Source organism: Mirounga angustirostris, unplaced genomic scaffold (genome assembly GCF_029215605.1).
Source record: "Mirounga angustirostris isolate CCGP_5_RB_7025 unplaced genomic scaffold, mMirAng1.0.hap1 SCAF_3, whole genome shotgun sequence".
Lineage (NCBI taxonomy): Eukaryota > Metazoa > Chordata > Mammalia > Carnivora > Phocidae > Mirounga > Mirounga angustirostris.
The window spans coordinates 186,436,007-186,553,757 of record NW_026991711.1 but is presented as its reverse complement, the minus strand read 5'-3'; the positions used below and the strand labels follow the sequence as shown (position 1 = coordinate 186,553,757).

The 117,751-nt window shown below is 43.6% G+C and overlaps 2 protein-coding genes and 1 pseudogene across 15 annotated transcripts; 2 read left to right on the top strand and 1 right to left on the bottom strand.

The window, feature by feature from the left end:
* Positions 1-5,029: 5,029 nt before the first annotated feature.
* On the bottom strand, positions 5,030-68,132 carry LOC123838755 (nuclear body protein SP140). 6 transcript variants are annotated; one of them, XM_045867771.3, is made up of 27 exons: positions 67,992-68,132; positions 66,171-66,302; positions 54,031-54,208; positions 52,942-53,110; positions 50,628-50,708; positions 48,862-48,945; positions 45,165-45,248; positions 44,326-44,409; positions 40,701-40,784; positions 38,601-38,681; positions 37,390-37,473; positions 36,915-36,998; positions 34,074-34,160; positions 33,739-33,855; positions 32,838-32,891; positions 22,028-22,093; positions 20,491-20,571; positions 17,336-17,410; positions 16,019-16,123; positions 14,050-14,192; positions 12,827-12,874; positions 10,076-10,117; positions 7,768-7,883; positions 6,970-7,075; positions 6,588-6,665; positions 6,247-6,390; positions 5,030-5,472 (listed from the first exon to the last, which is right to left on the bottom strand). In XM_045867771.3, the coding sequence occupies exons 2-27, from the start codon at positions 66,182-66,184 to the stop codon at positions 5,365-5,367; spliced, it is 2,397 nt and encodes a 798-aa protein (XP_045723727.1). In that variant the 5' UTR covers positions 66,185-66,302; positions 67,992-68,132; the 3' UTR covers positions 5,030-5,364. The 6 variants fall into 6 exon arrangements, 5 of the variants coding, with proteins under 5 accessions (XP_045723727.1, XP_064443288.1, XP_064443289.1 ...); XM_064587218.1 differs by having other exon boundaries at positions 36,915-36,995; XM_064587219.1 differs by lacking the exon at positions 12,827-12,874.
* Positions 68,084-109,471, top strand: SP110 (SP110 nuclear body protein). Of its 9 annotated transcripts, XM_054505978.2 has the most exons (22): positions 68,084-68,242; positions 70,584-70,731; positions 72,347-72,515; positions 74,354-74,608; positions 74,972-75,016; positions 77,238-77,315; positions 79,360-79,428; positions 81,443-81,592; positions 83,521-83,601; positions 84,699-84,749; positions 86,907-86,972; positions 88,551-88,694; positions 91,672-91,740; positions 95,682-95,780; positions 96,246-96,388; positions 97,218-97,262; positions 102,880-102,995; positions 103,702-103,810; positions 104,121-104,192; positions 104,756-104,896; positions 105,992-106,054; positions 108,640-109,471. In XM_054505978.2, exons 1-22 carry the CDS (start codon positions 68,109-68,111, stop codon positions 108,664-108,666), a joined length of 2,274 nt encoding a protein of 757 aa, XP_054361953.2. In that variant the 5' UTR covers positions 68,084-68,108; the 3' UTR covers positions 108,667-109,471. The 9 variants fall into 9 exon arrangements, with proteins under 9 accessions (XP_054361953.2, XP_054361952.2, XP_064443292.1 ...); XM_054505977.2 differs by lacking the exon at positions 108,640-109,471 and having other exon boundaries at positions 74,975-75,016; positions 105,992-108,612; XM_064587222.1 differs by lacking the exon at positions 108,640-109,471 and having other exon boundaries at positions 103,729-103,810; positions 105,992-108,612.
* On the top strand, positions 89,937-90,015 carry LOC129045668 (U4 spliceosomal RNA; annotated as a pseudogene).
* Positions 109,472-117,751: the final 8,280 nt, after the last annotated feature.

Below are 117,751 nucleotides of genomic sequence, written 5' to 3'. Positions count from 1 at the left end.
ATGGCGTGACAGGCTTAGTGCCCTTCGTTGCCCTTGGCTGTCCTGGAGGAGAGGGGAGTAGACACCCTCCCTTCAAGCATGAAGACCAACTCAGCCTTTTCTCCACAGCACGGGACAGTGGGACCTCAATCAACCTGCTCCATTTGGTTCGGGAACCTTGGGTGCTCTGACCAGCCAGGCACTGCCCCACCCTCTTAGACACCAGGGCCTGCCACAGAGCATCCGTGGGTCAGACCTCATCTCCTTGACCATCCAGTCTCTTCCCCACTTTCCTAATAGCACCCAGTTTCCTCTGGGTAGACGACATTTCCACTTCACATGTAGGAGCAGAGGAACTGCTGATCAATACCGGGTCCCCGAGCCAGCCAGACCAGCCAGATGCTTCTGGGAGTTGGACTTGCAAGAGAAGTTTGCTACGGAGTTTTTAAAAAAAAAAATAATAAAAATAAGATGTAAAACATTGATTCTGTGGTGGCTCCTTGACAAGATGGCAGAGTTGTTCCTGGAGCTCAATTCCTGGAGCTGCTGGGCCCCTGCTGCCCAGCCCAGTTCTGGGACCATTTGCAGGCTCTGCGCCCAGCCTTCCTTCCCTTTCATGAGCCACTGGGCTTCTGTTCAAAGAGTGTCTTTTTGTTTAACCTACGTAAAGCTAGTCTGGCTGGCAAAGAGCCCTAACTGATACAAGGATGTTTGTGAGTTATTTACTTACTATTTTCAGGACCAGGCACTTCCGAAGAGCACAGCAAATATTAACTCATTAATCCTCATGATCCAGTGAGCTACGTACTAGTTTCTCCATTTTACAGATGGAATCAGTGCAAGGGGTGGGGGGGCAAGTCACGCGCCCAGGGATGCACAGCTGCGAATGAGGAGCTGGGATTCCACCTCCTATGCTGGCTTGGAGAACATGGTCTGTGTTCTCAAACACTAGGCTCTGCAGTCTCTCATTACAAATTAGCACCATTCGGGCGCCTGGGTGGCTCAGTTGGTTAAGCGACTGCCTTCAGCTCAGGTCGTGATCCTGGAGTCCCGGGATCGAGTCCCGCATCGGGCTCCCTGCTCGGCGGGGAGTCTGCTTCTCCCTCTGACCCTCTTCCCTCTCATGCTCTCTGTCTCTCATTCTCTCTCTCTCAAATGAATAAATAAAATCTTAAAAAAAAAAAATTAGCACCGTTCACAACACCAAGAATAATCAGTAAGAGCCAACTGCAATTGAGGCTTAATGAAAAATAAAAGTTATGACAGGGATGATATAGAATCATATTTACTGACATGTAACAGTACTCATTATATACTATTAGGTGAAAAATATTGATTAGAACACATTTTATTATTAAGATGGTATAACCATTGCCCCCTCCCAGCTGCTACTACCCCCCCACACACCATGCCCCATTTCAAAGCCTAGAATAATTTTCATCTAATTGGCAAGCATGGTTATTCTCCTTACCTGGAGAAGACTATCAAGCATTGTGCTTCTTAGTGGTAGAAGATGCAAGGTATAATAGCTTGGAGCTTTGGAGGGGATATCTTGATATGCTTCTCACCATTGAACCTCTAAAATCTTACCTATATGGCATGTATCTGAATTCTTAGTAGGGCTTATCTCTCACCACTTGGAGTATGTGTGACTCAACAAGGCTTTCAGAACACTCAACACTTCCTGCTCCTCAGACCTAATTAACATACTGTCATTGTGATAGTTCATTTTATGTGTCAACTTGATTGGACCATGGGATGCCCTGTTTAAACATTATTTCTGGGTATGTCATTGAGGATGTTTCTGGATGAGATCAGCATTTTAATCAGTGGACTCAATAAAATCGACTGACCTCCCCATTGTGGGTGGGCACCGTCCACACTGTTAAGGGCTTGGATAGAACAAAAAAGAGGGAAAGGGAAAAATCATCTTCTGCCTGGCAGCTTAGTTGAGCTTGGATTTACTTTACTTACTCTTTTGGATTTTCTACTCTCTTGGACAGGGATTTACACTATCTGTTCCTGTGGTTCTTAGGCCTTCAGACTTGGGCAGGAATTACACCTCATCTTTACTGGGTCTCTGGCTCGCAGATGGCATATCGTGGAGATTCTCTGCATCCATAATTACACAAGCCAGTTCCACATAATAAATCCATATATATATATATGTATATATGGTTCTCTTTCCAAAATGATTGATTCTGTTTCTCTGGAGAGCCCTGATTAATACAGTCATTGACATAGCCGACTGATGTACTGTATCTTAGTGACCAGGCAGACTAGGTCCCTTCAGGCTATATTGTAACAGAGAACAGGAGAATTCATATGGTCCTGGGTCAAGACTTTAAATGTGTACTGCTGTTCACTCCCTGTGAACATGAACTACTTCTTATCCTGTTTCCTACTGGATATTTCAAAAGCACAGTTTCCATATTAACAGTTGCATGGTGGGCCATGCCACTCTGCTCTAAAGAGGATACCACAACAACTATAATCGGTGCTACAACTTAATTACAGTTCTTTTCTTTTCTTTTTTTTTTTTAGAGAGAGAGAGAGCGTGTGCAAGCAGGAAGGGAGGGGCAGAGGGAGGGGGAGAGAGAATCTTAAGCAGACTCCACGCTGAGTGCGGAGCCCGACACGGGGCTCAATCCCACAACCCTGAGATCATGACCCGAGCCGAAATCAAGAGTCAGACGTTTAACTGACTGAGCCACCCAGGTGCCCCTTGATTACATGTCTAGGAGCCACGAACCAAGTAGTTTCTGCAGAGGCCAGACCAAATGGAAGGGTAATGAGGATACAACCACTATAGCCTCGAAGTCTTTGCAGGTGGCACTAATCTCTGTCATTCCCCAGCCCAGGAATATGATATTGCTTTTGACTATTTCACCATGGAAATTTCAGTTCCAGGGCCTGCCACTGGGCTTTTCTTAAGACAGTCATTATTATTTCACAGGGTATTTTATAGGTTAAAGAACCAGTTCATCCAACTCTCATGTGCGTCCTGATTATACACTCAGGAACTGGGGTGGCTCCGAGGATTGAGTGGACCCATTGTGACATGGATATTACCTGACTTCCATATACTCCACTCTACCAAGGACCATGCTGGTGCTTTGCATCCCTAGAGTAGCATCAAACCAGATGCTGTATTCAACAATCTTTGAAAGATCTATGTAGTTTCCATTCTCTGACATATAGTTCTAGAACAAAAGACCATTGGTTCTTTTGGTGAAGAACTGAAGAAATCACTACTTGTACATTTGCAATCCTCATTTCCATCAGCAGGTTTTGGGTCCAAGAATTGACTCAGGTCTGGAAACTGGGCAAGGGATCTTTACTTTTCATTGGGGCAGCTGAACTCAGCTCTCTGTTCATCTATTTTTAATTGCTTTTGATGGTATATATGAAGCAATATCCTTGTTGGCTGCCCATCTGTCTTGCCTATAAGAACACCATGTCCTATTAGCTATCTCCAGAGACATCTGTGGACCAGGCCCCCTGGCTGTCATTCTAACCTTGCTGTCCATTCCAGAAGTTACATCATCTTGCTCCGACAGTTAAATGCTGCCCCCTGCTTTTGTTATTCAACCATTTCCATTGCTACTAGGGAATCCAGTTCTGTAAAACATAACTACATTATTCCAACCAACAGAAGATGGCCCCTGCTGAGCATCTCAAGGATACTGGTATCTCCTCAGCAGTTCATTATCACCTTGTTAAGTTAGTGTCTCTGCGGCCTCCTGAGGAACAGTCACCTGAAGGATGGGGTTTCCAGTGGTACAGAGTAGAGCCATGCCAATTTCAATAGGTTTTTAGATTCCCCCTTTTCATAATCTGTCCCCACAGGTCCAGTATCTCTACTTCCGCTTTGTCTAGTGTGTACCCTGGCTTACAGCAAGCCTGTAAGAGCCACCCAGGAGCATATTAGAACCATCACCTTTGGCCCTTGCCAGGCTAATGAAGTTCTATGGCACAGGAGAGTACACCTATATCAACAGTTCTCCTCTTTTCAGTTTCATATTCCTCTTTCTTCATTTAGGATCCACTCCCAGACACAATCCCCTAGCACCTGCTGGTACACGCTGGCCAGTCCTACAGTGTACTAGAAACTAGAAACCCTCTCCTCACCTAGCAGCCACACGCAGGACATTCCCAGTCAGGGCAAGCTGAGGCTACTCTGCATGGTCCTCATTCAGGCAAGAAGTGGGGTGGTAAGGTCTGTGTCCAAAGTAGGGGCAGGAGTTCTCTTCTGCAGGCCCAGTGGCTTCAGGGGTATCTGGAGTTCAGAGTTCTCATGTACATCTTCCTAGAGAGTCCCTTTCTGAGGTTCAGGGCTTCACTCTTCTTTATTAGTGCCCTAACTTGAGCAGAGACCATCCTGAGCTTAGAATTCAGTCTTCTCTGAAGTTCTGCCATTCTTTTTTTTTTTTTTTTAAGATTTTATTTATTTATTTGAGAGAGAGCGAATGAGAGAGAGCACATGAGAGGGGGGAGGGTCAGAGGGAGAAGCAGACTCCCTGCCGAGCAGGGAGCCTGATGCGGGACTCGATCCAGGGACTCCAGGATCATGACCTGAGCCAAAGGCAGTCGCTTAACCAACTGAGTCACCCAGGCACCCGAAGTTCTGCCATTCTTAAAATTCAGGCAAGGCCTTCCTTATTGTCTGCTTTCCAGCTGCAGGTATGAGGATCTCTTTGTTTAGGTGGTGATTAACAGATTTCAGACTGTCATTTACTCTTTTCAGCATATTAGTGGCACTTAGCAATAGCCATCAAAATCCATGGTTTTTAGAGTTACTATTTCTCCTTTTGTAAAATGTTAGGCAATCATATCAGCTGGTATGCCTCTTCCCCTATAGCTCATCCAGTTTCCTACAGGTGAACGTTTTGGCAATGGCACTGTTAGAACACCCCAGGGACTATCAACATTCCGCTTGTCACCATCTGGCTAGGCCGTGATCCAACACCAGAACCCCATCCTTGAGGCCCGTTTGCTGGGACCGTTACCTAAAGTTGGGTTCCTTGGAAGCAGAGCCTGAGATAAAGTCTCTTAAGTAAGTGATTTATTATGAGAATTTTTTCAGAAGAAGGGAGAGGGAAGCAGGATCGCGTGGTGGAAAAAAACCAAGCATGGATGTGGTCCCAGCTGGAAACTAGCTCCAGCTTGATCTCGTGGGGAGTGCAGGAGCATGAATCACACCACACATTCATCCCACCTTGGGGCTGGGGGCCAGCCCCCAGACCCAATAGGTGTAAACTCCAGCCGGCATTGGCAGAAGGTGATACTTTGGGGAGGGGTGGCATCAGCAGCTAATCCTCACAGCAACTGGCAGATGAAAATTCTGCCCTCAAAGGGAATTTTCCAGGATACCAACAGCCCCCACTATGCCAGTGAACTGCTCTCATTTGTTTCTTCAATAGCAAACACTTCCTTGAATTTCCTCTCGAATTCTGCCTCCAGTCTAAGTCCCATTAGGCCAAAGTCATTGTACTGAAAAATAAATCATAAGGCAAAAATAATGATCCTCATTGTCAGTGTTATTAGACACCTTGCAATCAAGAAGGTTGAAGACCTTGTCTTAAACACCTAAGTTACATTAACCGGGTACGCTTAAAAATTCATGCAGCTAAGAGTAACTGTTTTTTCCTAAAGGCACGATTATTTCTCATTAAGTAGACAGAAATGGGAAATCACTGCCTACTTGGGACTTTGATTTATTTGGTTTGGGTTGTTTATTTTAGTGAGACTTAGAAAAGTCATCTATGTTCTTTGCAACCATCAAAAAGCCCAGTCTAACTACAATCACCCATCTCCTTCCCCACCACTTCTAGTCCTCTCTGGTGACCCCTGTAAACTACACACTCCATTCACATGCAAAGGAATCTGAAATTGGGGCTTCTAAGAGTTTCCAGTGAGTTTATCTGGGGAGAGATAAGAAGGGCAACATAACTTTAAGATGCAATTTTTCCTTGGGTTTGGAGCAGGCGGGACTCCACTGTTCTCTGTGGGCACCTGTCGCCCTGGAGCAGGGGAATGAGCTTTCAGGGGCCTGGGGTTCTGTTTGCAGAAACAGCTTCCAACTCACTTTTACCCTGCCATGGTGAGCTTATGTTTTGAATCGAAAAAGTCACTCCCTTCCAGAACCCTTCCTTGTGTGGGCTTGTCGTAGGGTGAGGGAAATGTAAAATTCTCCAGGCACCAGAATATGAGGGCAGAGTGACTCAAAGGAAAAAAAATGAAATGAAAGCAGGGAAAGCCCCTTACCTTGTAAGACACCCTGTGGTTCTGAAAGATGAGGCGCATGTCCCTCACAAACCCCTCCACTTGGCGATAACCCTGTTTATTCAGCTTCTTCTTGATTTTGTCCAACCACATGGGTTCCCTTAGGTTTTGAGAAACCTCTCTAATCTGGTGAGAAAAAATGTCAAGGGGACAGTTACTGGCATAGTTCAATGTTCCCAAATCCAGCAGAGATACAAGGTACAGTTAATGGTGGCTCATGCTCTCCATCCCATGGGATTCAGCTCACAAATCCCTCCGGTGCATGTGTAAAGGGCAGGGAACATCACAGTGGCCTGTAATCATGGTTGGTTGTTGTTACTTACATAATAATAATATGGAATCTTCGAAAAAAAGGAGCTCTCTGAATGGCAATAGACCTTCAAGAGGAGGAACTCACATTTCTACAAAAGAAGAAGGCTGTGAATAAAAAGCAGTTTGGAGACATTAAGCCCATATACAAGCCCAGGCAGAGGCATGACTCACACCAGTGTTCTGGAAGTTTCCCCAAACATGTTTGGCTCTTGGAAACAGACATGCAATAACTGAGTTATTTTTTCCACAATCCAGTTCTGGTATGATTTCAGCGTGATTGAGACATGGCTTGAATGAACAGACTCCCTCAGGGCACCCTTTCCTTCACCTTGTCTGTTGGACTTCTCCCATGTCTGGGGTAAGGAGAAGCCTTGGGGTTGGCACCCAACTCACCAACTGCTCCTCAGGCTGCATCTGCCTCTCCAGGACCTCAGATTCCCCGTGACACTGCTGCCTTCCAAAAGACTCTATCCTGCAGAAGGTGCAACTCCATGGGCTCCTGAGAGGTCAGGCATAAGTGAGCAGGGACCAGGCCCCTGGAAACAGTCCCTGTTCCTACGGCTGCCACCATCCTCCTTTCAGGCATGGCCGATGGACACAGCTGGGAGATGAAGGGGATACCTCCCAGAGTCTCCAAGACCCCACGTGGGGCCTGAGCCCCGACCCTCCTCCCATGGAGGGTGGCAACAGGGGGTTCAGTGTGTGCAGGGTGGTGTCAGGGTGAGTGGTGTGCTCTCCTTTCCCCAGCTGAGCTGCTGGGAGCACAAGGCACACTGCTGTCACACCCAAGTGTCAAAACTGGGCCTTAACCCCTGGGGACCCAGGCCTCTATCAGCCCGTTGAGCCTGTGGTAAAATGCATGAACCAGGTCATATTTCCTGCCTTTTCTGAAAAAGCGCAGAACACAAACAGCTGGTGTTCCCACCTCTGTGAACAGGGGCCCAGGCTGGCAAACTTCTTGAAATGACAGTAGCAGTATGAAGGCAAGGGACCCAGTCACCAGCCTCAGCATCCCAGCCTCAGCAAAGAACAGTATTCCATCGGGCTGCCAGTGTCTTTAAACAGCTCTGTGGATCATACTGTGGGACCCCGTATGTCCAACCCTGCTCTTTCTCTACCTGAACACATAGGTTCCTCCTATTGCAGGGGGAAGTCTTCCTAATTGGGGTGAGAGGACTTCATCTCACAAACCTCTCAGTTTCCACAGGTGGGATGTGACAGTCCTCATGAAAAGATCTCGAACAGGTATCACAGCAGAACAGCTGTCCTCCATCCCGGCACGTCTCACACACGTCGGAGTTTCCCAGCTAGAAGGCAAAACAATGTCCGCATCCCTGGTGAGACCCCAGCAGGCCACCGCTACAGGAATCTAGAATTCGCTGCCTTTGTGTGAACCTGCCTGGACACATCCATGCTTCTCCCTGAGGTAAGAAGGAGCAGCACGGAATGGAGACTTCAGGGGAAATTACCATCTGCAATGTTGCTCAGGAGGAGGGGCCTGTGTGTCATACCAGAAAAGTCCTCCCTATAAAACCAGAGATTCTAACACAGAAAGACTAGCAGCAAAACAAGAAGGTGATTTTATAGGAATCTGAATAATATTATTACCTTGCAGATAAAACAAGATCCTGAAAGAAAGTGTTAAATGCATTTGCCTATATACCACGAGGGAGACATAGACTCACGGAAAGGCGGAATTTTGAGAATTTAGTAAGATGGGATAAACCCCTTGATATGGAAAGTGATAAAAGATGAAAAGACACTCATTAACAATTATTTTGAGTCTTGTTTTGGGCTTTTAGGTGAAAATACTTGTGTTGGGTGAATTGGGTTCTGGCTATTTCTTTTGTTTTTAAGAATGGCTGTGTATGAGGAGGTGCTATCCCCAACGAACGTCTAGCCAAATACTCCCATTCAGTGTTCCAGGGGATCCTCAAGGACACCTCCAACTGGGGCTGAAACTGCTCTGGCATGGAGACATGGGGCCACTTTTCTTCTCATCCGTGCCGAGACTCATAGATTACTATCATCAGTCTCCAGGAAGTGATGACCCCTCTCCCCAGAAGGACAAGGAAATAACAAATACAACCCATGTTTAAGAATCTCCCATATGTATACTTTTTAACAGATACATACGTTTGTTTCTTAGTCCAGTTGCACACTAAAATCATCCAGGCAGAGTATGTAAAATACTAATGTCCTGGTCCCAACACCAGAGATACTGAATCAACTGGTCTGGGTGGGCACAGCCACTGATATTTTTTTAATTCATAAAATGGGTAATTTTGGGGGCTTTTAAACAATCCTAATGTCCAAAACATAGCTTAGACTGATTAAATCAGAATTTCCTAGAGTGGAATCCAGGCAAAGTTATTTTTCAAAGGTCCTCAGGTGACTCAGTGTTGAGTTGACCCAAGTTGAGATTTAGCCTGGTTATTAGGCATGGGGATATTATAAGTCAATGTTGTATTGGCCCATAATATCTACCCCGGAAAGATTATGAAGAGGGGTGAGGGTCTACGTCCATCCCAAACAAGCCACACAACACTGGACTCGAGGGCTGTTTAGATGATTGAAGACTCCCTCAGTTGGTCAAGGGTCAAAATCAGTGTGGATAAGATCTAAATCTTGTTGGGGCATTGCTCTGAAGGTAAAGTGTACATAAAACTATCTGACTACCCTTTCTCTGTTGGATGTCCTGTGTCAGTATTAGTGCTTGATATCATCTGTGAGTGCTGCCCCCTGGAGTTGTGCAAAAGTGACTCTGCTTCAAATGTCTATTTTGATGCAAAGAAAGGAATTAAAGTATGATTTAGCATAGAGAGTGCGGTCACCCATAATTTTGACAGACCTTATAGCTGGCAGCCTTGCGGGACCACACTGTGATTGGCTACGTGGTGATGGTTTCAGCCCTCACCAGCTTAGCACCCTGATGGCTCCCTCGAGACTGGATACATGGCCTCTAAAAAGGGCCCATCTGCCCTACATGCACTTCTCTGCAGGACTCACAATAGGGTCTACCCCCTGGACTCCTCACCAGCTTGGCTGAGCCTGTTCCTTCTGGCGGATCTTAGCTCTGCCTGCACTTTGGAGTGGATGTTTGGGATTTTCCTTTCCTCCCCTATTGCCTTCTTTAAAATGTTATTCTCCCAGATTTGCTCCTTAACCCTAATCCGCAGGCCAGCTCTGGCTATTACCACTTCAGGCCCTGGCTCTAGAGATCCCAGTGGTCTAGAATTCTGACTCCCATACTCACTTCAAGGGGAAATGAGGAAACAACAAGGTTTCCCTGAACAAATAGGAAAAGATGTTTTCAGACAGAGACACCAGCTCCAGAACCACCTCCCTGGTGTGGGTGATGCATCTGCTGTTCTCTATTCATCGCATACAGCGACACATTCCAACTGAGTGTGAGCAGATTTCAGGAAAACACAGCAATGACACAGTGCACAGAGGGACAAGGCCTGGATAATTCTGGGGTTAGAGGTATAGTACTTACATAAGGGTCAATTAAGGTATTGTCGTGAGACTTTGGTATTCTCTGTTGAAAAGAGAGAAAGATTGAATGACAATATTGAATACAAGGATTGCATCCATCCCTTATTTAAGAGCTATCTGTGGAGGAATTCAAGCCACAGTCTACCCATTATTTCATATCTGTTTTATGGACCTATATATCTACTTGGAGAATAAAAAGTACCAAAATACCACTGTTTGGCCCAATGAAAGTTCAATTTCCTGGATTTCTGACCCAAGGTAGGCCTTTATGAAGCCATGCAGGGAGTCGGGCCCTGGTTTCCACAGATGGAGTTGGAGAAACTCCACTGGTTCTCCTACTTTGGCCCTCAGGCATTCTTCTCTACATTAGAAAGTATCATCCCACCAGGAGGAGTTGCAATGAGAGAATCAGACAGAGAATTCATCATCAACAGCCCCCAGTGACCACAGGACCCAGAGTCCTGGAATCATGGAAACATCCCAGAGAGAACTGCACTAACTTCTGCAGTCCTCTTAGAGCACAGCCTCAAAGATAAAATGTGCCCAAGGTCCCCAGTGCTGCAGCTTTTCTTCCAAAAGGTTACCTTCCTCTCTCCTCCCAAAAAGATGTCAGCGGGGTGACTTTTCAGAGGTAATTGATTATCACTCACTGAACTTACAATGCTTTTGCATATTCAGTAGAATGACCTGGCCTCCTTCCCTCTGTAATGCAGCTTTTATCTCCAGCCCAGGGCAAAGTAGTCACAGACAAGTATGATCGACGGGACAATGACCTGAGAAGTGGCCACGTCATTGCCCATCTCTCTGGGTGACCTAAAATCCCCCACCCCTCCCCAGGTTGGAATTTGAGGTTGAAACAATCTTTGAGGTCAGAAACATTGTTTCAATCAACTTTAATGGCCATTGGACATTTAGTATGGGCTTGATAATTATATGTTGAATGAGTAAATAAATGAATATTGCTTAGCTTAGGAAAAGAGATTACTTGCTATTTCTTAAGAAATATTAGCATACAATATACTGGAGGAATATACATTATTTTACAACACAGCAACTGTCACCAAAAGATATTAGTGGCCCTTGTCAGGAGCCAATAAGCTATCATGTGGTATCAAGAGTGATCCTGAAGTTTCCAAAAGCCAAGGGGCTCCATCAGCAAAAGAGGTTCTGAGAGGCACAGAGGACCCATAGGGGTAATAATGGACTGCAAGATCTGCCAATTTGAGGAGCTCATGGGGAGACACAAATATAGAGGTAGCTGAGATTTGTTGCTGAAAAGTGTTGTATCCATGGATAAAGGTAGATCCTGTTGATAAGAAGTTGCCAGCTCACAGGGGTAATCTAACTGAGTAACTATTTTATCTTATTTTTTTAAATTTATTTTTATTTTTTAAGTAAGCTGTATGACCAACGTGGGGTTTGAACTCATGATCCTGAGATCAAGAGTAACATGCTCTACTGACTGAGCCAGCCAGGTACCCCAAACTGAGTAACTCTTGACATCTGGGAAATGATACAGATGCTGGTCTTTAAAATACTAAATAGATCAAATAATAGTTTCCCTTTAGGAAATCCAGTGGATGAAATGTCCCAAGGACTGAAAGTTCAAATGACCCAGAGCATCAGATAATCACATTCCCAGTGGAAGATGAAGTCTCATTGACCAGCTAGGCATGGCCTATCTTAGAAGTCTGTGAATGTCTTGGATGGCCATTCTTACTTGAAGTATGTAAGAATGACACTTCTCTCCTCCCCCTCTTTCTCAAGTTCTTATTCATACTCAATCTTGGAAAATCCATCACCTTGTCTTAAATCTACACTGCACTTAACCTGTTTGTTTGTTGTCTACATAGACTTCTTCCATAGAGGAGGACATCATTTTCTCAGATAGAAAAGAGGTCTGTATAGCCCCTCTGATGTACCCAAAAGGGTAGCATCACAGTAAACAGTTTTCCAGATCTGCCTCTCCCATATGATACATCAATCTCCCAAGAACGTCCTTCCCAACAGCACCATCCTCAAGAAGGGCAACTAATTTCCCCTGAAAAAAAAAACAAAAAAAGTCTGTGTGTACATTTAAATGGAAGGTGAAAGGGGATGCAATGGATCAGAAAAGAAAATATGCCTTTTTTTCCCTAGATTTCATTAAAGTTAGACAATAGTAAGGATGATTTTAAAAATCTGGATTTGAGTTGGAGATGACCCTATATCACCTTATTTTTTTCTAAGATTTATTTATTCATTTAAGAGACAGAGAGCGCGCGAACAGGGAGAGAGGCAGAGAGAGACAAGCAGACTACCTGCTGAGTGGGGAGCCCAACGCGGGGCTCGGTCCCAGGACCCTGAGATCATGACCTGAACCAAAATCAGGACTCAGATGCTTAACTGACTGAGACACCCAGGTGCCTGACCCTGTCTTATTATGAAATTTTTTTTGTATTGCATAATCATGCTTGCTTTTACAACTTTGACACCCTTACAACATCTGCATCTACACTTAAAGCATATATATGAGGTCTGTTTTGATGGCTCCTTATCATCTCCACTGCAAATGATTTACCATTCAAAGAAGATCTCGCCTTTTATACAGCATATTGTTCAAAGTAGCAACTCTGAAGTCACATGCCCAAAAAAAGGGGAGGGGAGGGTTGGAGGAAGTTTAATTATAATTACCCAATTGAGAACTATAAATTATTGTACATATGACATCAGTTATGTGATGAGAACTTGTAAAAAGTGACATAATAATCACCTTTCTTTTCCTGAAATATTTTCTTGGAGGATTATGTAGAAGTCCTTTCTGAAAGATAAAAAGATCCAAGTTTGTGGCTAGCCTATGTTTCTATTTTGTAAGTCTGGCATTTCCATCCTCCTCCCATATATTTCTACCTGGGTGTCCCACTGTCAGATCAAAGCCAGGGTGGCTAAATGAGAAAACATCTCTCTCTCCTCACCCGTACTTCTAGAATTCAATCAGTGGTAGAATTTCAAGCATTGGAAAATCATCTTTAGAACTTTTTTCTTTTCTCTTGTCTTTTTTCCTAAATTTTAAGAGGTTTTCCTTCATAATCTCTTTGACACCTCCCTTTCCTTGTTCACACCTCCCACTTCCTTTTCATTTCCACCAATAACCACTCATGCTGAGTCCATACACCATATACCATCAACACACACTTATCCCATGTGTACTGAGTATCAGACATTCAGGACAATCTTGGGCACACAAAGATGGACAAACCCTAGAGGTATTTAGAAAGAAAAAGAGAATGCATGGAAGGATAAGTATAAAACAGTATAAAAAGGGTCTTAGTAGTGGACTCATGGAGCCCAGGGAAGGGAGGACCAGGCCAGGTCATTCAGGGAATATTCAGAGAAGGGAGACATTTGACATGAGCATTGCAAGTTGAGTATAGGTATCTTTGGGCTGAAAGACACTAAAATCATTTCAAGCTCCCACGGTTGTCTAAAATATTGTTTTAAATGTGTCACTGCACACCTCAGAAGACTTCACTGATTTTTCATTGTCTGTGAGTTTAAACTCCTTAGGCTGATATTAAATCCCTCCACAAACAACCCAATCGATGGATCGCCTCTTATCACACACAACCAGTCTACCCCAACCCACAGAGCTACTTTAGTTGCGGTTCTGGTTTTTATGCAGTTCTTTCTCTGGAGTATCCTCTTTCCATTTGTTTGACTGTAGACTGTCTTCTTTCAGTGCATGAAGTTGTCTGCATGCACCTGTGTCACAATGACCTTTCCCTCCTCCAAGCTCTGGCCTTCATCCAGACAGAGCCCCCTTTACAACATTAATGTGCAACATCTTAGGAAGGTTATGAATGTGGGGCGTCTCTTCCTGGGTCAGCAGATAAACTCAGGGGCATCAGGTTTTTCACTATAACTCAACAAAAATTTGGTGAGCAAATAATGACCGTACAATAAGGAAAGTCACATCTGCTCCGGTTCTTGGAATACCTCTATCAGCCATCGTAGGGGCCTCCCACCACAGCGCACACTCAGCTTCCAGTTCTTTGATCTTGCGTGGCCTCCTTTGACTTCAAATTCCCTGGGGGTGAACCATTTTCCGTCCTCATTCTGTATACACCTCACCAAGGCTCCTGTAAGACCAGGGTAAGTTCAGCCTGAGCCCTCTTTGTCTTCAGAGCTCAGATGACGGGCTCCACCACAATGCATCTGGAGCCACCCAATTTGGGCTCAAGATTTATAGCAGGAGAGTCTAGCCTCCATTTTCAGCCCTTGGAATCCCCAAATCTAACCTGTAAGTCCCCTCAAAGGAGAATGTCCTGCCTTGGAGCAACATTTCTTTAAAACTTTGTGCAACAGAAGAGTGATAATTACCATCAGAATCAACCTTTTAAAAGTATTTCAAAATCATCTACAAAGGAAAATCAAGTGAACCTGAAGAGTGAGAGGATCTCAATTTGCTGGGGACAGAGAACAGGCCAGAGTCTCCAAAGGCTCTTGGGGAATGCGAAGGTAGAACCTCAGGTTGAGACTGAGCTTAGAATGTTATCACCCAACATCCGTAGCCTTTATTACATTTTTTATCCAGTGTAAGGGCATTATTAAGCAGAGCTTTTCCCATCCCTGAAATCATAGATAGCTGACATTAAAAATAATTGTGAAATGTTACCCAGTGGAAAATTAAGCTATGCATAAAAGATAATCATATGCTAAACAGCATTTCTCAGTCATTGGAGAAATGCAAATCAAAAATATAATGAGATACCACTTCATATCCACTAGGATGGTCATAATTAAAAAATCAGACAACAACAAGTATTGACAAGGACGTAGAAAAATTGGGGCCCTCAGATGTTGCTGGTGGGAATATGAAATAGTGCAGCCACTGTGGAAAACATTTTGGTGCTTTCTCAGTAAGTTAAATATAGATTTACCATATGAACCAGCAGTTCCACTCCTGGGTATATAACCAAAAGAATTGAAAACATTTGTTCACACAAAAACTCATACATGATTATTCAAAACAGCATTATTCATAATAGCCAAAGAGTAGAAACAGCCCAAACTGATGGATGAATGATATATATGGTGTATTCACACCATGAAATATATTATTTGGCAAAAAAAAAATGCAGTACCAATACATGCTATTACACGGATGAACCTTGAAAACATCATGCTAAGTGAAAGAGCCCAGTCATAAAAAGACACATATTATATAATTTCATTTATAGGAAATACCTAGAATAGGCCAATTTATGAAGCAGAAAATAGATTAGTAGTTCCTTAGGGCTGGGCGCTGGGATGAACTGGGAATGCGTACCGACTGCAAATAGGCATGGCATTTGCTTTAGTGGTGGATAGACACAAATGTTCTAAGATTAGATTGTGGTGATGGCTGAACAATCCTGGGAAAATGCAAACAAAATTCAAAACTGAATTGAACACTGAGAGTTGAACTTTATGATACGTGATTATATCTCAGTTAAGCTGTTGAAGTATTTTCCATCGCTTATGTAAATTAATTCCTCACAGCTCTTCTGTGAGGCAGGTTTTTAATTACTATGCCCATTTTGGATGAGAAACTTTAAGCTCAGAAAGGTCCCACTGTCTAATCAGATGAATCAGTCCCTCTTGGCAGAGCTGCGGCTGGGGTTCAGGCTCTCCAATTCTAAATTCTGTGGTCTTCTCACCACATCCAGCACCCTGCCCTGGTGGTAATCATCCAGAAGGGAGGCAGGATATGAAGGTGGAGGCTGAGGGCCTCTTCCCTTTTATTTCTGATTCCCTTCTCTTTGTTTCCTTGGGCATTGTGGGAGTGATCACCTAATCGGTATAATTTCTGAGAGTGTAAAAATATCATTTTAGGGAGCCCTTCCTCCCTCCCTCAATTCTCTGAATGTTGTGTAATTCACATGGGTAATTCCATACTGCAAATCAGGTAGACTATGGAACCTACCTCGTTTCAGTCTCTTCTTATATAACATCCCCTTCTCCTTACCACAGGTCACAGGAAGTATTTGAGAGTGAAAATTCACACTATCATCTCTGTGCTTTCTTGACCCTGAAAGAGAAGATTTCCTCATTCCGCCTCATTTTGCAAATGCACATGCACCTCTCCAACGTTCTGGATTTTGTTCTTATAAAATATAGAGGTGCTTAGGGAAGTCCATTCTACAAATCTCTAGCGTCAAAGGCTTTCTTCCATGTGACATTTTTGATACATAACTACAGAATGGCTACCTCTATCTTACCCTTCAAATCCCACACAAACCAGAATGCTTTTACAAAGAAATCAGGCTTCAATAAAACTGCCTTACTCCCAATCTAGTCAGCCTAGCTGGTTCTTATATGACAATGAAACACACAACAGCTGCCATGTTTTGAAGGGAGGTCTCCAACCACACTATTTCACTGCAGTTAGGTAGCTGGAGACTGTACTTATGTCTCCCTAATTGAGATCTAACTGACTCAGCAGAGAGAGGGGAATGAATGACAGGGTAAACTAATGGAGATGATGTCTGCCTTCTATTCTTGTTCTTGGCTTTGCTTCATTTCTCCCTCACATCAGCTTTCTCCATATCTAAAAGAGGAGCTCACAGGACTCTAGAATAATCTTCACACTGCATGAGGAGAGGCGGCTGGAGACCGGACTCCACAGAAATAGGGATGAAAGGTCTTCAAATGAACTAACTCAAGGAGGATGTGTAGCTGATACTGCCCTTCCAGCTGACGTTTAGAGCCATGATAGGAGGAGGGAGTGTCCATGGTCCAATGTTGAGCTGGGTAGACTATCAGAACTATGATGGGCTGAAAATGATTGGCTTAATTTGCTCTCTCACTTTGTGGTCAAGTGACAGGTCCAAGCCCACACAATCAAAAGTAGAGAAAGACAAAGACTACTGACCACCACTCCAGGCTACCTGTGGTATGCAACCTGTGACTCAATGTAGCAAAAGGAGGATCAACTAAATAATGTGGGTTATATGGCAACAGACAATTTCCAGCTCAAAATTTATCAGTTCAATGAAAACAGCATCACTACAGTGGCCCTTGGACCCACAAGGTCTGGTCACCAAGTTACCTGTTTGTGGGATTATCTTGTTTCTCTCTCTGATGTATTTTGAAAATGACCCAAATTGTATACATCTCTCAACCGTTAGTTAGGCTATCAAGCAACTAGGGAAATGGGTTTATTACTAAAATCACAGAAAACAGGAAAGCACAGGAAATTAGCTGTTTAGTTATTGAAAGTTATTCCCCTTTTCTTCTTTACCTCTTGACCGGAATCTTTTCCGTGGGGCTCTATCACTATGAGTTAAGTTAGTAAAAGATCTGCCTCTCTTTTTCCCTGAGAAAATAGAAAAATATAATCACAATCACAGACATGCAGTTGCATTGCATATATTAGTGCTTTCCAAAATTTCCATTTAAATATAACTTCCCAAAAGCCTGTCTAATGGATGAAGAAAAATATATAATCCCTAGTCTTAAAATACCAAGAATTAGATAGCTTATCTTAGGTTTATCTTATATTTTATTTTTCATATCCTACATTAGTAAAATAAACAAACAAATGAAATCAGCATTCCACATATATCTCAAGTAGCCATGTGTTAAGTGCTTAATAGATGCCTATTGTACATCTACTAATTACTTAATCTTTCCAACAAACATAGGAGATCAAGATGATGATTACTGCCATTACAGAAACTAAAATATTCAGAGAAAATTGAGACAAAAACTACAAAGTTAAGTGAAGGCATTTCAGGTTTTTTCTTGTGGAGAAACAGAAATAAATGGATGTTCTGTGAGGGGAAACCCTAGGGCGGGTTTCACAGGGGAGACACATTCCACACACCTTGAATGAAGTCATTTATACATTTGTGCTGAAAGTGATAATAAACGTGACCAAGGGCTTTGTCTACCTGGATCTGGAGAAAGACATTAGAATCTAAGAAACTAACCAGAAGAAGGCTAACCAAGAAGATTGGGTAGAATTGAGTCTTCCAAAATCTTAATTTCAAATAGTTATTAAGGATTGACTTGGTAGATGTTGTAGCAGAGAAAGTTCTTCCTTTTGCAAGTTTTGGCTATGGATATGCATCTCAGTGTTTGCTGTCATTCAAATATGATTTAGTTTCTAAGGCAGGAAGACAAATTCATTTTCTTCTTTTTGTGTTCAATGCCCCACTATCTGGTGGTACTGAGTGGGGCTATGTAGACCCCGTACGGAAATGTTTTCCAGACTACCCAGTCCTAAGTGCTGTAATCTGTAAGCAGATTTATGAGCATATTAGACCAGCAAAGCAAAAAGAATCTTTCTTTCAATTAAACCCAAAATGGACCGATTGCTTGGTAAATAGTCCCACTTTCTGGACTTTATCTTACACAATTACTGAGAGAGTTTTCATCTCTTCAAGACCAAAATGGCCCCATGGACAAATACTGATAATTAGACTTTATCACAACATCAAACAAATTACAGACTTGCAAGTCATCACTTTGTTATAATTTAACCAAGATAAAAGCAGCTCAAATGAGGGGGTCTACAAAGATTGATAAATTTCTATAAGAAAGTAAAAGACTTGGGTATTACCAGCAATGGGCTAAGGAGAACTACTAAAAAGGTGGAAATATGGTTCTCAAAAAGGCAGATTAATCTTTTTGCTCCTTCTTGTTTTCTCCCTCCAGAAAGTGGGGTCACCAGGCAATAGAAGGTCATCCACCCAGGTACGGTCCTCTAAGGGGCCCTCCTCACCTCTTCTCCACTCAAGATGCCAAAGTGGTTAGGGACTCTCTCTGGTGCTCTCTCTAATTCCTCTTCTGAAGGTCTATGCTCACAGCCCCGTGAGAAGAGATCCAGATATCTTACTCTTGCCTTACTGTATCCCAGTCAGGCTTGGCACTAAAGTTCTAATCACAGCCTTGAACAATCCAATAAATAGAGAGTTCTCTTTTGGTCTCTATCTGTCTCTCTCTCTGGTTATATCCTTCCTGGGACTGTGGCTATGTCAACCCTGTTAGGCCTAATACTTTTAGGGAGAAAAAGGAAATACATTGAAGTCCATTCTAGCCTGTGGCATTTTTGGTATAAGGAGACCTGGAGCTTAAAACCAGCTAATTCATAATACAGCACTATTGTATTTTACTTTGAAAACAGAGTGACTAAGCAAGACAGGATCTAACTAATTTTTGTGTCCCCAGGTTGTAATACCCATTTAGTAACACTGAATCCCCCACCATGAACTCTAACATGGCAGTCAGAATATAATTCAAGTTTATTTTTAAAAAACTGTCAGGCTTGGTATTAATCTCTAACGGTAAGTGTGACAGAATTTTAAATTCTTTCCTGTTTTCCCAAAATTTTAGTAAAAGTCTCAATAGTTGGGAACAATTTACTAAATGCCAAGGAGGGTAACCAACTGTCCCAGGCCACCCAGGACTAAGGGGTATCCCAGATGCAGGAGTTTCAATGGCAAAACTGGGAATGTCCTGTCAAGCAATCCACATCATAAGGCAACGAAAGGTGCCAAACCACCTGTGTGACCCTACGAAGCATCGGTGGAACAAGTTTTGCCAGCTCTAGCTCTTCGCTCACATCCACGCAGTAGAAGAAGGGCTACATTTCTCTGCAAAGAAGTCAAGCAGTGGTGCCAGGCCATACTGGGGAGTTGATGAAAGAATCTCATGGAGGAAAGAGCTAGCGATTGTGTACCCTGCATTCCCAATGTTGTCTCAGAACTACATCTGTCAAGGGACATACTTCCATATTCTTATCTCTCCTCTCTCATCCACGCCCCCCCCCAAATCCTGGAGGGGCCCAAACCGGCAGCTCTTGAGTGTGGGTGGAACCAAGAGAGAATGTGAGAAGAATCTGACCATGCCACATCCCCACTGAGGGTGGCCCAGACAGAGGCTTGCTTAGGTTGAAGGAGGGGAGGTGCTTTGAAATGGAGAAAATATTGAAGTTTTCATACTGGTCCAGAAAGGACTCTCACTACTGGAGAGAGACTTATACTCTTGTGACAAGGGAAGAGGAAAACCATCAGGCTTGCCCAAGACAGGAAAAACTCATCCAGAAGGTAGATTTGAAAGGGCAGTGAAAAAATGAACTTGTTTTCTACTTGTAATTTCCCAAGTCTGGCCATTTTAATAAACCAATGATGCAAGGTAAAGAAATTTCCACAAAAAAGCAGATGAAACTCAGGAAAAGAATTTTAGGTCCTGGGCAGATAAAAACTATGATATAAATGCAAACAATTTATAACCCTGACTCCAAATGGGTTTGCTTTCTAGATTTCACAGTTCTCAAATTGACTGGTAACTTTGGCTAGTAAAAAACTGAGGAAGATCTATATTCCTCAAAACCTTAGCAAAATTTGTATTGACCCACGGGGCCAAGTAAAAGTGGTACAAACTTTATCTTACCCCTGATCTTGGCACGTTCTTGCAGACGCATTTTCCTCTTTCTCCCCCTGGAGATTGACTGACCAGCGATATTGCTTCTGTCTGGGGATAAGCAGGGGAAGATACAGAGTTGGACAAAACAGCAGTTCAGATGAGAGACCAAAAGCAAGTGAGTGAACACCAGATTCAATTCTGAAGCCTCTTTCCCTATTCACTCAGCCAAGAAAGCACGTTAATGGTAAGGGATCTCAAACAGGTGTCTAGAGCATGCTCTACTTTTAGAAGGGAAGATTTTAAATTATGTACAAGATTTCATTGTACTTTGGAAAGCACAAAGTGGTTTAGAGTTTATCTACATACACAGAGACCTAAATGAAAATGATATAATGATTAAATCCATATATTTGGTATTTTGAAAATAAGCATTCTTAAAATGGATGCTACCACTTTTTTTTCTCTCCAAACAAAACTGTACACATTCACCAACAGGGTAGCCATGCAAATTCACAAGAACATAAGATATATAGATTGGTGAAAATTAATAATTTTAATTGGACTCTAAAATCTTATTATATGGATCTGTTTCAAAATTGGCAATCACATGGAAAATTAGGTCTAGCTCTCATTGTCTAGAAGGAAGGAGTTTTTTAAACCACTACTGAGGAACGCCTGGGTGGCTCGGTTCGTTAAACATCCGACTCTTGATCTCAGCTTAAGTCTTAATCTCAGGGTCATGAGTTCAAGCCCATGCTGGGGCTGGAGGCTACTTAAAAAAAAAAAAAAAAGAAGTAAACCATTACTGAAATAAACAAGATTTCAGAGGTCCAACTAGAAGTAATACATATATATTACTGGAAATTTAGAAAATAAAAATTATATGAAATATCACCATTCTAGAGAGAGCCATAATTAACTTGTTCAAAAATACTCCCCTAGGCTCTTGTCTCTGTATATTTTACTATTTAAACAATACCTTTTCATTGCAAAATTTGAACATGTTTAATATAATTTTTCATGTACAAACATACTCTTAAAAAACACAAATAACAATATAAATATCACCTATATTCCAATGACCATATATAAATCACTGCATGTATTTTTATTGATGAACACCTATTGATTTTTCCATATATGTATATCTGTGTCTATATATAGATAGATAAATACATACAAATAAGAATTTATAAATATCTAAAAATACATTTGTACAAATATATGTTTTTCGTTTTTTACCATGTGTAAACCCACCTACACATACAGGCTGCTTTTTGCATTTGGCTTTCTCTGGAACATCTTACCAAAGTAATACAAATTTCTTGACCCAGCAGAAAGCCGTATATCGAGGATGGCAGTGTCTCCCTGGATCATTTAGCTCTGGGTGATTCTGTGTTGAGAACTAAGCCATTTTGCGCAAGCCACTGTGTTTTCGGGCCTCTTTGTTACAGCGTCTTAGTTTACGCCCTCGTGACGCAGCCGCTAGGAAGGGGTCAGGTCCCTCAGGAGCCCTCAGGGCTTCAGGGGGACAGTAAGCAGGTCCTTACACTCAAGTGCTTACCTTTTTGATGTATGTTTCCCTGATATCTCCTTTTAATTCTTGTCCAGGCATGGCCTTTCTTTTTTCCTTCAAACAAAAGAGAATAAACTTAATCATTCAGAGCTATAAACATAATTCTCAAAGCCGTATATATGAGTGATTTCAAATACTTTTTCAGGCCACAAGAACAGGACAAAATTCTTAAATACCACTGCACCCAGCGTGTGGCTGATTGCAGAGTTGTGCTTTACTCCACACAGACTTGGGAGACTACAGGAGACGACTTTGCTTTGAAAATAAAAAAACAAAAAAACAAAAAACCACTAAAATTGGAAAATGAACAGGAGTTTTATTTTGGTGTCTTAACCTGAATGACCATTGTTGGGGGCATATGTCAATATGTGTCCTCTTCAAGTGTCTTCCAGTACGTTCAAATGTGCCATGAGGAGGCACACTCCTCGTTGCGGGATAGCATCATGGATAATATGCCATGCTGGACGTCAGGAGGCGCTCTCAGCTTTGATGAGGAGACTTAAAACAATCTCCGTACTTGTAGTTGTGACACAAATCCTCCCACTTCTGTGCCATCTAGTGCCCAGGGTTCCTGGACTGTCCAGGACTGTCCCCCCACCCTAACTGAAACCACAGCAGGTTATATGTTGTGCATGATCTGAACACATAGGAATGTGAGAAGACCACAGGCACTGGGTAAATAGAGATCTTATCTTGTCACTGTTGTGAAATAAAAATAGCCAGCTACTAGATTTTTACTGCCAAGAGTGAACACCCAAACCATGGAGGGAGGCCTTATGACTCCCACTTGAGATTCCCATCCCCTTCGGAGGTGGGTCAACTCAGACTCCAGAACTTACAAGGCAGGAAGGGCCTACAAATAAAAAGCCTTGCTCATCAGACTAAAATGGTTATGTTCAAGAATTCCGGGATTTTGCCCCATTGACACCTCGGCTTTCCATGACCCTTCCCAGCCCTATGTAGGGGCTATGGCTATGTGCCCGGCTCGTGACTCCTCCCAGAAACAGACCTGTTTGTCTCTCAGTGGGGAGAGCCACATCACAAGGGACTTTGTCCCTGACTGCTCCCAGGACACTGATCAGGCCTTGAGCCCCTCTGGGGGCTATGGGTGGTGCCTCAACACCATCCACACTTCAGCTAACAGACCAGCTGACTCTGGCCACACCACTGTGGCCCTAGAAACTCATATGTGTCAGGAGCATGACTGAACCACTAATAGTCTGACAATGGCGTGCCCTTTATAAAAAAAAAACTATGTCCAATGCACTGATTGTCTGACTCTATGTCCCTCATCTCCTCCTGTCCACCCAACTCGGGAAGGCTCCTTCGTCACTGAAGGCAGCTGTCCCCAGAAAAGGATCAGCTCCTTCTTGCATCATGATCAGGATAAAAGTGGTGGGGGATTAATTGTGTTAGACAGACAAGTTCTGGAAATTCAGGACTCTGTTCTGCTGCTCTTGGAGATGATGCCTCATTGCTTCCCCTACCAGTCTGGAGGTCAGAGCCTTCAGAGAGCCTAGGGGATTCAGATTTATTTCTGATCTGATTACATTTTATGAAAATGCCTTTGCCCCACTTTTATCTGACCCTCTGGATAAAATGTCTGAGTGGGAATAGGAGATCATTTGGAAAGGAAATGAAGTTACAGCTACTGAAACAGTACACACAGATTTTGCGCCAGTAAAGGAAGAGCAAAAATCCAGACATCTGAGGAGGGAACCCATAAAGCCTTGTTGGTACGGTGAAGGGAAAGCATTAATAATATCTGCCTTGCAGAACTGCCCTGAATCCTACCTCCAGAGAGAAACCACCCGGGTACATATCTCTTACCACAGACATGGTGAGTCTACCATTCTGCATCAGACATGAAAAAACAGGGATAGGCCCCAGTGTCTGCACATCCCATGCAGGATTCCTCTAGACATGATCCCTACCCCGACTCTCAATCCCTGGGGGGGGGGGGGGGGGCGCAGGGGAGGCAAATGCCACTTGGTCGGTGTCATGGACAAAGAGGGCAGATTGGGATGGACTCTCCTCAGGAAGTGCCCCCCAAATCAAGGACTAGGTGCAGTGAATGAAACTGGGAGCTCTAAGGGGCCCACGCTGGAGGCACCATCCATCTTCCCCTGCTTGATGTATGTTCCATTAGGGGACCTCAGCAATTGTAAATGCTTCCCTTTCAGGGCCACCATGTGTGCCCTTGGAATTGCACTTCTTGTGTAAAAGCCAGGCATTCACTTGCCTCCTTATGCAAACATGGTAAATTATAGCTTAGGGCGGTCATTAGAGACCTAAATCATTTATGTTTTATGAAATTTTTTAAATACTGCATGTAACAAATTGAATGGATTTGGTCCTAGTCCACACTGGTCAAACTAATCAAAATGGATGATGGAGTGGTGTCTTCATGGACAAATTTGCCAGAATCTGCTGCGTGAGGTGAATTTGTTGGGAGGCAATTTTCCTTGGCATTTCCACATGCCTCAAATTATCTTTGCAAGGTTGTTTGAATAACAAGCACCCTTGGAAGCCAGAGATAATGTAACCCTCTAGGTCAGAGAGCGATTTGTTTACTGACCTATATAAAATAGAAAACATCTCCCTCCTCTCCCCAGAGGAGATTTGCTTAAGTTCCAGCTAACAAGATAATGTCTCCCTCAGGGGTAAGGTTTGAGCAGGTTTGCCAGCAGCAACCTTCTAAGATTGAGGTTTCTGAAGTGTGGTACTCCTCAGCTTGAGCACAGCCTGTTTGTGCCACCTCACCCCCAACATGGATTTTTGGGGAAAAGAACTAATGCACCTCTCCCATATCCCAGACATTTCATTCCTAGGTATTTATACAAGGGATCTGAAGGCATGAGGCCACAGAAAGACTTCTACAAGAATGTTCACTGCAGCTTTTTCATATTAGCAAAAAACAGGAAACACTTGCAGTGTGTGCCAATAGGAGAATATATACGCAAAATTTGGTATATTCATATAATGTGTGATACTTTGCAATTGAAAACAAACAAAATGCTGATATATTCAATAATGTGAATAAATCTGAAAAATATTATGCTGAGTTCAAGAAACCTCACACCAAATGAGAACATGCTCAAAAACCTCACTTATTTAAATTTTTAAAACAAGCCAAACTAACTTGCCAAGAAAACACAGAAAAGTGGTTCTGTCTTATGAGTGACAGGTAAGGATATACCAAAGGGCATAAAGGTTCTTTGCAGGGGGATGGTCATGTTCTGTATCTTGATAAGGATTTGGATTATACAGGGGAATGCATTTATCAGAAGTCATCAGATGATACACTTGGTATTTGTGCATTTTATTATAAAGGTTATCTCAAGAGAAAAAGAAAAGAACTGAAAACAAATAATGAATTCTAGTTAATGATATGCAGGTTGAAGTATTTGGGGGGAAGTGTACTGATGTCTGCAACTTTGAGATGTTTCATACTTGAAGATGGGTTAGTGAAGTGGATGAACAGACAAATGGATATATGGTTGGAAACACGATAAAGTAAGAATGGTATAATGTTAATTATGAATCTACATGAAAGTATCTTGGTGTTTACATAAAATTCTCCCAAGTTTGGGCGCCTGGGTGGCTCAGTTGGTTAAGCGACTGCCTTCGGCTCAGGTCATGATCCTGGAGTCCCGGGATCGAGTCCCGCATCGGGCTCCCTGCTCAGCAGGGAGTCTGCTTCTCCCTCTGACCCTCCCCCCTCTCATGCTCTCTCTATCTCATTCTCTCTCTCAAATAAATAAATAAAATCTTAAAAAAAAAAAATTCTCCCAAGTTTTCTGTACCTAAACTTTCCACGATTCAATCATGGCAAAAAGAGCTTTGGAAAGAAAAGAAAGATTATTTACCAAGAAATGACACAATAAAAGAAGAATTTTCATCCACCACACAATAATTTGAGAAGACAGTACTGTAATCACATTACGGTACTGAGGAGGAGTAAATGTCAACTTAGAATTTCTAATCTTGCAAAAAAATTCTATCAAGGCAAATTTGCAAATATAACACTTGGAGAGCCTGCCACTTAGAGACCACTCACTAAAAGAACCAAAAGGATTAAATTGGCTGGGTTGCCTGGGTGGCTCAGTTGGTTGGGCGACGACCTTCGGCTCAGGTCGTGGTCCTGGAGTCCTGGGATCAAGTCCCGCATTGGGCTCCCTGCTTGGCGGCGAGTTGCTTCTCCCTCTGACCCTCTCCCCTCTCATGCTCTCTCTCACTCTCTCTCTCAAATAAATAAATAAAATCTAAAAAAAAAAAAAAAAGAATTAAATCAGCTGAACCAAAAAAAGAGCTCTTTCCCATCTTGCAAGATGGCAGGTGATAAAGTGGAGATGCTGGAAACAAAGGAGAAGAAACAGGAAGCCAAGAAGGCTAATGCTAGTGGCAAGGTTAAGAAGGCTAACTGACCATAATAAAAAAATTAAAAAAAAAAAAAAGAAGGGGAACCTCAAGGCTAAAACACCAAAGGTATTTAAAGTAAAACACAGAATAAGGAAGAATTGGCAAATACACAATCACGTGGGAGAACTGAACACATCTCTGTGCAAACCCAGAAGAGTTTAATTTAGAAGATTTAGATAACAAAGTTGTGCTTGATAAAGATGTGTATGGGGAGAAGCTAGAGCCCAACGTACACTATTTTAAAGTGGCATAGAACATTTACAAATATTGACTATACATTAGTGTGCAAAGGAACTTTCACCAAATTTTAAAGAACTGATGAGGTCAGTTGTTCAGACTGTGTTCCAGATATGCATCTTCCATTCCTATTTAACTAATAGAATACCTGCACTACTGAAGACGTCAATGTGTCTGTATAAAACACCCTAATTCATAACCTCCTTTTCAAGCTCTCATGGCTACCAGCTTAAGATCTGATCAGTAAGGTAAGAGCAGGATATTGTTGTGGGAGGAGGGGAACTCTAGGAAAGCTTCTCACAGAAGAGACCTCTGGAGGAAGGTGTTTTTTGCTCTTCACCCTTTTTCCCTCTGTTGGCCTAACACATTGACACACAGCTGGAGCTCAGGAAGCACTTTGGACAATGGCATGATCTTTTTTTTTATTTTTAAAGATTTATTTATTTATTTATTTATTTATTTATTTGAGAGAGAGAGAGAGGGAGAGTTGGGGGAGGGGCAGAGGGAGAGGACAAGCAGACTCCCCGCTAAGCAGGGAGCCCGATATGGGGTTAGTGTTCGATCCCAGTACTCTGAGATCATGACCTGAGCCGCAGGCAGACGCTTAACTGACTGAGCCACGCAGGTACCCCCACACAATGACATGCTCTTGACAATGACTGAATTGAAAGACAGAAGAAGCTCCAAAGTGAAGGGCTTAAAGTAGTCCAAACAAATTTGAAAAGGAAAAACAAAATGAGAGGTCTTAAACTACCAGATTTCAGCACTTATTATAAAGCTATTGTAATTGAGATGGTATAGTATTGGCATAAAGATAAGACATACAGTTAAGTAGAAAAGAAAGTCCAAAAATACACCTAAACACGTAGGGGCAACTGACTTAAAACAAGGATGTTAAGGTAATTAACTCATTAATTCAATGCAAAAATGGTCTGGAACCACTGGATATCTGAATGCCGAAAGAAAGAAAGAAAGAAAGAAAGAAAGAAAGAAAGAAAGAAAGAAAGAAAGAAAGAAAGAAAGAAAGAAAGAAAGAAAGAAAGAAAGAAAGAAAGAAAGGAAGAAAGGAAGAAAGGGAGGAAGGAAGGAAGGAAGAAAGGGAGGAAGGAAGGAAGGAAGAAAGGGAGGAAGGAAGAAAGAAAGAAAAAGAGAGAAAGGAAGAAAGAAAGAAAGAAAGAAAGAAAGAAAGAAAGAAAGAAAGAAAGAAAGAAAGAAAGAAAAAAAGAATCCTTACCTCATACCATATGCAAAAATTAACTCAAACTGGATCACAGATCTAAATGTAAGAGCTAAAAACCATCAAAGTTCTTGAAGAAAATATGGTATCTTGAGCAAAGATTTCTTAAATAGAACTAAAAAGTCACAGATTATAAAAAATACTGTTAGACTTCAAAATAAATTTTGCTCTTTGACGCTGCTAAGAAAATGAACAGAGAAGCTACAGATTGTATGGTATATAACAAAGGACTTGTATCCAGAATATATTAATAACTTTACAACTAGAAAATAAACAACCCAGATAAATATGGGTAAAAGATTTGAATAGACACTTCACTAAATGAGATCTATGTGTGGCAACCAAATACATAAAAAGATGTTCAGCACCATTACTCATTAAGAAAATGCAAATTAAAACTATGAATTACCATTACACACCTATGAGGATAGCTAAAATTAAGATTAGCAATACCAAGTGTTGGTAAATAAATGGAGCAATGGGAACTTTCATACATTGCTGATGGGAATATAAAAAGGTACAACAACATAAAAAATACTTCAGCAGATCCTTAAAATGTTGAACATGTACTTATGTTCATATGACCCAGTAGTATCACTCCTATGTATTTACCTAAGAAAAATTAAATCATATGTCCACCTAAAGATTTGTATGCACATGTTCCTAGAAGCTTTATTTGCAATAGCCAAAAACTGGAAACAACTCAACATCTATCAACAGGCGAGTAGATCTGTGGAGTATTCATATAATGAAATACTTCTCAGAGGTAAAGATGGAGTAACTAATGATACACATACCAGCATGGATGTGTCTCAAAAGCTTCATGCTAAATGGAAGAGCCACATATTGAAAAACTGTATACTGTCTGTATACTGTATGAATTCATTTATATGAAATTCCAGAAAAGATAAAACTAAAGTGATAAAAACAGATCAGCTGTTGTCAAGAGCCAGAGGGTGGGAAAAGGGACACAGGTCCACTGGATGATGGAAATGATACATGTGATGATCGTGGTGGCATTACATGACAGAACACATTTGGGTTAAAACTTATCTAACCATCCCTTAACAGTGATGACTGCTATTGTATGAAATTATATCTCAATAAAGCTGATAAGAAAAGTAAAAATGTGCAAGATCTACAGAAAGAAAACTAAAACTTTGAAGAACATAGAACATGATCTGAATAAATGTGTGATTCATTCTCCTTCAATTCTACTCAAATTAATCTGCAAGTTCAATGTATTTTCAATCAGGGTCCCAACAGAATTGGGGAGGGATTGGGGGGAAATCTTGACTGATTTTAAGACTCATCCACACTGAGCAAGCCAGGATTACTGAACTTTTGACATCTCTTTTCTGATGCTCCTCCCTGCACTTTTTACTTTTTCCTTGCAAAAGAAAATATAATGAGTAGGAATAGCAAAATATACTTGAGAGCTTTGTAATTAAACCAATTTGCTATGCATTAGAAATAAACAGATGAATGTTTCAGAGTAGAGTGCACCCACAGATCCACAAATACAAGGAAAGGCACATAAAAAGGGCATTTTAAGTCATGAAGAAAAAAGCATTGGGGTTATTTCTTGAAATTATTGTCTCACATCAAACACAAAAAGGTGAATTATTATAGATTTAAACATTAAAAAGCATTAAGTACTTCAGGTATTCTGGAAGCAGATATAAATATTTTTAAAATTTTGAGGTGGGAAATATCTTTGTAAGTTTTAAGTATAACCTGGAAAACATAAAGAAAAAGACTGACAGGGTTTACTACATAAAATTTTCCAACTTCCTTAGAACAAAAGATAATACAAACCAAAAAGAATAGCATCAAACGAAACTAAATAATAACATAGATCGACAAAATGTAATATATATATATATAGTCCTATGCTTGTTCAGCATGGTTAAAAAAAAAAAAAAAGAAAAGGCCAGCAGGATTGTATCACTAGCAAGGTACATGTACCAGGCATTTTTAGGAGAAAAAAAAATGACCAATAATAACTGAAAAATGCTCAACCACAACAAAAATGAAAGCAATGCCAATTAAAACAGGAATGAAATAAAAATTTTTACAGGTAAAATGTTAAATGTTTGTAGTGTCTTGTGCATGAAATACTGACTTAAAGAAAATTGACAGTATGAATAGATTTATTTAGATTTATGATAAAATTCTAAATGTGTTAATATATGCATAATGATGTAATGTATGGTGATTAACATAACATAATAATAAAAAAATAAAAAATACATGCATAGAAAAAATCTGTAAAGATATACATTAAAGTTTACAAAGATCATATATATATATATTTTAAAGATTTTATTTATTTATTTGACAGAGAGAGCGAGAGAGCGCAAGCAGGGAGCAGAGGGAGAGGGAGAAGCAGGCGCCCTGCCGTGCAGGGAGTCCAATGCAGGGCTCGATCCCAGGACCCTGAGATCATGACCTGAGCCAAAGGCAGATGCTTAACCATCTGAGCCACCCAGGCACCCCGATCATATATTTTTTTAATATTTAAAGATTAATTTATTATTTGAGAAAGAGAGTACGAGCACACTTGCACATGCACGTTAGGGGAGGGGCAGAGGGAGAGGGGAGAGAGAAACCCAAGCAGACCCTGAGCTAAGCGTGGAGCCCGACCTAGAGCTTGATCCCACAACCCCAAGATTACTACCCCAGCCAATACCAAGAGTCCAATGCTCAACCGATTGCACCACCCAGGCGTCCCAACAAAGATCATATATGTAAAAATAAATAAACAAAATAAAGATGGGAGCATTTTGAAAAATATGTCAATTACTATTTTAAAAGATATAATCTAACCATATAAAGGTGAAATATTCCTTTTTTAATTTTTTTGGTCTTATGAAAAGTGTTAGTTCTCTATTGCTGGTGTAATAAATTGCCATAAACTTTGTGGCTTAAAACAAAGCAAATTTATTATCTTATAGTTCTGAAGGTCAGAAATCTGAGACAAGTCTCATAGGGCTAAAATCAAGGTGTCTACAGGGCTTTGTTCCTTACTGGAGGCTATAGGGGATAATCCATTTCTTTACTTTCTCCAGCTTCTGAATGCTGCCCACAATTCTTGGCCCACTGCCCCCTGCCTTCATCTTCAAACCAGCTACACTGCATTGCTCTGATCATTATCCCATCATCACATATCCCTTTCTCCACAGCAGGAAAGGGTTTCTGATTTTAAGGACCCATGTGACTTAATTGGGGCCACCCACATTATCCAGGACAATCTCTCCATCTCAAGATTCTTAGCTTAATCACACCCTCAAAGTCTCTTGCCATGTGAAGTAATGGGTTCCAGGTTCCAGAAATCAGGACATGGACGTCCCTGTTTCTGTTGATAGAAGATCCTTAGGGATCATAGCACTCTCGTGTATGTCATGGGGATCTCCTCCATTAGACAGACTCCTCCACAGATCTTTCCTATACAATCATGTATCTATTTTTCACTTTTGCTGACATGGCCGAGGGGATCTGTGAGTCACATACTTAATCCCTTCAAAGAACCTTTTCCTTGTGACTGAATACTCTGACCGTTCACTACTTCTGGCGCATTAGCAGAAAGTTGGAGGGCCATACTCTTGGTTATCACTATAGACCACACTTTTCCCAACAGTGAAGCTCCAAATTTTAGCACCTTTTGCAGCTTGGAAAGGCTGAGAATTTTTCAAATCATCAAGTCCAGATTCCTTTTGCTAAGCAGTTCTTCCTTCAATTTACCTCTTTCCCCTTACATTTTACTATGAGCAGCAAAATGAAACCAGTTGCACCTTTATCACTTTGCTTAGAAATCTCCTTAGCTATTTATCCAGAAAGTTCGACCTTCCACATTATCAGCAGGACAGAATTTTGCTAAGCTTTCTGACACTATATGCTAAGGATCTCCTTTTCTCTAGTTTCCAAAAACACGTTCCTTGTTTCCTTCAGAGCCTTCACCAGTGACACCTTGAACTTCCATATTTCTACCAAGTCTTCATGATGATTTGCATGTCCTCTAAGACAAAACAGGCTTTCTCTACCATGTTCTGCACGTCCAAGCTTTCTCTAGCAGAGTCTTCAGCCCCATATTTCTAACAAACTGCTCAAGGCAATCTAGACATTTTCTATCATTCCACTTAAAATACTACCCTCTGCCCACTGTCCAATTCCAAAGCCATTTCCACATTTTTAGGAATGCGCTACAGCGGCACAACGCCTCCAATAACCAAAGTCTGGATTACTCTTCTATTGCTGCCATAACAAATGACTACAAATTTAGTGGCTTAAAACAACATAAATTTATTATCTCACAGTTATGTTGATTAGAAGTCTGACAAGGGTCAGTAGGCCTTCATTCCTTCCTTGAGGCTGTACAGTAGAATACATTTCCTTGACTTTCCCAGTTTCCAGAGGTCATCCATATTCCTGGTTCCTTTCCTCCATCTTCCTCCTCCTCCAGTCAGCAATATGGTATCTCTCTGTGACTATTGTCCATGGCCATCCCCCTCTCTCCACAGACAAGAACAGCTATTCCATTATATTGAGTCTCATAGGGCTAAAATCAAGGTGTCTACAGGGCTTTGTTCCTTACTGGAGGCTATAGGGGATAATCCATTTCTTTACTTTCTCCAACTTCTGAATGCTGCCCACAATTCTTTATTGAGCCCAGATAATCCAGAATAATATCCTCTTCCAAGGTCCCTACCTTAATTACATCTGTAAAATCTCTTTTGCTATGTAAGATAATAGATAATACAAATTCCAGAGATTAAGATATGGACATCTTTGGGCGGACATCATATTATTATCACTTACTATTGTAAATAGTAATAATGCAACTCTAGCATTGAAAACCTCATTTTTAACATCGAAAGCAAGCAAAATCTTAGGCACTCTTACTTCTCTTCCTCTTGAGTTTTCCTGAAGAAGAGTTGTTTCCAAGATCCACAGTATCTGGAGAATAACAGGTGAGGGTGAAGAAACAGAAATTAATAAATAAAAGTTACAAATTTTAGGATTATTCATACTGCAGAAGACTTGAATTTGTAAAGCTGTTTGGGTTATCATTTCTCTCTTCTTTCTAAAGGGACTAAAAACATACTGAATTGAGAAGTAGGAATCCAGGATGGGCTCTGGGTCTTCCTTTGTTTCTCAACAGTACTTGGAAAAACACTGAAATACCTGTGTACTTCAGTTTACTCAGGGATATTTGTCTAGGTCTTAAGATTTTTTGTGAGGATTAAATAAAATCTTACAGGCAAACATTTACAGGAAATCATTAGATAAACCAGCGACATGCTAGAGGGCATCCATCAAAAATATGTGCTAGGTTAAGAATAGTCTTTCCTCCTGACAAGTAAGTGGCATCACTAGTTGTCTTTTGAGATTTTTCTAAGGTTGTGACAAAATGACACTGTTATCTACTAGCAGAAGTATGCTTGGCTTTCTCGGGCTCCACAGAAGATTGGGTGTGACAGGGATGGAAATCACTGTATAAATACAAGACTTTATTATTAGTAGACTAATGTAGTAAACACGATACTGCCATCTTTATTAGTAGACTAATGTAGTAAACAAGATACTGCCATCTTTAAGAGCGTATTTCTACTACATCACTCATGTATAATCAGCAGGGCCCATCCTGTTAAACGCAACTTTATAATGATCTCTTGCCTCGCTACTATTCCCAAAAGGGTCAGGTCAAGCAAAGCAGGGAACAGGATACTGGGATGGACCAGATCACCTGCCACCACCCTGCCGCTAGAGTCACCCCCACCCCTTGACCCTCCAGTAGCCTTACCCATCGTGTCACGTGCTTGGCTACTTGCAGTACTTGCTTCTGGACCTTCTGGCACATCTTTTGAGGAGCACATAACACAGGAACACTTCTTATTTCCATATGCTGGTAGCTCAGTGCCTGGGCCAAAATTGTGATGTATGAAGACTTTCGTTTACCCCAGGGATCCCCCTTTCTGTACCCTTCTTGATCTCCCCTTCTCTGCTTCTTCCTCTGAAATCTTCCATTGACCCTCCCCATCTCTGGCGTTTCCTTTAAGTCTCCCTTTTTCCTCCCTTGTCTGTTTCTCTTTATCAGCCTCTGTTTCTGTTTTTTATTATTCTTTAAGTCATAATTACCTTGTCCATCATAGGTTAGTAGGCTGGAAATAAGCTCTTCTGATTCTTCCTCTCTATTCATTTGGAGAGTTTCTGGTTTGCCAGATACTAAAGAGAAGCAAGAAAATTACAGTCCATGGATACCTAGAGTGATGAGGGAAGAATTTCTGGTGCTCTTATGCTGCACCCTGATATTCTGAGCTAAAATGAACTGCCTTCTGGGAGAAGACTACACCTGCTCTAATAATCACAACCTAGAGCTGCCAAAGCCATGCTTTCCCCATCTTTTGTACCTCATTCTGCTTTCTTTACTCCTACTTTTCTACCTGTAGCCCTAAGAATAAAGTAAAAAGATCTTATCCTTCCAGGGAAAACCAACCGTTCTTTGAAAATTGTAAAAAGTAATTACCAGAACGGTTTTTAAACTCATCCCAATTGGCCCATCACTACTTACATCACTAACCACATTTAAAGCCAGCCAATCAGTGACAGCCTTACACTTCTGAAAATCAGCCAATCAGCCACACTCCAGAAAGCCTATGTCTATTACTAAATGATAACCTAGTTATAAACAGTCCCCAGGTCTGAAAGTCTGCAGTTCCTGAACTACAAGCTTCCTAAAACTCTACCTAAAAGCAATTTCCTTTTTAAAAGAACTATGTCCTGTAAATACCATACCTCCTTCCACAATGCACCTTGCTTAGCACACAATAAATCCTTCCTTTAGCTTCAGAGATGGCATGATGGTCTATCCCTCCAAAAATGGATTTCCCACCAACCCATCTTGAAGACTCTTGTTTAGCAATGTCTTGTGGGATCCTTGGGCCAATAGGTATAAATCCACTGCCTCTTTTGCCCAACTCAGATTGTCTTCCTGATCAATCCATCTCAAAAATGACTTGAACTCTGACTTGTTTCACTGAGTTCTTATTTCTGAATTAATCTTATTACTTAAAGATGTATATGCAATTAGACACAAAGTAGTTAGACATTTTGGTTTGGAGGTGCAGCATTTAACAAATATTCTGTAATATTTTTTATTCTTCTACACTTTCATTTACTCGTACTTTTGTCTATTTTTCAAAAGTTTTGTCTTATGTGTTTGATTGCTCCTGATTTCTTGTGCTTCTTGAATGTTAGAAGAAAGTGATCCAAAGCAAATAACCCTGGAGGGTTAAATGGTTAAATGGAGGCATAACCCTGATAAGTCCCCTATCCAAAACTAATTAATGGATGTGGGTCCATTAACTAGTAGCTAACTTGTGCAAAGATATTTGGTCACCCTTGGTCTTGAATCCCTCACCAAAACCTCTTGTCAATTTGTGAAACAAAATCATTTTGTTTAGCATATAATCTGAGGTCAACTACTATCATGTAATCAATCATATGTTCCCATTGTAGTCTCTGCTCGGTGGATGAACCCATTACTCTATTCACCTGCAGGACACCATTCACACCAAGGACTGCATGTGGTGTCCTCATTGCTATTTGTCATGGTTGTGTCTTGGCCAAAGCTACAATCTCCCACTGACAGAACTCCACTTCCTCTTTGTACTCCCAGAATCATTCTTGCACTTATTTTAATAAATGGCAAAATTTCATCAAAGGTAACTTTGGGTTTCAAAGGGGAACTCTGGACATGTCAAAAGTAAACAGTGCTTTTGATAGTATTTCTGAAAGAGAGAAAGATGACCAAAAGTTCCCATGTCCCAACCAGTAACTGCTACTTTCAGACCATCATCTAACAGTTTCTTTTCTTTTAAAAAGTCCCTATAAAATTAATAGGAAGGACTTATTCTGTAAATGAAACTACCAGATTAAGGGGTCCCTGGGTGGCTAAGTCGGTTAAGCATCTGCCTTTTGTTCAGGTCATGATCTCTGGGTCCTGGGATCAAGCCCCACGTCATGCTCCCTGCTCAGCGGTGAGTCTGCATCTCCCTCTCCCTCTGCCCTTGACCCCTGCTCCTGTGCTCTCTCTTTCTCTCCAATAAATAAATAAAATTAAAAAAAAAAAACCTACCAGATTAAATGTACTAAAGGAAGAATAACTTTAGAATTCTTGGAAAATTCTCCTACACATAATCAATTTATAACTGATCTGAACATTAGTATGTCTACACTATGCATGATTCAAGATCTGCAGGCAATCAACAAAGTAGGTATATCTCACTTCTCTGTAGTGCCTAACCCAATTACTATAACTCTTTTCTAAAGCCAGATTCTTTTCTTTAATATATTTATGCTCAGCTTTGTTTAATGTCCCATTTGATAAGAATAGCTTATATTATTTACTTGGGAAAGTCAATGGCTTGTCTGGACTGTTATTTTCTAGAAATATACTTAAGTCTCATTGTAGTAGGCAGAATTCTCAATGTCCACTCAAGATTTCCTTCCCTGACCCCAGGGACTGCAAATATCATGAGATATTACCTCCATTTTTAGGCAGAGTTGATGTTAAGAAAAAGAGGCTATCAACATGAGAGATAACCAGTGCCGGTGAGGATGTGGAAAAAAGGAAACCTTGGTGCACTGTTGGTAGGATTGTAATGTGGTATAGCCATTATGAAGAAGAGTATGAGGGTTCCTCAAAAAAACTAAAAATTAGAACCGTCATATCATCCAGCCATTCCACTTCTGGGTATATATCCAATGGAAACAAAATAAGTATGTCAAGGAGATATCTGTGCCCCCATGTTCATTTCAGCATTGTTTACAATGGCTAAGACATGGAAACAACCTAAGTGTCCATCAACAGATGAATGGATAAAGAAAATGTGGTAGACAGATATATATACACACAAAATGGAATACTATTCATCCATTCAAAAAAAGAAGGAAATCCTGCCACTTGTCCTCCCTTACCTGATCCACTTTCTGGTGGCAAGCTCAAGTCTTCCTGGGGTTCTTCTTCATCACACATTTCTAAACAGGCACTGCTACCTTCTGCTGAACAGAATAAAATCCCTTAGTGGATCCAGCATATGACCAATAGAAACCATAGCAGGAAACCCACCCTAATAACCAAGGTAGCTCAGGTATCTTCCAGGTGGGAATGTCCCTGCCCTCAGACCCTCCTGCCTTAGAGTTCACATGACCTGGGAGTTAACATGGCTCGTGTCACTATCACCAGAGGCTGAGACTGGTCCACCTACCTCCCTCCCTTCCCATACACTAATTCTCTCTCTTTTTGATCCTTTTCACTTGGCTTCACACATTTCTTCTGTATGTATAAGTGAAGGGGAGCAGTGGAGAAGGGGAGAAGAGAGGGGAAATTTTCCTCCTTGTAGACATAAAAAAAAGATTTGGTTAGTGAAATGGGAACTGAAATTATACTTACCTTCCCCATCACATAGCAGTTGCCTGAGCACCTCCTCTGGTTCTTCTTCAGTGATCATTTGGGGAGCTTCAGGATCACAGGACCCTGAAGGGAAATAAGGAAATGAGCTGAGCCAGGATGTTCAGAGCACAGGTGAGCTGCCCTTTGTGAAAAGAGACATCTGGTCCAAGGACCCCACCTGAGATCCAACCAAGCCCTCCTTCCCCTGACTCTCCTACTCTCTGCTTCTCCATTTCCTTCCCATAGATCTGTCTCCAGACATTTCCTCATCTGCACTAGGAGAATATTTGTGCATCCTTGATTTTGTGGGCTCCACTCCCCTGACTTCTCCCATCTCTTTACTTTTCTATTTTTTTCCCTCAATGGTGATATTAATCTTTTCTTTCCTGCTTATTCCTCCTAGCTCTGTTCTTCCAGGTCTCTCCAATCCCTAAAACAGGGTCCATTCCTTCTGTCACTGTCTCTCTTGATTTCTTCCCCTTCCTACTGGCCTTCTTTATCTGCTAAGTGGAAGTTTCTCTGCTTTAGGCCCTGTTCTGCTCCCTCTGGGAGCCATGGATCTCCCCTTGGACTCTTCTTACATGTGACCACGTTGACCCCTGTTAGCCTCACACAGCCACTATCTGCAATGAGATGCTCAGGGCATGGGTCTCTGCTCTTCCTCCTACTTGATCTTAGGGAAAAACAAGCATCCTTCATCTGTGCTTCTATGTCTTTCTTTAAGGAGGAATAACAGCAGTTTCCCTAGCTAAGTCCTAAAGATTTATGAGGAAATTTCACTTACCAAAGTACTTTGAAAAGAAAAAAAGCACAAAATAATCCAATAACCTGATGACAAAAATGTGACAAAAACTATAATTTGGGCTCAAAACCCTTGATCTTTCCTTCTGACAAATAGATCACAGAACCATGTTTTGTTTGAAGTCCACCCAAGGTTATGACAATATAATAATAATATTAAGCACTAGATACATACTTAACTTTTCTTTATAGAAAATAAGAAGTAGGCAGAGGTTAAAATCACAATACTGAGTCCTTCCTATAAATAGACATAAAGAATGTGAAAGAGAAAAGACACTGTCTTTGCCAGTATTTATCTACCACAACATGAAGAGGGAATACATCTGTTCTAACAATAAGGGCCATGCCGTTCAGCTCTGAATTCAGCTGCCTGATATCCTGCAGCCCAGGGCTGGCAATCCCTTCCTTACCTTGCCCACATGTTGGTGGGGAGCTCAAGGCTTCCTGAGGCTCTTCTTCATCACTGGTCTCCCAGGAGGCATTGCTGTGCTCTGCAGAAAGGAATGAAATGCCCCAGTCATCTCAGTACACAATCAGGGGAGATCATGGTGGGAAAACTCATAGTGAGGACATGGGACACTCAGGTATCTGCTAGGTGGGACTGTCCCTGTCCCAAACCATCTGGTCAATCTCTGGGCTCACCTGGCCTGCAGGCTGACTCACTCCTGTTGCCATCACCAGAGCCTGAGGACCATCCACCATCTTCCTCCCCTCATGTACACCTAATTCTCTCTCTACTTCTTCCCCTTTCTCATTGCCCCTGCTCATTACTTCTGTCTCTGCCCTTATCTCTTGCTGCCAGTGTCCCTAGGTGCTTCTCTTTGTTTGGATGTGTTTCTGTCTCCTTTTCTTCTCTTTCTCTCTTGCACCTCTGACACTCTTTAGTGTCTTTATTGCCTTTCCCTATCTCACTCAGTTTTTTCTTGCTCCCTTTCTTCTATGTTAGGAGAGGTATCCCTAAAATAGTACTGTAGAACCTGATCAGAAGATGGGATAAGGAGCAGACTAGGTCAAAGCAACACCACCAAACACAGGGAAAATTGTTCTAAGGCCCACATATAAAAGAAAGATCAGAGCAGTGCAATCACTGAAAATATTTACACTCTCATGAGAGATGAGGCAGAAGCAATAGACTGGTACCCCATGGTGAATGGGAGACACAGAAGACCACAGGAAGGACAACTGATTTAATCCTAAGGCAACAAAAATCACAGGTTTATGTGGGAAAATAATATGATCTGATTGATATCTTGCAAATAACAATCATGCTAAAGTGGAGAAAATGGGTAGAATGGAAACAAGAGGAAATGGTACATTCATGTTCTCTTTAATGAGGGAGCAAACTCTGGAGAAGGAATTTCTAGTTTCACAGAAGAAGCTGTTAGTTTCAACTTTGGAAGTGTCAGTTCCTGAAAGTCATCTAAATGGAGAGGATCCTGTGATAAATGCCTTCAGGTACACAGAGGGATGATCTTGGGAGACAGGTGTCCCTAGCAGGCAGGCACTTGAGACTCATTCTGTTACCGGAGAACTGAGACTGCCAGGGAGAGGGTTATTAGTCTCTGAGTATGTTCCATGTACCACTCTCTACCTAGGGAGATTAAATATAAAAACTCACTACTGAGATAGACACTTTTTGCCGGAAGATGCTCCTGTCTAGACTCGCACTTTAGCTTTACAAGATCCCAACTTCTTCCTTCCCCTGTTTCCACTCCTTATTGATTTTTAAATTATTTTGATATAACTCTTTCTCTACATAGTTTCCTTTGTGCTTACTTCCACATTATTATTATTTTGATATTTATTTGCCAAATTATTACATAATCTCTCTAATTTTCATCTCCATATCTCATTTCTTCGTGAGCTTATACCCTTTCCAGGTTGTCTCTCACTTTCTCCTTTTCTATCTCTGTTTCTCTGAGTCTTTCCTCTGAATGCCTTAAAATTTCCCTTATTTTATCTATTTTCCTCATTCTCACAGATGCTTCCTCTCAAACTGACAGAAGTTCTTTCCTTTTTGCATGGACCACAGCACCAGACAGCCTTCCCTTATCAGCTGTATGCTAACAATCTCCCGAGGGACCTTCTAAAGTGCAAGCCTATCAATCATTCACAAAACTTATTCCCATATTGCTGGTACTTCCGGAAGTAGGCTGAAAATGATCTTGTGGCCTCAATTGCCATAACCTGTTGGTACTTGGGTTTTTATTGGCATTTAATAAAATCACCCAGGCCCTTCTGCTCTGGTGCCCCAGCCTACCTTTGCTATATGTCTCCCTATGTTCTCCAGGCATGGATACCCTCTACACTCAGGAGCTCTGCTCACCATTATTCTTAGTCTCTCTTACAGTTTTTGAAAAAAAGCAAAACAGAAAATGGACACAGTCTCACCTGTATGTATGTGAATATGAAGAATAGAATGGTAGGATGGGAGAAAGGCAAGATTTTTTTCCATGCTGATCAGAAAACAAAGGTTTATTGAGGGAGTTGGGAATTTAAATCAGAATTACCTTGTCCCTCTTCTGCTGGTAGGCTGGGCAACTCCTCTAGTTTTCCTTCATTAGTCGTTGGGGAAACTCTGGGATCACAGGTCACTGCAGAGAAACAAGGACATGATGGATCATGGAGGGTGATGGGAGCAGACCTCAGCATGTCCATGCCCACCAGGATGGGAAAGCAAGCCACCTGGTCCATGCTGCCCCTGGGAACCACACTGTCTTGTTCTGCTTTCCGCCATCTTGTTACACCTCCTCTGTCCACTTCTCACCGTCCCACCTGCATTTCTGCCTCCACACATCTCTGTTTCCTAGCTGTGTATCTCTTACATTGTCTGGGCTTCTACCCCATCTCTTGTTTTTAGGCCTTAGTTTTGTTTTTGTTTTTCAGTGATAATGTATCTATTTTCTCCTGTTACCCTGTCTAGCTTTCTTACTCTAGATGTCTTCAAGCCCAAGTGGTTGAGTCCATTCCCATGCTCTCTGTCAGTATTTTCCTTTCTCTCCCCACCAACATCAGTTTTTCCCTTATTTTTTTTAAACTCAAGAAAATTTTTATTTTTTGAGGTGAAACAGGACCAACAGCAAAAACACTAGAAACAATTCCCTTATACTAAGGTGGGAGACTGATCATTAAATTCTATTAGAGCAGAAGGGGCTGTTAAAAGTACTCTTCTGGGGGCACCTGGGTGGCTCAGTCGTTAAGCGTCTGCCTTCGGCTCAGGTCATGATCTCAGGGTCCTGGGATCGAGCCCCGCATCGGGCTCCCTGCTCAGCGGGAAGCCTGCTTCTCCCTTACCCACTCCCTCTGCTTGTGTTCCTTCTCTCACTGTGTCTCTCTCTGTCAAATAAATAAAAAATCTTTAAAAAAAAAAAAGTACTCTTCTGTTCACAGGCCCTTGAGAATGTTGTCAAATAGTTGAAACATTTGGAAACCCATGCCCAGTTTTTCTTTTTTCTCTTCTTAAAAAATTTTTATTTAAATTCAATTTAATTAACATATACTATATTATTAGTTTCAGAGGTAGAATTTAGTGATTCATCAGTTGCATACAACACCCAGTGCTCATTACTTCAAGTGCCCTCCTTAATGCCCATCACATAGTTAGACATTTCTCCAAAGAAGACATACAAATGGCCAATGACTCATGAACAAATGCTCAACATCACTCAGCAACAGGGAAATACAAATCAAAACCACAATGAGATACCACCCCACACCAGGCAGAATAGCTAAAATTAACAACTTAGTTTTTCTTTTAATGAAGGTCTTATGTTGGACCCAGGTGCACCTCTTTGGGAACGTGTGGGCTCCTGGGGCTTCCTCTTTGTGTCTGACCACAGGACCCTGCCCTGACTGCCAGGTGGCTTCACACAACTATTCCCTCAGTGACACACCCACTGCTGCCCACTCTGCCTTTTCTGCTTTGCCCCTGCAAAAATAACCTGCATGCCTTTCTGTGCTTTGTTTCCCCATCCACAAAAGAGAGGTTACAACAGTTTGCATGCCTGTATCTTAAGGTTTTCGAAGATAGAAGGAAGTCTCCCACAACCCAATAATCTGATGGGGACTGTCAGAAACCTTGCACACCTTGTCTCCCACACTTTGTTCTCTTTCTCATTTTCACCCTTCCCAAATGTGTCTGCCTCTTCCATTTCTACCTTTGTATCTCGCTCTTGGGATCTCTTGACACTCCTCGTTGTCTTTGTTTGTTTCCCCATGTCTGTTCCCGCCTCCTTTTTTTCCCCTCATGCTTCCCTGCTGCTCTGCTTTATTTCTTCTCCCCGACTCTTATCTTGTTTTCTAGGGGTCAGAAAAGGCATCTCTGAGATGGTATCTAATATCCACATGATTTCACCAGATTAGTGAGCAAGTGGGCAAGAAAACAGTGCCAAAGCTCAGGTGAGAAAGAGTAATCAGATAATTAAAATTACTGAACAAATTTTATACAAATTTTTGAAGTAATTGCAGGACAGACATGAGGCTGGAGCCATGGGGAGGAAAGTGGATTTAATCCTTCTGACAACAAGAAGTTATCAACTTAATATAGGAAAGTAGGATAAACCAACCTGCATTTTCAGAGTCCTCTAGTTGACCTGGAGAGATTGGGTGTGATGGGAACATGACTGGGGGGAAGATATGAGACTGGAGGCTGTTGCTCTGGTTCCAGAGAGAAGAGACATCTGACCAGAGTGTTTGTGTTGGGTATGGAGAAGAATGGACAGGCAAGAGATAAGTTTGATATATAGCTGACTAATCTGGATGACTGATGGGCTATGTGAGTTGAGGGAGGGGGATGAGTCATGATGACCCCTAAATTTCTGCCTGAGGAATGGAACAATGGTGTTCTGTACTGAGATAGGGAATACGGGGAAAGGAGCAGATCTGGTGTCAAGAAACATGGTATGTGCAATTGTGGGTATCTTATATTTAGGTTCCTGAAAAACATCCAAATGGAGTTGTCCTTTAGGCCCTCTGCACAACTGTATTCGGGTGCTCAGATGAATGAGGTTAGAAGACAAGTCTGGGCCAGACAGGTGCTTGGGGGTCATATGTTATAGATGGGAGCAGACAAGGATGCCTGGTGGGGAGGCCCACTGTCTCTGAGAATATTACAGGTACCATGTTGATAACTGGGGACATCATAACTTGAAAACCCATGGCTAACATGTTCCGCTCCTAGTGGCAGACTTGTTTCTGACGAACAACTCTTCTCTCAATTCCTACAATGCCCCAAACTGTCTTCTCTATCCTTTGTACAGTGTTCATCTCTGCTGAATTTTCACTCATCTTTTTTTTCTCGACGTATAACTTTTGTGCCCCTCCCCCACCTTTTTTTTCTTAGTGTCCCCCCCCGCCCCACTCCACCCTGCATTTCTCTCTTAACATCATGTTCTCTACCTGTCTAAGATGATGGAGCTTATCTCCTTTCTTCCATGGTGCTCATTTCCCTGCTTCTATCTGTTCTCTCTGGTTCTTAACTTTCTGTTTCTAATTTTTCAACCTAAGAATTAAAACTGAAAATTTAAATTTCAGACTTTCTGTGTATTTCATCCACATCCATATTCCTTCCCCATATCATCAATGTTCTGGACTGTGGCCATTGGCAAATGAGCAAGGATCCTTCCCTTTGCCAGGTCCATTTCAAAATTCTTTCACGTGAGTTCTCTGTGTTGCAATTATACCCATTATGCCCATGTTCCTGGCACAACCTCAGGGAAAATAGGTTGGAAATTATCTCCCCTCCCTGATAACGTGGCTGTATTTAGACTCCATGTCTATTTAAGTAGAATTGTCAATCACCTTGGTGTTTCTTCATTTCATGACTGCATCTATATTTTTCATTCTTCTCTTTGTCTGTGTTCTATACCCAGGGAAAACTCAACCAGTCTGAGATCATCCTTCACTGCTTGTGTCTCTCAAGGGAAGCAATCAGAAGCTGGGCATAGTTTGTCTATGTGAATATGTGAGGATGGATGGATGGATGGATGGAAGGAAGGAAGGACGGATGGATGGATGGATGGATGGATGGATGGATGGATGGAAGGGGAATAGGGAAGAGATGGAAGAAGGTGTCCCTCTATATTCATAGGAAAATAAAGTTTTAGTTAGATAACAGGTCATTTAAATCCTAATTACCTTCTCTATCATAAGGTAGTAATCTCGGCATTTCTTCTGATTCTTCTCCGTCGTCCCTTTGTAGAACTACCTGTTCACAGGACACTGAGGAGAGAAACAGGAACATGATAGACAGTTGGCCTGGACTCTGCCTGGATGTGGCCAACGCTCAGAGAGCATTGGAGCTTGATGTTCAGAGTACAGGAGAACTGCTCCTCAGGAAGAAAAGTATGTTTATACCCACCGAACTCGCTCCGCTTTTTTTTAGCACCTTGTTTCCTTCTCTCTCCTTCCTTCTTCTCCCTCGAACCCTGTCTCCACACATTGCTGCACCTGCACCATGAAGCTGTGGGTCTCTTTGACCATGACTTGCTCTCCCTGACTTCTGCCATTTGTTTGCATTTTGCTCTTTTTGCTCCTCCAGGAAGTTCTTCATCTCTTTGCTCCATTATCTCCCTATTTATTCCCTTACCTCACTTTCTCTCTGCTATACTTAGTATTTCATTAATCCTATGCAATCCGTGGGAAGTAAGTTTAAGATTATCTCTCCCCTCCCAAACCCCAACCTGGTAGTGTTATAGTCCATATACATTTAGATAAAATTGGGCCTACTTAGCCAACTCCATTGGTGCCCCCAGTCTACATTCTTATTATTCTGTGCCCTTCAGTTCTTCACCCTAGAGCCCTTCCATTAAGGTGCTTAGCCTCCCTTCCCCCCTGCCTCCCACACACCTGAGGGAAGCAACCAGAGGCTGAGACAAAGTGTGTATTTGTGTTTGGGGGATGGGAAGAAAATGTCCTTTGCATACAGTCAGACAAACAAATTTAATGAAGTAATTGGTCATTTAAATCATAATTACCTCCCCCATCGCCTGGTAGCAGCTCAGGTATCTCTTCAAAATCGCCTCCATTTGTCCTTTGGAGAGCTTTGTGCTCACAGGAAACTGAAGGGAAATGCAGAAATGACCAACCAGACATAGCAATAAGGGAATAGACCTCAGGAACCTCATGCTGAATTCAGTGCTCAGGTGAGCTTCTCCTTGGGAAAAAGGACCACAGGGCGCCTGGGTGGCTCAGTTGGTTAAGCGACTGCCTTCGGCTCAGGTCATGATCCTGGAGTCCCGGGATCGAGTCCCGCATCGGGCTCCCTGCTTGGCAGGGAGTCTGCTTCTCCCTCTGACCCTCCTCCCTCTCATGCTCTCTCTCTCTCATTCTCTCTCTTAAATAAATAAATAAATAAATAAATAAATAAATAAATAAATAAATAAATAAATAAATAAATAAATGAATAAAATCTTTAAAAAAAAAGAAAAAGGACCTCACCTAAGACCTACCAGAGCCTCCCTCTGTCTCTTCTTCTTCTGTTATCCTCCACACACCTTCTTTCTCCATCTCATTGTTCTGTCACCACACACTTTTGCTTCTATACCAGGAAGGACTGGACATCTCCATGAATCCCTGGGCTTCCCTCTTGGGCTTTTTCTTCTTCATGGCTCTTCCTCGCTCTCTGTCAGTTTTCCTACTTCCTGCCTCAGATCTCTTGCATTCCACATGGTAAGTCCCAATCCTACCAGCTCTTTCTGCCTTTCCCTGTTCTCACTACTGAAATATATTTGTTGGATGAGGGCCTTCTTGCACTGGGCCCTGATCTACTGGCCTGGGTACTTGAACACCTCTTGGGTTCCCTGGTGTGAACTCTGCCTCTGTGATCCTGGCCACCGTGACCCTCTGCCAGCCCCACATGACCATCACCACAGTCCCTCCCCTTATGTAACTACTTTGACCTAGTAAAAGTGCTTCTATTTCTTTATCTATAAAATAGGAAGAAGCAACAGTTTGTCTCTCTAAATGCATAAGTTTGTGGAGATGAAATGACATCTTTGCCAAAATTTTTGACAAATCACAGTAACATAATAAAAACCATTTGACAAAAATTATAATTTAGAGTGGAGAGCAGTTGATCTGAAGGGCGACCATGTTTCTCTTGGGCTTTTTCCAAAATTAGACACAAAATAATAACATTATCAATAATTAGGATAATGCTTAGTTTTTATTCTCTGGAGAAGCTAAAGGGTCAGTGGGGATAAATCCAAGTCTTTACTATGAATAGGTATGAAAGACATCCCCCTTCTTCAGCATATCTCTCCCCAAATGTACACTTGGAAACATTTATGTGATTCATGGGATTCCAGAACACACTGAATCTTTTCACTGTGGTGTGTGCTCAGAGTAAAATGCATCAGGAAACGCCAGCTTGAAATTCAGCTGCCTGATATCCTGCAACTCAACACTGGCAGCCTCCCCCCTTCTTTGCTGGGCCCACATCTTGGTGGGGAGCACAGGCTTCCTGAGGCTCTTCATCATCACTGGTCTCCCAACAGGCCTTGCTATCCTCCACAGAAAGGAATGAAATCTCGCAGACATCTCAATTTATGACCAAGGAAATAGCATAGCAAGAAAATGAGAAAAACCAAGAAAGCCTGAGAAACTACAATGCCCCATTCCCCAAGACAACCTGACCTGAGGTTATATTCACTTCAGTAGCTTTCGCTAGAGGCTAAGAATAATTCACCCATCATGAGAAAATCTTCCTCTTCTTACTTACACATCCTTTTTCTATTCTTCCCTTTTCTATTTGATTCTGTAAATCTAATTTCTCCCTGCCTCAGTTTCTGCTGTTGTCTCTTGGAGCTTCTCTTTCTCTTGGTGTGTTTCTTTCTTGTTCTCCAGTTCCTGTGACTTTCCTCCTTGTTTTCCCTGATACTGCTCTTTCTCTCCTATCCTTTGTCTCTCAGTTATTCCTGTCTAGCTTTCTCTAAAGAAAGGCCTCCCCGAGGTGGTTTGTGTTAAATAAGATTTAACCAGAATGGAGGAAGGAAAGCAGAGAGCAGTGGAACAGAAAGACAGTACTAAATAAGGCACATGATGTGAAGGAGATATTTAACAATTAAAATCATTGGGGAAGAGAGTCTCTTCTATCTTGAAGTAATGGTGTAGCAGGCAGGTGATGAGGCTGAGGAAGTAGGCAGGTGGCCCATTGTGGGGACCACCCTGGGCCCCACTGAAAGAAACTTTAATGTAATCCTTGGTGTATTAAGAAGTAGGAAATACTTCTTATTGTTCCTAAGTAGGAAAATAATACAATCTAATTTTTATTTTCAAATGTCCCCTTTAATTGAAGTGCAAATAATGCACTTAATGGGAGTAAGTTTAGAGGGAGGAGGGAGGCAGAAGGCGTCCTCTGAGAACCATGATAGTGACAGAGACATGGATTAGAGACTCGGCTCTGGGGACAGGACAGATGGACAGGTGGGAGATATTCTGAAGGAGAAATGACCATGTTGGAGGAGTGACAGGCATGTAATTGAAGGCCAGAGGAATCATGGGCAACTTCTACGTTTCCAGCTTGAAAAAAACACGGATGAACAGTGATCTATCATTGAGGGAAAGAACACTGAGGGGTTAGATCTAGCTTGAACAATGAAGAATGAACAATGCTCTCAGTTCAGGGTGTGCCAAGGTTAAGGCTCTTGAAAGAACGCCAGTGTAGTTTCCTATCCAACCCCTGCCTTCAGGTCCATGGATAAATGAGCTCTGAAGATGATCTGGGGTGGAGATTTGGTCTTGGGAATCACTGGAATACTCGGGGAGAGACCTATTGCAATCTGACATTTTGTAAGTGCCACTTTGATAACGAGGGACAGTTTCATATGGAAACTCACACCTAATGTTGTCAGCCTTTGTGCCCAAAGGTGCTTCTATCCAGTGCTCTGGCCCCGAACCTACAGTGTCCCAACCTGTTCCTCTCCCCCTTGTCCCCCACTTGCCCTTCCCCTAGTTTCCATCTATTCTGCTTCTCTCCGTAGTTTGCCTTTGCACCTCCCTGGCTTTCCCCACATCCTAGTATTTATTTTCCACTCCATATTGCTTTTTCTGTATATTTTTCTCTCAATTTTTACCTCTGATCCTTGAGCCATTTTTCAGTTTATCTCCTCTCTGCTACATGTCCCACTTCTTCCCTGTCCATCACTGTTTCTCCCACTTTACCTTGATCTTCTGTCTCTCTGAGCTCTGGTGTCCTCCTGATTCCCCTCTCTCACTGTCTCCAGCACTCGGGGCTTTGTCTACAGTACCAGGGACCTCCCACTGGTCAGCTACGGGGGGACAGTCTCCCACATGGACACACATGGCATGCTACCTCCAAATTCCTTTCAATTGGTCTCTGAAGTTAACTGAAAATTGTTCCCCTTCCCCACCCTTGAGGGTAGGAGTTTATGTTCCTTTTGGAAAACTGGATCCATTTGTGTGATTTGTCCTATATTACCCCTAGCTATCTTTTCCTCTTTCTCTTTCTATATTCTCCATCAATGAGTACCCTCTCTACTGAGGAGCTCGGACTCTTTTTCTCATAGTCTCTGTCACATCTGTGGGCAGGTAAGGGCAGATAGAAGGAAGGACTAGCAGAGGCCTGGGATCAGAGACAAAATGCAGGCTTTACTCCCGCAAAGACAAGAAAACAAAGATTTGATACAGAATTGTAAGTTGAATGATAGTTACCTGGTCCCTCATTAGGCAGTAAGCTGGGTGTCTCTTCCAGGCTTCTGACATTATTTATTCGGAGAGGTGAGGGTTCACAGGACTCTGAAAAGGGGACAAGAAAATAGCAGGACTCAGACAGTGACCAGAGAAGAGACCTCTGTGTGCTGAATCTGAACTTTGCTGTTCAAGCTCCAAGGACCCCACCTGGGGCTCACCAAAGCCTTGCCCACCTCTTTCTCATTCTGATGCACCTAACTGAAATGGAAAACAGCTGTGTTCCCAACGAAGCAGTGGTGCTTACTAGACATTTTCAACACTTGGAACATTTCCACCACGCCAGAGAGTTCTCATGTGCTGATTTCAAGTCTGTTTCTGCCCACTGTAAGTGACCACTCTTCTGATGTTTATCACCATTAATTAAGCCCTTCCTTTCTGGAACTGTACTCATCTGTCCTGACGCTCACATAAATAGGGTCACACAGCATGTACTCTTGTGATTGGCTTCTTTTGCTCAGTGTACATCGGACTCTTGAACAACACTCACAACAACCTTATTTTAGATATATAGATTTATAGACATAGAGATCGACAGTTTCAGTTTATACACTGGAACACAGAAAGTAAGTAAGTTGCCCAAGTAAGCAAGAGGTAGAGCCAGATGTGAAGCCCGGCAGTGAGGTCTCAGCATGTTTGCCCTTAACTTGTGTGTGGGAGAAGGTTCGAGTCCTAGACCAGTCATGTGACCTTGCACAAATCACTAACTATCCTTATGCCTCCATTTCTTCCCTTGGAAAGTGGGAATAACAAACCCTTATAATAGGGTTATAATGAGGAGTACTTGTAAAAGGATATCTGGGTTAGAATAACTTAGCAAGAAATCATAATTTTCGGTATTAATGCTGTAGGCATTATAATTCAATGATCAGTTATTAGTAATAATATGAGCAAAAGGATGATTGAAAAGCTGGAAACAGTGGCTATTTGTAACGAGGGTACATAGTTCATTTGTGAGCAATAGAAAAGTTGCTTCACGGGAAGGGCTGACCTTACACCCAGCGGTCTGAGAAAGGTTGGTGTTGCTACTGTTGTCACTGTTAAGTGATTACTGCCCTTTATTCTCTTCTCCCCCTTACACTCTTTTCTGTTTTCCTCTCTCTCTCTCTTTTTTTTAAGTAGGCTCCATGCCTAGCATGGAGCCCAATGCGGGGCTTGAACTCACGACCCTGAGATCAAGACCTGAGCTGAGATCAAGAGTCAGATGCTTAACCGACTGAGCCACCTTGGCACCCCTCTCTTTCCTTCCATGCCAGCGCCACTCCTTCCATGTTCTCTTCTGCACACAATTACTACTCTATCTCCCTCTCTTTTCTCTTATTATGGGAAGCATTTACAGCAGTTCCTTCTTGGCTTTCTCTTTGGGTCTGCCACCTGGTGCCAAACCTCATCCCTTCCCAGATCCACTGAATTCCTAACTCACAATTACTACTGTCAGCTCTTCCCCTTAATTGTGCCTCATGGTCACAGTAATACCTGCTCTTGTGGGTTCCTGTTCTATCTTCTGAGTGGTCCTATCTGCCCAACAGCATTTTTGGATTCCACAACTGGTTGGTTAGTTAGGATCCCATACAACCCACCACCGGCCTGGCTACCCCCTGCATCTCCACTGTCTCCTTCTGCACCCCTCCCCATGGGGCACTCTCCACCCAGGAGCTCGGCCCCCCTGATCTCTCCTCCCCTTTCCTCTCAGCAGATGAGAGAACGAGTCTCTGTGGAGTCACAAGTACCTAGCTCATGGGGTATTTGTGGGTGGAGCATCTCCTTTGTCTCTTCATCAATGGCTTCATGATGGAAGTTGTCATAAATCACTGGGAAGAGGAAGGAAAGGCAGTTAGAGACCGCTGGCGGTGACCAGGAGCTTGTTCTCACAACTATATACCTGGCTCACCCCTGACTCCGGCAGCTGAGCGGGAGCCTTCCAGCCCTCAGGGAACCCTGGGCTTCAGTGGGTCTCATGGGACCAGAGACTGATGCTGCCATACCTCTCACAAGGTTTAAGAAAGGATGGATGGTAGAAAAGTTGTAAATAGTTCAATGAACTCTTTAGAACAATGAAAGCTAATTTAAAATAAGTAATATATATGGAATGTATTTTGTAAATTCTACATGCAACTAGGAATAGAGAAGAAGCAGAGGGATTTCATCAGGAGAAAAGTAAGTTTATAGAGAAATAGACCTATATAAAAAAAAAGAGAGCTCCACCATCTTTTAAGGATGGAGGTTTTAAAGGAAATAAACAGAGAAGCAAAGAATCAAGAGAGAGAGAAGAAAGAGAAAAAGAAAGAGAGAGAGAGAGAGAAAAAGAGGAAAGAGAGAAGGAAGGAGGGAGGGAGGAAGGGGACCTTAGATCAGGGAAGGAAGATGATCTGGTTACAAAAAACCTAACAGTGAAGAGGAACTAGCATTTCCCTGGGGTAGGATGGGTGGGGAGAGATACAGGGAACAACAACAAAAAGACACTCTGTAAGGCACAAACAGGAAGTGAAAATTGTTTGAAAGACCCAACCAAAAGTGAATATCATAGCTGTACCAGGGACCCAGGAAGTGGTAACAAGAAGCGCAGGAAAGCAGCCCAGGGCACCCCTCTTCGCAGCTGTGTTGTAAGGAAATGCAACTGAAGATAGATGGAAAGGCAAGACTCACAAAACTTGAGGGAAAAAAAATCCAAGAAATAGAGAAAGATGCTGGCCAAGAAAGACAGATGACGGGATCACACCTCCCAGAGGCAGCACCTACTGAAGGGTGAGGGCAGTAGGGGAGGTGTGAAGGTAGAAAGGCTCTTTTGGCACAAGAGATGCTTCTGCCATCCCCAGGACACACTGACTTCTTGTCCAGGCAAACTCTGGAGGAGGACATGGGGATAAATGCTGTGTGAGTCAGAGGTCTTGAGAACACAGGGGGTGGCCCAAGTGCATGTGTCTCTCAGCAGGCTGCACAACCCTCCTACCAGCTTCTTGGCTTTGGATCACTGACCCCTGGCTCCCTTGGACAGCAGGGTCTAGGAAGCACCAGCAACAACCTCCCAGCTGGTGTTGGGGGGTGCGGTGAGCCTCAGCATGGGGAGCCCCAGAAACTAACACATGTGGTGTGGGTGCTGGGGTCCAAGGAAGGGGATCCCCACAGTCCATGGAGAGCATTAGAGCCTCTGAGATGTGGGCAGTAATGATAACTTCCATTTCTTCATACCCATGACCTTGGGCCATCCTGGTTCCACATATAATACTGACTTAAAATTTATGATTGGTATTTGATTTCCTTTATTCCTTTTTCTGACTTGGATATATCATAGCGTGGAAATATTATAGCTTTTCTTTTAATCAAGGTATGTTTTTCACAAATCAGCACATCCCATTCTTTACATTGACTTCTTTCACTTTTACTCTGCTTAAAAATCCTTCATTACCTTCTTATTTCCCAAATAGTAAACTTCAAATTTCTTGGCACTGGGTGTCAGACCCTCAAAACTCCCCATGAACTTCCCTTCCCAGAATTAGCTTCCAAACACTGCCTCCCAGTCTGTATTTTCAGCCACATGTTTCTGCCAGCCCACTGGTCCTTTCCCAGCTGCCACTCCCCCAGTCCTCTCTAGTGACTTCTCCACTGTTTGTCTGAAGAAGTGAGTTGGCGCACAACTGCACCAAATGACACATTTTCTAAGATAAAGAAAATCTTTTAATCTTTGAACATGACTACAGGTAACAGAGAGGCTTCCTCCCCTTTCCTACGAAAGCACATAATTCATGCCTTCCTCCCACCCCAAAAAAAGTAGAGACTCAGATCCTACATTTCTCAGCACCAAATTCAGGTCCTGGCCAAGCAATCATTTGTGGGGTTACTCAGCTAAATGTCTGTCACCCCCACGGGTTGTAAGTTCCATGAGGACACGGGTCATGTGCATTTTCTTCACCACTGTGTTCTGTCCCTGCCTGCCGTGGAGCAGTCGCTCAATAAAATGACTGTCAAATATTAATGAAGATTGAATGAATGAATCGAAGAATAGGATGGGCTTGAATCCCCCAAAGTTGTTGAAGCTATAATTACCATTTTGGAAGCTTCTGCAAATCTCAAGTAAGTCAGGATAGGCCTTTAGGTTAAGATTGCTGAACAGTACATCCAGAACTGTCTTGTCAAATGTCTTCTCCAGTTCACTGAGCACATCATAGACCACTCTTTCCACTGGGACATGATTTCTACAAGCTTCTTGAAAATGCTTAAAAATAGTGAATGGAGAATTATGTAGCTATGGATTTACAGGTTATAGAAGATGCAGATCATAACCCAGACCATCTGTTCTCTTGTGAAACGTTAGAATGTCGCACGTTTGGGTGACTTCTTAAATAGCCTCCATCACAAAAATAGACTCTTATTTGAACCTCTCTGACACTGATGCACACTTGAGGGAGGAATTTTGAAGAATAAATGTGGCTTTAAGAGCCTGGCAGGGATGTTTCAAGAGTGGCCCTGACTGGTCATGAGAGGCCATTCTGTTGACCGGACAGCAACCACTGCCCTCCCCCCAGGACTGACCTGGCCTGAAGCGCTCCAGGAATTCAGGTGACCACTCTCCCCTGCAATGAACGTGGCCAAAGGGCAAAGAAAATTCATAAAGACAAAGAGAAGGCTTGTCTTCCGTGTCCCCAGGAAGACCCATCATTAACCTTCACTGTGTTCTAGGGCTCCAGAAATGTCTAAGGAGCAAGAAATGATTTGGACAGAGAGCAGCAAGCATTTGCCTCCGGATTTATCCTAACGTGACCCAACTTGCCTGTGAGTTTCAATCATCTCAGGTTCAGGTGTGTCAAATAAGAAGGCTTTGTAATGAAACCTTGCCCAGTTCATTCATTTGCCTTTAGTTTCTGTTACCCGACTGTATAAATGTACCTAAGATGCACTGTAGCCACGCAGCAACCCCAGTCCCTATCCAGCTACATCTCCACTGCCATGCCCTTCCCCCCACACTTCCTACAGAAGAAGGAATGTTTTCTGTGATGCCGTTTCTCCTGTCACCTCCTAACTTACAGGATGGTGGCGGTCTCCACCCACAGAAGGCCTCTGGGCTGATTCATTACACCCTGCAGTCTGGCATAACATCGGTGGAGCTGGGTATCATAAGGAAATCTCCTCACTTACTTGATACTTGTGCTCGGAGATAAAGCCACGGTCTCGGAGGCCCATAAGGAGAGGAAATGGCTTATTTATCGCACTCGCAATCTCCACCTTATTCTCTTTGAAGAGCCTAAAAATAAACTCATAGAAAACCTGCTCCTCTGGGGTTTGGTCTTCTGGGTTCTGGTTCCCTGTGAACATCCTGGAAACAAAGACACAATACGAAAACTGAGTTTTCAAGAGGTCTGTGGTGAGTGGATGATTTTAGACATGAAAGATATAGTCAAGGGAGAGCCAATATGCATCCAGTAGTGTTCTTGTGGAAGGACCAGAATAAATGGAATGTATTTACTGAGAGAGTAATTAAGGGTGAAGTAGAAGAAGACACTTAGCTTAAGAAAGACACAGCAGTGAAAGAGTTCACCCTGTGGTAATCAAAACTACAAAGAAAGATTTTTTACCTGAACCTTCTAGGGAAAACATTGAATTTAAAAGTGTTAACAGCTTTACAGGAATTGATATGATACTGTGATAGTGAATTTTATGTGTCAACTTGGAGGGGATTTGGGGATGAGATTAACATTTAAATTGGTGGACTTTGAGTAAGCAGACCCTCTGTAATGTGGGCCTCATCCAATCAGTCGAAGGCCCAAATAGAACTAAAAGACTGGGGCACCTGGGTGGCTCAGTCCTTAAGCGTCTGCCTTCGGCTCAGGTCATGATCCCAGGGTCCTGGGATCGAGCCCCACATCGGGCTCCCTGCTCAGCGGGGAGTCTGCTTCTCCCTCTCCCACTCTCCCTGCTTGTGTTCCCTCTCTCACTGTCTCTGTCAAATAAATTAAAAAAAAAAAAAAAATCTTAAAAAAAAAAAAAGACTGACGTCTCCATGTAGGAAGAAATTGACGAATAGGCCACTTTCAGACTGGAACTGCACCATCAACTCTGCTGGGGCTCCAGGCTGCCAGCCCACATGGCAGATTTTGGAATTGCCAGGATCCATATTCATGTGAGCTAATTTCTTTCTTTTTTTTTTTTTTTTAAGATTTTATTTATTTATTTGAGAAAGAGAGATAGCAAGAGAGAGCATGAGCAGGGGGTAGAGGGAGAAGCAGGCTCCCTGCTCAGCAGGGAGCCCAACACGGGGCTCAATCCCAGGACCCTGGGATCATGACCTGAGCTGAAGGCAGACACTTGACCAGCTGAGCCACCCAGGTGCGCTCGAGCTAATTCCTTATAATAAATCTCTTTTACACACACACACACACACACATACACATACACATTTTGTCTTTTCTGTTTCTCTGGAGAATCCTGACTAACACAGACTGTTCTTAAAAGAAGTTCACAGACAAAAAAAATAAAAACCAACTAAGATAATATTACAGAATCTACCACTGAACAGCAAGGTTTATTATAAACAAGGTATGCCTGATTTTTTTTTGCCTTTTTCCATGTATCATTGTATTTATAATGTGTCCATATTGATATTTTTAAGTCAAATCAGTGCACTTTAATTGCTCTGTAATAATATTTTATATAAATATAGACAATATTTACCTATTAATCCTTTACTAGTAAATGTTTAGGTCTATTCCAATTTTTTGTTATGATGAGCAGTATTTTGGTGAACATCCTTGTTTATATCTCCTTATGTGCACATAACAAGAATTTCTTTAGCTTATGTACCCAGAAGTGAATTGTAGAGTAATTAGGTATACTACCTTCAAACTTTCAAGTTGCTAAGTTCTTTTTCAAAATGATTGATTAGTTTACGGTTCTGCCAAGATTTCCCGAGAGTTTTTCTCTATACCTTTGTAGACCGTAAGTATTGTCATACCTCAAAATTTCAGTCACTATGGTTGTAAAGTCACTTAATTTTGTTTTCGCCTATATTAGGAAGTATTTTCTGCATTTAAAAGAATACATGTGGCACATATGAACCGGCATCAAGGCAGAAAAGGTCTCTCGAACTGTGCCCCAGGGTTCTTTCCCTTTATCCTGTTCTGTCTGGTGTGTTTCTTGAGATTCCATTGTATATTACATGAGTCAAATTACTGACAGTTGGGGCACCTGGGTGGCTCAGTCGGTTAAGCGGCCAACTCTCGATTTCGACTAAGATCATAATCTTCGGGTGGTGAGATCGAGCCCCACGTCAAGCTCCAGGCTTAGTGTGGGGTCTACTTGTCCCTCTCCTTCTGCTCCTCCCTCCGCTCATGTTCTCTCTCTCTCTCAAAATCACGGACTTAGATGAAACCACATAATGAATGCTATTCTGCTGCACAGTATCCTGTACGCAGAATTCTAAACTAAATATTCTCTGCCTAGAACAAAATCCTACTCTTCTTCAAGAATAGCTTGGGTATCACCTCTAAGAACTCTGCCTCACCTTCTCCTGTCTAACATGTTCCCTAATCTGTTTGCCTCTATTAGACAGAGCAAGATCATTCTTGGTTATTCCAGAGTGTTCATTGACCCCACTGTGTGGTGTCATAAACAAGTACGGTAAGGTATAGTTTTGCAAAAGCCTGTTCCATTTGCCCATATTTCATAATGAGCCTGCATAAAGGCAAGTGCCGCTCTGGATGCAGATTATCTTGAGGACAAATCCTGGCTGTGCTTCTCACTTGCACTAACCTTGGCCACCTTTCTGAGATTCAGTTGCCTGATGTGACACAGGAGTAGTAATAGTATCCATTTATAGGATTTGGGGAAGCTTGAATAAGACATGTGTGTGAGTGTATAGAACAATTGAGCAGCAAATCTCCTTAGTGAACAACAAATAGAAGAAAGAGGTAAATCTCTCGCACCCGTCTGCAACTGCAGGGGCAAGAATCGCATCCCACATGGTAAAGTTAGGTCAAAGATGCCCCTCCCGTAAGGTTTCAATTCACAGTCACAAGAATATGTGTTTTTCTCCGGTCTAATATACAGACTTGTGTGTATATTCAAAAGTATGACTCGTTGTTCTGTATCTAAACTTGCCCATATAAGTGTTATCTATACGTGGAGACCTGTAAGACCCCTGGATTCCAAACATTATGGTCAAGCCTGGGAAAAGTAATTTTTAAATGCAAAAAGCTTTGTAATTCTGATTTTTTTTTTTTTTTAGATTTTATTTATTTATTTGACAGAGAGAGAGAGAGCGAGAGCAGGAACACAAGCAGGGGGAGTGGGAGAGGGAGAAGTAGGCTTCCCGCCGAGCGGGTAGCCCGATGCGGGACTCGATCCCGGGACCCTGGGATCATGACCTGAGCTGAAGGCAGACACTTAACGACTGAGCCATCCAGGCGCCCTGTAATTCTGACTCTTACTCGATAAATGATTCCCCTGGCTGATAATGTCTTGATAAACTTCACTGTAATTCTAAAAGGTGCAAACACTTGTAAGATTTTTCTATCCCATATTAAGAGGGTCACTGGGACTTCCCATTATACATATGGATTAGAACAGAATGAAACCCATTCCTTCCCTGAATTCCTTTAAAAAAGAAAAAGACTTCTGGTTAAAGATAGCTGACCCAAGACAAGTGCTTTGCTCCCCTCACACTAGAGGGCTCCCTAAAATGAGAGTAAAGGAATTAAAGGCACTATAACTGAGGGAAGGGAGTTAGGTGAGAAATTGAAACCAAAGTCTGAAAGAGCAAAAGCGGTCCCAGTGCTAACTGCTATCGCTGGTGGACCAGGATCCCAGGGGCGAGGAAAAGGTCCAGTATGTCCTGCAGCCCCTGAGAGGCAGTGGGGCCTGGGAGGGAGATGCAAGCGTAAGCCAGCAGGATTAATTGAAAGGCAAAATACTAAATGATCTGCTCCCCTCTGACGCCCCCATGCAGCGCACCCGCATCCAGGCAAGAGACTAGAGGCTGCTTCTTAAGAAAAATACAGATGACTCAGGAAAAAAAAAAGGCCTTCACCCTCAGGCATTTGGGATCCATGCAGCCAAGACCACAGGTTTTCAAGCCCATCTCATTAAATGGAGTTGAAAACTAGCTCTTTAGTGCCTCGCCCTTAAGTAGGAACAAACAAGAGGCCACACGCATTTGTGCAAACCTATCACAGGAAGGAGTGGAACCCAGATGAGCAAAGAACAAAAATTACCCCAGCATACATAGAAATAGTGCTGGGGACAGAAAAGAGTTTCCAAAAAACAAGTATATTGTTGTATGGATAGGAGAATATATTTTGTCCAGGATGACATGAAGAAAAGATCAGATAATAAGACAGCAGGCCTGGAAATTTAAAATGGTTGCTAAAATTAAAAAAGAAAAGAAAAAAAGGTTAGTTAAAATGGTTGTAAAGAAGAAGAGCATTTTCCCAGAACATAGCGGGTAAAAAAGGGGGAGGGGGACCAACCAACTAAACTTGAAACCATAAATGTCTAAAACAGTTATGCAAATCTATAGATTCAAAGGTAAAAGGAAATGACTAAAAAATATACATCCTGTTCAGTTATTCCTGTGTGAAGGCAAGATAACTTGTGCAAGGTGCACTGTGCTGAGCAGAGCATAATGTACACCTGAAACTAATGTAACATCGTGTGTCAACCAAACTTCAATTAAAACAAATAGCTGTGCAAGGGCTCAGAAAATATTTCACTCTTGCACCATCTGTGTTGGTCACACAATTTTCATTTTTTTTTTTTAAGATTTCATTTATTTATTTGAGAGAAAGAACAAGGGGAGGGAAGGACAAGAGGGAGAAGCAGGCTCCCCACTGAGCAGGGAGCCCAACACGGGGCTCGATCCCAGGACCCTGGGATCATGACCTGAGCTGAAGGCAGATGCTTAACCGACTGAGCCACCCAGGCGTCCCGGTCACACAATTTTCAATGCCATGTTCTTTACTTCTGGGCAAAGTTAAGATCGCATCTCCCTGCCTCCTTGCACTGATAGGTATCACTTTGGCAGAATTCCAAGCTAACCCCCGATTAGCCATGATCACTTCTCCTCTGTTACAGTGGCTGTCACTTCAGATGTCATTTCAGATGGCAGCTACTCATCAGCCAAAGACAGAATCCAAGGTGAGGATTCCCTGAAGCAGAGGCCAGTGACCCACTGAGATTTTGGAATCGTTGTTGCAATAGAATAATCTACTCCATTCTTACTGACACACTCTCTAGGACAAATTATTTGATGATGTACTACAATAAAAGAATTAAGAAATCAAAGTTAATTAAGAAAACAAAACCAGCAAAATTTTGTTATAAAAGAAGTGGAAGGCATCACCAAAACCCGTTAAAATAGTGATGTCTAAAACCCATAAATTTTATTTGAAAACAAAAGCACATCTCAAAAATTATTTTTTAAAAATTTTTAGAAGATTTTATTTATTTATTTGAGAGAGCGAGATCACAGAGGGAGAAGGAGAAACAGACACACCACTGAACGGAGAGCCCGATGCGGGGCTCCTTCCCAGGACCCTGAGATCATGACCTGAGCCAAGGCAGAAGCTCAACTGACTGAGCCACACAGATGCCCCTCAAAAATTATTTTAAAATAGTGATTCTCAAAGTATGGTCCAGGGACCCCTGGGATTATGTAAGACCCTTTCAGGTATGACCAGGGTCGAAACAGTTTTCATAATAGTACTAAGATACTATTAACCCTTTTTGTCTCTTGTCCTGTCACACGTGTATAGCGGAATTCCCCAGGGAATACATGTTCTCTGGTATCACAAAAGATTGAATGCAGAGCTGATAGGAGAATCCAGCTGTCTGTTCCAACTGAGAATACTGAGCCAACTATTAAAGAGATCTGTGAAAATATAAAGCATTGCTAATCTTCTTACTAATTACTTTCTTTTAGAAAACACAGTTATTTTTCATAAAATATGTCATTTATATTAGCAGGTAATGAGTTCATTATTTTTATTAATGAACAAATACTTAAGTGCTCAAGGTTTTAATTCCTATTATGGCAAATATCAATTGATATAATCTATACAAACAAAAGCTAGCTTTTGGAGTTCTCACTAATTTCCCATTCTCAAATGATCTAAGAGATAGCTGTTTGTTCAAAGTAATAATAACAACTATGTGATGAGAGCATTTGGATTAGCAAAATGACAACAGCAATGTTGATAAAGACAGGAGGGAGAAGTTTGTGACATTCCGTTATAAGATGCATGCATCTCCCATGAAGCAAGATAGTGTAATTTGAAAACATGGATATGAAGAAAATAAATGGTATCAAGCAAAGTAAAAATAAATAAGTAAATAAATAACTAACAGATATGACTAGTTGTAAATATATATTGCAACCTCTAGGGAAAGCCACTAAAAATGTTTTAAAAGAAACATAATTAATATGCTAGGGGAGAAGATAAAATGGGGTCATAAAATGTTCAATTAAAACCATAAAAGGCAGAAAAAGAAAAGAAGAAAAAGTAGGATCAAAGACAAGAATAATGAGTAAAAACATGTAGATATTAATCCAACTACACAAATACTCCAAGTGTGAATGATCTCAATATAACAATTAAAAGGCAAAGATCAATAGAGTGAAAAACAAAAACAAAAACAAAAAAACCACCCAACTATATGCTGTATATAAGAAAGCCACCTGGGGGCGCCTGGGTGGCTCAGCCATTAAGAGTCTGCCTTTGGCTCAGGTCATGATCCCAGGGTCCTGGGATTGAGCCCCACATCGGGCTCCCTGCTCGGCGGGAAGCCTGCTTCTCCCTCTCCCACTCCCCCTGCTTCTGTTCCTGCTCTCGCTAACTCTCTCTCTGTCAAATAAATAAATAAAATCTTAAAAAAAAAAAAAAAAAGAAAGCCACCTGAAACATAAAAACACAGGGAGAATCAAAGTGAAGCGATGGAGAAAGATTTACCATGCCTACATTAATCAAAAGAAAGCTGTAATAGTTATATTAATTTCAGACAAAGCAGACTTCAGAATAAGGAAAATTGTCAGAGCTAAAAAGGAGCATTACATAGTGATAGAGAGGTCAGTTTCTCTAGAAAGACACAGGAATCCTTAAGGTGCACGCAACTAACAAAGTAGCATCGAGGTACATGATCCAAAAATTGATAGAACTACAAGGAGAAATAGACAAATCCCCTACAATTGTTGGAGACTTCAATGCCCCTATTTTAGTAATTAATAGATCAAGCAGGAAGAAAATCAGTAAGAATATAGTTGACCTGAACAGCACCATCAATCAACCTGATCTAGTTGACATTGATAGAATATTCCACTCAACAACAACAAAATACACATACCCCTCAAGCTCACATGGAATATTTACTAAAATATGCCATATTCGGGGCTATAAAACACTCTAAAAATTTTTAAAGGATAGAAATCATTTAAAAATATGTTCTCAGAGCATAATGAAATAAAAGTAGAAATAACAGATAGCTGGAAAATTCCCGCAAATACTTGGAATTAAAGAGCACACTTCTAGGGTTAAAGAAGAAATATCAAGAGAAATTATAAAATATTTTGAGCTAAATGAAAATGAAAACACAACTTATTAAAATATCTGGGATGTAGCAAAAGCAGGGCTTAGAGGAAAATATACAGCATTGAATGCACAGATTAGACAAGAAGAAAGATCTAAATGAATAATCTAAGCTTCAACCTATAGAAACTAAAGAAAAAAGAGAAACTGAGATCTAATACAAGCAGAAAAAAATAAATCATAAAAATTAGAATAGAAGTCAATGAAACTGAAAACAGGAAAACACCGGAGAATATCAATGAAGTCAAAAGGTGATTTTTTGGGAAAATCAATAAAATTGATAAACCTCTAGAAAAGCTAACAAAGTACAAGAGAGGAAGACAGACATTACTGATATCAGAAATGAAAGAGGGGGTCATCACTATTAATCCCATGGACCTTAAAAAGCTAGAGAAATAATACCACGGAAAACTATGACGAAGAATTTGATAGAAGATGAAACAGACAAATTCCTTAAGAGACACAAACTACCAAAGTTCACACAAGGAGAAACAATCATCTGAATAACCTATACCTATTAAAAGGATTGAATCAATGATTAATAGACCTCCAAAAGGGGTGTCTGGGTGGCTTATTTGAGCACCTGACTCTTCATTTAGGCTCAGGTCATGATCTCAAGTTTGTGGGATCAAGGCCAACATCAGACTCCTCGCTCAGCGTGAAGTCTGCTTGAGATTCTCTCTCTCCCTCTCCCTGTGCCCTTCCCCCCACCACCACCCCACCCCCTACCCTCCCACCCTCCACTCATGGGTGTATGTGCATACACTCACGGGCTCTCTCGCTCTCTCTCTCTCTCAAATAAATAAATAAATAAAATCTTAAAAAAAAAATAGACCTCAAAAGAAGAAAGCACCAGAGCCAGGTGGTATCACTAGTGAATTCTACAAAACATTTAAAGAAAAAATGAGGGGTGCCTGGGTGGCTCAGTTGGTTAAGTGACTGCCTTCAGCTCAGGTCATGATCCTGGAGTCCCGGGATCGAGTCCCGCATCAGGCTCCCTGCTCAGCAGGGGGTCTGCTTCTACCTCTGACCCTCTTCCCTCTCGTGCTCTCTGTCTCTCATTCTCTCTCTCAAATAAATAAATAAAATCTTTAAAAAAAAAAAAAAAAAGAAAAGACAAAATGATACCAGTCCCCTCCCATCTCTTCCAGAAAATAGAAGAAAAGGCAGCACCTCCCAGCTCATTTTATGAGGTCAGCGTTACCCCACCCTCACTCCTCGGTGCCTTCGTTTCCCTGCCTGGAGGCCAAGGCCTGGCTGGACTCAAGCTCGCTCATCTCCCATCTCTCGGGACCAGGTGGAGGAGCAGCTGTGGGCTGCATCCTTGGCTGCCAGGAGTGAGGGTGCTGGGTGCTGAGGACCTACCTTCTGCCACTGCTGATCGCAATGCAGTTGCTTTGTTGGGGCCCGGCCAGCAGTGGAGTCTGGGTTAGGGGGTTTCCATACACTTTCATGTTGCTTTAATTTCTAACAAGAACGTGTTGAGGTCTTTGTCTTGTGTTTTTAGAAGACAAATTCCCTCCCTCCCTGGTCAAATGTGTAACATCCCGGAAGAGATAAAGCAACACCTCCCTCCCCACCTAGTTGCATTTGTCAGTATTGGGTCTGCTTTCACTTCCTGTAACTCGGTGGTGTTCAGATGCCCTGCTTAGATGAGCTCTGAGCAGAACTAACCCCCAGCTGCCCAGAAACCAGAAGTTTGACAACAGGCATCCAATTTCAACGTTACTTTTTCTAAAAGAAACTTTTCTGGGCAGAGTTGTCTTTTGGGGGCTGGCGTAGGGAGAAAGGAGGCGTGGGGGGAATGAGAGGATCCGTAGGGCCTGGGAATCATGGAACCCTGCAGCGAGGCCTCGAGAGAACCAGGGAGTTGTGCCCATGCCAGTCCATCTGCAGGGCTTTTGCAAGGAAATAAGAAAAGGACGTGAGTCAACACGGCTCCAAGTTTCCCTGGCTGCTAATCTGCTGTGATTTAAGAAATCTGATTTCCCCAGTATTTATTTATGTGTAATCTTGTTCTGTCATATACCTGTGGAATGAGTCTGGGAAGACAGAAATAACCAGCGTAGACGCCAACCTGGGGATCAAGGACAGGAAGTGAGGACCGACCTGTGGCTCAGCTGGCTGCCTCCACCCACCATCTGCCACTGCCAGCCCCACGGGGTCATGGAGCTGGCCCGGGGTCAACCTTGAGCGGACGTTTACTGCCTTTGTGCCTCCCCGGAGCTCTGAGGTGAAAGTCTACCAGTTGGTCGATGTGTCCTGGGTGGCACCCGAAGGGTAAAAGTGAAATCGCTGAACAGCGTGGTGTGGTTGTACCAACACGAGGTTGCCCTGTGCCCAATCTCTCAGGCGGTTCTCAGCCCCGGGGAGGAGGAGCAGGGCCACCTCAGTCTCCACGGCAGACAAGGCACTGTTCGTGCAAAGGAAAGAGTGCAGAAAGGTTGATTTCACTCAAATGGATCCAGGTTGCCTCGCGGTGAGGGGGCAGAGTGTAGGGGGGCAGGAAGTGAACCCCAGGTTTGCCCCGCCTCTCTCTGCTCAGGTGGTTGTGAGAAGGAAAGAAAGAAAGCCAGACATTTCAGGTCCGGCCGGGCACAGTACCCAGCCTGGACTGGACACAGGGCTGAGCAGAGCTGAAGTACTCAGCCTTATGAGGTGGGGAAGATGTTCCTCAAATTGCTGGAAAGCAGCCAAAGGCCTGAGAAAACTCCCCACTCCTGAAACCCGAGGGAAGTGCCAAGTTTGACCAGAGAGGCTTGGTGTGCCATTCTAAGTTTTCTTGAATTCATGGGCACTTTACAAATGCAGCCAGAGTAATTAGAAAAAACTGAGCTTCAACTCGTCCCTGAAATCAGGGTGACAGGCTTCCCATGGGATGGGGAAAGGGTTTGGAACTGACATTGCCTAGACCTCAAAGGACAATGGGATGCTAGCTACCAAGTACATCACATTTATGTTTGTACAGAATTTTTTTCACACATAGCCGGCCTTCATTCTGTAAAGGGTTTAAAGCAACTTACAAGAACACACCGTATCAGCATAAAGTTGGAAGAAAAAGAAACGGGAGCAAAGCGCAAATAAAATAAACAAAACTGGAGGACTAGAAATCCAGGTAGGACAGTGGATCCAAGATAGGCAAATGAGAGCCAGGGCATCTGCAGAATCCAGGGCCTCGCTCAGAGCAATGGCCAAAGCAGGCGAGGTCTGGGGAACCAGAAGCAAAGCAGGATGTTTCCAAAGTATATTCCACCGAATCCTGCTTCGTCTGGCTCATTATAGATGTGCTAGAAATTTGCACAAATCTGTTTGCCAAGTATAGAGGGCCAGAGATTTCTACCCTTCTGCCCACTTCTGCTCTTTCTTTCCTCCAAAGAAGTGAACATCCATCTGGCTGGGACAGATTCCAGATTTGGGGATATTGATGAGGACATCTTCCCAGTGGGTGGGGTCTGCGTGTCTACCAGGTGCTTCGCACACCTGGGACTGCCTGTCACCACCCACTGCCCGTCCTTTGTCTCTCCCTCTCTCACGTTGTGGGGTAAATGGGCTGTGAAGCTGAGCCTCTGTTGGGCATGGCTGTCCTCTTCATGGGGCACAGTGGCCCGGATAAGGCCTGGCACAGACTACAAGAACCTGTTGTGGTGTCTCCTCTCTCTCTCCTCTTCCTGCCCTTAAGCAGCAGGCAGACCCAGGCCACCACTCAGCGGGACAATGACATAAATGTGCCAGCTTCTTTTGCTTGGAAGCACAAGGTCTTTGGCGTTCCTCAGGGGAAGTCCCGTCAAGTTTACAAGAAAGCCCTAGTTTGCAATATCATGCATTAGCCCAGATAACAATAGGCTGGAATTTTAGCTTGTATCTCCCACATGTCTTGTTTTTCTCTATGTTCGCTAGAGAACCAATCTCCCTGAGATAACAGATCCTGGACCAAGACCATCTATGCCCATCAGATAGTTGCTGGTTCCTAACACAGGGGCAGAGTTTTCTTTTTCTTTTTCTTCCGTATGGCCCATGGGATAAGAAGATTCTGGCCTCCGTCCTGTCTCTGTTTTCCCACCCAGATTTAGGCCAAGGAGGTGGGAATCTCTGAAGGCCAGTCAATGCTTTCTTTCTACCTGGAAAATTCCTCTCCATTTTGCTAAGTGTGCTAAGATCTGGCACTTGGAATCTGGGAGTGAAATGTAGAGTCCTAACCACAATCCAGTGCTAGAAGTTAATGTGTTACTTTGCCCCTGTTTGCCAAAGTCTACCAAACTCCCATCTTTGAACATGAATGGGATGTCCACTACGTTTATGTGCAGGTAGGTCAGATAACCAAACTCAGTTTGAGCATATTTCTGTGCAGATTCATTGCCCACAATTCATTCTCTGGTACCAACTTTTAATCAGTTGAAGTTTTGGGGTTTAAGTGATCAAAATTGACACTGACTAACTCAGGCAGAAAAATCAATTTCTTAGACATATATTGGGTAACTCTCAGAATTTACAGGATGGCCAAAGACTGGGATAAGAAAATAAGCAGTCTGGGCAGTAAGACCCCCAGCCCAGGTCATTCCACGGACCTCACATACACAGTATGTGGCCATTGATTTGGCAAATGTGTTCTTTCCGTTGGAAAGGAGGATCAGAAAGAGTTTTAGTTCCTGCATGACAGATAGGCACATTCATTTACAGTCTTGTCTTGGGGTTATATTAACTTACCTGCCCTTTGTCATAATATAGTCTGTAGAGATCTGGATCACCTGGACATCCCATAGAACATCACACTGATCAATTACATTGGTGACATCATGGTGATTGGACAGGATGAACAAGAGCTGGCCAGCACACCGGCTAAAGAGGAATAAATTATTGACCCTCAACAACAGAGGTGAATCTCAAGAGCATTATGACGACCCCAAGAAGCCACACATCAAAATGCACCTACTGTATGTTTTCATTTATGTAAAACTTTGATACCAGTAACAAGAAAGGAGGCACATCATGGTTGCCTGATGCTGGGGTTGGGGAGGAGGCTATCTGCAAAGGGTACGAGGGAACTTTCTGGAATGATGGAAATGATCTATATCTTAACTGTAATTTGATTACATTTGTTAAAACTCATCGAGTTAAATGTACACTTTAAGATGAATGCATTTTATACCTCAATAAAATTGAGCTAAAAAGGAATTATACCTAATTTTAGTAAATTCTCAGTACATGTGTCATTGAAATAAACAGCGGAAGTTTTCCCATTATTACTGTATTCTCAAGCATGCGTGGCTGAGATAGAAACATCTTTTATCTTTATTCACATCTTTTTCTAGTTTAATCATTTCTGTCCGATCTGGCATTATGTTTCCACCCCTGCTTTTTTTTTTTTTTTTTTTTTTTTGGTGTCTTTGCCTAATCTATCTTTGGGCAGGTCTAAAGGAGGAGATTCTTGGTTCCAGGCTGGGATGTCCAGTGTCCATGAGGGGGTCTTCCAGGGTAAGTGGAGGGCTTCAGGTAAATGAAGTGTGACAATTGTACAAAATGGTCTGAATCCCTCTCGCTGCCCACGTCCCTGCACCGCACAGTGCTATGTGCTACCGAGCACCACAGAACCCTCTCCTCGGCTGGGAGTGTCACGTTGTGTCCTGGGCCTCCCTCCATTACCATGGGCTTCCTGAGGCTCCTCTGCGTCTGTCATTCTTACAGTGGTGACCTTCCACACCAGGGCTGAGCCTGTTGCTCTAGAAAATACTCAGGTGTCCTGGTGCCTCCATAGCAAGCATGGAAGGGCTCTCCCTTGAGCACGTGAGCCTTGGCTTCAAGGCTTCTTAGACCCCAGAATCCTTTCTCCCATCTTTTTTTTCCCTAAGGAAAAAGCATGGGCGTCCCGGTAAGGGGAACTCATGGGTAGAACACATTTGAGAATTACTGATTTAAATAACGTTAAACGGATTTCTGTGTTCTCACAGACCTTCCATGCCAATGTACATAAGGAATTTTTAAAGGGTGTGTGGAGGGGGTATCCTGCAAGTGGCTGTTCTCGAGTCTTCTCCTGGCCCCAGCTCTGCCTTAGACCTGACTTCCTCACATCCCCGGCTCCCAAATGCCTGCCTGGCCCCTGATCGCTTTCCTGCCCAGAGATCTGCCTACCTCTACGTGATTTCAGATTAAATTCAGGTTCCCTTTTATCTCAACTTTCTTAGGCAATAATTTTATCCTGACAAATTATGGGCATTTCTGAGTCACCTCCCCTCCCCTTTGGTTTTTGTTTGTTTTTTAAAGTTTGATGATTTCTAGTAAATTTACTCAGTTGTATAACCATCACCCCACTTCAGTGTGGGAACATTTTCATCCCCCCAAAAGTACAGAAGAAGAACAAGTCCTGGGGAAATAGAAGTGGGTAGGGAAGCATATAGATGGTAGATTCCCATTTCCCTCCCGTGGCCCCTGGGGCTGGACCCCTCTGCCTCCTCCCCTCTGCACACCCCTCCCCAGGCTGGTCCAGAAGGCACCACCCTCCACCTCCCCCAAATGCCCCGGGAACCTCACAAGTGTCTGGACGGAGATGGAGATGGAGGGAGGCAGCAGGCACTGTCTTCAGCTTCCTGCACGATCTGCTCCAAATACTTTCACTTTTCTTTTCTCCGGAAGCCTGGCCCTCTCTGCATGTGGCAAAGCACAGACTTCCTGTTTCACCCACTGGCATCTCCCTGCTGTTCTCTCAGTCTTCCGGGAGTGATCCCTGGCCCAGCCCCTGGACCGGGAAAGGGGCAGGAGCAGGTGGCTGACCCAGCATCCAGGTGGGTTTTTGTCTCAGCTGCTTTATTCTTTCTTTTTGCTGATTGGGCTCTGATAGCTGATTTCCTGGCAGCAGCTACAGGGTGGAACCCAACTATTGAAATTGTGAGCCTCTCTCTTTGTAAAATATTGTCTTCCAAAGATAGAGAGCAATGTGGGATTTAACCAGAGACTCCAAAAAAGGGGGACAGACGTGGGAGTGGTGGGGGAGCAGAGACACAGCTCAGTTCTTCTTTCCCTAAATTCTAGCCTGTTGTTGTGGATGGAACCAAGATTTGCTCTCTGCTCTTCTCTTCTGTGCTTTGTGATTTGCACTCTGCCCCAAATGGGCAACTCGTTTATTATCCATTGTGCAAGTGACTAGAGGTGGTTGGTGGGAAAGAGACAAAAAGGAGAGAACATTTAATTTCCTCTCCAGTGTTTCATGAACTTTTTATGTATATATTTTGAAGCACGTGTACGATTGCTTCCTTGAAATAAATTCCTGGAAGTGGACTTTGGGACTCAAGGGAATATGTACTTTAGAGCATCTGACCCTGATTGCTAAATTAGCCTCCAGAACATTTGGACCTTTTTACATTTTCACCAGAAGCATCTGTGATTATTGCTTTTATTCTCTATGTGGGACATTTTGATAGGCAAACATTATTAAGTTGTCTTCTTTTGTACCGTCCCAACTACTAGTGAATTGCCATGTTTTCTATACATTTATTGCACACTGGACTTAATTGCCTATCTGTGTTTTGCTTTTTTTTCTACATGGATGTTTGTCTTTTGTTTATTCGTTTTTAAGACTCCTTTTACATGATAAAAGTCTGAACACTAGCATATGAGACCCAGTATCATGCACTAGTGAAAAATGGGGCTTTAGTCAGACAAGCTCTGCTTTGCCAACCTTGGGCTAGTTACTTAACCTCTCTGTGCCTTGCTTTCATTCTTGAGAATTATAACAGATGAAGGATAAGGAACCTGGTGGATATTATGTTCTGAATGCTGTAGTATAATTAATCATCCTAAATGTAACCCCACGGCCACTTGCTCTTCTTACCACCTGTTCATACTGGCTTTCTCTGGCTCTGTGCTGATCTTTGCAGTATTCTTCCCCGTATGATGGATTCTGTCTATATCATGGATGCTAGATTTCCCTTCCACCTGTTCTCAATCTTCCAGGATTTCTTCACGATTATGGACCTCTTATGACATCTTTTCTTTTCCAGTAAAGTTATGGATTATTCTATTTTTACAATATGTTTCTTTTTTTCTGTCAAACTTAAAGGATGTGGGAATGAGTAGAGAGAGCAGGGCTGCTCAGTCTACCACTGGGATTAATCCTGGAAACAGTCATTACTTATAGTTTAATTTTCAGTCATACACAAAATGAAATTGGAAAGATGGGATCTCTGTTTTGTTTAAAAAAATATCTCTGGATGGTTGAACTTTTTGTTAGTACTCTTTTCTTGACAATTTGTCAGGAATGTTATCTGTGTGTTTTCTGCCTATTATAACATGGATATTTTCTCCTGGTCTATCAGTGGTTAATTTTTATAAATGTTGCATGGGCGTGGTAAAGGTGCATGTCTGTTCTGAGATATGAAATTGATACATATAATAATTTAGTTACTTTGCTTTTACTAATCATGTCTTTCACATCTTTCATGTCTGCTTATGTTTGGCCTGCTTGTGTGTCAAAGATTGTAGGTGGGTTACTAAATTTTCTAAATATTATCAGGTTTTCATCTTTCTACTCATTATTGGGTGGTCCCTTTTTACAAGCTTTGCTAGCGTTTGCGTTAAGCTGCCGCCCAGGCAATCTTAACTCCGTTCAACATAGCCATGGACCATAGAACTTAGGACCATAAACCTAGAAGCAGAAAGTTGGAATTTGTTTACCTCTACCACTTCCAAGTCGTGCGATTTAGGGCAACTTAGTAAACAACTCTATGTCTCGGGGTCCTTCACAATATAATGGGTAAAATCATAGTAACCCTCTTGCAAGCGTTTTGTGAAGATCAAATAAGTTGCTGCATGTGAAACCCTTAGAACAAAGCCCGGCACATAGGAAGTACTCAATAGATACTAGCTATTTTGACTATCTGTCTTACGTTTACCAGCAGCCCCTTTGGGATTTCAGCATCATCTTTTAGGTTACTTTCTGCCTCCGTGGTCACTGGGCATGGTCATTGCTTCTTATGCCCACGACGCTTTGAGGCAGAGTTGCTTTGCAGACTACCAAGGGCTACTACCTTTGGTACCAGGATGCTGGTCTGAAGATGCCCACTGAGCGCAAAGAGCAGCTCCCCGAGTTCCTGGAGTCTTTCCTCTCCTCTCATGCCTCTTTCATAGGATGTTCACCATGACCAGGGCCTTAGAAGAGGCTCTTCTCCAGCACTTCGTATACCAGAAGCTGGAGATTGCTTATGCCATATACAAGCCATTTCCCTTCCTCGAAGGCCTCCGAGACAGCTCCTTCATCACAGAGACAATATACCGGGTGAGTAGCGCTGCCCACTTTCCCATGGCAGCCCAGCCCCCACCAAGAAGTCCCCATCACTGAAGTTTCACACCCCAAGCCCCAGGGCTTCTGGAGCTCGGAAGGCCTAGTCCCAAAGGTTCATTTTCAGGGGAAGACGGGGTCACAGGGGCTGCCATACAAATGACCTCAACCCCAGTGGCTTAAAACAAGAGAAATGTATTGTCTCACAGTTTTCAAAGCCAGAAGTACAAAATCAAGGTTCCTTCTCGAGGCTCTGAGGGAGAATCCGTTCCCTGACTCTCCTAACTTCTGGTGGTACCAGCAACACTTTGTGGTCCTGGGCTTGTAGAAAAATCACTTACGATCGCTGTTTCAATCTCCACATCAATCTCGACATCACCTTTTCCTTTCCTTGTCTTTTCTCCTTCTCTTCTTTTATAAGGACACTGGTCATTGGGATTTAGAGCCCACCTTAATCCAGGGTAATGGCATCTCAAGAGCCTAACTTAATTACATCTGCAAATGTAGTTTTTCCAATGTCCCCTTTTTCCAAATGAGGTCACATTCACAGGGGTCAAGTGGACATATCTTTTTGGAGGGGTGACACCATTCAACCCACTAAGGGTACACTCCCAATTCCCAAGAATTTGTTGCACACAGTCCATTCAGATGTGAAGCAAGGCAGGCACTGGAAGATATGGCTGTGTGGACAAAAATGGCATTCTTTTATAATTTGGGGGTTTTTAATGCATTTTTTGAGTCCCAGGCCCAGAGAAGCGCAGCAGTGGTTGAACGATCTTCTCCCAGTCTCGGCCTGGTTGGCTCCAACCCCTCTTCACGTCACAGCCCAGATGTCACTACTCAGAGAGGCTTCCTTAACCCACTCATCTAACTGATTTCTCAGAGAAATCTATGCTTTCCCTTCATAACACTTCTCTCCATAGCAACTGGGCATTTCTTTAATTTGCTTATTATTTAATGCCTATCTTCTGCACCTGACAGAGTCCCTCCTTCAATATGGGTAACACCATGGTGATCTTATCCATTGCTACGTACGCAAGGACTAGCCTAGTAGGTGCTCAGGAAGTGTTATGCAGTCAATCCTCTCCTGCCATGTTTCTCCTTTTGGCCAGCCTTTCATGAAGAGGAGTTCGCTGGATGATTTCCCTGTGGCTAGAACCCATTCAGGCCATCCCAAGTCCGAGAGAGAGAGCAGAGGCTAACAAGCAATTGCAGAATTGCCACTTGTGACCAACTCCTTGGCCCATTGCCACAGAGTTCTGCCCAGAGCCTTAGAGAATTAATTACACAGTAAAAACCTTTGACTCCCCTTTTCCTTCCCTAAAATTTCTCTCTTCCTTCAAATGTACCTAAAATAAGGTTCACAAAGCAGACTTATTTTAAAGAAGGCTAAGTTATTTATTCCTATGACTAACAATCCAAATATATGTGAAGTTCTAAAAGTAAACACGTGGAACTGTGACTTTTCTACGTTAGAGTTTGTACATTTGTGTTAAATTCCTTCTTAACAGAACAAAATACCATTCCTATGACTTAGAAAACCACAAATGTATAATAAACGTCCATTCCATTTTATAATCATTTATAATAATCCTCGATTCCATTTTTTAAGGAATCCATGGAAGCTTGTAGAAATCATGTCCCTGTACCCAGAGTGGTGTACAACATCCTCACTCACCTGGAAAAGACCTCCAATCTGTCATTTCTGGAGATGCTGTTCAGCCGAATTAACCTGCGTGAATACCCCAACCTGACGATGATTCTCAAGGGCTTCAGAAGTGGTACGAGGCTTCTTGAATATCCTTGGGCTGTAAAAGCATGCCAGAAGCTGCTACCCTCAAAGTTTGGGTTGGCTTTCAGCCCCGTGGAATTATGCACTTGAGTGCCGGGTTCTCTGGGGAGATAGGGAGTGTACTTACCAGTGTGCCAGGACGAGCTGCCTCTGGCTCCAGCTCTCTAAGATGAATTTCTAGAGGACACATTTCTGTCTTACCTATTCTATGAAGTGGGGGGAAAGTTGTCCAGTGTACCCCACTGGACAGTCTCTAGGGAAATGCAGTTGCAGAGACTCAGTCTGGCAGAAGGATAAGGAGAACCAGAGGGGAAAAGAAATGAATACGGATGGGCAATAAGTATCTTTTTTTTTTTTTTTTTTTAGTACTTACTATGTACCAGGCATCGTCCCAAGCACTTTCTTTATATGATTATCTCATATCATCTTTAAAACAATCCTGTGAAGTCGTTATTATCCCCATCTGACATACGAAGAAATTAAAGCTCAGAATAACTTTCCCAAAGTTACTTGTCTGCTAAGAGCAGAGCCAGCTGTCCTACTTGGGTTTCCTAGCACCAGGGCCTGAGATTTCAATCCCTCTTTTAAACAAGGACAGGTGGAAGGCAGAGTGTGAAGCTGGAGGAGAGAGGAGAGGGAGCTGAAGACAGAGAGAGGGTAGAAGAAGGAAGCAGAATGTGATGCACACTGGGAACGAGTACGAGCTGGATGAATAAAGAGCAGGAGAAAGAGCAAGGACAGAGCTGGGAAGGAAGAAGCCAGGGAAAGAGGAAGAGGTGACATGATCATTTTAGGTTTAAGGACAAACAGTTTGGCCAAAGCGCATGGTTCACTTAGCTGAGAACAACAGGAAGAGGACCAGCAGCAGATCACACTGCATTGTGACATTTTGTTAGTGGGGTAGCCACTGTTGACCGCAAGAAGTTCCTCCCCCAAAGGAGAAATGCCTCCCTGAGCTAAAGGGGCAAGGAAAGAGAAAAGCGCCCCTCCCGGCCGGCATAGTGCACTTGAGCCCGTGCTCTGGGCAGCATCAGGGCAGCACAGGGAGGACTGGGTTCTCAGAAGCCACGCTAAGTCAGTCTGAGAGCCCGAGGCACCACACACTGCGGTGCCCCCCAACCTCGCCGAGCTCATGCGTCTTTCGGGATCTGCAAATCTGTGCTTTTGTTCTAGGCCCTTCAAAATCCTACCTTAATTCCTTTTTCTGTTCACTGGTTGAGACAACTCAACTCCTGAAATAAATGATGGAAAAGAATCCTAAGAGAAACCTGGCCATGGGAGGAATCGCATGCAGAAAGCCAAGGGCCTGGAGTATTGAGGATGGGGAGGAAGGTTGGTGTGGCCCATCATAGGGTGTGAGGCAGGGAAGCACAGAAGCCCATTCTGCAGAAATGAGCAGAAACCAGAGTAGAAAGGATGCACCATGTGAAGGAATTTACATTTTATCTTATTTGCTGCAGGGGGTGTGATGTGTTTATTTATTAAAACAGGGACATGTATTAAAATTATAACACTATACAAAGTTGTCTCAATTCTGAAACCAAAACTAAAGAAAAACTAAAGAAAATTAAATCCCTGAGTACAAAGTCAAACTCAGCTTTATGTGTGAGACGACTTTAGTATTAGACCAGAGGTCTAATGCCCAAATCAAACACATAGAATAGGAAGGGGCCACAAACAGTTGATGCTGCTGATGAATCAGTTCTCCACACTTGGAGGACGATGAATCACTCCATGCCCCCAACCCTCCGGAAGTCTTGTACAAAGAAATTCCCTAATCATTCTGAGTAGCCAGGGTGTTGATGTATATTCCTTCACCAATCCCAGTTGTCAGTTCCTACGGAGGATGGAACAGAGCTGCACTGACCCTCCTCGAAACTCCAGCCAACCCAGCAGAAGGGCGCTCTGTCCAGACGCTGCTGCTGCTGTCCCCCCCCCAGAGCCACTCACCCCATGCTCCCAGTGTCACTGAGCCCAGCGCACCCACACAGCACAGCGCTGAGATCCCGGGCGAAACATCCAGCCCTTCTGACCCCGCCGTGGCTCTCCCCAGAACCACCCAGGAAGGAAGGATCACTCCAGGTGAGGGGAAGACTTTGTCCGACACCCGTGCCTCCCCAGCCGAGGGTACCTGTGGTCAGGTCTAGAAGCCCAGGGTCCCACCTTTTTGTTAATCTGGTCCATCCCATGTGCCTACCTACCCCACTCAGCCTTCTCCGAGAAGGACTATGGGCACTGCCAGGGCCTTGGGGAAAGCCTAGAGCCCAAACACCAGCTCCCCACCCCTGGAGCAGGCCAACTCTTGCCCTGGGCATTGGGGCTTCTGTCTTGGGTGTTTTTACCATTTGCTTTCCTCCCTGACACTCTGTCTCTGTACCCTGTAATGATTTTTCTTCCTCTCTTCAATGCCCAATGACAACTTAACATCCCAAATAAATGGTGAAGAAGACTCACAAGAGATGGCTGGCACTCCTCCCGACACTGTGCAAGGTAATATTGCTTGGGGCTGACTTAGTTTAGTTCAGAGTGGGTATGAGGGGCAAACATGCACCTGCCAACCCAGAGGCTTGTGACAGAAGCCTAAGGGAAAAGAACCGGGTGTGACAAAGAAAAAGAAACAGGCAGATTGATGCCCCAGCTCAGCACAGGACTACTTGTCAGGGATGTCTCCACAGCCAGTTTGATGCCGTGATGTCCAACTAATAACAGTGTTCTGAACTGACATGTAACTTGTGCAATACATCCCTCTGTGACCCTTACTCAATCACTCACCCTCTGATTACAGGGGCCTTTCAATCATATTCATTTTTATGTAGTTTGGACTCTAAGAGTAATGTTATTGAAATTATTAGAAAAGATGATAAAACGTTGAAGGCTCTGCTGATTGAAAGATCTGCTAGAACATTGAAAGATTTAGCTTCCAAAATTGTGTTTCTTATCTCTCCCAACCATCATTATTAAGGACTTTGATTACATTAAATATAACCATGGAGTATTATCGGGCTCTGTCAAAAATGGTATCGTGGATTCTCCAATACTGAACATAAAGGGCCCCATTTGGTCCAAATGTTTCCTTCACTCCTCTAATACACACCATCCAAATAACATAATCATGAAGCCAATAACAATGGAAGATTCCATCTTCTAGGTTACCAAAAGAAAGAAATAATTTGTTAAATTAGTAAGTAATGAATCACTGTATCCTACACCTGAAAGTAATATAACGCTGTATGGTAACTACATTAGAATTAAAATTTAAAAAATAATAATAAAGTAGAAAAAAATTAGTAAGCAGCTAGTTGAAAGGAAATGATGGCTGACTCTCCCCCTCTATCCCACCCTTGCCTGGCCTTGGTGTTCGGTTGGCCCCATTGTTTTTACTGGCTGGAATAGATTGGTGTTGTTCCTCCCCCTCTGGTCCCTGTTCATTGGTCCTGGGACCTGAAATTCCTCTTCTTCCTCTGCTCAGTGTCCGGTAACAACCTGAGCCCCCAGATAAGAGATAACGAAATGCTCAAGAGATGTCCCACCAGGCCCCATGCCGGGTAATTTTGATGTAGACAACTTTAGCTTGCCTTACTTTCCATGTCTACCAAGAGGAGAGGCCATTCGGATCTTCTTGAGACAGGGGTCTCCTCACCACCCTGGACAACCATCTTCGTGCTGCAAACATCACTAGAAGGTCTGCTAAGGCTGGTGGCAGGAACCCTGGGGAAAGGACAGGGGACTGAGTCAGAGCAGAACTGTGTAACTCACCCATGCTTTGAGGTCCCTGCAATAAGGTAAAGCTCAAAACTGCTCCATCCAAATGCGAAGCAAACAAAAACACTGTGTGGCCCAGGTGTGGATGGTTCTTTTTCCCAGCCCCCACCCTGACTGTGGGGAAGTTTCACCTTCAAGCCTAGTCATTTCTATATCGTTTCGATTTTTAAGAGTTGATAGGATTAAAATAATTTGAAATGCAACAAATTATTTAAAATGTCTCATGACTGCTTGCCATCTGCCTCAATGACCTATTCTTAAGCAGGCCAAAATTTGAGATTGATCTCATAGTACCATGTAAACAAGGGGAAGTTGGCAGTCTTACTTGAGATTTATTATGGCTTCCAGCCCCTTCTGTCTTCCTTGTGCAGCAAAAACTAGACCTTTGTATTTATTTGCGATTAACACGTGCTAGCCAAGTCGAGGCTAGCTCCCACTTTCTTGGTCCTTGTACACAGAAATATATAAGGCACTTAGCTTCCTTCACCATTTTTCAAGGTGAAATAATGACAAAGAGAGCGGTTCAAAAATATCCATTCACAGACCTCTAAGCAATAACATGTATTTTTCCTATGGCGAAGACATTCCCCTTCACTGAAGCCACCAGAAGTCAAGGTCAGCACTCACCCTACTCGCAGCCTCATTCCTTGCGTGAGGGTGGCTGATAGCCCGTGTTCCTCTCTTCTACTATGTAAGGGGAGCCTCTCGAAACGGGTCAAACTGAGCCCTCCTCTGTGGGGCAATTGTTCCCTGCTGCACGGGGATGGCCACTCAGGTAACTCCAACCACAGACTGATCAAATCAAGGCAGAGCCAGGGAGCCCGAGGGCTGGCAGACCCCCGCCCTGGGTGACACGCGCTTTGCACCCTCCTGCTCTGCCCTCAGCTCCCTTAGGACTTTTCCTCCAGCCTGTTCCAAGCTCTGAACCGAAATCTCTTTCCTTTGTTAGTGATAACAGATGACTCTCCTGAACCAAATGACCCCAAAGAGCTCCAGGAGGCATCCAGCACACCTCCCAACAAGAAAGGTAAGGAAAGGTTGACTTTCTCCTGTAGATGTCGGGAGCATGCATTTGGAGCTGCTTTCTGCTTTTCAGATCCTATGTGGTCAGAAGCACCCACCATGTGATTGTTCTTATGATGCTCATTACAGCTTGTTTCTCCCATTCACTGCATCTTCCTTGAAAGCCTTCATGAAGATTGTAGGGAAGCCGGAAGGCATTGAAGGCCATTGAAATATGTACCCATTGCAATCACCTGCTCTGAAATCATCAAGGTCTCCTTTACCCACAACTTCTTAGAGGGTTAGTTGTACCTCCCTCTTTAACTGAAAATGGGTTCCCCCAAGAGGACCCACTGCTTTCTTTTAAGACAGGGCTGCATACTCCCTGCTATCACTCATGGTGGAAGGCAGGGTAGATGCCCACTGCTTGCTACCCCCCATCCCTGGCCAACCCCTTCCTCTTCCATCCTCTACTTTAAGGCTTAACCATTCAAATGAACAGTTCCGTCGCTCTTCATCACTATCATCCTTGATTTGCCTCCAAGTCCTCAGCACACCTCAAAGGCTGACTTAGAATTTTTCTGTCAGTTCAAGTCCTGCCACCATCCTGGACACCTTAAAGGTACACAGGGATAAGAGGCCCCTTAGATCCTTCTTTGGCTCTTTTCCAGTGATATTTTTCTGCACTGATTCTTGGCCTCCTGCACCCAAAGGCAACCGATCGGCATTCTCATCATTGAAGCCTGGCTCGACCTCCCAATAATTAATTTCAGAATTCTCTTTTTTGACATCTAATCCTTGAAGTGTGCTCCTTCTACAGCCATTGTTCAATCTCTGAGCTCTCCTCCCCAGCCCAATCTTAAAAAATAATTCAAGGAGCGCCTGGGTGGCTCAGTCAGTTAAGCCTCCAACTCTTGAATTTTGACTCAGGGCATGATCTTAGGGTTGTGGGATCAAGGCCCATGTCGGGCTCCACACTCAGTGCAGAGTCTGCTTGTCCCTCTCTCTCTGGTCCTCTCCCAGCTCACACATGTGTGTTCTCTCTCTCAAATAAATAAATAAAATCGTTTAAAAAATTAATTTGAAAGTATCCCTGCCTGATTTCTTCCTTACAATTTGTTCCCTCTGGAGCTTTCCTTCAACCTCACTTGGATGGCCAGTCCGCTGGCCTATCTCTTTTCGGGTTCATCTTATGCCTCTCTTCACGCCCCTTCATACCAGGTTAGAGTGCACAAACCATGGCTTCAGTAACCTTTTTGCTGATATCTTAATCTGCCTTGCCTCTCTCGGTCTTTTCCCAGAACCCTCTGGCAGTTCTTGGAGGGACCCATTATCTGCTTTCTGCACACTGTGTCTGAAGGCAGACACCTCTGGGGAGAGCCACACAGTGGGGCAGAGCACACGGGCTGTGTCTTCATGAGTCCAGCGTCAATGATCCTCCCACGCTGCATGACAATTCCACTTCTTGCAATGATCCTTTCCAATACTGAGCTTTTTCTTCAAAGTGCCTACCCCCTCACCACCTCCTTTTTCTTAAGCAGATTACTTTTCCTCCTACTTCATGGAAAGGCATCAGATAGGAATCTCCTCAGTTCCTGCTACCAACCAGCAAACTCTAACTGCATCTGTCCCCTCCTCTCTTGTTCCCTCTTTCTCTCTACAGCAATCATTCCACCTTGCCTGTTGGGGTCCATGATCCCTTCTTTCTCCTGAGAATTCAGCATCTCCCTGTCATAGGATCTGCATTCAGCCACTGCCCAAGTTTATCATAGCTCATAAAAAGAGCTTCCTCTTGATCCTCAGCTCACCTCACCTGTTTCCATAGCTCTCTCCTCCATTTCACAACCAAACCGCTAGAAATGATTTAGCTAAACTCAGTGTCCCCATCTCTTCATGTCACTCATCTTCTCCCTCATTACTCCATGAAGCAGCATCAAGTAAGGTCACCAATGACCTCCTCACCACTATGGTTTGAAGACCGAAAGTTCAAGCTGAGACCTGTTGACACGTAAAGTTAGCAGGTCTATGTTTGTGGCCATGGAAAAATGATCTGCACCTTTTCTGTTTAGGAAAGAAAAGAAAAAGAAGTATCTGGTCAACTCCAAAAAAGAGACGTCAGAAAAAAAGCCTCCCAAAAGGTAAGATGAGAGAATAAGAAGAGGTCAGAGGCTGCAGATAGCTCATGCTTGTGGGTCAAGGTGTGGGAAGTTGAATTTTATTCTAATGAAATGAGGAGACATTGAAGAGATCTAATCAATGAAGTGACATGATCCCATTTTATGTTTGACAAGAACAATTTTGGGGTTGTGTAAAGCATGAATTGGAAACAGAAAAGAATGGAAGCAGGGCAACCATTTGCGGGGGAGAAGGCAGATGTCATGTAAGTCAATAGAACTCTGCATTCAGGTCTGGCAGTGGAGATGGAGAGAGGAGAGCCAGTTCAAGACCAACTTGGAGGTAGAGTTGATGGACCTTGATGAATTGGAAGTTGGGGAAGAGAGAGACAGCAAGGCTCGCTCTTCAGTGTCTGGCTTGAATGGCCAGGTGAATGGTGGCATGTGTTGCTTAGAGAAGATGCAAATAATTGGGGGAGAAATTTTAGAATTTTCAATTTTTGACCTGCCGATTTCAAGATTTGTGCTAGCTGTCTATGCCCATGTGCCATGGTAAGTGCTTTGTCAAAAACTGTGAAGGGTCTGAGAAGGGGGAGAAATTTTAGAATTTTCAATTTTTGACCTGCCGATTTCAAGATTTGTGCTAGCTGTCTATGCCCATGTGCCATGGTAAGTGCTTTGTCAAAAACTGTGAAAGGTCTGCCCTATAGGCATATAGGCACATTCTTTATGTTTATGACCACTGCAGGAACCCAGGCACCTGGATCAGGGGAAAGAATTCCTCATTGATATTCACAGCCAGCTCAACAGCCAGAGTAACATTGCAGCATCTACCTCCCACACGCAGACCCATAGGCAACGAGAAGAGAGCTGATGGAATCTTTCTGAGAGGCAGATGATATCCCATAGACAAGGGACAGAGAATGATGGATTTTCTGTTTACGGACGGGACAAGGACAGTCATCCTCTTGCCCTCCTGAAAGGAGAAGAAAAAAAAAAAAAAAAAAAACCTTTGCTGCTTTGAGATAAGATTGAAACAATCCTGAGTCCTCACCCTAATCTTTTGGAATTTAAAGGCCTCTTTCCAAGAGGCAGAGAAAGCCCAGGTGTCTTCAGCTTTTACTAAGGATGTCTCCAAGTTCTGGGCTTCATCCTTTTTAATGTGTAAATACCTATGGAGGGAAGGCTTCAGTAATCCTGGTACTTTGGGACTTAACCTAGGAAGCTAGCCCTGCTGTAGGCATTTGGCAATCTCAGGAGATGAGAAGATCAGACAGCAGTTTACTAGCTACAGATCTCATTCTCATGGTATGTGAAAAGTGAAATGTTTCCAGGGAAGTGTAAGTAAGCATTCCCTATCTTTATTCTGTATTTATTTCCATGTCTCTGGAGGCTAGGGCTTTTTACAGAAGCACTGAGAAATCAAGGGAGTTTAATATCCCCACAATATGCCACTCTGGCACTCAATAAAAAATCAAATCCAAAGATATAAATATAAGTCCTTGGCAAAATGAAGGCATCCAGGACCGTGCGAAAGAGAACCCTAACCTTGACAACCCCTTGCAAATCCTCTCTGTTCCAGACTTTCACTCTATCACGAGGCACCTCAATTCCTTGATACCTTGCACTCTCTCCACTAGAGGCACCTAGGGACCCTCAGATCCCTCCTGTCTCACACCTGGGCCCTCAGGAAACTCCTCCTGTGCCAAAACGGATCACTTAGCCATTTTCACTCGGATGTGGCCACCTCCAGGATGAAGGTGTCATACAATAGGGCCCAGGAAAGAAATTCCACTGCTCTGGGAGTCTGGTTAATTGCCACAGGTTGTACAGGAGTGAGAGCAGATGGTGAGTCTAATGGAGGAAGAAAGGTGCACACAAGAAAAATATATAATTACAGAGAAATAGCAGAAGAAAAACAAGGCACAGGAGCACAGAGATCTCAAAGTGTGGGGGCTGGGGGCATGGGAGGGGGAGGAGGAGCTTTACTGGGCACCCCAATGAAAACTATTCACAGACTATTCACTATTTGACCCAGGGAGAACCTCACCTCGGCACAGAAGCCAAGAGAAGCTCCAAGTGGTGGATCAGGCAACTCAAAGGAAGGATGATTCACCCAGGAAGTCAAATGTCATGACAAGTGTCCAAAAGGCAAGCACCGAATGTGCCCAAACCTCCGGACCAGAGGGTAAGGCTGGTGACAGAATCTTCCATTTGAATGCTCAGTGTGGGAGCGTCTCTCACAGAGCAGGCACAGCATTAGAGGGATGTGTAAAGGTAATAGTAGAAGGAAGGAGAAGTGCCGAGAAAGTTGGTGAGCTGTGTGTGACAAGAGGGAACAAAGATCTATTGCACCTGAGGAGATTTTGTGCAGAAATAGCTCTGTCCACACGGCACAGCTGACCTCAGCTGTGACCTTAGGCAGCAGCTCTCAAACTTTTTGGTCCCAAGACTTCTTTACACTCTTCAAAATTATGGAGGACCCTAAAGACCTTTTGTTTCTGTTGTTTATATTTATCTATATGTACTTCATTAGGAATTAAAACTGATCATTCAAAAATATTTGTGTAAATTCATTTAAAAGTAACAGTAATATACCAACTACCTGTTAACATAAATAACATATTTTTATGAAAAACAAATATATTTTCCAAATACAAAAATTGGTGAGAAGACTGGCACCATTTTACATTTTTACAAACCTCTTAATGTTTAGCTGAATCAGAGACAGCCGGATTCGTAGAGCTGCTTCTGTGTTTGATTGATTGGGATACATTGCTTTGGTGGAAGGACAGGAAGATAATCCAGCTTCACAAGGATCCGTAGTTTAAAAAGATGGAGTATTTTAACAGTTTTTTGAGAAAACTATGTATGTTCATCTCTGATATTGCACCCAAAGTCAAGAAGGGATGGTTTCATAAAGGTTAGTTGAGATGTAGCATCTGAAACCACATCAACTAACTTCTTATACACCTCTGAAACTAATAATGCACTACATGTTAATTAATTGAATTTAAACAAAATAAAACTTAAATTTTTTTTAAAACTTAACTTTTTATACTCTTGCAATACAATGCATTATGCTGTCTTGTATTTTAAATGGATCTTTTACTTATGCAGGATTTTATAATATCTTGGACATTTGGAAAATACTGGTTCACTGAATTCTACAGTGAGCTTGCAGCTCAATCACACAAGTATTTTTCTCGAGACGTTCATGCTTCAAGATGCAGTGAACTTCAAGATGTAGTTTTATATGAACTCCTCAGTTTTCCACATAGACTATTAAAAAGATGTATACTCAGGGGCGCCTGGGTGGCTCAGTCGGTTAAGCATCCGACTCTTGACTCTTGGTTGCAGCTCAGGTTGTGATCTTGCGGTCGTGTGATCCAGCCCCGCATCCACCTCTGTGCTCAGCGGGGAGTCTGCTTCAGATTCTCTCTCTCTCCTTCCCGCTCACTCTCTCTCTCAAATAAATTTTAAAAATCCTTATACTTATACTCAAGGGTAGAAATTTAATAAATTTAATAAAGTTAATTTAAAGTTAATAATTTTAACTGGTTCATCAAGAACATTCTTTTTTTTTTTTTAATATGCTTAAGTGAAACTGGCTTTTTTATTTTTAATGGTCTGTGGCAGGGAAGACTGCATAAGATTTAGGGGCACTGGTTTGATTTGTACTAGGGCACGAGCAGCTTTACCTGCCATGACTTTTGCTCCATGTGAGCACATGTCAACATAGTGAAAAGGCAAAGAACATCTTAGTATGGAACCAATTTTGACCTCAAAGATCTCCTGAAAGGGTTTCTGGGATATCCCAAGGATTCACAACTTCAATTTGAGCCTCTGATCCAGGGACTCAGACGACTGCACCTCACTAGACGTCTCCCTTGGTAGGGGATGCTCTGCTGCCCAGCCTTGCTCTGCTCCTCCCCACAGTGGCAGGTGGACCCAGTGGTAGAATCACTCTCAGGAAGGGTTATGGGGGTTTTCAAGCAAGACCTGGAACCTCCAGCCTTCACCGCAAAAGGTCTTTCCTGGGACTTCAGGAGACTCCTATGGAGCTTTCCAGAGGCTTTTTCTGAGATCTGAAAGAAATGTCTTTTCTTTTTTCAGAAACCAGTGATGACTCTTCAGAAATGAAAGAAGAAAAGAGCCCCCAGGAGCCACCCAGCGCACCACCAAGCATCCTGCCTGGTAAAAGGAGGGACTGCAAAGTCTCAGAGGGCCATCCCCAGAAGCCCAAATCAGAACTCTTCGATCCTAAACCAGTGTTTCTCAGCCCTTTTTCCATTATCATTGCCCTAAGGAGCCCTCTTAGATACTTTTTCCTAACCATGAACACAACCTATATTTTAATACCACAAATATATTATATATCCATTTATGTTTAGATAGATAATTATCTTGAGGAAGAATAAATATCTATCTGTATACGTCATACATAAAAAGAATAAGATTTCCCACCCCAATCCCCAAATCAATTTTTTCTACCTTGGGGCAATACCACTGCTGCTGAATGTGTTCTAAATACATTCATGGTGCTCTCCTGAAAGTGCCAAAGTCATGGAACAAAATTTTTCCTAAGATCTGAATTTCCATGTTTCTCACTCGACCTTTGTGGGAGAATTGGGAGAGCACAACTCATCATAAACACAAACGTAGTACTATAACCAACGGAGCAGTTGCAGCTGATATCGTTGTGGGCATGAGCTGACAAACGGTGAGGTGAATCCGCCCTCACCACCACTACCATTGTGCATTTGCTACCACTATCCTCAGAAGGGAAAAAAATACGAACATTCTTCTGTTTGCTGGCGATGTGGTCGTTGTGTCACTAATTCACAGAATGCAACTCTCAAATGACAAGTATTTATTGTCAGAAAGAATGAGTTAAATTTGACCACCTTGAAATACAAATGATCATTTCAACAGCTTCTCCCACATTGCACTAACTTATATAGTAATATTGCAAATTTTCTCATGGATAATTTCATTGGATTTGTACAACAATCGTTGGAGAAGGTTGAATAATGAATTCAAATTTTACTGATGAGGAGACTGAGGCATGTAAAGGATGAGTGGGTTTTTCCAAGATCCTGTGGGTAAAGGATGGTGGCACAGGACAAGCACCTTGGTCCCCTAGAACTCTCTTCAGATCCCATCATTCCCCATTATAAAGGAAGGACAGAAATAATACTGTCAAAACTTTACCAACTCAATATTGTCTGAAATGAGGTGGTCACAAAGTTTAAAGCCTGTTTAAAATGACTTTCTTTCTCATTATTTTCTAGATTCAACAAATAATGGAAATAAACCATCTTTGGGAAAATCTGGGGAAACACGTAAGTGTAAAGAACCTATTTGGTCTCTGTTAGGGTGGATTTGATGTTACTTTTTTGGGTTGTTAACACTCTTCTATGCTACAAAAGAGACATCCTAGACCATAAAAAGATTTGTGCTTTTTAAAACAGTGATTTATTGATTTTTTTCAACCTAGAAATTTTTCCACACTACAAAAGCAATATTCAGCCGCCATTAGGATTAGCTTGCTGTGTGGGACAAGAACCGCCCTTCCCCTCAAAAACCAGTGGCTGAAATAAGAGAGCTTATTTCTCTCTCCTATGTGAAGGTAGGCGGTCAGGGCTGGCATCATGCACCTAGAATCTCAAACTCATTAGTCATTGCACCACCAACTTCAGAGTGTGGCATCCCCTCACTGGGGTCCAGCCAGCGAGTTTACATTCCCACCAAAGGAAAGAGGCAAGGTCTAGGAGGGCATGTCTCTTCCACTGGAGGAGGTTGCCTTTAGACATTCTGTTACCATTTCTTTGCTACGAGTGACCTGACTACACCTGACTGCAAAGGAGGCTGGGAAATGTCACTTTTTTTTCTCGAAGGACCCGTATCCAGCTCGAAATCAAATCGCTTGATTAGCAAAGAAAAGCGAGACCAGAGAAAGCCAAATAATCAGCAGTCCCTGCCCCGGACACCGTGGTGGTGAGCATTGCTAGTGCTCTCCACTATTTCCAGTTCTCCTCTCTGCCTTGGATGCTGCATTTCCCAGCTCCTTGCAGGAGACAGGGCCGTGATCACGGGTCTGGCCAATGAGCTGCTACGAGTGTCACTTCTGAGTCAAAACACAGAAGAGTACTGAGCAGCTCTCTGCACCCCTTTCCCCTGATTGCAGAAGTGTGTGAAAGAGGGAGATGCCAGAGGGCCAAGGCAGCATGGGTCTCAGCGCCACCGCAAAGGCTGCTGGGACACTCCAAATCCCGCAGGGGACTCTGTGTAACTGAGACTTACACTGTGAACATGAAACCACCGAAATGTGGCCTGTGTGATCCCAATAAAATCCACAGAATCTGTACGGGAAGTTATTAATCAGGAAGTGAAACTCCTATTTCATATCTGCTTTCCCCACTTTGTTTCTACACCTTAGAAATATGCATACATTTATCTCATTCTATACACATAGAAGCTCATACTATATGGTCTATAAACAGTTTTTTCATTGTGTATTTAATACACATATCTGCATATCAATGTTACCTGTATTTCTTTCTTTTAGTTATATAGCACATTATTGTATAATTAGCAATTTAGTTTAAATAATAGCCTATATGATGGACAGTTAGGCTATCTCCAATTCTTATATGAAAATAGAAATCATGTTTGTGTGTGTTTATACCTTTGCACACATGTCCAGTAATTTCCTCCGAGTTAATTTCTAAGTGTGAGATTACTTGGTTAGAGTCTGCACATCTTTGATTTTGTCTATGTCAGCAAATCGTTCTTCAGAAAATGGGATTGTTTACATTCTCTTTGATAATATGAGTGCTCATAAGTGCTCATTTTCTACGTCCTCATCAACACTGGGTAGGATAAAACATTTTAGGAGATGGGAATCCTTAAAACCAAACAATACTTTTTTTTATGATTAGTTGTCTAAAGACAATTTTTAAATAAATGTGTCATTTGTCTTTCCTCTTTGAGTATTTTCAACTTATGTTCTCTCCCATTTCCCTAGTGTTCTATTCCTCTTTTGCTTTATCTAGTAAGGATATTAACCCTCTATACTTTACATATACTGCAATTTTCCTTATTTTTTGTCTTAATATTATAAGGATGTTTTTTAAAGTGTGGGGATTTTTTATTTTTTAAACAGGCAAATCTATTCATCTTTTATTTTTATGATTTCTGCCCTTGAGTTTTAGCTAAGTAAATCTCTTATATGTAGCTTATAGTGATGTCTCTATTTTTCTTCTACTCTTGAAAAACTGGTTATTAAGGTGAAAAAAATGGCATATTGTATTTATTTTTAAATGGCATATTTAAATGTTGATAATTTGGTGTATCTATTACTTCTTTGTTCAATCCTTGTTTATTTCCAAGTAAAATGGAATACTTTTTTTACATAAATTTATTTATAAATATTGACATTTCAAGCTTGAAGATCAATATTTATAGCCATAAGAGATGATTTTTTTTTTCTGTTTTAGGAAAGAGGACAGAAAAATACAACCTGCCATCTTCAAAAAGAAGACAGGAAAAAAAGCTCCCAAGAAGTAAGTAAGAAAAATTGAATTACTATTCCCTTGTTCATCATGGTCCTTACTGGATGACCAGCATGGCCTCCTCTCCTGCTACATGGCCATCTGGGTATCCCTGGAGCACAGCCAGTCCCATCCTTGCCCCCTAGACTACCCTGTTAAAGGACCTCCCCTCACAAAAGAAGGAGAACCCAGAAACCGTGTTGGTTCCAGCAGACTTCTTTTCTCTTATCAATGGGAAGGATAGGGTGGAACTGGACAGAAGGTGTCAGACAGTTTTGAGATTAGGACTGTGTCTAGTCTGGCTCAGAGCCAGGATGAATAGACAAAGCAAGTCTTGATGGGCAGGAAGGATTCAGACTCCCAATATCAAACTGGAGTTAGATTTGGAGTCACAGAGCATTCAAAATCACCTGAATTGACTCATGCCTGCTTATCTTGTGTCTACTCCATGCATGAAAATTGCATTATTTGCAGTTTAGGAAACAAAATTTTGTGAAACTGCATTTTCTGGTTCCTCTGCTTTATCTCTCTGCTTTCCTTGTCACCCTGAACTCTCTCCCTCCTACTTTTCTCCTTCCCTTTTCCTTCATTCTTTTACTCAAAACCATGTACTCAAGGTGTACCAGTCAGTAAGGATTCCCTTGGATTCTGGGCCATTCCGTGAGCACCCTGGGAGGGCATTTCCCCTCAGCTCTCAACATGCATCATGACATGGGCATCACTGCTTTGGACATGCTCCAAATTTTCCTGCTTGTTTCTAGTGCCTCTCAGTCTCAGGGTTTAACCTAGGAGGGAACTCAGATCTACTTGCTTGCCCTCTTTTTCCTCTTGTCTCTTCCTCCTGATTTCCAACCCCATCATCTCCCTCAGCCAGAGAAACTTAGTCTTTGTCATATGCTGAGTTTTCTTCTTCTAGGAAAACTTCACATTTAGACCTCCAAACTTGTATTGTTAGCATATAAAGGTAATTTTTGGAATTTAGAAATCCCTTGGGCTCTCAACAAGTTCTGTGTTTCAAGATTTTGTGTAAGGTCTCCAAAACAGTCTCATCTGAGCAGTGACATCTCAGTTCTAGCCAGCATCTGTCCTTGCACAGATACTTATTGATTTAATAGTTAGGGAACCATGGGCCATTGTGATTTATAAAGATAAAAAATACATCATTTTAATATTTTCAAAAATATGCTCCCCTTATATTTTCAGTCAACAAAGGCAAATGGAGTGTGAGGTATGTGTCAGGTACGTGTCCCAGGTCCTATGGGTTCAGCAGTGAGCAAATCACAAATACTCCTGCCCTCATGGAGCTTACATTCTAGTTGACGCATGTGTAATTAATAGACAAAAAGAGAAGTTGAAGGGGAGAAAGAGAAACAGGATGAAGTATTGTGAGTTTGGGGAAGAAAAAAAGATACACACAAAAAAGAAGAGGAATAACTCTAAGAAAATAACATAAAAGAGAGGTATAAGAGTAAGGGATTTCCTGAAAGGTTGAGGGCTGGGGTATGAGAGAGGAAGTCACTAACAAGGGGGGGAGGGGGTTCACCGGGGACCCCAATTTAAACTATTCACAAATCACTATCCCATGGGCAGCCTCACCTGGGCACAGAATCCAAGAGAAGCTCCATGTGGTGGATCAAACAACTGAAAAGAAGGATGATTCAACCAGGAACTCAAAGATCATGACAAGGGCCCAAAAGGCAAGGACTGAATGTGTCCAAACCTCTGGACCAAAGGGTAAGCTGAGGACTGAACCTGCCATTCGAATGCTCAGTGTGGGAGGGTCTCTCATGGGGCAGGCACAGAGTTGGGTATTGTGTGAAGGAAACCGCAGAAGGGAGCGGTGCAGACAAGACAGCAAGGAGTTGCTGGACTGAGAGTGGTTGTGGGAAGAAGTCAGTGCAGTGCTGCCAACATGCAGGTCAGCTCAGCTGTGCCACGTGGATTCAACGTGACCACGTCCCAGTGTCTACTGTTTACATTTCTGTTAGTAGAGTCACCACTGCTCCACTGAGTCTGGGGGCTCCTGTCTGATTCTAGCTTGCTCCATGGGAGGAGTGGCACCAATCCTCAAAGTGGACACACTCTGAAGAGTATTTCTTAATGGCTTATTTCTAGAAGTGAAGTGGCTTAGTCAATATTTAAAACTAGCACATACTGATGATCAAATTGTTATCAGTTTAGTCTCCCATTAACATCACATGGATGCTCTTTTTCCTCCACCTCCACCAAAACTAGAAATAATAAGACTTTTCTGTGTTGACAGATGAAAAGCAAAGAATGAGGGGCACCTGGGTGGCTCAGTTGTTAAGTGTCTGTCTTCGGCTCAGGTCATGATCTCGGGGTCCTGGGATTGAGCCCCACATCAGGGTCCCTGCTCCACGGGGAGCCTGCTTCTCTCTCTCCCACTCCCACTACTTGTGTTCCCTCTCGCTGTGTCTCTCTCTGTCAAATAAATAAATAAAATCTTAAAAAAAAAAAAGAATGCTATTCCACCCATGTTTTCCTTTGAATTTCTTTGCATTTTGCATGTGATAGGTTGTATTACTGCTCACTGATATCCCTGAAGGTTATATACCCTTGCCCTGTGGACTCCAGTGTGGCCATGTCACTTGACTTGGCCAAAGAAATGTGGGCAGAGATGTGAGGGTCCCTTCAAGGCCAAAGCTTTAAGAGCCTGTGTATCATCTTTTTCTCTGCCATGGGACCAACAGTGTTCTAGAGAGAGGTTGTTCTGTCCCCAGGATCCATGTATGTCAATGACATGGAACTTCATCTAATTTGTGATGAATGAGTAACATGAAGGAGAAGTACAACTGGGTTGTTCTAAACCAGCACTTGGCAAACTTTTTCTAAAAGGGGCCAGATAATAGTTCAAGCTTTGCTGGCCATACAGTCTCTATTGCAACTACTCAAGACAGCCATTGTAGCATGAAAGCAGCCAGAGACAAATATATAAGCAAATACACCTGGCTGTGTTACAATGCACAGTGGCCGTATCCTAGCCAATGAGGTTTATCCGAGGCGCGATAATTGCTAATTGAAAATTTTTTTTTTTGTTAGATTTTATTTATTTATTTGAGAGAGAGACAAAAAGAGAGAGTGAGAGAGAGAGAGAGCATGAGCAAGGTGAGGGGCAGAGGGAGAAACAGACTCCCTGCTGAGCAGGGAGCCCGATGCAGGACTCAATCCCAGGACTCCGGGATCATGATCTGAGCCGAAGGCAGACGTTTAACCAACTGAGCCACCCAGGTACCCCAAAACTTTATTTTTATTTTTTTTTTATTATTTTTTTTAAAGATTTTATTTATTTGAGAGAGAGAGAATGAGAGAGAGCAAGCACATGAGAGGGGGGAGGGTCAGAGGGAGAAGCAGACTCCTTGTCGAGCAGGGAGCCCGATGCGGGACTCGATCCAGGGACTCCAGGATCATGACCTGAGCCGAAGGCAGTCACTTAACCAACTGAGCCACCCAGGCGCCCCAAAACTTTATTTTTAAAAACAGGTATTGAGGGGCGCCTGGGTGGCTCAATCCTTAAGCGTCTGCCTTCGGCTCAGGTCATGATCCCGGGGTCCTGGGATCGAGCCCCGCATCGGGCTCCCTGCTCCGCGGGAAGCCTGCTTCTCCCTCCCCCACTCCCTCTGCTTGTGTTCCCTCTGTCGCTGTGTCTCTCTCTGTCAAATAAATAGATAAAATCTTAAAAAACAAAACAAAAACAAAAACAAAAACAAAACAAAAAACAAAAAACAGGTATTGAGCCAATTTGGCCATCAGGCTGTCGTTTGCTGATACCTGTAATCAACCACTGAGATTTGGGAGGATCACAATTTACCATAACATCATCTAGCCTATTTCTACTAAGATACCTGTTTTTTTTAATAAATTTTGTTACTAGAATTTTTTCTTTTGAGGATCACCTGTTCATATTTGCCCATTTTTGTATAGGATGATTCATTTTCTTAAATCTATTACAGAAATGAACACTTTGTTATCTTATTGCAATTTTTCTTATCTTATTTGTGTCTTTTAACTTGAGAAATTTTTGGTTGTGGAGACTTTTTTTTTTATTTAGACAAATCAGTTTATCTTTTCCAAGAGGGTTTATGCCAGAGTTTCTCAACCTTGACACTGGCATTTGGAAGTGAATAATTCTTTGTCATGAGTGCTGTCCTGTGCATCATGAGAAGTTTGGCAACATCCCAGCCTAGAGATGCCAGTAGCATCTTCCTCCCAGCTGTGAGAAACAAAAAGATTTCCTAACATTGTCAAATATCCCCCAGGGGACCAAATCACCCCACATTGAGAACCATGGCTTTATGCCCTATATTTCTTCCTTAAAAAACCCTTTCTGTGTTATGTTTATAAGGTTATATCCTTTATCTACTTCTATTGTTTGTATTAAATACATATATATTATGGATATAAGTATGTTTGTATTAAAAACATTATATCGATTATTATATATTGTATTAATATACATTAATTTATGAATATACAGCATCTATAATATTTTTGGCCTTCCTATCTATTAACATGAGCTTGCTATTTTTCCGTGATCAATGCTATAGTATTCATTTCACAAGACTCATATCTATCTTGTTTCTCCAAAGCAGTAGAAAGACAGAAAAAAATTACTTTAAAATAGTTGATATATAAAGCATATAAATCTATGTTTCAAATTATAGATGACACTAATTTTTTTTCATTTTTTTAGAAAAGAAAAGGAAAAAAAATGTCAGTTCAAGTTCAACAAGAAGATGTCAGAAAAGTATTCCTCACAAGGGTAAATAAGCCAGATGCAGGGCCTGTCAGGCTGCATGGCGCCCTGGCCAGATGCTAATTGTTTGTCTCCCTGTCTTCCTCCTCTTTTCCCTCCCATCCTTGTCCTCCTCTGCCTAGGTCTCCTTCACCTGCATTCTTCTCCACTCTAACAAGTTGTCACACCGGACACTCCAGGTGAATGCCAGTGCATACCTTGTGCTGCCTACCCAATCACCTGCTTCTGCACTGGGATGGATTCTTCAACAGAGAACCCACCAACAAAGACCCAAAATGTTTAAGAGAGAAAGACTGAACCCATGAGTCAAGTTCTAACATCAACTTCTACTTCTTTCATTCCATAGGGTGAAAACCCTTATGGAAGCAAGGCCCTGATGGTGTTCCTATCTGCAGAGAGCTGAACTTTCTTTTCCTGTGATAGACAGGGGTGCGAGCCTGGTCTCTGTGGGTCATCCCCTTGGCTTGCTTCTGCCGCCTGCACCCTGAGGCCTCTTGGGGTCACTGTCCTCCTCTCTTCCTCTTCTTCCCCTCCTCTTTTTCTGCTTGCTCGCATTTTTCTTCTGCTTTTGTGACACATCTTCAACATCATCCCCTCTCCCTCTGCCTTCCCTCTATGCTCCAGTGACATTGGTCTTTTTTCCCCCATGAATTTATTGAATTTATTGTTGAAGTAGAACAGGGGTTACTTGAGGTGGGGTCCACAGACTGGTGCCATTGACAAGTCCGTTTGTGGCAGGTCTGCAGAAAGAAGGAGCTTATAAATTAACTGTGACACTGGACCAACTGTCTTTACAGCAAGACCTCCTCAGTGGAGATGCCTTGATTTCTATTTTTTTTTTTTTTTTTGAGAGAGAGAGAGAGAGAGCGACAGAAAGCAAATGCGCCTCCCGGGGGTGGCACCAGCAGAAGGAGAGGGAGAGAGAGAACCCCAAGCAGGGTCCACACCCAGCATGGAGCCCAACATGGGGCTCGATCCCACGACCCTGAGAGCCTTGATTCTACTTTGATCAAGCTGCTGTCTCGTCACACGCTAACATGTTGAGTAGCACTGGTGTAATGTGCCTAAGAAAAATGCAAGTACCATAAATGTACACTTTGAGGAATTAACACAAAGGAAAAGCTCATATGTACCTGGCACCTAGGTCAAGAAACACAACCTAACCCACACCCACAATCCAACCCCTACCCACACCCTGAGTGTCCCCACCAGCCTGATTTCTGAGAGCCTAAGCCACTTTGACACTGGATGCTATGCCCCCCTTTCCTGCTCAGGACTTCCTCATTGTTTCCCCCTCACACACTTCCTCCCCAAAGCTAATCCCCCCTTGCTTTCCTTCCTTTTGCTTCACACCCTCAGGCCTCACCTTGAACCAAGACTTCTCTGTCCCAGCAGGCAAGGGTAGGTCTCCCTGACATGCCTTCATAGAGCCTAGTGTTTTTTTTTTCATGGCCCTTGTCACAACTATAATTAGCTGTTAACTGGGTGAAAGTCAAAGGAGATCAGTAAGCAGTCAATCTTGCTCATTGCTCTATGTCCAACTTCTCTGTGCCTCACACAGTTTATGCTTAAATAACTATCAGATCAATACATTATCTATTTTTCTTTACAAAGTATGAATACCAATATCAGAACCTCCATTTACTCATACAATGCAGTATGAGCTCCAGTGACTACTACCATGGAGCTCCAGACCTTTCCCCAGGCCCCGTCTGTCCATGAATGATTTTCATCTTGTGCCTTTTCCCGATGTTCATCTATCCAATCAGTAATTAACTTTTTTTTCCATTCTGCTTTTCCTTGTCTCTGTTAGGCTTTCTTTTTGTTTCCTCCACCATGCTTTTCATTTCCATGAACTCTCTTTGTTAATTGCTTACTTTTCATAGCAGGTTCCTCATTGTTTGCCCACACTTATGAATGGTGATCTCATAGATGTGGGAGAGCAGCAGGCAGGTCTTTCCCTCGGGGTTCCAGCCTTAAAAGCCTGTTTGCAAGAGGAGCAGGTGAGACTAAGCCAAATGCAGGATGACCGGGAACAGATCAGAAAGCTGTCCCTACTTAGGTACACGGTGGTGTCTTTGGAAATACTCAGGACACAAGGTCCTGCCTGACTTGGTAAGCTGCCTGCACCAAGTAAAGGAGGGAGTTCTGCTTGTGCCCACAACTCTGCACCCTGGCTTGCTGCCCAGAACTGCCAGTGCCACCCACTGTTCCCACATCTGCTTGCAAGCATGTCTGGGACATCTGTGTTTTGGGACCTATAATATGCCATAGGGAATTAAGGAATTCGTTCCATGAGACAGAAAACTATACAAGGCCCCCAATGCCCTGCTAATCCCCCTTGGGGTTTGCAGTAGTCCAAAGTTACCTGTGGCTCTGCCTGGTCACCCACATTAGGAACCCCCAGTGGCAAATCTTCCACTCAACTTTGACAGTAATATGCACTTACATAACCTTGCTAATAAACTGCACAGCCAAGATTATAAGCCCAACCAATCTGGCTCCTGAGGCTGATCTGTCATCCCCTGGGCCATATTTATTTAAGTGGGCAGAGTCCGGAGACAAGTAGTGGAGCCAGCCATTCCATGCAAGAATGCTGGCTGGCTCTTGAAACTAAGTTCTTCCCACCCCCTCATTCCTACCCAGGCTTGCTATAGCCCCTGCCCCTCCAAGGCTGGGCATCTTCCAGCGTTCTGTTCAGGGGAGAAATCCCCTCACTTCTCAGGGATCTCTGCTTTCTTGTCTGACTCTAGTTCATATCTTTCCAAAGTAACTAATGATTTTTTCACCATTGATGCTGCTCTGTTCTCTTTCCAATGGTGCTCTTGCTTTCTCATACACTTCCTTTTGGCTCTTTTTTTTTTTTTTTACGATTTTATTTATTTATTTGACAGAGAGAGAGAGAGAAAGAGAGAACAAGCAGGTGGAGCAGCAGAGAGAGAGGGAGAAGCAGGCACCCTGCCAAGCAGAGAGCTGGACACAAGGCTTGATCCCAGGACCCTGGGATCATGCTGTGAGCCGAAGGCAGACACTTAACTGACTGAGCCACCCAGGCACCCCTCCTTTTGGCTCTTTTAATAAGTATCTGAGGCAAGAGAGAAAGTTGGACTCGTTGTTCACCTAGCCTTATTCCACAAGTAACATCCTGTATAATCCTAGGCTGCAGAGTTTTCTCCTTGCCCCTGGAGACAGCTCCTGCAGTCTATCTGGAATGAATCCACCCACAGTGAGGCTAGAGCAAAAAGAAGCAGGAATTGCTGATATTTATTTTAAACTCTTTTACAACTGCTTCTCCTGAATCAATATCCCACATCCCTACTCAGGGGTTCACAGTTGCCAAATCTCTCCATGTGCAATTCGCAGATTAGTCTAGAGTTCTTGGGGTTTTTCTTTTTTACTCATAGAGGAAGAAACAGAAAAGCAATAAAATGAAAAAGGACAGCAAAAAATGAAGACTGACCCTAATACCTCAACACTAAGCACCTCACTCATCCTGCCTTGGTTTAAATCAGGAGATAAGATTATAGACAAAGACCTTTCCTCCAGCTACATGAGCACCACAAAATATTCTGAGCAGGCAACTTCTATCAGCACAGAGAGATAAGCAGGATGCTTATGGAATAAAGGAAACTTAGGTGATGGCCAATTAGCTTATGAATTAAAACCCACTCACCAAAGAAGCCCTATATGTTTTACTAAACATTTTGTTTGATGTAGTGTTGGTGGTGATGGTTTTGTTGATCGGAAACTGCTCTGTCCATGTTAGCTAATCTGCCACTCAAAATGGAAGACCTTCTGCCAGTTAACCAGAGGTTGCCCTCTAGTGCCATTTACATGATTATTGTTGTTATTACTATTATCAGAATTTAGGGAAAGGAGAATCCATGAAGGAGATAGAAGGAAGACTGAGCAACACTACACTCTTCTACTTTCCCTTCTTCTTTCAGAAAAACCCGAAGATGAAACTGTGGATTTTCTCTCTCCTGAACTTCCTGTGACCTGTGGTGAAGCCAAAGGGATTTTATATAAGGAGAAATTGAAACAAGGTGGGTTTCTCGGTCTTCTGCTCTTTGGAACCCCTAGAACCACTGGAAGAGAGGGAAATACCCATGTGTTTAATCATCCAGGAAATAAACCCTGCAAGCTAGGCTGCAGGGAAAGAAGTGCTTATTAAGAAAGAATTTTCACTTTTCTGTATCATGGTAAACCTGGCAGCTGAGCCACTCCACTCCCACGTGGAAGTCATCCATGGACCCAGTGGCTCTACTTGCCACGTGTAGATATCACATAAGATGCAAATCCTCTCCCACTCCCACACCACTCCTGCAGGCTTCAGGGCTTCCTTCAGTCTGAGAAAGAAGGAATCCAGACTCCCTTGCTACTGCTCCCTCCCCACAGGAAGTCTCTCTCGACCCAGGCAGGTGGAACAACCACAGTTAGGGATTTGAGGTTTAGGGTTAATTCACAGAGAATGAAACTGGATCTGGGAATGGGCCGTCTTTATCTTACAGGATCCTCAGAGAAGTGCATTCGGAATGAGGCAGGGGTCTGGTTCACACCAAAAGAATTTGAAATCGAAGGAAAGCGGGCAAATACAAGGAAATGGAAGCAGACTGTGCATTGCAAAGGAAAGACCTTAGAAGAGCTGCTGAAGGTATTTGACAGGGAAAAGATGGGTGACGGGTTTAATTCCTTGAAGGATAAGTGGAATTTCAATAACAGAAATGTGAAGGAATTTCCATTGGGATTCCACAGCATGATTGAGAAAGAGCTAGATTTTTCATAGAAAAAAGTTGTGGGTGATAAAGTTAGGAACGCAGATTGGTGGTACCCACGGCGGAGAACTTTAAATGTGAGCAAAGGGTTGTGAGGTCAGGAGAGTTTTAAGAAGCTTAGCCTGGGGATGTTGGATGGGGTGAGCTGGGAGTAAGCCAGATGGAGACACAGACCTCCGAGAGCTTCTTTGCACCCTCTGCCCAATAAAGGCCTCTTCCAGACCCAGCTCCATCTGGACACCTGGGTGACACTTTTCCAGACCACCTTGTCTGTGGGCAGTCTCTCCTCTGTACTTCCCCAGCTCACACACTATCCTGTGAGCAACAAACAAGGCTATTGGTCTTTGTGATCCCAGAACCCAACACAAAGCCTCCCCAAAACACTCAAAAAGTTATCACTGTGATGGAATCATAAGGACTTTACCTACAGAAGGAGAAATGGAGAGGGGAAAAGTGGGTGAGAAAAGAACTGGGAAAGAAGGACTAATGGGTCTTGGGTTTGAGTAATGGGAAAAAAATGATTTTATCAAGTGAAGTCCAGAAGAAGAACTGATTGGAGGATGGAGCTAATGTTTTTTTTAGACACCTTGGGTTTGAGACCCAGTAGGATGTCCAGGTACAAATATTCACTAGGAAGTGGGAACTTCGATGTGGACAAAAGAAGAGCCTCTAGAATAACCTCATTCACTGACCCCTTCTCTCTTTCAGAAAGGACTTTTGCTCTGTCCTCCGAGAATAAGTGTCAAGAGAGAGGTAAAGAGCAGATGAATTTCTACCACATTTTCAGTCACCATGTTGCAGACTCTCTGCATCCAAAGGCTCACCTTCGAGTCCTCAAGTTCCCCAGCCCTGGGTCACCTTTACTTTCAGGCATTGCGTCTTCATGACAATGGCATTGGCACACTGATACATGTATGTGCCATCATAATTTCATAGTTAATTTGAGATGGGGACACAAATAACTCTTAAAATAAAGACTAGGACAAAAACTGATGATTTACGTGTTTTAGACTTGGATATTTGGATGAATACAAATAAAAGGTGTCAGAAATAGAGTGCTCTAGTTTGAAAAGTAATTATGAAATGGAGGTAGACAAGAACAGTATGTGAAAGAGTAAGACGACCATCCTTGATTGAACACAACTAGTCCTCAATTCAACGAGCTCATTATCAGTAGCAGCAAAATGGAATAGTGTTTGAACTGAGCTTTGTCTGGGCAGAGCATCCCTCCAGGTGAAAATGGCCGTCATCATTGTCTACACCAGCCGCTCCTCCTCAGCCTTCTTCACTTGCTTAAATATGTCCTCCAGATACAAATCTCATTCATGAACTTCCCATGGTGCCTTTCGCATGTTACCCTGGAGGCTGGCCTGACCCTTGGCTGGATTCTTTCAAAGTTCAAAAAGACAAGGCGTCTCCCAAAGCTGTTTATTGTATAAAACATCTTTTCCATGCTGATTTGAAATACCTTAACGTGTACAGGGGCATTCCTTGTAATAACCAAAAATTAGGGAAGAATACAAATGCCCATCATAATTATAAAATAAACTGATATATCTACTAAATGTGTTTAAAAAAAAAAATGCATGGGTATAGACGCCTCCTCAGTCAATGGAAAACCACCCAAAGGTTCTAAGGTCAAGAAAGCTTTCAGAAGCTTAAACTAGTAATAGTAGTAGTAGTAGAAGGAGCCCAATCTTGTTTATGTGACTATGTAGGTCTATGATTGAAAATATATCTGAATGAATTGGTTATTTTGGGATAGGATTATATGGGACATTTGCCTTCCATATTATACATTTATGTACAGGTAGAATTTTTATAATGACCATTTATTACTTTTGTAACCAGGAAACAAAACAATAAAGATATTTTAAATCCAGAGCATTAATTAATGGCCCCAATATTATAGTTCCTTCTCGCTCAGCACATTATAGTCAGAAGCACACTTGACCCGACATTTCGGTACTGCCTATTAGCAGCCACATTGGGATAATGAGATAATCTGTAATGACTACAAATGGATGAATGCAGGCCTTTTCTTCAGCCACATTATCTAATACATCACTGTTGCTCAGCAACATACCCTGTCTCCATTGGTGTCTATCTTTGTATCTGTGTACTATCAAGAAACCTGATGCTGATACTCCAAACATATGCTTTGTGACTTCCCTGGGGGACGCTGCTCCCATAACCCAAGGTAAAATGAGCAGCTGGTACAAAGTCATAGGCTCAGGGCCTGCGAGAGCCTCCATCTCTAGAAGGGCCCAGTACGAAGACAGCAGTGGCTACTCTAATGGTGTATAGTGGGAACTAAGGAGAACAGTTTATTTGCCTTTTTTTTGGGACAGATTCTAGAGCCTTTGATTAAAGGGATTCTCTTCAAAGTAGGCCAATTTACAAGTAAGCATACATGGACATAAGTAAAATCTATAAATGAGGAACATGTTACCCTGAATTCAAAGGCGTAAAGATGTTGGGCAATAGTCATGGGTATTGAGAGGGTTTTTCAACAATTGTTTCTTGACAGTTTCAGGGATGGAGCAGACTTCAAATGACCAAATAATGCCCAGAAATTTGCTGAGCTGATGGGGCCTTATGCTGTGTGTAGATAATGGCCTATCCCTTTTTGTGAGCTCCTTTGTGAATAATTATACATTCTGAATGAGTATGTCAAATGAAAACAATGTCATCAATGTGGTGTTATATTTGTGCTCCTGGGGAAAGTAGGATGTAGTTAAGATCTTGCCTGCAGAGGTTGTATGTGATGGTAAAGCTGTTGAGGTACTGTAGGCAACCATGTAAAAGTAATGGTGTATCCCTACAGAGGTGATGGCAAGCTGCAGCTGAGATGCTGTTGAAAGAGGCACAAAGCAGAACTTCCTAGCCAAATCTGGGACAGCGAAACACTTGCCAGTTGCCAAGCGGTTGGTGTCAGTAATTTCAATAATACTGGCTATAAGGACCTTAATGGGTGGAGCTCCTTTGCAAGTAATTATATCCCACTAAATTTAAACAAGTTACCCTCTATACTTTTAGGGGCATTACCAAAGATAAAATAGAGGACAAACAGGTATACCTCACTTTTAACCATCAAAACTGTTGCCTTGCCTAAATGCCCCATGGTCATAATACTCATTGCTCTAAAATATCCCACAGTGGGCATGGATGTTCTTACCCAATGAATAATGAAGTAAAATAAAGTTTTTGACACATAACAATCAGTCTTAAAAAAAAAATGGAACCCATGGACCTTTCCCTCTCTTAAAAGAGTTAGTAGAATCCAGTATAAACTTCAAGCATCAAAACTCATGATACAAGATCTACTTCAAACAGGAGTGATTACCTCCGCTGTTTCTCTATTTGACTGTCCAGTTTGGCCTGTTCTTAAACTTGGGAAGAATGAATGGTGCCTCATGGTGGATGACTGCAACCTCAGTGCCATGGCCCAGCAGGCAGCAACACTAAAGCAGAAGCCAGTTAGTGGAACCAGTTAGCAAGCCAGAGCAAGAGAATACAGACCCCAGTCACTGAGACTCCTTGCTTGTTGAGCCAGTTGTCTTCTGATTGCTGGCAAGGAAGTGGGATCAGCCCTACACCAAAAACTGGGTCCAGATATCAAAACTGATGATGCACTACATGCACCAAGAGAGTACGGAATGATTTATTACTCACATACTGAGGCTTTCTAGGGAGAGAAGGGCAGTCTCCCAAGCTGCTGTGAAAATGGCCTGAGTAGTGAGGGGGAGTGGCCTAAGGTTTTATTATTGGGGGGGGCAGGGTGAGAATTCCCTTGCGGGGGCAGAGCTTGTCTGGTTTGAACTTCTCACTGGGGCCAAGAGGGGGAGCCCATGAGCTTCCTTAGCCAGTGGCCGCCCTGATGTGGCAAAAGGGAAAGAGGGAGGAGTGGGACTGGAAGCCGTCAGACATCAAACATAAAAGCAAGAGTCAGAACGCGGCTGTGGAGCTGTAAGTCCTTTCTCTCTTTCTCTGTCATATCATGTGTGTTGGAAACTGTTCCACTCCAGAGCCTAGGGAAGGGGGTGTTTTGTGTTGGTCACAGCCTATCAATAACCGATGTTGTAGTTGGACCAGCCTTTGTGGTTCTTATTATAATCACAATATGCCCTCCAGCACTAAGCATCAGGAAACTGGAAAAAAAAAAAAGTTTATTATTTACAGGACCTGGAAATTACAAAGTGCATCTGGGGCCATACAGTGAGGCTGTGGAGAGATAGATGGAGAGACAGATAGAGGTAGAAGAAGAGGTAGAGAGAGAGGGAATGAGCATAGGTTTGAGGTTCTGCCTTTATTGGGATAGAGGTGGGGGCCTAGGGTTTCTCTGGCTCAATCTTTATTGGCGAATTTAAAACATAAGAGCTAGAATTTAAAGTGTGGGAAGGGGTGGGGGGAAGGTGGCCCAGGGGCACCTGGGTGGTTCAGTGGTTTAAGCATCTGCCTTCAGCTCAAGTCATGATCCCCGGGTCCTGGGATCAGCCCAGTGTTGGGCTCTCTGCTCAGTGGGGAGTCTGCTTCTCCCTCTGCCTCTGCCCCTCCCCCTGCTCTCTCTCTCTCTCTCAAATAAATAAAAATCTAAAAAAAAATTTAAAAAACAAACAGGTGGCCCAAATAGTCAGTTATTGAAATGAACCGAGATCCCTAAAACAAAGGAGTCTCAGTGAGGATTGGTGGCCTGGCTCTTTATCTAGTTGTGTGGCTGGAAATGTTTACTTGAGAAATAGCAAGATAGCTGTGTTTATCGGGGTGCTGGAGCAATCAAGGCTTCAGTTAGGCACTTGCATTACAAAAAAAAGGGAAAAAAAAACTATGAGTGCTCACACTACAGAGGGGCTGGGGCTCTGGATCCAACTGGGGTCTCAACTAGGAGAAGTGGGTAGGTATGGGCTACTTGGGGAACTGGGGTCTGTACTCTGGACCTGGGCAGGCCAGTCAGAGGGCAAGAATGGCCATAGAGTGTCAATTCCAGGGACAAAGAAAAGCAGACCGGGAAGTTCAGGATAGGAAGGCCAGAAAGATCACCTGAACTTCAGGGCTGGTGGGGAGCCCTCTTTATGGAGTCCTGGGGCCCCTGTAAGTAGAGGAATTTGCTCAGGAAGCCTCCCCAATTAAGAGAGAGATGAACTCATCCCCAAGTCAAGGGGAATTTTTACTCTGGCTGAGTGGCTAGATTTTGTTTATTTGAGAGAGTGAGCATGAGCAGAGAGAGGGACAAGTAGACTCCCCACGGAGCAGGGAGCCAGACACAAGGCTCGATCCCAGGACCCCAAGATCGTGACCTGAGCCAAAGGCAAATGCTTAACTGACTGAGCCACCCAGGCACCCCTCTGAGTGGCTAGTTTTGAGAATGGACAAAACATTTCCATCCCTTATGCCCTCACGCAGGTCCTTGTACTTCTGTTGTGGACAGTTGAGGGTAGTGGCAGGATTTCTCTTTTAGATATGACTGATCCCCAGCTCCTTCAGTCCTTTGCTCCAGCTCCTGATGGTCTATTTCCCACCTTTTCACCACCTAGAAAGATGCCTCTTCCTGACTCCTACCTTTAGTGCAGAGAAAACATGTCCTTGTGTGTGGAGTCCCACTGTCCATCTTGCAGGGTCAGGAGTGGAACCAGGGGCTCCTGCCTGTAGGTCTTTATCCAGCAGTAAAGATCACTTGTAAAATTTACTGGTTCACAATTGAAGGCCATGAGAAAGACAATGATTTCAAAGGCCCACAAAAAGACCCATTTATACAGCAGCTCTCTGTCTTTATGTTTGTTTGTTGGCCATAATGTCAGGAACTGTTCTGGGTCTGCCCAGCATGCTTGCCTGGGATGACACACAGTGGACAGAACCGTTCTGAACCCAGGCACAGGCAGCCTGGGTGCCAGTCTGGCTCAGGCATTAAGTTGTGTTGACTCTGCAGAAAAAAAAAAATAAAAAAGCATCTCGTCTTTCCAGACTTGTAAAATGAGGAGGTTGCCTAAAGCTTTGTGTTTTCTCAAATTTTCATGTACTTCCAAGCCATCTGGGATCCTGTTAAAATGGATTTCAATTCAGTAGGTCTGCATGTCTCCCAGGTGATGCTGATGCAGCTGGTCCTCAGACCACACTTTGTGTAGAAAGGGCTTAAAGGACCCTCCATCCCTTCCAGCTCTGACAGGTATGGTTCAAGGGGCAGCTTGATGATTCTTGCCGTGAGCCCGTCTGCGGCTGGAAAAGCCAGGCTCGCCCTCCATCAGCACTCGCCCGAAGCGCCGCGGTCAGGCAGGTTGGAAACATCCACTCTGGAACACACAAGGATGGTGTGTTACAAAGCCCCTTGGTGTCAGTGCTGATCCCAGCGCTGCTGCATTATCTCCCCTTCCAGTGGGAAAACTCCAAGGAATGTGAGGTGTGCTGGAGAGGGGGACCACTGCTCTGCTGTGACACTTGTCCAAGAGCCTTTCATGAGGACTGTCACATCCCGTCCGCAGAGGCGGAGAGGTTAGTGAGACCCAGCCTTGCCTTTTGCACGCAGACTCTGCCCGGGCTCTGCCTTTGGAGGCTCAACTCCAGGCGGAAGAGCAGGACCCGTGAGCGTCGTGGCTCAGGTGTGACCCGGAGTCTCGGGATGGGGCAGCAGTCTGGGTTCCGTGTGGTATCGTGACAGCCTCTGGTTCTGAGTCTGTGACTGAGCCACCTTGACTCCACCTTGCCACTGGCCCTGGGTAGTGTCCTCTCCTAGTTTTACGACCCTGACTCCTGTCCCTGGGGATTGAGGATGGGAAACACCAGCTGTTTATGTTCTGTGCTTTTTCAGACAAGGCAGGAAACGTGGCCTGGTTCATGCATTTCACCACGGGCTCGACGGGCTGATAGAAGCCTAGGTCCCCAGGGGTTAAGGCCCAGTTTTGACACTTGGGTGTGACAGGCAGGGCGCCTTGTGTTCCCAGCAGCTCAGCTGGGGAGAGGAGAGCCCACCACTCACCCTGACACCACCCTGCACACACTGAACCCCCTGTTGCCACCCTCCATGGGAGGAGGGTCGGGGGCTCAGGCCCCACGTGGGGTCTTGGAGACTCTGGGAGGTGTCCCCTTCATCTCCCAGCTGTGTCCATCGGCCATGCCTGAAAGGAGGATGGTGGCAGCCATAGGAACAGGGGCTGTTTCCAGGGGCCTTGCCCTTGCTCACTTATGCCTGACCTCTCAGGAGCCCATGGAGTTGCACCTTCTGCAGGATAAAAGAGTCTTCGGGAAGGCAGCAGTGTCACGGGGAATCTGAGGCCCTGGAGAGGCAGATGCAGCCTGAGGAGCAGTTGGTGAGTTGGGTGCCAACCCCAAGCCTTCTCCTTACCCCGGACATGTGAGAAGTCCAACAGGTAGAGGGGGAAGGGAAGGGCGCCCATGGGTACCTGAGGGAGCCTGCAGTGTCTCGCTTCCGAGGATGGCGATTCGGTGCCCAAACAGAGTCCAAGCAGAGTTCAACACACCCCACGGCTCTTTGGCAAATGTGGTTGGACGGTTGGCTGTGTCTGGCTCTTCCTGCTTGTGCCCGTCTGTCTGGGCACGGGTCCGGCTTCGCTTTCTCTGAGCTGCATTTCCCTTTAAAGCTTTCTTCACATTTTACAGAAATGTGAGTTCCTCCTCTTGAAGGCCTACTGTCATCCACAAAGCTCCTTTTTTGCAGAAACCCCACCTAATGTAAGTGACATTTTATGATTCTTGTCCTTGGGGCATCTCTTTTATGTAAAGCTCGTTCTGGAATTTGGGAGTGTGACTCCTAAGGGCACTGCTGTTTGCAGAGAGCAGGTTTAGTTGCAGAGTCTGGAGGGGGACAACCTGGTTCAAACTCCACCCAGCGCATCCTGGTTCTGGGAACCCCGGGCAACTAGCTCCGCCTCCCGGGCACCTCAGTTTCGCCTGCTCTTCAGGGGAATGTCTTTCTTACAGACAGCAGAGGGTTTAGAGCACCTTCTCAGGAGACTTCAAGTCCCGCCTCTACCATTTTTTAGCTGTGAAATCCTGGATAGATTGTTTAACGTCTCCCTCCCTTGGTTCCCTCACCTAGAAAATGGGGGTAATTATAGGACCTATCTCATAGGGTTGTTGTAGGATCACATGCTAACCTAGTGGCGGTGTTCAGGGCGGTGCCTGGCATAGACGAGTCTGATGCTTATTATCATCACTTCTGTTGTATTTCAGTTGGATCCCTTCCAGGAATAATGGCTGTGTTAATATCACCCTTTTGGTGGCTTTGTCCCTAGATTCGAGATTATGGAGAGCCCTTTAAGGAAGCCATGTGGTTGGACCTGGTTAAGGAACGGCTGACTGAGAAAGTGTACACGGTGGCGTGGTTTGTTCGCGACATGCGCCTGATTTTTCGCAACCATAAAGCATTTTACAAGGTAAGGGGTGTCTCCTGTTTCCTCCGCACCTCCTTTCTATTTTTCCCTAATTTCTGGGGCAGCAGGACGTTGAGAGAATTGTACCAATCTCGTCCTGGAGAGAGCTCAAAAGGAGTGGGATTACAGAAGAAAGCGGCCTCTAAATTCCAGGGGTGGAGAGGAATTCAGAAAGGACAGCAAGCAGGACAGGGAAGAATCCTTGTAAACAGGGCCTGAAAATCCGTCCCTGATTCTAGGGCGAGCGGGATAGTCACGCTGAGAACAGTCGATCTCATCCTGCCTCCTTGTTCAAACGGGGAGGAAAGGTAGTTCATGGCTGCATTGTTTTCCATGCCTCAGAAAAACAGAAATAAGTGAAGGAATTAAACTTTATGAAATAACTTAAACTCCCAGGATGCTCATGCTTGGATTTTTTTACTCCTAAATTCCCCAGGGGACCCAAACCTACAGAACTGTCCTCAGATGGTGTTGGCTTTGTCCTTTGTCAGTAGCAAGAGTTGAGTTATCTTGCAAGCCAACGGGTTGTCAACTTTAGTCTATTGAGTTTATCCTGATTTATACTATCATTTGGGTAGATATTTCTTGGGAGATATCTAAGGAAGGTTTCCATCTCCACCCAGCCTCCTTCCCTTCCTCCATGGCACAAATTGGCATGTTCATGAACCACAAATTTTTAACTGGTGTCTGCACGTGGAGCTGGAAGGAGAGTCTACCCAGGGAGCCCCCTCCAGGCCTGGCCCAGTTTCAGCCTCAGAGAATGGAAGGCTCATCTTTCCTTCAGAGGCTGGGCTTTCAAGAAATGCTTTATCTCTATCTATTTTACCCCAAGCTCAGGCTTTGCAGTGATCACAATCAGCTCTCCAGTCCTGACCACCTGTCAGGTCCAAGTTAGGAATCGGGCAGAGCCTTGCTCATTTCAATATTTGTGGTATCAGCATCTCCCCCTGCCCTGCGCAGTCTGCCTGGCTGCTGGGGAAGCACAGCATTCGGGACAGGCAGGGAGGGGCTCCCCGCCAAAAATGCAAAAATGCAAGTGATTTTGGTGGTCCTAATTCTTTGTCCTTAGACATCTGTTTGCTTTTATTTCTCTTTCAGGCTTCCGACTTTGGTCAGATAGGACTGGACTTGGAGGCAGAATTTGAAAAGGACCTCAAAGAGGTGTTTATTTTTTGCAAAGCCAATGAAAACAGCTTCCAGACTCTTTGACCCTGTTCTAGAAAGACTAAGGCACCCCAACTTCAGGATCCGGATGACATGACCCTGGCCATCTTTAGACAGTCAATGAGTCTGGGATGCTATTGGGAGCCCTCTTGACTCAAAGCCAGAGCCTTCATACCATCATCATGCCTTCCTTTTTGTTGTTGTTTCTCTCTACACCTAAAAGGGGTGTGTGTGTGTGTGTGTGTGTGTGCGTGTGTGTAAAATACACCTCTAATCCCCAGCCAACACCACAGGCCTCTTCCTTGCCAATATGTCCATCTCTCTTCTCCCACAGTTATCTATTCTCATTTGCTCAACTAAACTACAAAGATAATAGCTTCAGAATCTCTACAGTCCTACCACTATGAAAAAGAAACTAAGTTGAATCCTAAATTGTGTGGAAATTATTTTGATTCTGTTTTATATGTATATTCTGTTATATAGTGTTTCTGTTATATATATGTATATATATATATAATATATTTCATATTTCATTGCAGAGAGTATTTTTCAGTATTTTGCACCTGCATTTATGAAGGAGGTTGGTCCGTAAGCTTCTGTGTACTGTCAAAATCAGATGTAGGGCTATCCCAGCTTGGCACAAGAATGCCTAAAATTTTCTACTTTTATATGCTCTGGAATAGTTTATAATGTTTTAAATGAACCAACTCATAAAATTATATAGCCTCCCATTCTTTGTAGAGGTAATATTGACCATGTTCTCTGCTTTTTCAGGGTCATTAAACTATTCAGATATTCTCTTGCTTTTTGAATCAGTTCCACTTTTATAGTTTTCTAAGAAGTCATTCATTGCATGTATTGTTTATACTTGGCCTTATTTCTGCCATATTATTTTATTCCTTCTCTTTGGAATACTTTCATGTGATTTTTGTCTACATTTTCTTTGTTTTCACCTTCTATTCTGGAAGGCATTTGTAAGAGTTTTGTTTTTTTTTTTTTTTAAAGATTTTATTTATTTATTTGAGAGAGAGAGAATGAGAGAGAGCACATGAGAGGGGGGAGGGTCAGAGGGAGAAGCAGACTCCCTGCCAAGCAGGGAGCCCGATGCAGGACTCCATCCAGGGACTCCAGGATCATGACCTGAGCCGAAGGCAGTCGCCTAACCAACTGAGCCACCCAGGCGCCCCATTTGTAAGAGTTTTTAATTCTAATATTTACCTGCAAGTTTTCCAAATGTGTTTTTAACTTATTTTTTAAATGTCAGAGACAGGGGCTCCTGGGTGGCCCAGTCTGTTGAGCATCTGACTCTTGATTTCAGCTCAGGTCATGATCTCAGGGTCCTGAGATAGAGCCCTGCACATCAGGTTCTGAGCTCAGTGGGGAGTCTGCTTGAGATTCTCCCTCCCCCTCTGCCCTTCCACGTCTGCCCCTTCCCCAGCTCGTGCTCATTCTCTCTCAAATAAATAAATAAATCTTTAAAAATAAATAAATAAATTCAGAGCCAAAAATAAATTATCTTTAATGAGCCACATATTTAAGCCAAGGTGTTTGTCACTTTTTATGCCCCTCAGCTTCCTAATTCAAATGGGGAGGAATTCACTATTTTATAATATGGCTATTTATTAACATTATTAAATGCATACTTTTACTTGTATTAATTATTTTAATTTTATTCAATTATATTATATAAGCCATTATTTTGTTATTTTTACATTATATAAATTGTTACTTCAAATATCTACTAAATTGAAAAGCACAAGTTGAAACTACGATAACCTATCTTCATGAGAGCAACATCAATGCTGGTCTTTTCTTGCAGTGACTTCTTCCTTCTTTTTTTGCTCCTTCTTTCAGTCAGTGTATCTTTAGGTAATTTGAAAAGAAGATTACACAGGTGACATGTTTTCTGAGCCTTTGCACAGCTCTGAATGTCTTCTTTGTTTTCATAAATTCACTGTTGGGCTACAGTATGTATTTTATCACAACTTCTCACCTTCAAAATCAACTTAGACTTTGGTCCACTGTGGTTTGGGCATTTTCGTCCTACACCCGTGAAGTCAGAATTCTGTTTCTTTGTTAGTGTGTAGACACATAGCAGGTTTCCTTGTTCTCTCTATAGTTATATATTTTTGACAGGACAGGATTCAGTGTAATATTCTTATCATTGATCTTGCCTGGCACTCTGCCCTTTCAATATACATATCCAGTTCTTTTTTCAGCAGCTGCATTAAATCTTTCTGATCCTTTTGTTCTGGGCTCTCTTTCAAGAACATCTATTATCCATATGCTGGCTATCCACTCTCTGGCCTCCCTATTTATCATTTTTAAAAAAGAAAAAACAAGTTCTGGGAAGCACACCTCTTCTGAGGTCATTAGTCTAAGACTTAAATATACTAACTCAAAACAATCGCAATTCTATGGTCAATTTTTTTTTTATCATTTTAATAATGCTCATCGCTCTCTATTAACCAAGCAAATTTTTCTTACCACAATACTTTTCTTTTCTCAAGACAAAAATAAAAAGTTACTGCTACTACTAAGTTGTCCTGACCTGTGATTCTGATTTTTTCCTTCTTATGTAGTGTCAGTGGAGGAGTGTTATGGACTGACTTGTGTCCCCCAACGAATCCATATGTTGAATTTGCACCTCCCGTACTCGGAGACAAGGCCTGTAAGAAGGGGTTAACGGTTAAATGAAGTCACAAGCATAAGGCCTTAATGAGATAGGATGATTGTCCCTATAAAAAGAGGAAGAGCCCGCGTGATGGTTCTGCCCATGCGTACAGAGGAAGGGGCAGGTGAGGAGGCAGCAAGAAGGAGGCCCCCTCCAAGCCAGGATCCAGCTCTCGCCCGCAGGGAATCAATCAGCTGACACCTCCATCCAGAACTTCCAACCTCCAGAGCTGTGGGAAATAAATACCTGTCATCTAAGCTGCCCGAGCTGGGGTTTTGTTGCTGCAGCCCGGGCCGACTAACACAAGAAGCGAGCGGCACCTTGGGACCCCGCTGGCCTCCCCCACCAGGGACTCGGGCCGGAGTGTGTGGGAGCCTCCATTCTGGTACCTGGTGACACAGACTCATAAACAGACCATGGAGAGAGAGTCCCCCAGTGTTTCCACAGCAGGGTGAACTATGATGCGGACTGACCACCTATGATCCAGGAAAGGGTGGAGGCCGCTTGAACCCTGACTTAAGAGAAGCAGGTAAAGAAATAGAATTTGTTTTGCGATGTGGGAAGGGGACAAACAGGACCATAAAGACTCCCGCTCCTGATGTCGTTCTGGAAGGGAAGATGGGGGGGGGGGGGGCGTAGAGATGGCCGTCCCTGCGGTGCAGATCTCTCCTCCCAGCTCACTGTCAGTGCATCAGGATAAAAGATCTTCCCCACCCCCCCAGTGTTTACCAGCGGCCAGGATTATTGTGTATTAAATGATTGTGAATCCATTTGTGACCCTCTCTTCCATTCTGGCCCTGGCAAGCTGAACCACGTCTCTCTTTCTCCTAGCACAGCTCTGGCTTGTTCTGTAACAGGAAAAAGAAACCCAACAACACTGAAAGAGTCATTTATTCCTTTGAAAGTTTCAACAGCTATCAGTTTAGTTGCCATGACAACCAAGACCCCATCCCAGGAGCCATCTCTCCCTCTGGCTCCCTTTTGTTGTCCTATTGCTCCTCTGGTGTCCACACTATTTCCACCTGTAAGAGCCGGGTCTGGTTAATTCTGGTCCACTCAGCTGACCCTCATTCTCTCCCAGTCCCTCCGGGAGGTAGGCTCCCACCTGCTCTTCTCTTGACTTCCCGCTCCGAGGCCCACCCTCTGGCGTCCATGACACCCCTGCACACAGGCCAGTTGCCTCCTCCCAGGGACCCCTTCTAGTTCTGCCCCCAGGCTGTTTCTCCCTTCCTGGTCCAGCTTGGTTCCATTCTTCCCCTCCCCTGCTGGCCAGGGCCACTGAGAGCCCAGGTCAGCCCAGGACTGCTCCCCCCCACAAGCTATGACACCAGAGGTTATAAATGACTCTAAAGTGGTCCCCTGAAGCTGGGCAGAGCTGAGGCTACAAAAATGAAACACGGAAAAGCTTTCTATTGGGAGTGACTAGAGAAATTATATGTAAGAATATGCTCCCCCCTGGGCGCCTGGGTGGCTCAGTTGGTTAAGCGACTGCCTTCGGCTCAGGTCATGATCCTGGAGTCCCAGGATCGAGTCCCACATCAGGCTCCCTGCTCGGCAGGGAGTCTGCTTCTCCCTCTGACCCTCCCCCCTCTCCTGCTCTCTCTCTCTCTCATTCTCTCTCTCTCAAATAAATAAATAAAATCTTAAAAAAAAAAAAAAAAAAAAAAAGAATATGCTCCCCCCTCCAGCTGATACTAGAAATTCAACCTTGGAGGGACACCTGGGTGGCTCAGTCGGTTAAGTGTCTGACTCTTGATCTCAGCTCAGGTCTTGATCTCAGGGTCATGAGTTCAAGCCCTGTGTTGGGCTCCACACCCAGCGTGGAGCTTACTTAAAAAAAAAAAAAAAGGAAAAGAAATTCAACCTTGGAAAATTCATTCTTAGGAGCTGGGAAGGCATGGTCTCCTGGTCAAGTACACCTGCCCTTGGGGGAGGTAGACTTAACTGGCAATCAGGATCTGGCCTGAGTCCTTTTCTCAGATGCTCTCCACGCTCTGGCAGAGCCAGGCCCAGCAAGCAAGCTCCCATCCTGCGGGTGGCTGGGGAGCTCTGCCTCCAGCTGGCCTGGTCAGTCCTGCTGGGAGCCTTGGCCTCTCCCCTTCCTTGTCTGAGAAGCCTGACTGCTTCTTTCCTCCTAAAGATGCTCCTAAGTTCCTCGCCTCCTGGAATTGGGTGTGTGGGCTACAGAATTCCAGGCTCTCCCTTCTGCCATTGTTCCTGAAAAAAAAAAAGAAAGAAAGAAAACACACACCCTATTCCTTTTAACAGCCACACCACTGAGAAGTGATACACGAGATAACGAAATCCGAGAAGCCATTGTCTTACTCATTTTTCCCCTGATCTCAAGGGGGCCACCTGCATCTCCAGAGCTAAAGTAAAGTAAAGTAAGGACCCTCCCAGCAGAGGATCCCTTTGGGCAGTGTGCCAACAGGCATGTCCGTTGGACAAGACCAGAGTGGAGATGCATTGGCACTGGGGACACCTTGCCCCACGAGCAACCGTTGGCATCTGACTATTTAGAGCGGGTGACATCCCTGGGGGAACCCTCTCCTCCGTTGATCCAGATGTGACATGGAGGCCAATTGGCCGGAAGACAGCACGAGGCCCTCGAGCAGGGGGACTCAGCAGGGAGGCCAGGGACCCAGGCCTGGATACAAGGCCTGAGTGTCAGCAGGAAGGGGTGGCTGCAGGTCCAGGATGTCAACTGCCACCAGAACTCATCCGTCCCATTGCCCTGGGACAGAACTTGTTCAAGGTGGAGGGACGGTTTGGCCCTCTAAATGCTGTAGAGTCTCGGGAATGAGATGAGGCAGACATGTCCGTGTTTCCCAGGGACAACACTAAGGTTTCCAGCCTTTAGACTCAGCAGCCCTCCAGGAAGATAGCCGGGCCCTGGGGCTGTGGGCTCAGACCCGGGGCTGCAGTGATGCCCAGCTCTCAAGGCCCAGACTGAGGGACTGGCTCTGCGCGGACCCCATGCCTAGGGTTTGAACTGATTGCTAGGCCCACGGAAGTGCCCTGGGGGTGTGAAAGCCTGGTCCTTCTGCCCTCAGGCAGGAGGGTTCTGGCTGCAGGTGAAAGGTGGGCGTTCAGGCTAATGGGAACATGTGAATACTCACCAGCTGGAAACACCAGAGATGTTCTAGCACATACCGGCATCCTGCGGGGAGGAGTATCCCCTGGGAGAGGCACATCCTCCTAAGAAGTAAGGCAGATGATTGGTCCTAACAGGCAGTCAGACCACCCCTCAGCGCCTACAAATACCAGTGCCCTGGGCCAGAAGCCAGGGGGCAAATTTGGTTATTTCCATATCTGGACCACCCCTGATTTATATGCATAGCCAGAGCCTGGTATCAAAACCATCTGTCCCTGGGTCCTCAGAGTGGTTTACCCTGGATCCTCTGGCCCTGGTTCTGAGCTCTTTGGAACATCTGGGCAGACCTGAGCCAAAGAAGAGCTCTTCCTCCTATCCCAGGGCAGGCTCCGAACCCAGCTCTGAGGGCCCGGCACTCCCAACTTCTGCAGTGACTGAGGATTGCCTGAAGGTAACACGAGAAAGGTCCCTTCTGTTCTTATCACAGGTTTAAGACCTCAAGGCTAGTGTAGGCACCCTAGGAGCCGTACTGGGAATGCAGGCTGAAAGAGGGCTATGTAGTCTGTTTTTCACTGAAACAGTTTGGGGTCTGGTTGTCGGCCCAGCCTAGAGATGGCCAACAGCATCCTCGGACCTGGATTCTGGAATCTCCCGTTTGCAAGAAGGCCCACATGACCTGCTCTGTGGGAAGCTGCACCACGAGAGGGGTCTTTGGTCCCTGTAAAATATATTTGACAAGATGGTGTTCAGAGAGGGGTCCTCCAAGATGGCTGGACGTGGGGCCCCTTCCTGCTGACATGGTCCATGGCCCGCAGCTTCAGAATCACCAGGAAGCTTGTTAAAAGGCAAATTCCAGGGTCCCTGGCCCTCGATGGCAATCTCTAGGACTGATGCCCAGAAAGGGGTGAATTTAACAAGCTTAAGTTTTTGAGGTGACACTTTTTTGCCACAATGAAGTCTGACATCCGCTGCCCTTTGATAAGACTCACTTTTATCTTCTGACAAAGGAAACAATCTAACTAAAGCGGTGAAGCCTGCAACTTAATAGCAAGAACTTCCCTGACCCTGCAGGGTGAGACAGCACACATTTGTGGTTTGCTTGACTTCCGGGTTGTTTTGTTTGGGTGTTTCATGTGTTCTAGTTTATTTAAACATTTATTCAAATAGAACCAGCTTTCAGAAACAATGATGAGAAAGGAAAGAAGGTGTTTCCAGAAGGAAAAATGAAACCAGGAGGAGACAGCAGTTGGGAGTGGGGGCAGGGAGGGCTGGGAGGAAAAGCAGCGGGGCTGGGGGATTGGGGGGGGGACAGGCAGGTGAGAGAGGAAACAGGTTGTCACTGCACGGCTGTCCACAGGTCCTCGGAGAGTGGGGCGAGTGGAGACCTGCTTTAAGATGCTTTGCTGGGGGGGTCTATCTTGAGGGACCTGAGATGTCTACATTCGTTTTGAAGCTTTCTTTGGATGTTAGTTGTGAAATCACAATCCCCCTACCCCCAAGCCTCCCCCCGCCGCCCCCCACCCCCACGTTGTGTCTGGGCTACAGTCAGTTGTGAAGAACAGGGAATCCATAACAGTGCCAGGTCCCAGGTAGAAATGCTTCATTGCAATGGCTGCAGGGAAAAGCAGGAAGTGAAGGCAGGAGGGGCCCCAGAGCGGAGGACCAGAGGCCCCAAGGAGGCACAGAAGCACCCACATCTTGAAAGAGGCACTGTGGTCACCCACTGTCTAGGTGGAGGTAGGGGATGGGAAGTAGGGGAGGTGGCTGGGGGCGAGCCCTCCCCTCTTAGTGCTTCCAAGCATCGAGTTCCCACTGTCCAGGCTTTTCACGGGGTGCCCTGCAGTGGGGGTGATGAAGAAGGACCGCTGTACCCAAGGCAGGAGGGGCAGAGAATATGGACGGGGGTCAGGGGAGTCTCCTCTAGGCTCCAGCTTCTGTCCTGAAATACCTAAAATTAAAACACACCTTACACTTGATGTAGTTTTGGGATGTTGGTGAGGTCCAGAGCCGGAGGCCAAGAAAGAATTCTTGAGACATGTTTGGTGCAAAAAGGTGGTTTTATTTAAAGCACGGGGACAGGACCCGTGGGCAGAAAGAGCTGCTGGTCCGGGATTGTGAGGAACAACTAATTATATCCTTTGGGTTTGGGGGAAGTCAAGACAAAGGGAACTTCAGAAAGGATTTTCATATGCTGAAGAAGATTTTCAAGATACTGGAGGCCTGGCTATTGTCAAGCTAAGGTAGTTTTTCCCTCTAGCAAAGCATTAACATTAAGACAGGAGCTTCCTGGAGGAACATTATACTTGGCCTGCCTCAAGTGTTTGTCAGTGGGCTGCAGGTTACAAGGACATCCAATTTTAGGTACATTTCCCTCTGGAAGTTAGGTCATTGACAAGAATGCTCCCTTCGTGCAAATCACCAAGACATCTGCAGACCGAGGGAGACCCATGTCCTGCAGGACTGGGATCTCCACAAGCCAACCACCCGGTCTTCCTACCTCCAGCTCCAGGGCAGCCAGGAATGCCTGAGGAATGCCACACACCCCCCACAGGGGGGCGGTGGGGGCGTCTACGGGATGTCACCTTGTGCCCCGTCCCCAGCCCACCCTCTGCTCCCCCCATCACACTGAAGAATTGCATCCACTCCTGATCCCCAGGAAAGAGTCAGAGTCCTACTAAGCTGGCTAACTTCTTTCCATTTAACTATTTCACGTGGTTATTTCCCAGAAGTCATTTCTTGAGAACTACCAAGTCTGGCTTGGGCTTTATTTCTGCTGAAAGAACACCTGCCCTCAGCCCCGGAGTATATAAAACTTTCTTTCACTGGCAGGTGATGGAAGATGACCAGCCCCAAATTAGTCATTCTAATTCCTTAGCAGGGAGGAAGTGTCATTTGATCCAACCACGTATGCTGCGTGCCTGGCACACAATGGCCACTCAATAAAGCAAACTCATTGCCGTTGCCTAAGATTAGTGGGTGTTCCTAGCCCTTGACTTGCATTGTCCCAGGTCCTCCCTCACCACCCTGCCCGTTGGTCGTCCATGGAGCTGAGGTCCCATTACACTTCATGCTTCAGCCTGGACACAGCACAGACGACCAGCTTCCGTCAGGCTGGCCAGAATCCACCACCTGACTAAGGTCAGGCAGGGGGATCCCCAAAGAGAACGTGACCCCAGCCCCGCCCAGAGAGACTACGTGCTTAGAGAGGTAGACGATGGGGACAGAGGGAAGCTCTGAGGGCGGAGTTCCTGAGACCCAGCTTCCTCTTGTTCCTCATTTTTCTGGATGTATTTTCATTGCGGGAAACCTTTTTTAAAAGGAGAGGGAATTTTCTCAAAGAAACTCACAGCAAGACGTCATCCCTGCCTCATTTCCCCACTCCACCCCTCCCCCAGCTCCCTAGGGTGGAAATTCCTGATCTAGCCCAAGGTCCAGCCCCAGTGACATTCCAGACAAGAGGCAGGAAGTTGGCAAACATCCACAGCCCTCCAAAGAGCCGGCCCACAATTTACTGGTTCTGCCTTTAGGTGGCGTAAGTGCAGAATGGGCTGCATGTCCTCACCTCCACTGGAAAACAATCATTGCCAGGTTTTGCAGTAGCTTCCCTGGTGTCCCCACTTCTATCTTGCCAACCCCCATCCCAACTGCCCTCCAACCCCATCCTAGACCCTCTTCCCTGCTCAGCAGCCCTGCTGTGCCTGTTAAACCCCTCGGATCCTACTGACTCCACCCTCATGGTGAAAGCCCAGGGTCCCACCTAATGGAACCCCCTCAATTCCTCTCCCCTTTGCTGGATCCTCTGCCCCTCACTCTTCCCCTCACTGTTCTCAGAGCACCAGGAGCTCCTGCTCAAGGCCTTTCCAGCAGCAGTTCCTTGTGCCTGGAAGTTTCCTCCCCCTAGAACCGCCCATGGTTCACTCTCTTGTCCTTAAGGCATTTTACTCAAATCTTTCCTTCTTGGGGAAGTTTACCCTGACTTGCCCCTACCCCTGCACTACCCCCCCTCACCTGACCTTTCTCACTCTCTCTTACCTGCTTCCTCTGTTTCCCTGCAGGGCCCCCATTGATCATATTCCAACACATGCTGTCCTTTGTTTATTGTGTTCCGTGTCTGTCTCTTGCCACTATGATGTAAGTTCCTCGAGGACACAATTTTTTGTCTACTTTGTTTGCCAGTATACCCCTGTCAAGCTTAGAAGTGCCTCGTAAATATTTGTAGAATGAATGAATGACTCTATTCTCCCAATTAGCCTGAGCCAACTGGCCTGTGTGTTCCAGAGCTTCCCTGAGCAGCATCCTGCCTCCCTGTCCCCCTTCCTCGTTCATTAGTGGGGGGTCTCACTCCTGAGCACCAGGGCCAAACCTTCTTGTGGTAAGCTGGATTTGCCCCAAGATTTCCCCTGCAAAAATTTCCCAGAGTGGGACAGATGGGCAAGCCCAGGTACCTCGCAAAACGCTTCATCTTTGAGAGACTTGCCAGTTCTTCCAGGCACAGACAAAATCTCAGGCCAACTCAGGTCCCCTCTGATGCCACCTCCAGTTCCCACCGCAGTTTAGAGACAGAGCTTCAGGCTGTTAGAGTCTCAGGCTGTTTCACCCACAGATTTTGAAGAAAGAACAAGAGGCTTTAAACTCAGTAAGCTTAGCCACTGTGACTCTCATTTTTACTTAGGAAAGAAATGGATTAAGAATTCAAGACCCCTCACCCCATCTACTGAGCTGTGTCTGCTCTTCGATTTCAAAGACAAGATAGGTCTATGAGCCATGCTGGATATTTTCCATGAGGTCCCAGGCTCTTAATGGATCTCTTTAAATACCAACACCACCGAGAGAGAGACAAGTGGCGGATGGGGCCTCGAGATGAGCAAATTCCCATTTTAAGTGGCATGTACTGTGATCTGTCTGACACTCTACCTTTTAGCTTATTCCTTGTCTGTGTACCAGTCAGATCCCAGTCTTATCTGTGCCCCACCTCCAACTTCCCTACCCCTGCATTGCAACTGCCTGGAATTAACCCACTCTTTCCAATCCTGCCTCCAGTTTCTGACCTTTACAGTCTGGTCATGGATTGTTGCCACTCCTCAATATGTTTTCTTCTTAACTGCTCCTAAGGAAATGCCCACCTCACCCTAAAGAAGCAAGAAGAGGAAACCAGGAATCTTTTTATGGTTTCCTTCAGTTCAGAATTGTAAAGCACCCCTGAGCCCACTAAGCCATGGATTCCATGGCCATCTGGAATGCTGAGTATGTGTAGAAAGTGAGAAGGGGAATAAGGTTCCATATGCCTCCACTCCTAAAAATTCCCAGAGAAAAATATTTTTTGTAAATGCTGAAAATATGATACGACTGTTCATGGAATCAGCTAACATGAGTCATGGTTCTGTTTATTCTGAAGCTATAAAAATCATAATTTTTCATGATGATAGAAATAAAAACCCTAACTTGTACAGCAAATAGTTTCAGAACAATTGGATATCCACATGCAAAAAAATTAAAAAGAAAAAAAAAAGGAACTCAACCTCATAATCTCATATCACATACAAAAATTAATTTAAAATGGATCATACATTAAATTGTAACAGGTAACACAGTAAAGCTTCCAGAAGAAATATGGGAGAAAATATTTGAGTCTGTGGTCAGCAAGATGACTTCCCATAGATGTCCATTCCCTAACCCTAGAACCTGGAATATGTTAAGTTATATGGCAAAAGGACTTTGCAGATGTAATTAAGGTTACAGACTTTAAAATAGGGAGCATATCCAAGTAGGCCTAATCTAATCACAGGATCCCTTAAACACAAAGAACTTTCTCCAGCTGAAGCAGAAGGGAAAATTAGAGATTCTAACTATGAGAAGGATTCCACGTGCTTTTACTGGCTCTGAGAGTTAGGCTCTCATGTGCGAGTATCAGAGAGAGGCCTCTAGG

What these genes read in the sequence shown, in the direction of transcription:
- LOC123838755 (XM_045867771.3), bottom strand. An exon ending in CCAAGCACGTGACACGATGG is followed by an intron (nt 32,892 to 33,738) that starts GTAAGGCTACTG and finishes GTTATTCTCCAG; the next exon opens with ATACTGTGGATCTTGGAAAC. An exon ending in CCCTACGATGGCTGATAGAG is followed by an intron (nt 12,875 to 14,049) that starts GTATTCCAAGAA and finishes TTTATCTTTCAG; the next exon opens with AAAGGACTTCTACATAATCC.
- SP110 (XM_054505976.2), top strand. Translation starts at nt 68,109, where the DNA reads ATGTGGCAAAGCACAGACTTCCTGTTTCACCCACTGGCATCTCCCTGC. An exon ending in CACACCTCCCAACAAGAAAG is followed by an intron (nt 77,316 to 79,359) that starts GTAAGGAAAGGT and finishes TTTTCTGTTTAG; the next exon opens with GAAAGAAAAGAAAAAGAAGT. An exon ending in TGCAGCCTGAGGAGCAGTTG is followed by an intron (nt 103,811 to 104,120) that starts GTGAGTTGGGTG and finishes CACATTTTACAG; the next exon opens with AAATGTGAGTTCCTCCTCTT.